This window comes from Diospyros lotus, chromosome 4 (assembly GCF_014633365.1).
Source record: "Diospyros lotus cultivar Yz01 chromosome 4, ASM1463336v1, whole genome shotgun sequence".
Lineage (NCBI taxonomy): Eukaryota > Viridiplantae > Streptophyta > Magnoliopsida > Ericales > Ebenaceae > Diospyros > Diospyros lotus.
In genome coordinates this window covers 13,618,609-13,740,504 of record NC_068341.1, presented here as the reverse complement: position 1 = coordinate 13,740,504, position 121,896 = coordinate 13,618,609, and the positions used below count along the sequence as shown (strand labels likewise).

General features: G+C 34.9%; 6 protein-coding genes and 1 long non-coding RNA gene across 26 annotated transcripts in view; 4 read left to right on the top strand and 3 right to left on the bottom strand.

Annotated features, from left to right (window-relative positions):
* Positions 1-1,125: 1,125 nt before the first annotated feature.
* On the bottom strand, positions 1,126-10,343 carry LOC127799973 (protein SICKLE-like). Of its 7 annotated transcripts, none has more exons than XM_052334296.1 (5): positions 10,187-10,343; positions 9,790-10,028; positions 8,667-8,754; positions 2,556-2,831; positions 1,126-2,280 (listed from the first exon to the last, which is right to left on the bottom strand). In XM_052334296.1, the coding sequence occupies exons 4-5, from the start codon at positions 2,824-2,826 to the stop codon at positions 1,490-1,492; spliced, it is 1,062 nt and encodes a 353-aa protein (XP_052190256.1). In that variant the 5' UTR covers positions 2,827-2,831; positions 8,667-8,754; positions 9,790-10,028; positions 10,187-10,343; the 3' UTR covers positions 1,126-1,489. The 7 variants fall into 7 exon arrangements, with proteins under 7 accessions (XP_052190256.1, XP_052190258.1, XP_052190260.1 ...); XM_052334298.1 differs by having other exon boundaries at positions 8,667-8,751; XM_052334300.1 differs by having other exon boundaries at positions 9,790-9,936; positions 10,187-10,325.
* A 20,311-nt stretch (positions 10,344-30,654) lies between these two features.
* Positions 30,655-39,344, top strand: LOC127798678 (double-stranded RNA-binding protein 1-like). Its single transcript, XM_052332220.1, has 4 exons — positions 30,655-30,886; positions 31,168-31,229; positions 33,578-33,840; positions 38,147-39,344. The coding sequence occupies exons 2-4, from the start codon at positions 31,205-31,207 to the stop codon at positions 38,915-38,917; spliced, it is 1,059 nt and encodes a 352-aa protein (XP_052188180.1). The 5' UTR covers positions 30,655-30,886; positions 31,168-31,204; the 3' UTR covers positions 38,918-39,344.
* A 4,635-nt stretch (positions 39,345-43,979) lies between these two features.
* LOC127798675 (double-stranded RNA-binding protein 1-like) lies at positions 43,980-64,981 on the top strand. 10 transcript variants are annotated; one of them, XM_052332212.1, is made up of 6 exons: positions 43,980-44,143; positions 44,210-44,414; positions 44,535-44,616; positions 50,866-50,972; positions 52,788-53,047; positions 64,192-64,981. In XM_052332212.1, exons 2-6 carry the CDS (start codon positions 44,399-44,401, stop codon positions 64,693-64,695), a joined length of 969 nt encoding a protein of 322 aa, XP_052188172.1. In that variant the 5' UTR covers positions 43,980-44,143; positions 44,210-44,398; the 3' UTR covers positions 64,696-64,981. The 10 variants fall into 10 exon arrangements, 7 of the variants coding, with proteins under 7 accessions (XP_052188172.1, XP_052188175.1, XP_052188177.1 ...); XM_052332215.1 differs by having other exon boundaries at positions 43,980-44,410; XM_052332217.1 differs by having other exon boundaries at positions 43,980-44,410; positions 44,510-44,616; positions 50,912-50,972.
* Positions 64,982-71,262: 6,281 nt separating this feature from the next.
* On the top strand, positions 71,263-72,541 carry LOC127798679 (uncharacterized). The gene is made up of 3 exons (XR_008022464.1): positions 71,263-71,725; positions 71,861-72,273; positions 72,367-72,541. It is a non-coding gene; the product is annotated as an uncharacterized LOC127798679 (long non-coding RNA).
* Positions 72,542-79,473: 6,932 nt separating this feature from the next.
* LOC127798677 (double-stranded RNA-binding protein 1-like) lies at positions 79,474-88,839 on the top strand. The gene is made up of 3 exons (XM_052332219.1): positions 79,474-79,961; positions 82,072-82,334; positions 87,882-88,839. Exons 1-3 carry the CDS (start codon positions 79,937-79,939, stop codon positions 88,554-88,556), a joined length of 963 nt encoding a protein of 320 aa, XP_052188179.1. The 5' UTR covers positions 79,474-79,936; the 3' UTR covers positions 88,557-88,839.
* A 3,459-nt stretch (positions 88,840-92,298) lies between these two features.
* Positions 92,299-92,958, bottom strand: LOC127799677 (uncharacterized). The gene has a single exon (XM_052333901.1). The coding sequence runs from the start codon at positions 92,956-92,958 to the stop codon at positions 92,299-92,301; it is 660 nt and encodes a 219-aa protein (XP_052189861.1).
* Positions 92,959-119,361: 26,403 nt separating this feature from the next.
* LOC127800439 (serine/threonine-protein kinase CTR1) overlaps positions 119,362-121,896 on the bottom strand; it is an 11,510-nt gene continuing 8,975 nt past the window's right edge. For 4 of the 5 annotated variants that reach the window (XM_052335048.1, XM_052335049.1, XM_052335051.1 and 1 more), the window contains 5 exons: positions 121,768-121,866; positions 121,610-121,678; positions 120,389-120,520; positions 120,088-120,182; positions 119,362-119,782 (listed from right to left, as the gene is read on the bottom strand). In XM_052335048.1, the coding sequence (XP_052191008.1) occupies positions 119,656-119,782; positions 120,088-120,182; positions 120,389-120,520; positions 121,610-121,678; positions 121,768-121,866 (522 nt within the window). In that variant the 3' untranslated portion in view covers positions 119,362-119,655. Of the gene's footprint in view, positions 119,783-120,087; positions 120,183-120,388; positions 120,588-121,609; positions 121,679-121,767; positions 121,867-121,896 lie in introns of those variants that run through there. The other variant, XR_008022811.1, reaches the window with a different exon arrangement.

Below are 121,896 nucleotides of genomic sequence, written 5' to 3'. Positions count from 1 at the left end.
ATTCAATGCCACAAAGAAAACAGCTAATTTCATGGAAAGAAAATTCAACCATAAGGGTGCGTTTGATAAAGTTGGAAAATGAGGGTAGAATTTCAATTTCATGGAATTCTAATTCTCACCCCAACCCCTAGGAATTTCAATTCTTTGATTTCAAAAAAAATATTCACTTTTTAAACTAAAATGAAATTCGAATTCCATGGAATTGAAAAGCTGTTTGATAGAATTTCTTGAAATTTAAATGGAAAATAAATTCCATCCTCATTTTTCATGTCTATCAAACGTACCCTAACAGTAAGTAAATATTCCATTACTACCAGACAATAACTGATTTGAAACTATAATCATTTGCCCTAAATGCAACCTCCACAGAGCTAATCCTCCATCCACCCTCCATCTCTTCCTCCTGGTTCCTACTCTCTTTAAATATGCATGCCATTTGTAATATTTCCATACACGACGTAGGAAAATTGAGACGAGGAAAGCTAGATAATTAAGAGGTTGTTTGGCTTAATGGTTTGACCGCTTATAAGCTTTTAGATAATTAAGAGGCTATTTGGCTTTCACTGTTTGACCGCTTATAAGCTACTTATGCAGTGTATAATTTATATGACGTTTTGTTATGAAGTATTTGACAATAACAATCAACTGAAAAGTTATGTAGCTTAAAAGCAATTATAATAGCATTTTACAAAAGTTGGTGCTCTCTAGCTTTGGCCAAAAATGTTACATGGTTAACCGACAAAAATACTATTATGCTCTCCAGTTATATCTTCTTCTCCTCCCTTGCTCTCTTCTCCCATCATCTTCCCTTTGCTTCTAGCCATTATTGTCGCTGCCGTCGTCGCCTCTCCTCTAGACCCACTGCCATCATTGCCCCTCCTCCAAATCCGTCGTCGCTATCGTCTAGCTAGACTGCCACAAGCTACCGTTGGATTGGTGGGTCGCGCCATCGCTCAACCATCAACTGCTGTTCTTCTCATTGCGTGCAAGTGCAAGTGCAATATATATATATATATATATAATATAATAATATTATATTAATATATTTTTAATAATTATGTTTAATTTATTAATATTTAATAATAAAATTTTACATCATTTATCATGTCTATTTTAGTCTTTTTTATCAAATTTTAATAACTTATCGACTCTTTCAAATCAAATACATAAATATTAATTAATAACTTAAAAACACATTTATCTAAATACATTATCAATTTAAACGTTATCTAACTTTTAACTTGAAAGTTAAATAGCTTAAAAACTATGAAAAAAAATGGGTAAGCCAAACAATCTCTAAGACTCCAAGAATGCCGTCAGAAGAATTTTTGTAGCTTTAAGGAGTGATGGCATCTTTGGTTCTCACTAAGTTGCATGAGCCCCCTCCCAGCTTCAAGACATGATAGAAACCGGCAGCCAGTTTTTGCTCAAATTACGTGAAGCAGGCAGGGTGTCAACTTTCCCAAAACCTCATAAACTTGGTTTATCATTACTCATTAGTCGCTTCATTCTCAGCAGCTTCCCTAAATGCAGCTGCCAGGTATTCTGCAAGGCTTGGCTGAGAACTGGACTCATTTGAGGTTTCTGTAATTTTAGCTTTTTTTCCACACTCAGATTTTGAAAGCGATGATTTTGAAGAATACTTGGCAAATAAACTCTTAGCAGGATCTTTTTTCCAAATAACAAGTTCCAAAAGCTTCCATGGATCTTCAACCATTGATCTGTGGTAATACAAATCTGGTCTAAGCTCCGCTGAGACACTGTCATGAGAGCGGAAGCCTCTCCTGCCACCCCGTCCTAAACCAGGGTGCAAGTTATTGCCTGACCCACGGCCAGAACCTCCTCCTAAATTAGAAGTAGAGCTGCCTCCATGCCCTGAGATGGAGCTGGGACTGTTGCTGAACCACTGAGATCTGCCCCAACCTGTATTTAATCTGGGGCTACCTCCAAAATGAGGACTGGAGAAATTACCTCCTGGTGAATTAGATGGAAGGTTATAGCTTCCTGAACCAACAGGACTGTTCCAACCACGAGGAGTTCCTTGATGCGAGCCAAAAGAGTTGACTGTCCCTATTGGGCTTCCACTTGGAATCGACCTCTTATAAGGATCCCATACTTGGTGCATTGTTTGATCCGGGGAATGATTACTTTGGAACTGATGAGCTGGAGGGGGGTTCCTTGGCCCCGGGCTGTAATACGGGGCTCGTGCTTGGTACTGTCTTTGATCAGGGGAATAATTTGGTTGGAACTGATGAGCTGGGGATGGAGTTGCCCTTGGTCCTGTTAAATAAATAGATAAATCAAGATTCAGAATGGAAAGCAAAAGAAAAGGCAAGAACTGGGCAATTGCGATCTTAATACATGGAAGAGAGGTTTTTAGACCCTAATTAGGACCACACATTATCCAGGCATGAATGATGTGCTAATGTAGCTCAAGACATGAGCGAGACACAATCAATTATTTTTACATAAACATGTAGACTCAAACAACAAAAGATTTCAGTAAGTTAATAGCTTAAAAGGTTCAATATACTATAAGAAAAAGGCATTATTACTTGCAGGTGTGAAATAGTCCTGTGAATTCTCATCGTTGAGCATGCTCCTCCTCTTGTTAGTAGAGAAGGCAGACATAGGATCTGTATAATAGTCAAACCTCGCAGGTTGGTTTGTATTTGCATGCAGAGGTAGAGTTGTGGAGGTTTCGATTAATGGATTTGAGAGCTGCTGAGGCTCCCCAAAGTTCCCAACTTCATTGTTAACTCCACCCTGCAATGCTTCCATGCGCATTGCTTTCAACCTCTCCCTTCTTTTCTCTGATTCTTCCATTTATTCTGACATTCAAAACAACACTCAAAATCAAATTTAATTTGCAGGAAAACTAAAAGTAAAAGAAAGAAAAGAAAAAGATGCACTAACAAACAAAGAATTTTTTTGCAATCTTGACTATGCTTCAAATTTTGATATAGGATGGCCCCGGGTTTGAATAAAACAAGGGTTCTTGCAACAATAATAATCAAACCTTGCTCTCATATTACAACAACAATAAATAGAATGTTGCTCTTGGGTTACAGCAAAGCAGAGAGCAAGCAAGTCAACGCAACTTCTCACACTTGCATAACAACACAGCTTGTTGCTAAGCTGAACAACAACAGACATCTAGAAGCCCTTGAAAAATAAATACGAGCTTGGAAATCTGAAACATTTATATTCTGCACGTACTACCAAAAGAAATCTAAAAACCAAAAATCAACAAAAATGAAAATCTATAACAAAAAATCAACCAAAACAGGGTTGTACTGAATAGGAGAGAACCAAAACCTTATTGGGCCCACAGTTGTGACAAAACTGATAGCAAGTTTTTGACCTCAAGCTCCAATCATACAACAGAAAAAGAAATATAGCAAGAGAGCAAGGGGCAAAAATGCGCAAGAATCCAATAATGGAAACACCATTAAACACAAACAATAATCGCAAATACGAGATTAGAGGACAAACAAAAAGCCCTAATGAGTTTTTAAATTTGAGCCCCAGATTAGGGGTGTTCGCGGTTTGGTCTGTCCGATTTTGAGCTGGTTTAATGCGCCGAACCGCAAGCTCGGTTTTCTTCATAATCAAATCGAATAGTTTGATTTGGTGCGGAAAAACCGCACCGAACCGCACTGCATTTTGTGGTTCGGTTTCCTACAACACAACTTACCGAACCTAGAAGCTTCGTGATGTTGAAGACCCGCACTACAACTCACCCAAAGGCCAGAACATGCCTTGTGTTCCAAACATGGCATAATCAACAGAGAGAGAGAGAGAGCATACCTATTGCGATTATGACGCGATTCAAACAGTGACACGACCAGCGACCGACGATGGGAATGGGAGGAGGAAGAAAATGGGGCGACGGGCGATCGGAATGGGAGAGCCGAGAGGGCGCTCAAGCCTACAACGGCAGGGGGCTAGGGTGGGGTTGGGGTTGATCGATGTCGGGGTGGGGGATCAGAAAGGGTGTTGCCGGCTGCGATAGTGTGGGGCCGTCGGTGGGTTGGGGTCGATTGGCGATTGTCCGATGGAAATGGCAAAGAGGAAAGCAATAGGGTGTGACGGGGGGCTCTAGGTGCAAAATGGCAAATTTTAGGGTTTTTGGGCCTTTTATACTTTATATTATATTTTTATTTTTTTATTTTTATAAAATATATGCGGGCGGTTCGATTTGGAACTGAACCAGGCGTTTGGAAGTTCTCCAAACTGAACCGGACCACCAATTCTAAAAAACCGACTGGTTCGGTGCGATTTGGCCAGAAACTGCGGTCGAGCAATTTTTTTGAACACTCCTACCCCAGATGATTTTTGGCAAACTTTGATTCATATAAGTGTCACGATCCCAAGGATCCCCAAGGATATAGTAGTCATAATAATTATTCTATTATGCTCATACATTAATTGATTAATTTTAAGTCATAACAAATATTTTTGTCAATTAAGTAGTAATTTTTAAGATTTTAATAATACAAAAATACAATTTGGTTATCAACACATTCTATTAAACATTCATTTAGTCGAATAACTATTTAAATAGTTATTCAATTAAATATTTTCTTACTCGATTAAAATGATAATTAAATTATTAAACTCACACATTAATTAATTAATTTTAAGTTACAATAAATTTTTTTATCAGCACATTCTATTAATGACTTAAAATATTTATATAGGGTGTCTTCTTATAATTTATAATATATAAAATATAAAAATTTAATCACTTTTATGATGTATCAAATATGAAGTATTAATCATTATTATGAACTATTATTAATGTGATGTCAGTTTATATATTTTGTTTGGAAATAAAATATTTAGAATGTGCATTTAATACTATCTATAACAATTAAGTTTTTAAAATTTAATATAACGTTAGACTTTAATAAAGTAAATTAAGTATTACTCAAGTGAGATATAAAGTTACTAAGTAGTAATTTTTTGAAATTCAATGACACAAAATTACAAATATAGAGTCATTATCTTAAATCATGTTTATTACTATGATACTTAAATTAAATGTTATAGTTAGTAAACCAATGCAATGTACCACTTACTCGAATAACCATTTGGTTATTTAATTAATGTTATTCTATCATATATGTGAGTAAGATAACTATATAATCGATTAATCCCTTAAATGTTTAGATTTTATTTGATTAAAAAAAAATTAGTCGAGGAAAATATTTTTCAGTTATTACTCAACTAAACATTTTCTTACTAGATTAAAATGATAATTATTCTATTAAGATCATACATTAACTGATTAATTTTAAGTTACAACAAATTTTTATAGGTTTGACATGATTAAAAATAAAAAAATTGTCGAGTATAATAAGTATACTCAAAATTAAAAATAACTCTATTAATGCATTTATAAATAAACTTATTCACAAGCCAGCTCACGAGCTGCTATTCAAGCCAGCTTGCGAGCTTATCGAGCTGAATTTTACTGAGCTCAAGCTCAGCACGTTAACAAATCGAGCTTCAAATTTAGGCTCAAGCTCGGCTCATTTACCTTAATGAACGAACCAAAATAAGTTTTAACCGAACCTAGCCCAAATGGCTCAGCTCATTGGCATCCCTAGTGGGGTGGGGGTGTAGATTAGGGGTGTTCAAAAAAACCGGTGCACCGCGGAAACCGGCCAAACCGAACCGAACCGATCGAATTTTTTTTTTTTGCGGTCGAAAACGGTTTGGATTCTGTCCAAACCGAGCGGTTTGCAGTTTGGACAGTTTGCGGTTCGGTTTTAAACCAAACCGCCCAAGAAAATAATAAAAAAAAATTATAAAAAATTATTATTATAAAAATCTAATAATTGGCTGCCCATCCTATTTATTTTTTACACTATTTTGTCTTTATTTTTTGCTCCTATTTATTTACATTTAATTATCTTTATTTACCAATATTTGTGTCTTTTTTTACCATTTTTAAATATCTTTTTTAGTGATTTTAAGTAGCATTTCAAACCGCGGTAAACCGCACCAAACCAGACAGCAAATTGCGGTTTGGTTTGGTGTGGTTTGGCCGAACCCAAACCAGACCGCGGTCTGGTTTGGTTGAAAAACCGCACTAGCGGTTTGGCGTGCTGAAAATGATTCAGACCGGCCAAACCACACCGCGAACACCCCTAGTGTAGATGCATTTTTCCATGGAAATGAAAAACCCACCCATCACAGCTCCTTCCCCTTTTGCCCACCAACGGAGAAGAGAAGAAAAGGTCAGATCCAGCAGTTGCAGTGGCCATCAGCGAGCAGTGAGGATCATCCATTGGCGAACGGACGCGTTGCAAGAGGAAGATGGCAACGGCGATTAGTGAGGATCGGCCATCGATGAACGGACGCGTTGCAGGAGGAAGATGGTAGCGACGGTGGCGATGGTAACGACGACCAGTGAGGGTCGACCATCGGCAAATGAATGCATTACTGGATGAAGATGGCAGCGGCAGTGGCTGGACGGCAACGACGGCCAATCAATATGGGTTTGGGAGGGGGAGAGAAAGAACGAGAGAGATGGGGGGAGGCAGGGAGGAGACGGAGGTGGGTTTGGGGAGGGAATTCCACGGAAAATAATTGTAATCAACATCAAAAATTAAAAAGTATGACAATTTCTAGGTTGAAAATTAAATCAATCAAACAGCCTTAATTGATAATTTTCATGCAAATAATTTCTAGGCAATTGAATTGCCTAGAACTTATTTTCTTTCCATGTAAATTCCATACTTGCAATCAAACACACCCCTACAGTAGAAGCTTTTAATGAGAAAGAACATAATCCCATATAAAGGAATTGAGTTGGGGGAAGCACGGGTGTCCTCGGTTGCTAGAAATTTCAATGGAACCAATAAGGGAAAATTCTTTCAAAAAACTTCTCAAGACCCATCCTCGTCCTATCAACTGAATATGACAAAAGCTGATATTACAGAACAAAGGAGGCAGATGGGACTTTGCCTTCAAATGTGGAGAAAAATATTCTCCTAGACATTGTTGTAACAGGCAGCTATTACTTTTGGAAGAAAGAAATGAAGAGGTATTAGAGGAAGAGAAAGTCACTGATGAGTGAGGAGGAGGAATTTCATTACATGCCTTAAAAGGGTGTCCCTCAAACAAAATCATCAAAGTGGAGGGCCAGGTAAGGGATAAAAAGTTAATGATATTAATTGATAGTGGCAATACACACAGTTTCCTCAATGAGGAAACAGTCAAGGACTTGGGTTGTGACTTGCAGAAAACTTTTCCTTTGTCGGTCACTATGGCAAATGAAAGCAAGGTGTATAGTAAATCCAAGTGTGCTGACTTCAGCTAGGAAATGCGAGGGGAAGAATATATCACTGAATTATGGCTATTAAAGTTAGATGGATGTAACATTGTGTTAGGAGTGGATTAGACGCAACCCAATAATATTTGACTTCAACGAATTGGAGGTTACCTACGAGAAGAGAGGAAAGAAGGTAACTCTCACTGGCAGCTTGAAGATGGGAACCTGCAAACTGATTTCTAGAAGGAATTTACAGGGAATTTTCAACATTCCTCCATGCAAGCTGTGGAAGAGAAGAAATCGACGAGGCTGAAAATTGGAAGGCTGGAAATCTACTCCTATAGGAGGTCATTGTATTTCTTGAGAACAACAAATTTTCCGCGGCAGGGGGGAGGAATTGTCATGTACCTAGATAGTAGCTTGGGCAATTGTACCCATTTTGACTTTTGTGGCCTTTTGGTGCCATTCTCAGTGGCTAGGATCAGTATATAACAACTGATCCAGCCAATTCAAGGGCATCAAAGAATAAACTTGAGAAAATTCTACTTTCCCGCTCCAATTTCTCTCTCTTTTCTCTCAATCCTTCCCTCTCTCGTTCTCTGTTTCTGCTCCCTCTCCCTACATTTCTCACTCATTTCCTTCCCAATTCTTGTCAATTTGGTCAAGAATTCCCTGTCAGATTCAAGGATCTGACAAGTCAATCCTTCAAGAGGGGGGGGAATTGTCATGTACCTAGATAGTAGCTTGGGCAATTGTACCCATTTTGACTTTTGTGGCCTTTTGGTGCCATTCTCGGTGGCTAGGATCAGTATATAACAACTGATCCAGCCAATTCAAGGGCATCAAAGAATAAAATTGAGAAAATTCTATTTTCCCGCTCCAATTTCTCTCTCTTTTCTCTCAATCCTTCCCTCTCTCGTTCTCTGTTTCTGCTCCCTCTCCCTACATTTCCTTTCATTTCTCACTCATTTCCTTCCCAATTCTTGTCAATTTGGTCAAGAATTCCCTGTCAGATTCAAGGATCTGACAAGTCAATCCTTCAATTCTTTATTAAAGGAATATACATAGACAACTAATAGATGGAAACCTATTCTAACTAGGATTTCTTAGACTAATCTAATTAAGATTATAATGGTAATCAGTGTCTAATTAGATTGAAACTTACGTAACAAATTATAATAAAGAAACTAATAAAATAATAAACAATATTAATTTTTACTTTTAGGCCTAAAATATAGTTTTCCAAAATATTTCTCTATGATCTTCATCAAGAAAATTCCCCAATATGAAGGCATAATTAACCACAATTCAAAGGCAGTATCCAATAATTCGATGAACATGAAAGGGGAATCAAAAAAGAGCGTAGGACGACAATACTCACAGCTTTGTGAGACTTTTCTTAGGGGGTTCCGATGGTATTGGCAGGGTTGATCGGAAAAAGTTTTTACCTTCTTCTAGGGTTTTGCCTGCTGATAAAATTGAACGATACAAGGACGAGGGAATTACACCAAACACCATTCAGGTTTTATAAAATATCAACATGGAAATTGAAGGAAAATATGAATATAAAAAAGAAAACAGATCTGTCAAGGAAAAACAAATCAAATCTAAAAATTCAATTTCCCATTCCTTTTCCAAACTTTCTCGGCACATGGCATATAATGTATACATAGAAGCATGTTAGCTACGTGAAATAGTAAAAATATAAGTGCACCCAATGTCTTTGTAACTACTAGGATTTTTATTTGAGATGATTAAATTTTGTGGTTATGATTTATGACATTTATCTTTTCTCCCTAACAATTTCTACATTATTACTGTGGACATAAATCTTTTTTTCTTGTTTTTCACATAAAAAAAAATAAAAATAGATGAATAGAGATAGACTAGCGGCCACAATAGGTGAAAATGAAATTCAAGAAAATTAACTGAGAAATGATCTGCAGGCATGAAATTAACACAAGAGAGGTTATTCCGACATCCATTTAAAGGAATATCAACGCTTACATCTTTTACAGTGTAAAGTGTATACCTCGTGTGCATCTACCAATGCTGCATTAGATTATCAGGTGTTTCTATTTGCAGTTCTTCTGCCATAAAATTAGCATATATGCAATACTAGAATGCAATAAGTTAGAAAACACGCCTTTCAGCTCTCATTACTTAAATTGAAAAACACGCCTTTCAGCTCTCATCACTTAAATTGAAGCCAATCTTAATTTTTTTCACAAATTTAAGAATTTAGAAGAAAATTAACAGAATTTTGTGGACAAAATCCACTTTGACTCCATTCGTAAAAGATTATAGACATAAAGTAAGCTTGCTTTCCTATTCGTTGAGAGCCAGTCCTGAATATAGCAGAATCGTTGGGCGAGAGTACAAGAATCTAAGACGCCCAAGTACACATCATGATATAACCTATCCAGTTTAGCAACCAAGCGAATTGGGAAAAAAAACGCCTAATCAGACGCATAAAACAATGCCAAATCGGTTTAGAAACGTACCCTTTTAGGGTTCCGCCTCTCGGATCGTGAAGAATGGTGGTTAGGGTTTTCTGGTGAGCAACTGGCCGGGAGAACTATTGAGAGAAGCTTCTTGCTATATCGGTCGAAAACAACGCCCGGCTTTTGTGTTCCTAATGCGTTTGCCCACTGCCAACGCCAAGAAGAGAATGGAGCCGCTGATCTAAGGGCTTTTCCCAATCGACAGTGATAATCCAGATAATTAAGCGCTCAAAACAAACCTAAATGCGAAACATGCCAGGGAAAGAAAGAATATATATATATATATATAGCACTTCAAATACTAAATCAATACTAGTTTGAAGTAGAAACATGCAATCATAGAACTGGCAGACAAAGGATTAGCATGAAAATAGATAGAATTGGAAAGAAATTATACTTGATAAAAGAAAAGGGACAATAGCGGTAGTACTAAAGGCGGCGGATAAGGATGGAGGAGGCGACCGGCGGCGACGAAGGCGCGAGAGACGGGTGGGGTTCGAGAAGAATGGAGAAGGAAGGAAGAGATTGGGGATTTTACCCAATCTCATATAGAGACGGAAAATATTCCGTCTCAGCGACGGAATTCCTGATTAGAGACGGAAAATTTTCGTAAGTCCGGCTCTGAGACGAAAAATTCCGTCAACACAAATGGACAAAATTCGGTCTCTATTTTTAAAAAAAAAAAAAACATTTTAAACAAAGATGGAGCCCTAAATCTCGAATCAAAATATAAAAATAATAAAAAAAATTCCCCTTTACAGGCAGCAACATTCCTCTCCACGTTCATGTCTATTAAAAAATAATATTTTAATATTTTAGGTAATGATGGATAAAAGTGTTTTTTTATTTAAAAATAATATTAAAATAATAAAAACTTATACTTTTCATAAAAATTTAGCGACCAAATTAGAGATAAATTTTATATTTTTTAATATGAATATAACTTTTTGCCCTTAATGAGGGAAATTTAGTGTGTTTAATTATTTTTAGCCTTAAAAATTAAATTAGAGATGAATTAAATATTTAGAATTTTGCATGAAGGTAGACAAAATTAGTCTCCAATTTCGTCTATGCATTCTCTAAAATTAATTGCTAAATATGATTTTTTTTGTTGTGAATACACGAAATATTGTCATTTTTAATCACTAAAATAAGTTATAACAATTGAAGAAATCTAAGCAAAAAAAAAAAAAAAAAGAAGAAGAAGAAGAACTATTGACAATGGATTATAAATATAAGATATAATATTGCATGTACAACCATACCATACAATTATACATCATGCTTATAAATCATAAAACTCATGTAATTTGCGTAATTTAATAATTAAACGTGCACTTAGATTTATTAGAAATTAAGTCATAAGAGAATTACCAAATAATTAAACGTGCACTTAGATTTATTAGAAATTAAGTCATAAGAGAATTACCAATTGATAACGAAACACTCGAAATTTGGTTTTTTTTCCCTTATCCTCAATTGTAATGATAAATATAAAATGAAATTATAATTATTTTTATATGTTAGATAGGAAGAAAATCAAACCCTTTATTTGTAATAATTGTTACCTTATTTATTTTTTTAAATTGTCAAGAAAAACAATTCAAGAGAATTGTAAGAGGAATAAGAAAATTAAAGGAGCAATGGAAGGATCGTCAATCTTTAGGGGTGTGCAATCGATTATAATCGAACTGAACCTAATAAAAAATGGCTAATTTGTCAGTTCAGTTCGATTTTTTAGTTAATAATACCAAAAAAATCGAATCGAAAAATTGAAATTCTTGAAAAAAAAAATAACCGAACCGAACTAAGGGTAATAATCGAATCGAACTAAATAATCGAAAATCTTAAAGGAAATAACCGAACCGAACCATTACCGATAAAAAAACAAATCAAACCGACCGAACTTGTCGATTCGATTCGATTAGTTTGATTTATCTGAACTTTTGCTCACCCCTATCAATCCTTAATTGACTTGAACCTTTCAGTTTGCCCCTAGTTGGCTTTGAGATACTCTTGAATTTCAGATTATTATTTCCAAATGAACCAAATAATTGATATCTCGATATGGAACTATCTATCATGGAACAAGCGCCTAACTTGAAAAGATGTTGCAGAAAAATAGAAGTCCTTCTAATTGGTCCATCTTGGCTCTCAAATGTTTGGATACCTATATTTTTTTGGTACTTTGATTAGAATAGCGACGGTCTTAAAATACCTATATTTTTAAGGATGACGTGGTTTTGACTATACATGTCCTGCATTGGGATGTGTTTGGATGTTAAGCAACAAAATTTTCATAATTTTGTACAATATTGATCTTTCGCTATAAATTACCTTAGATACTCAAATGGAGAAGCAAACATGTACGAATTTAAAATATCAAATGAAATAATTGGTAAAGAAAAATCAATTCTAAGAATGAAGAGAAATGGTAAGAATAACATATCCTTGTTCGTGAAAATCTTCTTGATCATTATAGCGATTTTTTTTAAAATTGTGATCGAGAAAGATAAGACCCCGTGTTTATTTAAAAAAAAAAATAGTTTCAAATCTCCTTGTATTTGATTTTTTTGATTCCAAGTTAGCTCGATTTCTTTTTGGCATTGTCTGAAACTAGGGTTTCCCTTAACAAACACGAGATATTATTACCACAAATATAAGTATGCTACTATTTTTAATTCTCATCACTTTTTTTCCTTACCAATTCTTTCATCAGAAGAGTTTATATATATGCTCAATTGTAAGCTTAACTGTACTGTCAATTATAATTTAATATATATCGTAGTTGAGTATATATATATCATATTTTATTAAAAATTTCTATAAATATGGTATTTGTTTATTCTCGATTATTTAGGTAATTTGCAACGATCGATATTGTATGGAATATAAAAAAATAATTTTTCAAAATATAAGGGTTTGTCTAGTTATAAAAATAATTTATAATTTGTTTGGCTTCAATTTCTATTAGATCTCTAATTACAAAACAAAAAACTCAATTTTTTTTTATTTTTATATTAAGAATTAGAAGCTATCAAAAATATTTTGCATGAATTTATTATAAACGAATCTTATTGATTTTTGAAACGTAAAATATTAGAATCTATCTAGTTATAATATTTGAAGTTAAAAAATATTAAATATTATCTATAGCTAAAAAGGCCCATAATTTATGTTAGGAAATGAGATAAAAATGTCTTGAAAATTTTTTGTGCAAACATCTTTCTTCAAAATTTTAAAATAATAAAGAAAAATTAAAAAAAAAAAGTCATTTTAAGAGTTTAATTTTAGAGAATAGTGTTTTTTAATTTTTTATATTTAAATTTGAATAAGATTTTTAATAAAAATATTTTTCAATTCTCCATTTCCTATTTAGAAATTTTTATTTTTTGAATAAATTTTAATTTTTTTATTTTATGTAAAATAATTTTCTAGATGGGTCACACGTGCACTTGCACCCAACTAAATATTTATCTTAGATATGGAGAGAAAGAATCAAACCCAAACTCAGACCTAGGTTAGTGTTGACTCAAGGCATATACCACTGAGGTATATGCTTAAGGCCTCCAAAAAATAGGGGCTCAAAATCTAATCACAAATTATTTAAATTTTACTTTTTTTATTTTTTTGAGTTGCAAACTCATTACTTGTATTTTATGATGGTTTTTTGTTTAAATTCATACTATGCTTATTTTGTTGTTCTATTTGGACAAGAAAACCCTAACCCCCTAAGTCTACGGAATATTTTTAAATGTTAGACAATAAATAGTGATATGTTATTTGGACGATAAGACTCTCCAAATCAATGAATCATTTTTCAATATTAGGCAATAAATGATAAAGTGTTATTTAAACGAGCAGGCCCCCAACTCTCCAAATCCACAAATCATTTGTGTAATGTTAAACAATAAATAGTGATATGTAAATTAATAATGTAACGAAAAAAGAGCAAAAATTGGTGTTATTTTATGAGAATAATTTGATAAAATGATTATTTTAACAACAAAAATTTCATCAAAGAAATCCGTACTAATCTGGGCATTAAAAAAAATAAAAGTAAATCGATAACTTTTTAATTTGTAGGACCTAGCTGTAGATTTTTTATATTTTTTGTTTATTCAACTTTTATGTTTTTAAATCTTTTCTTATTATCTATATTGTCAATTGAAACAAATTTACTTTCTAAAATTAAATACAAAGATGAAATTAATGATTTTGCGTCTCAAAAAGCAAATAAAGTAAATGTTAAATATTTTTTAATATTTATTTATATTATTAAATTACCACCAAAATAACTCTTGTCTAGCTTGAGCTAGACTCGGCTTAATATATTAAAATATCAATTTAGTTCATTTTAACTACAACCAAAGTTGTTAAAATCAAAATTTTAAGTGGGATCATAAGAGAGTTTATAAAATTGAATCGTAAGGTATTGTGGATAATTAAAAATATTATTTAATTTATGTAAATATATATTTATAATGACATAATACTTAATATAAATGAAATAATGTACCTATTTCAAAATTATTTCATCTATCAATTTTAAAAATACTAAATAATATAAAATTTCTAAATATTAAGTCTATAATTTATCATTAATTCATCATTCATTCATCCACAATCAAAATTTCAAACAACGAATATTATCATCATCGTCAACAAACATTGTTCTTAAATATAAATAAAAATATTAAGTCATGAAAATAATAAATATTGTTAAACTTCTACATTTATCATTATAAGTGTAAAATACAAAATAAAATAAATCATTAGTAGAAATATTTAAATCTTCATCCAAGTCTAAGCAATGACCATTAAGCAATGACCATTATCATCAACATCTTTTAAATCAATGTCATCTTCAAGTTCAAAACCACCAACAAAAATATCATTATTACTCAATTTTTAAAGGCTATTTTGCTTACCATATCAAATGCACTCCAATTTTGTTCACACCCAGAAGAGCTTCATGTCAAGCTCAGCACATGAATAGCAAAATTTTGCAATTCAAGACATCTATCTTCATAGGTGTCCCACCACTTTGTTAGAGTTTTTTTATATCTTGAACGCTTAACAGATTCAACTTGCACATGTATTTTGTCCATTTCATCTGGATCTCTAACCATTCTTTCAATGCAATTAAATAGTTTTAATTTTATTTCCATATTAACTTTAAATTCAAACTATAATAATAATGAGGGTTCAAGTAATAAGTTGTAACATGTAATAGCATATGTACTTGAAATTCTCATATTTCATTAACAATATTCAAAATTGACTCAAAGCTACATAAAAAATGATAAAATTAAATAAATAGGTGTATGTAAAGGAATGTAAGGATTGTAAAATGATAAAACCATATATAGTTAGTAACTTACTTTTTCTTTACATTCTTAAAATTGGTTTTAATCTTCACTCTAGCTCGATCCATCTCCTCATAAAGAACGCCCATAGTTGATTGTTCATCTTAATCAACCAATCGAATAACTCTTACCAATGGCAATGCTGCATTCAGGCAATAAATTATATTTTTCTAAAATCTAACACCATTTGTTGAACTTGTTTCCTTTCTTGTTGAGAGGCAAATCTACTAGACTTCCATGACGTTAAAGTAAACATTGTTATCAAGGGACCTTTTAGCTCACTAAGGCAACCTAAAGTCAAATATGCAGTTATAAGGCGATTAACAACTTGTCTTATCAAGTCTCTTCCTTTTGTAAAATGTCTCAACATAAAAATGAAAAAAGTTATTGAATGGATGTAGGTTGATATTCTCCTAGCCTTTGTAATGGTAGTAGCATAAACTTTGAGTTTTTTTTCAAAATCCTCTAGTATCAAGTCAATGTAGTAGGTAGTACATGGAGTCCGATACAACCATTTTCTTATCTCCATTAGCATCTCACCTACACCTTTATAATTTGTAGTATTATCAATTATAACTTACACCACATTCTGATTTCCTACTTTCTCCACAATCGCATCTAACATCTCAAACACTTTGTCAGCAGTTTTAGAAATATCAAATTTATCAATTGAGGTAAAAAAATTTGTCCTTTTTGGGCTATTAACTAAGAAATTACAAATTGAATCTATTTTTATTGGTCCACCCATTTGACATAATTGAGCAACATTTTTTTTTTTTTTCATTTAGCTTTGTACTCCTCAAGAAATTCCATGATGCGAGTTATTTTTTTTCCCAAATATTTCACTCTAATCTTGTGATAAGAAATATTTTTCTTTTGATGTAACGTGTTGTATTTGATCACCCTCATTATTAAAATCATCAATACCATGGATTATCTTTCTTTTTCTTTAGTAGCTTCACAATTTTTCACCAAAATTGCCAACATTACATTTTTAACATCATTCAGAAGACTTATATAAGACTCCATATCTTTACGAGTACAAGTTAAGTGATGCTTATGGCGAAAAATGCCTTCAGAAAAGTGTTGGGGTTATGGGGTCCCATCATTTCTTTTGGGCACTCATGGCCCCAACATTTCCTTTTTAATATTATTCAGAAAACTTATACAAGACTTCACATCTTTACGAGTACAAGCTAATGTTGGGATTACATATATCTTATCATATGCATAGTGAAAATTAAAATTTAATTTGCAGTATCCCGTTTTTCAGAAATTATGATTAACTAATTGGAAACAAAAATGAAAGGTTACTTCTTTTGATGAAATCCGATTTCACCGTTAGATTTCCCGCCGTTTAATCCTCCAAGTGTAGGATGCCAAGTCGGTCCACCCGAAATCACTTCTATCCAATAATTTCAAAGAGAATGATAAGTAAGAAAATTTTCACAAAAATTTCTAACTTACCTCTTTGGATTCAAGAACACTTCTTCAAAACTCTCTCAAACTTTAAGTGATTCAAGAAGAATCAAGTGAAGTAAAATGAAGAGATGGAGAGCTTATATATACATTAAATGGGTTGGGCTTCTCAAGCCCATTTCATTTAATGTAATTGGGCCAAGCCCAAATCATTTAAGTTAACTTGAATTCAATAGTGCTATTGGGCCAAGCCTAATGTCCTAGCAAAAGGCCCAACCCAATTAATGATTAAACAATTATATTCACAATATAATTATTTAATTATTCTTATTTATCCTATAAATAAATACACTATTATTAGTAATTATAAAATTACTAATTTATCTATTTTCTCTTTGAAAGTGATTTCTTTTTGGGTGAGACTTTCTGGGTTCACAAATAAATTGGCAACAAGAATAATCAACAATTAATTCTTGTAAATCACGAGTGACATTTAGCAATATGTCATGATTACCCAATTTATTGTGAAGCGGATATTGTGAACCTTTTACTACGTTACTATGCAATACAGTCCCTCTATCATCCTATATCCCGACAAGATATGAGATCATGGTCAGTGGGTCGAATCTCTTAATCTCGTCATATGACCAAATCCAAAATCAATATTGACTAATTATGACACAACCCATATGGAACAAATTCCATCGTCATATTACCTCGACCAAGGTTTTATCATTAAGTGATTACTAGATCGCATAAGATATCTTCCTCATAAATCTCGAGGTGATAGATTCCATGTTTGATGCACACATAACTCATGTATCACTGAATCAGGCACATAGATACATATGATTTTCCTTGATTAGAACAACCACATAATATCGTTGATATCCTAATCCAGCAATACATAGATATCCATGTCATCTCAGATCTAAGGACTAGTTGCAAAAATCGTAGCTAACATTAAATCATTGACCCGTGAGAAATAACCTATGTGATTTAATGTTAACAGTCCCGTTCAGTGAACTCGTTCTTGTAACGAGCACCCATTCATCTTCCTTCTATATCTCATACAGAATGGCACGAGACTCACTAACCTTATCTTTCAGTATCTCATACTGAATAAGGAAGAAGACAATGTGCTGGCCTTTACGAGTTGCTATTATCCAGATTATGAATTCTCTGGCCAGGAACATGTTTATAGTATAACGAACTGTGGATTATCCGTAACTCGTATTCTTAACGCTTAAGAAAGGTATACACTCCTTATTATACTCATGGATGTATGTTTTATAATTTAAACCATATTGTAATTTAAATAAAACATAAACTTGTCATTTAAATAATATTTAAAGAATTACAAGATCGAGTCCCTTTGTGTCACTAGAATTGGTCTTTAAGGCTCATATCTAACAGCTAAGTGATGCTTAAGGCAAAAAATGCTTCCAAAAAATATTTTATCACAAAATTTACTATGCATTTTTCTTGAGTTCTTATCCACATCAATGGCATATTCCCATCCCATATCAAACATATTTCTTGCTGCATTTTTTTTTCATAATTTTAGATTTTGAATACCCATATGTTGACATTCTTTATCGATTATTAGTGAATAGTAATCATGTGAAATTTGATTAAAAAAAAATCAAATTAGAAATAAGGCCAATATAGAAATAATTTGCAAACTATAATTCAAATTTGCGGTATGTAATGGCCTATGCTTGTTCCTTAGGCAACAATAATGGGAATTCAAATACAATAATTAATTTCCTTTTAATTAAAACAATAATGGAAATTCAAACCCAATCCACATAGTAATTCAAAGTGATTTTGCAAATTGCAATAATTATCCTTTTAGCTAAATCATAAAGCCAAAACGCCCTCGACGAGAATTCACCATACTTGCATTATCACTAAGCCAAATTCTGCCTAAATTGCTGGAGCATAGACTAGTCAGACCCTTCCCTGTCAATTGTCGTCTGCTTGGCCTGGTCCCCCTCTCATCGGGACTTAACAAAATTCTGTCAATTCTTTCCAGCCTTACTCAAATAGGGGGGGAGGCTCGGGTCATGCGACGGATGCAAGCTGAGAAACGGCTGCTTAAAAACGCTAGCGCACATTTTACTAATAACATAGAAAGTCAAGGCTTGGAAGCAAGCTACTAGCGCCTATCAGCGAGAACATAGTAATTAATTAATTAATTAATTTCTAATGAAAGAAAACTCACAACCATCACAGTGTCAATTAGAGCAAGCTGCAACCATGTTTCCACTCAACTTAGGGCAACTTCTATTATGTGCTCTATAAATACCAAGTTAACTAATAAATCAGGTAAAATAAGAGTAACTCTTACTAGATATTGCACCATTCCAAACATTGGATTGTTTCCTAGAATTACTGTAAGCACCCTCGCTTGGATATTCCAACCACTCGGACTACCCGAACGGGAACACTTACGGAAGGAGAAAGAATGAAACACAAGACAAGAACTATCCTGGCATGCATACACAAGAATTAAAACAATGGAAGCGAAGCTATATACATGCATGCATTACGGGAACACCGCTAGTACAACGATCACAAGATAAATAAATGAATACAGACTCCTGTGCTGACATACACGAAACTCGATGAATGACCTAGCACAGTCAAAACTAATAAAATAAATCCTACTCAAACATCAGAGTTGACGGGGACTGACGAAACTGCCTGTACACCATACCGACTCTGTCGCAAAACATTGACTCCCTTGCCTGGACCCACTCTGCCACTACCTGGAATGATAGAAAGTAAAGTGAGTCGAGAGACTCAGCAAGCATAAAGAAAGAAAGGCTGAAAGCTGTATAAATCCAATAAACTCTCCCTAGAACAGCAACCCCCAAGCACACACAAGCCATGAGACACTACAACACAATAGTATAGCATAATAAAAGCACATACCAGTCATTGGGGTCCACACAAGACACACGACACCCAAGTCCCATACCAACCTGTCGCTGCCCTGCAAGGCAACAAATACCTCCAGCAAACCTATGTGCATCGTCCCGAGTTGGTGCTCCCGCCACCCGTGTGCTCGCGTCGATCCTCCCGACACCCGAGTTAAAGAATAATCGAGTCATAGGCTCCATCAGAACGGTCTTCCTGTCCGAGACCTGTGAACCGCCGGTAATCATGCAATACACATAAAAATACAATGGCATAGCGAGCATCAACGTGATACACTGGCGCCCATACATCCAGGCATCAACCCATGCTCCGCCCACATAGTAAACCATACGCGATGTGTAATGTCCCGCTTTCTCGGGAGCTACTAAACTGGGACAATTTTGGGATAATAATTTTTTTCTACTTAAATTACAACTAAACCATATAATTTCTCTTATCCATCCCAAAATTTTCATACATTTATCTCAAATAGAATCATCATATACATCAAATGCGGAAGTTAGAATCGAACCTGACTTTTTAACATCAATCATAAATCAGTTCTTACATCCTCATAAAGCATAAATAAAGTTATACATGACCGTCTCTTGAACTTAATACCCAATACAAAGCTATTCATCAATGGAACATAAGTTCTCAACATAACTTAATACATAACATAAGTTCTCAACATAACTTAATACATAACATAAGTTCTTAACCAACATTAACCCTAAATAGGGTTATACATTATCATTCCTTAAACTTCAATCATAAATCATATCTTACATCATGGACTTTCAAAACATTCAGAGAACAAAATAGTAGAACTTAAATACATGGGCTACATATCATACATTTCATTCGCATTCATTTCGCATTCATTTCATCATGCACTTTGCCAAGTGCCATTTCGTTTCTGCTACAATCTCCATCTGGAACGTTTGAATATTCCAGGGGCAAAGACCAAGTTAGATGATGAATCATCTAAGTAAGCATTCATTTAAAAATTTGCATGCGTAAGTGCAAAATGCAACAATGTTCTTTCCACTTGGTCGTTTGAGCCGACAAGCCTTTAATAACTTTCATACCGGCCTGAGCCGACGTTGCTTGTCCGTACTCTCAAACATATGCAATGCATGATGGACGGTAACGTTTATGTATGTATGCGTCTCATCATAACATGTCAATGCATCTACGTGCAACACATCGTAACATAACATGTCAACATACTAAAACATACTATGAAATATACATCATTTCAACATATAGGCATTTCATTTCAAACAATAGGGCACGTTTTCAGAAAATACTTTTCATAAATAAATTAAGTTTTGAGAAAACTACCTTACCTTTGCAATCTGCTTAAACCTCGAGAAACGTGCTTTTAACCTCAAGTGTGTGACTGTCTCGATTTGCGTGTCAATCTCAAAATTCGCACAAGTCACTTCAACTTAAGCCTCAAAAGCATCATAATCATCATATTTATTTAAATAAGCATTAAAACTTATTTTTCATAATTTCTTGCATATTTTTTGTTTTTTCCTATTTCTTCCTATTTTTCCTCAATAAATCCAAACTAAATATTTCTCAATTATTTCACTATAACAATTTATAAAACAACTTTCCTAATTTATTGAAATTTTTTAGAAAATTTTACTTACCTCAACTTAGCATCTTAGGCTTCCTCGGTATGCGTGGCCTGACCTCGCAATGCGTGATCAACCTCGATTGTCGAGCCTTGCTTCGATTCTCATACCTGACCTTGATTCTCACACCCTACTTTGATTTTTGCACACCACATCAATTTTCGTGCGACATTTCAATTTCTCGTGCATCTCCTTGATTTTCGTGCACTACCTCAAAACACGTGCCCAAACTATTTTTCTTGTCAAAATCTCCCGCATATTAACAAAACATAGTTCCTTATTTTTCTGATATTTTTCAGAATTTTTCTTTATTTTCTTCCTTTTCTTTTCTTTTCTTTATTCTCCTCCTACTATTTATCTTCTTCTCCATCTTCGTCACGCAGCAACCTGCAACTCCTTCTTCTTCTCCTTTTTTTCTTTTTCTTCTTTCTTTTCTTTTCTTCTTCTCTTCTTCCTTCTTCTTCTTCTTCTTCTTTTCCCTTCTCCTTCTTCTCTTCCTTTTCTCCGTTTCTTCTTCTTATTCACGGAGAGCCTGCAACTTGCGAACGGCCATGCGTGCGCACGGCCTAGCTCCGCCGCTCTCACCAGCTCCGGCCGGTTGGGCCTCCGCTCGCCGCCACCATCGTCACCGCGGCTCGTGCTTGCTGGACCAGCCCCGCCTCTGGCTGCCACTCACGGCCGCTGCTGGCCGCGGCTAGCTGCTGCGTTGCGGCAGCCGCTTGCGGCCATAGCCGCGGCCGGTTGCTGTTGCGGCTTTGGGCCGCCTCCGGCCACCCCCGTGCATCGATGCAGCTCAGCCTTCGCCCACCTCCGACCAAGCTGCCATCTCCCCCGATCGCGTCGGCTCCTTCGCGAGCTTCCATGGCCGACATGGGCCTAAGCTCTCACGAGCTCTCTCATTCTCACCTTCGATCTCCCATTCATTGCAAATGGGAGAATTAAACCCATTTTTTTTCATTTCAATCTACTGGTAAAGACTTCCCCCAATCCACTCATACACACAAACATATTTATATACATACATACACGTTTATTTCTCCAGACAAACGCCCCGGATTTTCAAATCAAGTTGCCAAAATATCTCTACCAAATCTCGGCCGCTGCTTACATCTTCATTTATATTTTCACCAGCACACACACCCACGCAGACAATAGCTTGTCACCAGCACACACGCACACCCACAGCACACGCGCGCGCGCGCGCGCGCGCACACATATATATAATTGAATATTATATTATAATAATAATAAATTATACATTTAAATCCCACTTTTCATCTCTAATTCATTTAGCAATTTCCCTAATTACAATTATATCCTCAAATGACAAATTAATTTGTCGATAAATTAAATCCTAAATTAATAATTTCAAATTTACTTGATAAGGACAATTTCGTCCATGCTCCATCATCGGACCTTTGTTTCATCCTAAAACTACTTCAGGGTTGATCGTTATGAAAAATCGGAGCCCCCTAGAGTTCCGTTGATTTTTCGGAAGTCTCCTACAATAATTCGGTATTTCAGCCTAAAACGAATCTGTATTTTAATTGTATCAAAAATCATCTCAATTCAAATTTCTTTTACTTCCATAAATCTTATTTTGGAACGCTCATCGAGACCATATCATTTTTCTTAGCCAATTACACTCCATGACATTTCCTGCAGTCAATTCGGCGATTTATTTTACTATTAAACCCACTTTTTGGTATTTTAATCTCACCGAAATTATGTTGCAACCTTATGCTAAAACAGGGTCTTACATTCTCCCTTCCTTATAAAAATTTCGTCCACGAAATTTGTCACATATTCTAAATCTCAAAAATCATCACCCTTGGTTCGACCATGCTCATCAATCCTTAGACAAGTACATTTGCCTTTCTAATTTTTCTTTCAAAGCCCACCACCATATAACCCAAGTCCTTGGACCATGAGTCTCGTCCCAAGCTCCTATTCAAATCAATACACACATCATCGAAATGAGCCTGCGGCTCTCATATCCACATCATCAATTTCAATTTGTTTTTCACTCAGTCATTCAATCGATATCCTTATACATGATACTTCTTTAATGCCGATTTTCCACGATGCCATTTCACTTAATACTTAATACTTTTCCAATCTTAGCACAAAAGTCTTTGATCTTGACACATCTTGACTTCTATCGAATTGACCCCCTAAGAAATGTTCTTATGACATCAAACTTTTTCATGTATTCTTGGATCCTCAAACATCACATATCTAGGTTATTTCATAGGTTTCCATACTGCCACCACAAGTCAATGGTCCTATCACATTACCCTAGTTATCACAAGTCCTTGAATGACCTTTGTCCTCAAAACTAACTACGCCTCACCTTAAGTCATCACCTAATATAACCTCAAGTTTCTGTCAATTGTCCACAATCATCTTCTAATTATGTCATATAACTATTTTATCAAGAAATCTTTATAACTTACTGATAGGTTCTATCTGTCTCTAAATCTTCATTTCGTAATCTAACTTTTCATATCAATCGAAATCTATCAATGTCTTCCAATCCAATTATAGCAATACTAATATCCTTGCATTCTTTGCTCATAACATTTGCCACTTAGTTGACATACTAATATCTTTTCATACATATATCCATAACTTAAATAAATCCTCACATCTTTCAAAGTGATCCTCAAACCACGTTTTATATCATCAGATTAACCATTTTATCCTCAAATTGCTTGACTTAATCCTCGAGTGATAACATTTCCTATCCACCAACTTTAATCATGCTCGATCCTTAAGGCACCATCTCATGCCATTTGACTATAATCATACTTTACCGTAAGGAAATCATCTGATTTCTTTTCTCGCATTTGACCATCGGCTCTTTTGACTTCCAGTCAATTGTAGCACACGTTCACTTGTCAACTCACAATCTCTAAACTTACTTATCAACTCTAATGTCTAATCGCCTTAGCAATAGAGCTATCAACTTTATTCATACTATTCTAGCATCTTAGTCTACACAATCTATGACATCATTATAACCTAAACAAAATCTCCAAATCTTACAGATCCTCGATCCTTTTTAAAGTTACTTATTTAGGTTACCAATCTTTACTCGGACTAACCTCTTTCCAAAACCTTTGGCTCGCCTCCCAAATTCTATCAGGACATCCGACTTTTCGAAACTTCCTAAGCTTACGGTGCTTACGATAATAAACTTTGATCTCGCATTTACCGACACGGAGCCTTATGCTCCCATCATCTTTGTTACGACCTAGCAAGCAATTCATGTCCTCAACATCCATCGTGAGATCCCTACGAGTAAAGCTGGCGATTTTGGACACGACCCGATTACATGACACGACACGGAGTTAAGCGGGTTAGGGTTGAGGTTAATCGGGTTCAGGTCATAAGCAGGTCAACCCGTTTATGACACGATTATTTTCATGTCTTAGGCGGGTCAACCCGTTTAGACACGAAATGACACGTTTAATTAAACGTGTTAATGGGTTGACCCGAACACGTTAACACGATTATATACGAAGTGACACGTTTAATTAAAAGGGTTAGTGGGTTGATTTGAACACGTTAACACGATTATACACGAAATAACGTTTAAAACTAAATAACACGTTTAACAGGTGACACAACACGACCAATTTAAATTAAACGGGTTAAACAGGTTAACATGTGACACGACACGATACGACACGTTTAGTTAAACGGGTCATGTCGTGTTACACGTTTAATAAACGTGTCATGTTCGGGTTTAAGGAATTTGACACGATTATTAAACGGGTCGTGTTCGGGTTAGCCTGACACGTGTTATATGTGTGTCTCGACACAACACGATTAAGACCCGTTAACACGAATTGCCACCCCTACCTACGAGTTCCCATCATTATCCTCAATCCTCCTCGTGCTTATCATTGTTCGAGGTGTACACCAATATAATCATCAATTCCAAGACCCTCATCCTGGCACACCTGCCGTCACTTGTCTCTCTCAAGTACGTCAATCGATTTACATAATCGCAATGACAATCATTCATAACCACTCCACTTAACCAGAGCGTAGGCACTTACGTCACTCATGATACTCCAATCCTTGCTGGATCATAGCTTTGACAGTTTAAGAGATTCAATCTCTATTTTTCTTAATGACATTACCCAAAACCCTTCTAGATCTTTTCTTGAAAAACTTTAAAGTCTCATCACAAATAAGTCACATACTGGTAGAGCTAATCAGCAGTGTCCGGCACCGATCAACGGTCGGTGATTAGGAGTGTCCACCTGACGGTCCATATCAAGGCCGTACAATAGTCTACTCCACGTCACCAAATAGCCGACCCCTGCCCCACTGCTCGATAACTCTAACCGAACCATAAATAAACCCAGAAATCCATAAATAAACCCTCACGTCTAGGAACCTAGTTCCCAAACTGGGTTCGGCATCATTCCAGAAGGAGTGGGAGCAGTACAAACCCTCATAGGCTTTCAACAATTAAAATTCTAAAAGTCCTGAATTTAATTTAAATTAAAACAAATGAATAATAACTCAATAAGTAATGCTAGGTGCCGAATTAGAGTAAGGGAGGGAATAAAATATAAGAAACCACGGAGTTTCTTATGGGAAATAAATAACATGAGGAGAGGGTTAGGAACTTGCCTTTTAATAGCAGATTCCCACCTCTTTGCTCTGTCGCTGCACAAATTAACAATTTTTACTAATTATACTAAACTCTAATACAAACCCTATACGCGAATCCCCAATAATTTGATTAAATCGATATAAAATTGAGGCTATTACAGGTACAAGTGGTCATGAAAAATTAAAAAGTGAAGAGGGTTTGCTTTATTTCGCAGATTTTTGGCCTTAAATGCCCACGCACTGTAAAATAATATTAACACTAAAATAAACCAAAATACAGCCTAAAAATACGATTTAATCCATAGAAAACATTTAATACAAACTGATTAACCTACCTCGCCCTTCAGATCTTCAATTACACGGAGTAAAAATCAATTTCTTAATTTTTTCTTCTATTTCTCCCTTCTTCATGCCGTCTTTGCGCTTATTTTCCTCTCTATTTTGCTCTCTGTTTTCTATCTTCAATTAAGCTTCAATTGAAGCTTTAATAGCAGCAGAAATTAGCAAGAAAACATGGCCTATTTGACCTTAAAATTTGTGCAAAACTAGAGAGCAGGGGAGCAGTTGCGCAGACGCACCAGCGCTCGCCACGTAGCCGCTCAATGGGCTGGCACTGGCGCCCCAAAACGGTGCCATTTTGGCCACCCATTGCTGCCCCAAAAATAATTCTTCTTCCCCCAGCAACGCACGCCTCCCTCAGCTTGATCCCGTGACTGTTTCTCACCCCTCGCGCGTGCCAACCGCCTGATCCAACCACTTATTCTTTACATATATGCACACGTTATTAAACTTAAAATAAACCATAGCCACTTCTGCAAATCACATTTTAGCATCCATAAGTTCCATTAATTACACACACACCCAAACTTCCATTTTTTCTTATTCCACTAACATCTCACTTTTTCAGAAATTCCACTAAATTAATTTATTTTACTATTTTCATAAATACTCCCCAAAAAATTATTAATTGCCTTAATTTCTTTTTAATACAAACAATTTGATATTTTCTTTAAACCCATAAATAATCACCTTATTCACAGTAATTAATGATTATCACCTAATTAATTCCATCATTATTTCCATAAATATTTCTAAATAATCTCATTAATTACCTAAATTTCCTATTTCCACAAAACAACATAATCTATTATTTTTCCTTAAGTCTCCAAATACCCAATAATAAGCTTAACACTGATATTTATAATGATTATTAATCTCGCAATTTCCGGGATGTTACAATTGCCTTGCCCAATAACATTTCTAATTGAAAATTGCATCTTAAAATCGGAACCCAAATCCCAACAATGACAATAGAGTCCATAATACAAACACTTGGATGCAAATTCAAACAAGTACATGAGTAACCCCACAGCTTAATCTAATGGTAAAGAATGAGACTTGAAAAAACTAAGCTTTGTTCTTCAACAAGAATCAATAGCTAAAAGAATAGATGAAAAGATTTTGTGATTGAGAATATATCACCCCATTTGTAATAACACACTAGATTGTAGACATTAACTACACAAGATTAGACTTAGTAGTTAGCAAAATATATAGAATATACCTTTGGATTTGAGGCTTTGAATTTTGAAGGTAAGGTGGTGAACGGATGAAGTCAAAATAGAGCAGTAGAGTAGAGCACACACAGACAACAATCGACCGCAACACCGGCACCGATCAACCTTATCGTAGCAAGCACGCTGCACTGACACCGATCAAGCACGTCATAACAAGCACCAGCATCGATCAAGCATGTCACACTCAACAAAGGGGAATGCAAACGCCAATCACTTACTTTTAGCCATTTAGTGTTTACACAGAATGACCAAAATGGGAAAACAAGCATTATATATATACATGTTGGTTATAGACAGAACTTGGAAACCAAGGCTGAGAGTGAACTCAGTAAACTCAGTATGATTTTATCGAGTTCACTGATTTGACTAACGATTTTGGGTCGATTATATTAGAACTCGATCTTACAAGTGAGTTAACTCGTTTTATGTTTTATGACTCCTCGACATGTAAAATCTTATGATTTGACTCACAATTTTAACAACAATGACTACATCAAATTGTCCATTGCCAAGCATTTCAAACTCATAGAGTTTCAACCATGGGACGAGTCGAACAAGAACAATAGCTCTCATGTGTTGTGCTCTACCACCTCATGTCCTCTTTAGATACTGCGTAAATCGTATTAAATGACTAAACACACAGTCTTCAATGCCCAAAAATGACCAAAATAGAGAGATTCTGAGTACTTTGTGCAAGCAGTTGGGTGGTTGGAGCATGAAAGGCTCATAGAAAAGGATTTCAGGGTGAAGTTTCTCGCTTGGTTTAGCTTGAAAGCCACACTAAGATAGAGAAAAGTAGTTATGGTGTTTGTTGATACTTTGAGCGATGACCTTCTCCAAGCTTAGCAGTCTAACTCATTGTTACATTAGCATGAGATTTACAGTGAATGAAAGCTTGTTTCTCTGGCTCAATATCACACTAAATTGTTGCATTCGATGTAAGTAGGGATGTAACTTTCTCCGTCTTTGTTGAAAATATTTTTTTTATAAATACGGATATAGGGACGAACAAAACATGTCTCTAAAGAGAATTTGGTGTTTAAGACAGATTTATGAGATGTTTGGCTTAGTGGTTTGATCGCTTATAGTTGTTCCTTCAACTTAAACGCTATATAACTTATTTAGTTATATATTTGTTAAAAATTAAAGAGTTTAAACTTTGTTGAGCTTAAACTCTACTTTGACAACGTTTTAGAAAAGCTCTCCTGAACTTTTTTGAAAATGTTATTACAAGCTTATTTCATTGACCAATATTTTACCATTTTACCCTTAAACAACTATCATTATCTCTTTCTTTCATTCTTTTGTCTTATCTTTGTCGTCACCTCCATCTCCTCCATGGTGACCGCCGCTTCCAACCCCATCCCCATCCCCATCGTCGTCGCTTCCATCGCCGTCGCCTTCATCTCTATCTGTTGTAGTCGCCTCCATCTTCGTTTGTTGTTGTCGCCTTCATTTTCGTCTGTTGCCGTCGTCTCTATCTCCTCCATCCGCTGCCTCCTCTATCTCTATCTCTGTATATATATATATATATTAATGTATATTGTATTAATATATTTAATATTTGTATGAATTAAATATCAATTTAAACAAAAAACATTATATTAATATTGTTGGTCCCTTAGAATATGGCTACTCAATAGGGGGGTGAATTGAGTATTTAAATTTTTTTATCAATTTACTTAATTAAAATTCTTATTATTTAATTAAATAACAAGTATAACAAAAATTATTAATTAATTTTTTGTAACTATGTATATGTGAGTTTGAGATTAATAAATTACAAGTTCTATGATAGCAAAAATAAATAAATAAGGCGCAAAATAATTTATAGTAGTTCTGTATCTCCGCACACATCTACTCCACTTTTCCAAAATTTCAACCACCATTGGAGTTCTACTAATCTCCTGAGGTTTCTATACTAACTCGCATTTGAAACTAGATACACTCCTATAGTATAACGAATTATGGCAAACCACTTATACCAAAGTTTTCTCCCTGATTCACCTTGAAAACTATATACACTCCTAAATTACAACGAGTTCTAAGAAAACCACCACCAAGGTTTTTCCTTTAACTTGCCTTGAAAACTATATACACTCATAGTTTTTAATGATTCTAAGAAACCAATACAATCCACAATAAATTTAAATGATTACAAATATTTGTCCACAATTGAACACACATAAATAAGCAATTAAATACAAATATACAAGACAATGAAATATAAATAATTAAATAGATTTGTAACCTTAAATGGAGAAGTTCAGATTTATCATAAAAAACTTAATTTTTTTTTCTCTTACCTTGTGGCTTTTTAGTAGATGTGCAATGATACTTCGAGAGTCTCGAATTACTTGGGTTTTTGCTTAAGAGAATTAGAGAGTTTTCAAGTGTTTTGAATATGCAATATGTACAATAAATGGTATTCAAAATGAGTTTGAGTGTATATATAGGCATTTTTAAAAAATCACTGTTCATAACGATCTAATTATTGTTCATAATGGTCAGATTACTATAGCGATTGTAGAGCACTGTAGAGTATTGTAGCAACAGTGAAAATTTGATTTTTTATCCAAATTTTGAAAAAAAACAAATATTTGTAAGAATTTTTATTTACTTGTAAAAATAATTTTTATGAAAGATACTAATTTTGATAATACATATGTTATGCCAAATATTTTATAAATTAATAAAAAATAATTGAGTACAAAATATATTTTTTATTAATTATCAAATTTTAATTAAAAATTAAATAGAACAAATTGACTCAACAAATATATAATCTAATAATTGTATATAATTTATCAACATTTAATAGTAAAAAAATTATCACTCTGATATCAATTTATAATTTATTTTTATTAAAAAATAATATTTTTATAAAATTTATTTATATTATTCAATAATATATCTATTTTAATATTTTAATTATATTCTAAAAACTTATCAAAATTTTTAAACCAAATATATAACTATATAAATGACACCGTAGAGAATATTCATTCAAAATGTGAGTGCAATTTTGTTCACTCTCATTAACGATGATGAACATGATCCCCAATCCTTTGGAGGTCAATTTTAACGCAGGAGGGATAGCCAAATAGTAATCTGTTGTCTCCTCTATTAAATTTGACCTTTAAAGTAATGGGGTCATGTTCACTTTAAGTGTGAACAAAATTACACTCCCAAAATGTTATCAAGTTAAAGTAAAAAGGCTTAAAAAAATAATCTTAAAAAGTGGTAAGCCAGGCAGCCTCTTAGAGACGGAATATTTTCCGTCCCTGTAGCGGATTGAGCTTTATTCCTCTCTCTTCCATTTGTCTCCATTTTTCTCGAATCTCAGCCGTCTGTCTCCCTCTCTTTCGAGGCTGCCGCCGTTCGTCCCCCTCGCCGTTGTCGCCTTCGCCTCCGTCGCCTCCTCCATCCTTCTCTGCCGCCTTCCTTCTCCGCCGCCGTTAGGACTGCCGTTGTTCCCTTCTCTCGCTGTTGTCCCCTTCTGCCGCTGTTGTTTTCTTTCTTTCAGGTATATTTTCTTTCCAATTCTATCTATCTTCATGCTAAACTTTGGTGTGCCAGTTCTATGACTCCATGTTTCAACTTCAACTTGTGTTTGTTTTGAGCCCTTAATTATCTGGATTAGCAAATGTTTTTTAGCCGTGAGCTCTGCCGATTGAGAAAAACCCTAGGGCGGAACTGCCCACCTGTTGCTCTATCACATTCTTTTGTAACGCGCCCTACTCTACTTTACCTTCCAGAGCTTCCAAATACACTCTAATCATTCAGTCAGATTTTTCACTTTTTCAGTTCAATCTCTGCGAAGAAGAAGTCGCCAATCTCTCCAATGTCTACCAACGACGGCATCCCAGGTTTCTCTCTCAATTTCTTTCTGTACATATAGATATATTATTATACTTGTGTACTTTATGCACATGAACCCGACATTCGGTTAACTGGGATTTACGAATCGAATTTTGTTGCAACTGATGAGTTACGCTAGGTTTGATTGTACTACTTGTGGTGTGCGGCCGTTTGATTTTAGTTTTCCAGGTTTTTATCTTGTTTTCCTTGAATAAGATCATGAGATTTGAAAAGCGTTATCATTTTCTATCCGACCATATGAATTACCCCTTAAAATTAGGGTTTTTCTGGGAGAATATTGTTTCAGTTTACTAAGCCGATATATGTTTTCTGCTTCAAAGCCATAACCAAGCCGGTATATCTTCTTGTTTCTTTCATTTCTGCTCGTACTGGCGTGGTCCTTGTTATCTGATTTTGAGAATTAGGGTATGCCAATGCATGGTCAAATTTGTGAAACGATTTATAATGATATTGCCAGGGGAATGTTTGTTCCTACTGACAAGTTGCTTTTGATGATTTTGTGAAAAAAAAATAGTTGGCACGGTATGCAGGTGCCTTGCTTGTGTAGAGGCAGAATAGTGGAGGAACACCTTTTTATTTTTTAAAATTGTCGGGAAAAATGATTCATGAGATGTGTAGGAGGAGTTATAAAATTAAAGGAGCTATGGAAGGACCATAAATCCTTAATTGATTTGAATCATTCAATTTGCACCTAGTTGGTTTTGAGATACTCATGAATTTTAGATTTGTATTTCCAATTGAACCAAATAATTGATATCTTGTATGGAACTATTGTAGAACAAATGCCTAACTTGAAAAGATGTTGCAGCAAAATAGAACTACTTCTAATTGGTCCTTCTTGGCTCTAAAATGTTTAAAGCTGGTTCATCCATTGTGCCTTGTGCTGATATCGACAACAAATAGTATACAAAATATGTTATACAAAATGCAATTTATAAAAGCAGCCTCAAAATTGTTTAACTGTTGATTGCATCTATTTTGAATAATGACTGATACCCATGGCAAATGGGGTGCATTGTTGGAGTATACTGTCACAGAATTTGAGAGCTATCATTAGGAAGCTGTTCAAATCTGCTACAAAACAAATGTGAGTACATTAGGGTTTTTTTTTTTTTAATTCTGGAGAAGGGGGGGGGGGGTGAAGAGGGGAATATGTAGGAAATGTCTTGGATTTTGTAAGTCTAGATATGTCAGGTTTATTGTGTAGCTGACCCATTTAGTGGGATCAAGATTTGTTGTTATTTATTGTTTACTGGCACCATTGATATAGTGTCAACTGTGGTCTCACCATATTGATGTATTGTTTTGTGTCAGAGCAGCTAGGATATTTCAAAATAATGGTGAACTACCCATTTTATTGGGATCTTCTTTGTCCCCACTCATGAAATCTTAATCAAACCATGGCCACCTATTGGCATAGGCTGTTAGCTGAAAAATTTAAAATATCTGTATTGTTGTGTCATTTGTATTAGATTAGAATAAATGTAAAACAATATTGTTGTATTGCTACATGATACTTCTCTGTTGTAGAGTTAGAATTTATCTTTCTTCTAGAAGGTATGTTTCTAGAAGGGCAGCTGTCCAATACAGTTAGTTTCGGTCAGTTGGGCAGTTGGTTATTTACGTGTAACCCTCGGCTCTATGGTTTATAAATAGAGATCATGGGATAGGGATAGCATCAGTTTTTAGTGTGCCTCATTCCAGAAAGGATTTGTTCCGAGTTTTCTGTCTTGTGTTTGGGATTGAGAGAGAGAGGAAGAGAAAGGCGGGTATAGCTTGTAATCTCTGAATTCTTCCAAAGCTTTCAAGGTATATGGGCTGGGTAGAATTAAGGCTCTCTTTGTAATCATCCTAAGGGTTATCAAGATAGTGGATTGGTGGTGCTCTAGCAGTCTGGACGTAGGTCTCATTTTGAGACCGAACTAGGATAAATTCTTGCATTTTCTTGCCGTGTTTGTTTGTCATTTATGTGTTTCAAATATTGGTGCATTCTTGAGTATGGTAGCGAGCTATTTGAGCTGAGAGAATCAAAGGGAGTGCTGTGAAATACTCTAACATGTATGTTTGTGTTTGTCCCTGACCTATGTTTCATTTTTATCTCAATAGTCTGTATGATTGTCACAAACTAATTGGAAAATTTTTGAAAAAAGGTTTAATTCAAGAAAAGTATGAATGGACTACAATCATTTGCACCTTTTTCTTCCTTAGAATGCATTTTATAGTTGTTTCGTTGATGGAGATACCAATCAAAATAGTTTATGTTATCTGCCTATTGTATTTCATTTGAGGTGAGACTGTTTACAATGATTCATTCTCTTCTATTAAACTATTGCAGGTGTCTCAAACTGTTATGTTTTCAAAAGTCGGTTGCAGGAGTATGCTCAGAAAGTTGGACTTCCAACACCTGTATATGAGACTATTAAGGAAGGACCATCCCATGAGCCTTCTTTTAGGTCCACAGTGATTGTGAATGATGTGAGATATGATTCTCTTCCTGGATTTTTCAATCGTAAGGCTGCAGAACAGTCAGCTGCTGAGGTTGCTCTGAGGGAACTAGCCAATAGAAGGGAACTGAATGAATCCGTTTCTCAACCAGTGGTACTTTTATCTTTTTTACCCATCCGATTGAAGTTGTAGTGTTCTGCCACCTGTCTCTTTAGTTTCCCACTAATATTAGGTTTTGTGATTCTCTTTGCATCCGTTTTGTTATGGAAAATGAGCGCCCCCCCCCCACCCCCCCCCCCCCCCAAAAAAAAAAAAAAACAGACACACACACACACACACAAAAAGAGGTTTCTTTTTTAGAAGCTTTGCATCTCATGAGTTGAAACTTCTTAGTTGTTATGATATCTCACAATTTTGAAAGCTATTCTTTTGAATTTAATGTTCAATTTTAAAGGGAATATTCAAAATCCCTCAAAAATGGATATTTTTTTATCAGGAAAAGTGTGATCTAGAAGTTCAAAACCATAATCTTATGAATTTTCCCTTTCTTTCTTCCTATCCCTACATTTTGTGGCAAGGAGCGTGTTTTTCAAGTTTGTCTTCATAACTTTAGGAGTTTAAGTTCGGTTCAAGCTTTGTTTGCTTATTTTCAGTGGCAGTTTCTTGCTATTTTTTAATTGAGTTGATCTCAAGTATGTTGGGAAAAGTGTTTCTCAAAGTTATTCGATGAATGTAGTGGAATAACTGTTATGCTGGGACATTTTACTAACCTGAAGAATATTGGAATGCCATATTCTTATCCAATACGCGCATTTTATTTTTTGTTATAGAAGAAAAGCAAGCTATGAAGAAGATGAATAATAGTAACACAGTTGGATCAAATAACGTGTCAAGAGAAGCATGGAATTCAAGAAGAGAACTTTTGTGGTAAAATTATTTAACATGATTTTTATTTTAAGAGGGAACCCTGAGAAGTTGGGAAAATTATAAAAGATCAAGCTAATGTGCTATGCTATGAAACTTTGGGAGAGGGTGAGCAAATATTAGTAACAGAAGCAAGGTTTTTGGAAACTATTTTGGTTTATGCTCTATGGGTTAGCAATAGCAGCCATCTACTTAATGAGGTGCCAAATGGTAAGGTCCCTAGACAAATTAAAGAATTTGCATGTGATATTTATAGAGTTGGGAAAAAAAGTATGACAGAGTTTTTTGAAAAAAAGGAATTTGGGTTGCTTATATGTAGGTTGTTAAGGACATGTATTATCAAGAAAAAAAACACGTGTTAGAACTTGTTTATGAGATACTCGCCAGTTTTTTCAATTATACTGCACTATATCTAGGATCTGCAATTGCCCCTTATCTTTCTGTTCATCTGATGGATAAACTGACAAAGCACATCAAGAAGAGGTGAGGTGCCATGGTGTATGTTATTTATAGACGATATTTTCTTGGTGGATAAGGCAAAAAGAAGGATTGAATATTAAGCTTAAATTATTGAGGAACACCTTAGAATTCAATGGTTTCAAGTTGTGCAGATTGAAAATCAAATATATGGAAATTCAGTAAAAATAGAGATTTTTTTTAATTTAGCATTATTTTTTTCCTTTTTTAATCAAAGTAGCATTGGATTAGAGATTTTTACCAAAGTAGCATAAGATATAATCTGAACCTCAGCTGAGACAGACCCCCCAGTTCAACAGGTGGGTCTACCGAAATGATGCATGTTGAAGCTAGCTACAATCGATTGATTGAAACTTTGAGATAAAAATAATTGAAAGTGCGCACAGACACACACACACACATGTATATTATGAGTATGTGGATGATGTCTAATGTTTGTAAATTAATAAATGTTAGCAAGTTTCCGGTGGTTTGGCTAGATGGATATACGATGATTTTAATTTGGCGTAAGATTGTTAATGGATGGAGAAAATAAGTATAGCAGTGGGCAGCAAATGGAGGAGTGCACGTGGGTTGAGATGAATTAGATGATGCTTGTTGAATAAAACCCGCTAGTTAAACTGGCGGGTTCCCTTTGGCAAAGACTTGCCAGTTCAATTGGCAGGCCTCTTTCGACCTAGATTTGGATCGCACCTGATGCTACTTCTGTAAAAATCTCTAATGTGGTGCTACTTTGATGGGGAAAAAAAAAAAAAGAGGAAAGAAAACAATGCCTATTTAATGAAAAACTCAAAATTTGAAGTGTGGATGATGTCATCGTGAGACTTGAAGATCAAGTTATTTCTAGAAAATACTTGTTTAGATATATTAGATCGATTGTTTACAAAGGAAATATCATAGAGAATATTACTCACAGAATCATGCCATGGTGATTAAAATGAAAGTGTAGAATTTTGTGCAATTGTAAAATCTTTTTGATGTTACCTATGAAGTTTTGTTGGATGACTATATGACTATTGTTGTATTGCTCAACATGTTGGATAATACTAACATGTGGAAAATATGTGTACAATTGTGATGAGGACATTTTGATGGATGTGTGGCCATATAAGAGAAGACAGACTTTAAAACAAGGGTATATGTAATAATGTTGGCAATAAAGAAAAGATGAAACATGTGTCTATACGTAATAAGATTGGACATACAAGAAAAGACAACTTAGCAATGAGATTATACGAAATAGGATGGGAGTGGTGCTTATTCAAGAAAAGGTGCGCAAGATGCAATTAAGATGGTTCGAATATGTGAGAAGAAGACCAATAGTTTGTAATAAAAAGGGTAAAGTAAATAAATAAAAAAAAAAACATGGTGAGAGATCCTTAGCCATGACATATGACATGATGGCTTTATAGATGGTATGACTATAGATAAATATGGTTGAAAAGTTTGACTTCATATAGCTGATTTCATCTAGTGTTATTAAGGCTTTTGATGGTGCTTGTATTTATTTTTTTAGGACTCACTTCTAGGTGATGACTTAAATAATATTGTTAGTACTATATTGACATGGTTGTTGTAACCATTCCAATGGGGAAAGGGGCTCTGGTGGGTTGAGTTAAATTATGTGGATAGTTTGGTCAAAAACACTGCCTTTACCAGTGTTAATTGATTTAACATTCGTACTTATTTGGTTGTCCAGTACAGAAAGAAAGAAACAGAACTCGTTTGCTTGGTGAATGTTCAACCTATGCAGTTGTGGTGTTCAGAAACTATTTTGATAATATTGTTTCTTTCGTTTACTTTTTTCTTTTTGTTTTTTGTTAATGAGTTCATTTATCTTATATACAAATATTAAGGACATGAATTACCAAGAAGAAACGTGCATTAGGACTTGTGGATGGGATATCTAAGCTTCTCCAATTACAATTGAATTATTTCAATTATTTGCATTGAGTTCTTACTTCCCTTTTCATCTGATGGTCAAACTCACAAAGCACATAAAAAAAAAAAAAAAGTGTCTTGGTGCATGTTAATTTTTTTTTTTTTGGGGTAACGCCTTATCTCGAGAGCCCCCACCTACCGACCCCACAATGTGGTAAAAAGAGGTAAATCAGGGAAACCTGATGGCCCTCGATTTCGATCCCAGGTGCAGTATGCAAACTTGGCAGCGTGGCACCAAGCGGGAGTTGCTAGAACCATCAGGCCAAGCCCCTGGGGGCTTGGTGCATGTTATTTGTTGACGATATTTTCTTCATAGACAAAAGAAGACGTGAATAGCCATGAGTTGATATGAATATGTAGAACAACAATGATCATAACAACAGCAATCACATACCTTAATTCCCCTAGTTGGGGTTGGCTAAAAAATGATTGTACTAACTTTTAATGTGAATTCTACACAAGATTTGCAATATACATGATATTATTATAGGCTTCTATTTTTGTGGTTGGACACACGGCTCGAGATATAGTTCTGGGTCTTATTTTAATGTCTTTTATTTCTTTTAATTTGCATAGCCAAACTCTTGGTGTTCTCTGTTTTCTATTTCTAGGCTATATCTGTCAAGTTTGGGCTATCTTTAATTTGAAGAATACAATTTTTGATTGGTGTTTTCTATGTGGTTCAGAATTTTGAATTAGCTCATATAATATATGTGCTATGAATTATATGGGTGAATAATTTGATCTTTTGATTCACTACATTAACCAGTTTACTTAAATTAGTCTAAGAATTCTCTCTGAGGCCAAATTAATTTTATATTAAGGGTAAAACAATACAATCCCCACAAGCATATCAAATCATACATACAAGCTCTAATCAGATCTTATACAGACCAAAGAAGGGGGGTATGATAGAATCATCAAACTCCTCCCTGCTGGTACTACCCATGTCCAAAATCAGCAGCATGTTCTGACTTAAAGCTATCCCATTTATTTCTTCTGTTGGGAATTTTCTTATTTACTTGTATTTCTGCTTCTCTTTTTATGGTGTTGTGCATGTGGTAGGTGAGTGTTTATGTTCTATATCTGGCCTCATTTTTTTGTGCTTGTGTTACAGCATGAAACAGGACTCTGCAAAAATTTACTGCAAGAATATGCACAGAAGATGAATTATGCAATTCCATTATATAACTGCCAGAAGGAAGAAAAACCAGGCAGGGTGGCTCTTTTCTCTTGCACAATTGAGATAGGAGGGATAAAGTATATTGGAGCTGCTGCAAGAACGAAAAAAGAAGCAGAGATTAAAGCAGCTAGAACTGCTCTACTGGCCATCCGATCAAGTCCGTCTGGCCCTTCCGAGCAACCCACAGGGACGTCTGTCTACACCGTTGTTCCCTGCAAAAAGAAGGCTGCTGATTCAGGGATTAGTACCCAGGAAACGGTTCTCAAGCCCAAGAAAGGTTCTTTCAAGAAGAAACCACAAAGAAAGAGACGGGTGGGAGACAGAGGTGCCAACATCAACATTGGGGGCATGGGTAATTTGGACGCTAATATTGATCATCATGATGGGATGCAATTGGATCGAACTGGTGCATCGGGGATCCAAGTAGCAGATTCTGGGTATCTGACTCTGCATCATGATGTTGCTTCGGTTCTCAATCATGTTGGAGACAGGGAATCAACTGCTCCGGCATTCTATAAAGGCGCCGTGGGAACTCCGAATCCTGAAAAAACTGCTACATCAAATGGAGACGGCGTAACTTCTTTGGTCGGTGGGGTGAATACATTCCCTGGAATTTCTTCTCTGTGTCAGGGAGAAGTGCCGAGGGTCATGGACGGCTTAAACCAGACGGCGTGTGGTGGCAGTGCCGGGTCGAACCAAGGATAGGGCAGTAGCGGATTTATCATTTAAGAGAGAAGAGTTTTGATGGAATTAGGTAGCGATTACAGTATTGGAAGTGTCATTCTGGAGATTAATGGTGGAATGCAGTAGCTGGAAACAGGTCAGTCATAATTCAAATAGCCTGAGGAGGAATTTAGTTTGTCTATTTGATGATGAAGATGTTTGTTTAGGCCATTCGTTGAGAGGGTTTATCTGATGCTGGGAATGGGAAAGAAAAGATATTGCCTTTATGCTTTCAAATTCATAGATTATAAACTGTTATTGTTGGACCCATTTGGTTAGCTTTTGAATCTGCATAACCATTGTATGCATAAAGCAACTATTTGTTTATTGCTGATGGTCATTGTAGACTTTTTCAGGTTTATTAGGGCGCAATATATTTATATATACATATGAACTATTGGTGCTTGAATTCAGGGGACTTTTTCATTTGTGTTGGGGCTTGCTTGCTTGGATTGGTTATTTCACCAGCTCATAGTTTTTGTGATATCTTTGAATTGATTTCTCAAATTCAATATTTACTGTATGTTTTTCAAATTTTGCAGCTTGTGGAAATCGTGGCTTGAAATTGCAATTTTTTGTGTGTGTGTGGCTTTTTTAGGTGAATTATTTATTCCAAACCATGAATTTGTTCTAAAGCATGAACAAAATTTTGTGAGTTTATTTCTCTGAAGAACAAAAGTTTTTATCAAAATCAGCAATATCATGCTACTATCTTTTATGCTTTGTAATAAATTAATCTTTTTATTTTAATATGTCTTATAGTAACCATTAAAATTTTAATTTTGTTAAAATTTAATTCTCTGTTACACATTTTATTAAACTATTAAATATAAAAAATACATAAAAAAAAAAATCAACATAAAAGTAGTGATTGGCAATATCTATCGTTGATAACTACTGCTACAGGCCTAATGGTAGAACAACCTTTCTGTTGGGTTCTTTTTTCTTCTTCTTCAATAATCGGATTTTTTTTCAAGTTAATTTTTTTTTTAATTTCTCAAAAAAATCTTGTTGAAACCAAAGAAGTTATTCTCATCACCTATTAAAATTTTATTACAAATTTCATATGTAAGTATGATTATATATATATATATATATAAAAATATGACATCAACATAAATAATATTTGAGATGACGCTCTCTTGTGAGCGCCCCTCCACTGTTATCCCTTTAGTGAAGAGGAGGTACATCCCAACACACACGAGCAAGTGATCGCAGGAGAATCCGAACTTGGGTTTTCAGGCTTTCCCACCTCCCTCCTCTCGAAAATTGCTCACGTACCCTAACGGACAATATAAATAATACTTAATATGTCAGTGAAGTGATTGGAAATTAGTAACAAACTTTTAAACTTTTACTATTCTTACTTGTAAGGTGGCCAAATGCATTCAATGTTTATCTCATGATGAAAGATATACTCAACTCTCTATCACCCTTTTATGTCTAAAATTATTATAGCCATAGTTTCATGAAATGCCAAGTAAACCATTTTTCTTTGATGCAACATGAATAAACAAGTTTCATAGTTAATGAATAAGCAAAATTACACAATTATATTATTTATGTAGCATGTAATTTGAAACGTGACAATGAAACTCTCATCTCAAATTTTGAGCCACATACTCAGGCAAAGTTGGGGACGTCCAAAGGCAAAGAAAAGTTTCATAAATAGAATGTTAGTTTTAGTGGTTTATAATTATTTTATTACATGACCAAAGTCTACTTTGGTGTTTAGCATAGACTCGAAATACAAAATATTATAGTGTAATGAAAACAATATTGATGATAGCTTTTAATTTATCTTGTTCAAAAGCTATCTAAATAGCTTGGAAATGTTTACTGCCTATGTTGTACACTAATGAAATTATTGAGTGCACCTGAAGTGGACTAGATGAATAGTTAGGAGTCTAATAGGTAAAACACATTGCATCATACTACAGATTGGGGAAGTATAAAGGGATAAAAGTATTAATTCGAGTTTAGCATAAGTTTGAAGTCTAATCTCATCAAAAGGTCGAAGACCAATGTTAGTAGGAAGTTAAATCTCAATCTAGACTGCATTTGAAGTTAAAACTAGATAAAAGACCATGGTTCCATGTCTTAGAGACCTTTAAAAATAGATTGATGTTCGATATAAAAATAAGACATTTTGTAGTATACCCTAATAAAACTTTTGAGGATAAGTTTCGAGGTGATAGCAAGACTCCAGCCTAGATGGATGCCCAAATAAAGGCGAGAAGTTTTGCCTCTAATGTGAAAGAGGTCTAAGAGGTGAGTGAAGTGAAACTTATATCCTTGCGTTAAGTATTCAAGGTTTGATCCAATGTTTTTAATAGAAATAACTTATATCATTTTCTTTAATTTATAATATATATCTAAAACATGATCATTTTTGACATAACCTAATGAAATTTAAAAAAAAAGGACTAAATTATAACAAAATTAAAAATTCTGTAATTACTATAAAACAAATCAGAGTATAAGAATTAATTTTTACAAAAATATAAAATATCTAATAAGGCTTTTAATTTGTATCCATGGTCATGTATAGTCATGATATTTTGCTTTGTATCACTTATATTTAATGTGATATGGTTAGGGATCTTCCAAGAGATATTTAGACCACCTATTGAAATTTTTTTTGGAAAGAGGTCAACATGATCACAAATGACACTACAAAATAAAAGTTTGCATTTTCTTTCATGCACTCACTTTTGTATAAATGTTTTATTTTTAGGCATTTCTTACTTGGAAGATCCATCTTCTAACTTGAATTTATTTTATAAAATATCCAAACTTTTCAAGTGAAGCAAGTGATTCAAAAGGAAAAAAAGTTCTTGGAAGGTAGGTTTTATAATTTTTTACCATATTTTTGTGGCATGATATATTTGATAGTATTTTATCTAATGCACTAAAAGTATGTACATACTTTATTATGGTAATATTAAATGTATTAGACACGTTAAACTTATTATACAAATTTGGTTTTCATTTAAAGCACGATATTTTATTTTGACAAAATAAAACTATTTTAACGTTTATGCAGTGATTTATAAATTTATTCTAAGAATTTTTAAAAATTTTGGATTGGAACACTCGTAAAGTCTTTCTTTTTCTTTAAACTTGATATTTCAAAATGATTTGAAAATTTAAACTTCTTAATACGGATTATGAATCAAATTAGGTTTAATATGTAAAAAGGAGTCTACACATAAAGACCTTACCTTAATAAACTAAATCAAACACAAAAATTTAAGTGAAAACGCAAGGCTGCTAAGAGATAATCGCTTAGAATAATAATCTATAGTAAATTTGGGATAAATAAATAATGAAAATAGAAAATAAAACAAATAAAAATTTTGAAATCAAGATATAAATCATAAGGGTTGTTGAGGGTTTCTTTAAAAACTTCATAAATTATGACATGAAAACACTCTAAGTGACGGTGCTTTAGTTTGTACTTTAAACTCATATATAATTTGAATTGAATTGAGATTTGAATACTCTAATTAGATAAATAAAAAAATAATTAAAAACGAGTAGAGTTAGGTGAGTTGTGTTAAATTACACTCGACCATACCAAATCCCCTTGAATGCACAGCTATAAATTTTTCAAAGCCCAATTATATTTATAAAATAACCATACAATGTTTATTTCATTTCATTATCATTAATTTTATGTCTTTTTTAGTCATTTCATTATCTTAGCTCACCTCACCTCAAATATTTACTGAAAGTTAATTTTTGAAAGTCACATTACTTGATTAATATATCAAATATTTTTTTTATAATTATTATTGTTGAGATACAATAATAAATTTATTTAACTAAAAATATCATTGTCAAACCATTTAAATCTGTAAAAAGAAAAACAATCAGAGAGCGTAGCGAGATTTATGTCCAAATACTCTGATACTTAAGTCAGACACTGAAAATGATGAAGACTGTATTGGAACTAGTATTAACGACGTACATTTTCTATAATGGATGTCAGCTTATTTATTGAGAGACATGGAGTAATCCTAAATTCACTAAGATTGAGATTTTCTTAATTGATATTTATCCAAGATTTTAATATATTATTAGAATCATAATCCTTTACGAATAATATTTATTTTAACATTATAGAATTCATTAGGGTTAGAATAAATATTTATCCTGATATTTTGAAATCTTATTAGAATTAAAATTCTTTATAAATAATTTTTATCCTTTTTACTCGACTCTCGAAGGAATTTATAGATGACGGAGTTATCTAGTTTGCGCATTACGTAGCTCCCCATGTATAAAAAAATTTACAGTTTTTAGTCCAGAAAATTATTTTAAGTTTTTAATTTTTTTTAATATTTTAATAAATTTTATTTATGACACAATAATAATCAAACTCACCTTGTTTTTCTCAACATACCAAACTCAACTCAGCCTAACACTACACAAACTTTATTAAAAAATATTTGATTTTACTATGAAAAATGAAACATTCACGTGAGAGTGTTTGGAAAGTAATAATAATATTAGGACTTATTTAGTTGTGTAAAATATTTTATGTTTTCAATTTTTTTTATTAAATGGTTGAATATTTAATTAAAAATAATAATTTAATATTTTATTTATTAATTTTATATTATAATTTAAAAACTTAAAAAATAATGTTTTCTAAAATTATCAATTTAAAATGAATTTTATGGCTTCTTAAAATATAAAATGTTAAAGACATATTTATTTGTAAAATTAAAGTTTAGCATTAGAAAATATTTTTAAATTTTAATTAAAAAATGCTCTATATATTTTTGATATTTAATAAAATAAAACACTTGAGACCCTTTTCAGTTATAGAAAATATTTTTTAAATCTTTATCTAATATTTTATATTTTAAAAAGTCATAATATTTACAATTAAAAAAATTTAAAAGAAACAAAAAATGATATTTTATAATTAAAGTTAAAAACTTAATTTTTTTATTTTAATAAAAAATTCAACTATTTAATAAAATATTAAAATTTAAAAAACATAAATGATTTTGTATGATTTGGTCAGGAAAGGTGTAGTTTCCACATTCTAAAACCCTTGCGGTGAGCCGGAAACCCTGGCCGAAGCCGGAGTGTTCACTGGCGATGGGGTTACGCGAAGTTCGCACCGGCGACAGGGTTGCAGAGAGGACGGGGTTACAGACCCCAATTTCACATCAGGACCGGATAAATCACGAGGTAAGTCCCGGGCGATGTCAAGGGGGAGCTGGAAATCCATCTCGTTTGATCAGTTTCTATCTGCAGCAACCAAGGAGAGTAGCCTTTGATGGGGCGAAAAGAGTAACCGTTGAGGTTGGAGATTAAGACTATTAATGGAAGAAAGAGTTTGAGGAGCGACTGGTGGCTTTAATGGTGGAAAGAAGAAGTGAAAAGGAGAAAATACCTGAGTGTGTGGATGTGCGGATCTGATTAGCTGTTTCTTCTCCAGGCACAATGCTGAACCCTGTGGGTATTCACTCCTGCATTTTATCACATCAAATTTTAAATGCTCTCTATTATACTTGTCATTTTCAAGTTGTGCGATTCATTCTGAACAATCTGCAGTCTTGAATTGTGGACAATTGTACAGCTACTCGGAATAAGTACTTGATTTGGATGCAGAGCTCCTCGAGCCCAATGCCGAGCATCTCATCGCGTGGAATTGCAGAAAAGTAAGAGCCATACCTTTTTCCTAATATGCTTAGAGAGCTAAATTTTCTCCTTTTTTTTTCGTTATTTTTACTTATATATTTTTTATGTTGCTGATCCTGTTCTGTTGCTGAGAAACTGTAGGAAAATAGGAAATTGAGTTGCGGATCTTTATTAATGTATCAGTTATTTATAGTGAACAAGACATTTTGAATTAGTTGAATTTAATGCATTGAAACAGTAAATAATAAATATTATAGATTTGAAATTTGTGTTCCTTGCTTGTTATGCATGCAAAATAGAATGATACAATTTTAATTGTGCTGGCTATCACCACTTAGAAAGGAGAGTAACTGATTGCTGTTATTTTCTACCTTTCAGGGTAGAAATCCAATGAAATACCAAACTTTGATGAGTTTTTAACATTTTATACTAAAATTTTAAAATTACCGAAACCCCAGTAAAACTTCATTTTTTTTGTAACAAATATACTGTCATCAATAAAATCTCAAATGGAAGATATGATCGTTGACAATAACATGCTGGCACACTGATGTGCTAATAAATCACCAGTGTGACACATGCGTCTTATTCTTGGAAGAGTCTGCACATTTGGAGGGAAAAATGGCAAAGGATTAGAAAGAAATTAGAGTAAATAAAAACCCAAATTTCTGACAAAGTGGGGAAAGAGGAGGGAAAGGGAGGAAAAGAAATTGGGGGAAGTTGCAAGTTTGTGTGTTAGTGTGCCCCACTAAGAGTTTTTTTATTGAAGAGGACCACTGATTGAAGAAAAAAGGTTGGTGTTGAGGGGACGAGAGAGTGAACCAACCTGGACCGAAGCACAGTGGTCTGAACCTCAACTGAAGATTTGAGGCCAAGAGTGGCCCAGACACCACTGTTGCTGTTTTATCCCAGCACTGGAACGCAAGAATTCACTTTTTGAGAAGAGGAAGTGTTTTTGAAGTTTGAATTTTGAAGTGGGAACTGTTGGGTGGAATCTGAAATTGGGTTGTTTTGTACCAACACATTGATCTTTTGACTGACAAGCCCTAATTTGATTTTTACACAGTTTGTGTGTTAAACCCAAATTTGAATTGTTTCTGAATTTTCACAGATTAACATGATTTTATTTTTTTGATGACTTGATTTTAAATGCTCTCTTTAATGTTGTTATGTTATTACCTTTTTTATGGGCTTGTTAAAAGTGATTGGGAAATTCACACTGCTTTATGTTATTCCTTTTTTAAATGGTTTGCATAGGGTAACACACATGCATTTGTTGATGAACTGATTTTGTTAAATGGTTAAGACAATTCCAGTAGCTTGACAATGGGTAAAAACATTACATCTTAATATTGTTGCACATTGTAAACAAATCAGTTCAGGATGTCAAAATGAAACTGTCATGTTCCTAGCAACTAAGGGGGGATACATTCTCGGGTAAAAGGAATGGGTAGATGAAAGGTCATTCTTCTAGAAGGAAGTTAGATAGTTGCAATATTTTGAAAGCTGTAACTTTGAAAAGTGGCAGCCCTTTTGGCGCCAAAAGCTAGCTACAATCAGTATATAATTACTGATTGCATTCAATGTAGAAAAAAAACAAAGAAATTAATCAAAAACTTCTGATTCCCTTCTCAATCTCTCTTCTCTCTCTCTTTCTCGGATTTCCCTCCTATCTTTCTATCTTCCCTCTCCCTCTGAAATTCTTCTCATTTCCCTCTAATTTCTTAACCGGATTCTCACCCATTCAGTGAGAACTTCCTGTCAGATTCAAGGATATGATGTTTTGGTATCAGAGCAAGTCCTAGGCCGACAATCTTGCCAGAATCTTCCCTTCCAATAGCAGAAGACACCAGAATGAAGGAAATGGAGTTGCAACTATTGTAGGTGGCTGCAAGGATGGCAGAATTGCAGAATCGGATGGGATCCATGGAGGGAGCCATAGAATCAAGGGTGGAAAAGAAGCTGGACAGTGCAGTTGAAAGGTTGAAGAACGATATTGAAAGCCAGATGAGGGATCAAAATAACCAAATACAAGAACAAATGCAGCAGTTTATAGTAATGTTTGCAAGACAAAACCAGATAAGTCTCTCTCCCAAATTCCCTCTTAGGGAGAGATCAGAACCAATATTAACTGGAAGTGGGGTGGTTCACAGGCCTATTGGGACTTTTGAAACTGAAGAAGAACTAGCTGGCGGTGAAACTTTTGAAGGAAGACGATAAAGGGTGCAGACTACCCAATTCCAGCCGCGTATGCCTGTACCTAAAAAAATGGAAGTCCCAATATTTGATGAACAAAAATCTAGGTGGTGGGTGAGAAGGTGCGAGAGAATGTTTAGTATGTACAACATTTCGGAACAAGAGATGGTCACATTGGCCTTTGCTTATTGTAATGACGTAGGAGACACCTGATTTCAAGGTTGGATTCAGGACAAGGACAACTGTCAATGGACACAATTTGTAGAAAACCTATGCGAAAGATTCGGAGACAGAGGTTTGATGTTGTCGAAGAATTTAACAAGCTAAAATAGGAAGAATCGGTGCGGGTGTATCAGTCAAAGTTTGAGGAATTAAAATCACTTATGGTGAACCTTAACCCCCATCTAACTGAAGCATACTTCGTCTCAAGCTTCATTAGTGGCTTGAGCGAAGAATTGAGGGCCACGGTTAAAATGTTGAGGCCAAGAACTGTAAAGGAAGCAGCAGAAAATGCCGGGTTACAGGAAATGACAGTTGAGGCTTTAATAACGAAACAACGACTGGAAGCAAAAGGGACAAGTTCAGGGGCCTTCCATCAAGGAAACAAGGGATATGGTAAGGAGGAAATCAAATTCAGCCCGGAGTCGAAGGGGTTGACAACAACATCCACTAATAATCCGACTCAATCACAAGGAGGAAGGACTATGATACAAAGGAGGCAAGCAGGGCAGTGTTTTCATTGTGGAGACAAATACACTCCTGGACATCAATGTAGAAAGCAACTACTTTGGCTAGAAGGAGAAGAAGAAGTAGTGGAAAAGGAAGAGGAGTCAATGGTTAATTGTGCACCCGGATAGCAACACATGGGAATACTTGCCGAACCTGCCCCAACAGTTTCCTCAAGTGACCCAACTTCTCTACATTTCTTGACAATTTTTTTTTTTTTTTTTGGGGGGGGGGGGGGGGTGGGGAATTGTCATGTTCCTAATAACTAAGGGGGGATATATTCTTGGGTAGAAGGAATGGGCAGAGTCATTCTTCTAAAAGGAAGTTAGATAGTTGCAATATTTTGAAAGCTATAACTTTGAAAAGTAGCTGCCCTTTTGGTGGCAAAAGCAATCTACAATCAGTATATAATTACTGATTGAATTCAGTGTAGAAAAAAAAAAAAAGAAATTAATCAAAAACTTCTGATTTCCCTCTCAATGTCTCTTCTCTCTCCCCCGGATTTCCTGCCTATCTTTCTGTCTTCCCTCTCCCTCTGAAATTTTTCTCATTTCCCATTAATTTCTTAACTGGATTCTCACCAATTCAGTGAGAACTTCCTGTCAGATTCAAGGATTTGACAGAAACAAATCAGTGAACTAACTTGTCATCTAAAATCATGATTTGTTACTTGTTACCCATTGTTTAGAAATCAGTTCAAACTAAACATATCAGTGAACTGACTTCTTGTCTAAAATCAAGATTTGTTACTTGTTACCTATTGTTTAGAAATCAGTTAAAAATAAACAAATAAGTGAACTGACTTGTCATCTTGAATCATGATTTGTTACTTGTTACACATTGTTTAGAAATCAGTTCAGACGACAATATGGAAAAACAACATTTTTGTTTGCCTAACAGTCTATAATGTGGTAGAAATCACTGATATTTTTTATGTGAATTTATTTTACAGAAAAATGATGACAAGTTAAAGATAGTGGTCCATCATGGTGGAATATTTCTGAAACAGGAGATACTATGGAGTTTTTGTTGAAACTTAGGATGAAGTAGATCCGAACTAGATGTCATACTTTGATTGATAGATATGGCAAGAGAGCTAGGATATGAAAATGATACAATGTTTAAAGTTACGCTATAAGGAACATACAAGAGAACAAAATGGAGTAATGAAAACCATCTTAGATGACAAGGAGGTTACAAGCTTGGCGGCTAGTGGCTTGGAACATGGAGTGGTTAAACTATTTGTGGATGCTTGTCTGAAAGAATACATGTATCTTCATGCATTGAGATATAATTGGAGTTTGTTGAGTGTAAAAATGATAATATAAAAGATAAAGTTAATCTTTTATCTAACCGTTTGAACTTTTAGATGAGATGGTGGTTAACAATTCAACATGTATCAAAGCAAGGAAAAGATGTGAGCTCAAACCTTGTTGTAAAGCAATATTTCATTGGTTGCACGTGTTTGAACCAATTATGCATTGAAGTCTGGTTACACGTGAGGGGGTGCGTTGAGAGTAAAAATGATAATATAAAAAATAAAGTTGAACCCTCTATCTAACAACTTAAGCTTTTAGATTAGATGTTGGTTAACAATTCAATAGAGTTATCTCACAACTTGTTTGTTGAAAGAGATAGTAATGTTGGGCTTGATGTAGGTGGGGCAGATGTTGACAAAGTTGGGGTACAATAGTTGGTGGATGAGTTTGGAGGTTGGATTGATAATATAGCCTTCATAGGGGAGATTGTTTAGAGGTTAATATCACAAGAACCCTTATGGGTGAGGAGGTTAACTAACAGTTCAACGAGGGGATCTAGACTATGAGCCCTATGTAGCAAAAAGTGACTGTGAAGATATATTGGATGATGATGAGTTGATGCTATTAACAGTAAAGGAGTATGGGACAGAAATTAGCAAGGGGACGGGGAAAACACAGTGGAGCCTAGTAGCATGCCTCAATATACCCATGGTCTTTCACATGAGGTAGGAGATGATATAATATTAAATATATGTTTAATATTGCATATTGAATTAAATATACAATATATTATATAATATAATTATAATAATTCAGATTCTCAAAATTTATATTATATAATCTAATCTATATAATGTAATACTAAATATATATTTTATATTTAATAAATATTGTTGAATATTAAATATATTTAATTTTTTATATTTAATCTATTATCCATATTCGCACCATTTATGATATATGTAACCAAATCTGGATCCAAGTTTTTGAATCAATCTTTAATACCAAACTTGGTTAAATGAATCAAATCCAATCCATTGACAACCCCAAGGTAGGCAAATAATATCTGTATTTAGTTTATTTTTATATCTTTGTGATATGAACTTTGCATGTTTCTGTTGCGTAGCAGTGAAAAAAAAAAAAAATTAATTTGGTAAAAATTTAATGCTAAATAATCCAAAGAAGTAAAAATTGTGTCAGTTTTACTTGAACTTTGAAAAAAGGGGGCCACTTTCATATTTGTTGTTAGTTAATAGTTTGTGGATTGACGGGTGTTAGCAATTAATTGACAACAATTACTATGTTGGGATGATTTTGAATGTTCATGTACTTAGTTGACCCAAGAAATTGTAGTAGGTGCTAAATTGGACATTAGCGTATATTATAGAGGGCAATTTGGCCTTTTAGCCTAATTTTATATCAAACCTCATAGGTTTCGAGTGCAACTTAGCCTTAGATTTTGTTATTTTCTAACGTAATTTTCAAGTACAGTGTATTACTTGTTCTTTTAACATTTGGATAACAATAATAACAAATATTTTTAATCAATACATTTTACATGAAAAATATATAAATTGCTCACCTATAATATGTTGTCAAATTATTTTTATGTTGCATAAAAATATTTGTAAATGTACTTCCTTAAAAATAATATGTAAAATATATTATTATATATGTATAATTATTTACAAATTCAAAACTAATATTTATACATATTTGATGGCAGATATTAGTTTCTCCTTACATTTTTTTAATCAATGCTTAACTAAAAATAAGATGGAAAATATTTTTATTGCATAATTTTTTTTATGTAAAAGTATTTTTTATATAAAATATTTCACTTTAAAACAGACGTGTTCATTAAATATTTGTTCTTTAAATCTTTCTTCTCATTGTTTTGCATTTATTTTTCCCTTCTATCCACACAAAGGGAAATTTTATTTTTTTTATTTTACTTTCCTTCCTTTTTTGATTTACTTTTATCACAATCTATACGCAACCTTGCCTTTTGTAACGCACCCTAGTTTACCTTTTAGAGCTTCCAAACGCAATCTAGTTGTTCAGGTGTGGTACCTCTCACTCTTTCAGTTCAGTCTTTCTGAAGAAGAGGTCGCTAATCTATTCCTTCAGTCAGATTTTTCACCGTTGTCCGTCGAAGAAATATCCAGCCATGTCCAGCAACAACGGCATCAAAGGTTGCGCACTCAATTTCATTTCTGTATAGATATATGCTTATACGTGTACTTTATACACATAAACCCTACAGTTTGTTAACTGGGATTACGATCAAATTTTGATGCAACTGATGAATTTTGCTAGATTTGATTTGAAACTTGTAGCGTGCGGCTGTTTGATTACCCCTTTTCAGATTTTGTATCATGTTTTCCTTGAATAAAATCATGAGAACTTCGAAAAGCATTATTGGTTTCATATTTTTTTTATTTCCATGTCGAACATATGAATTGTTCCGTAAAATTGGGGGTTTTTTTCTGGGAGAAGATTGTTTGTACACAGTTTTGTGAATCAGTTTACTTTTTCTGGTTTGAAGCTATAACCAAGCCAGCATGGTCTCTTGGTTCTTTCTTTTGTCATCTGTACTGGTCTATCTGTGTTATCTTATTTTGAGAATTAGGATATGCTAATTCATTCTGAATTTGCAAAATGATTTATAGTGATATGGCCAGGGGAATTCATTCTGAATTTGTTTGTGATGATTATGTGAAAATAATAGTTTGCAGAGTCTGCTTGTGCCTTACTTGTGTAGAGGCTGAAAAATGGAGGAATATTTTTTTTTTCCCCAGGAAAAATTCAAGAGAAACCTGGAAGGGAAAAGAAATTCAAGAAATTGATGGATTCATGAATCCTTGATTTGAGTTTATTGTATCAGTTTGCATCTAGTTGGTTTGGTAATATTTGTAAATCTTAGATTAGTATTTCAAAATTGAACCAAATAATTATCTTGACACGGGAAGTATCATGTAGCAGACACCTAACTTGAAAAGATGTTGCAGTAAATTAGAACTATTTCTAATTAGTCCTTCTTGGCCCTAAGATGTTTAAAGCTAGTTAATCCATTGTGCTTTCAGCTGATATCAATAGCAGATAGTATATAACATGCAATTTATAACAGTGGGCTAAAAAATGTTTTAAGAGTTAACTGCATGTATTTAGAACAGTGACTAATACCCATTGCAGATGGTATCGACTGTTGTTCGAGTATACAGTTGTAGACTTTGAAAGGTATCATTTGTAAGCTGTTTCAAATCTGCTACAATTTACAAAGCAAATCTGGTTTTACTTGGTTAGAATGAGCTTGCTATAAAGCAAAACGTGTTTGTGGCAAACCTGTGGTGTTCATGGTATGAACACTATGTATGTCTGAGTACATTAAGTTGTGGGGAGGGGGGTGGCGGTGGCTAAGTTGGGAATGCCTTGGATTTTGTAGTCTGGATATGTCAGGTTCCAGCTTCTTGCTGGGGCACATTTTGCTTTTAGCCCCCAGCCCTATTTAGTGGGATTAAGATTTGTTGTTATTTATCATGTGCTGGTTGCAGTGATATAGGGTCAACTGTGGCATCACTGTACTCTCACTATACAATCTTGTTTCAGAGCAGCTAGGGTGTTGGGAAATTTTGGCAAAGTTACATCTTCGTTGCCCCCACTTGGGAAGTCTTCATGAATGGTCACCTATTGGTATAAGGCTGTTAGCCAAACTATTTAAATTATCTGTATGTTTCTGTTTGTTATTTATCTAGGTTTCATACTTGTCTCAGTACTTTTTATGATTGTCACATCATGTTTAAGTAGACAAATTTTGAGAAAAGGTCTAATTCAAGAAAAGTGTGAATGGACTACTATTATTTGCATCTTTTTCTTGGTCAGAATGCAATTTATAGTAGTTTGGTTGATGGAGATACCAATCAGTACAGTTTATGTTTTCTGCCTTTTACATTTCATTTAAGGTGGGACTATTTTACAATTATTCATTCTCTCCTATTAAACTATTGCAGGTGTCTCACCTTGTTATTTTTTCAAAAGTCAGTTGCTGGAGTATGCTCAGAAAGTTGGATTTCCTAAACCTGTATATGAGACTATTAAGGGAGGACCACCCAATAGGCCTTCCTTTAGGTCCACAGTGATTCTGAATGATGTGAGATATGATTCTCTTCCTGGATTTCCCAATCGTAAGGCTGCGGAACAGTCAGCTGCTGAGGTTGCTCTGAAGGAACTAGCCAATAGAGGGGAGCTGAATGAACGCATTTCTCAACCAGTAGTACTTTCATCTTTTTTACGTAACTTTATGAAGTTATAGTGTTCTGCCACCTGTCTCATTAGTTTCCCACTAATATTAGGTCTTGTAAATTCTTTCTTTATGGTGCTCTTTTGTTATGGAAAACCTGCCAACTCCCCCCCCCCCCCCCCCACCCCACACACACACACACAAAAGTTCCTTTTTATGAATCTTTTCCTCTGATTAGTTGAAACTCCTTAGTTATTATATTTTCTCATAAACTCTGAAGCTATTTTTTTCAATGGAGTGTTCGATGTTAAAAGAAATATTTAAGATCCCTCAAAATTTGATTTTATATCATCAAAATGTGGGGTCTAGAAGTTTGGAACCTGTGGTATTATGAACCTTCCCTTTCTTTTTCTTCCTACTCCTATATTTTGGTGCAAGGTGTGTGTGTTTTTCAAGTCAGTCTTATATCTTTATGAGTTTAAGTTCTGTTCAAGCTTAGTTTGTCTATTTTAAGAGGCAATTTCTTGCTATTTTCTAATTGGATTGATCTCAAGTATGTTTGATTATGTTATATAGTTCTAAAGCTTATTGAGTCAAGTTCAGTGAAACCCAGAAATATGTTTGAGCTTTACTTGTCTATGCAACCAGTTGAGCTCAAGTGTACTTGTAACAAGCCAAACACTAATCAACCTTGAGAAGCTAAATTGTTTATGACCCTAGACTCAGATGCCACATAAACATTATTAGCATTTTTTGACAGGCCACGTGTTTGTTTGTCTTAAGGTTTTTCTTTATTCATGCATAGAATGAGTAACCAACCATGAGTGGCTAAGGACCAAGGCATGGTTCTAAATCTGGTACATGGATGCTCATAGAATTTTAAAGCTCATTACTTGTGTTGAATAGCTTTTAGTGAGCGAATGTGTGGGAGTATAGGATATGGGTAACAGTGGTGACCTTAGGAGTTTCAGAGATCTAGGGGGAGGAGTTGAGTGAACTAGAGGGGAGTTGGTAGTATGCTTTGACCGATTATATTGTATCACTCTGTCTTTTCCTAGTAGAGGTCTAATGGTGTGTTTGATTGCATTACCTAGAAAACAAAAACCACCATACTCTCTTGGAAAATGAATTCCATAGAAAGAAGATTTAAATGCTTGTACCATACACATATTTTCCATAGAAAAGTTAAGTGTATTTGATTGTTTCTATAGAAAATATGTGTAATAATTACACATTTTCTATGATAAATTTGTGCAATCAAACACACTCTAAGTGTTTGACATCAAGATTCAGGGAGAGAGGGAAACCCCAAGTTTTCACATCACTAAGCCAAAGATCAAATGAAAGGTCTAATGGGTGTTGATGATGTCGTCCTTTGAGTAGAAGAGATGTCACTTCCAAAATGTGTTGCCACCCAGTGTACAAGTGCTCTCTCTCTCTCTCTCTTACAGGGTCTTCTGAGGTGGAATTCTTAGGGGAATACTCCACCTTGTTGCATCCTTGGATTCTAGTATGCAAACCATGAGCCATATGAGATCCCAAATCAAAAGGGGGAGAACTAGAACAAGATTTGTGTTTCTTTGTTTACCTTGTCTTTGGGGAGCTCATCTGGAGACAAAGCTAAGAATACACTGGTTTGAGGGGACAATACCCATGCTCAAAACTTGAGGCAGGGGTTCCTGAGCTTGCAGGTCATTTGGCACACCACAAGGCTGGCATGGTTCAGCCAAACTGCAATTTAGGATTCTGTCCATCTGGAGACTGTCCAGGGTTTCCACATGGGGATTAATCATCCATAGTATGCTGCGTATTGCGAGTTCATCATATGTGCAGATCTTTTGAGAAGAGGAATAACCATTGGAAAGGAGTTATTAATGCTTTACCAAGAAGCTTTATTAGGTTGCCATTCAATAGATAGTCCTTATGAGGGGCATGGAAAACTTTTATGACTAACGTTTAATACTGCAATTTAGTATAAAATTGAATTTGTGGTCTATCTATAGGAGGATGTCCTTGTAGAATTACCCTCCTATCTTGTAAGAGGATATCAATGAAATTCTCTCTCTCTTGGATTACCCTCCTATCTTTCTGTCTTCCCTCTCCCTTTGAAATTCTTCTCATTTCCCTCTAATTTCTTAACCAGATTCTCACCAATTTAGTGAGAACTTCCTGTCAGATTCAAGGATATGACATTTTGGTATTAGAGCAAGTCCTAGGTCGGCAATCTTGCAAGAATTTTCCTTTCCAATTAGCAGAAGGCACCATAATGAAGCAAATGGAGTTGCAACTACAACAGGTGGCTGCAACAATGGCAGAACTGCAAAATTGGATGGGATCCGTGGAGGGAGCCGTAGAATCAAGGTTGGCAAAGAAGCTAGACAGTGTAGTTGAAAGGTTGAAGAGCGATATTGAAAGCCAGATGAGGGAACAAAATAACCAAATGCGGGAACAAATGCAGCAGTTCATGCTAATATTTGCAAGACAACACCAGGTAAGTCTCTCTCCCGAATTCCCTCCTAGGGAGAGATCAGAACCAATATTAACCGGAAGTGGGGCAGTTCATGGGTCTACTGGGCTTTTGAAACTGAAGAAGAACCAATTGGTAGGGAAACTTTTGAAAGAAGAAGATAAGGGGTGCAGACTGCCCAATTCTAGTCATGTATGCCCCTACCTAAAATGGAAATCCCCGTATTTGATGAACAAAAACCTAGGTGGTGGGTGAGAAGGTGCAAGAGAATGTTTAGTGTGTATAACATTTCGGAACAACAAAGGGTCACATTGGCTTACCTTAATGATCTAGGAGACACCTGGTTTCAAGGTTGAATTCGGGACAAGGATGATTGTCAGTGGACAAAATTTGCAAAAAAACTATGCAAAAGATTCGGAGACAGAGGTTTGATGGATGTTGTAGAAGAATTTAACAAGCTGAAACATGAAGAATCAGTGCGGGTGTATCAGTGAAAGTTTGAGGAATTAAAATCACTTATGCTGAACCTTAACCCTCATCTAACTAAAGCATACTTTGCCTCAAGCTTCATCAGTGGCTTGAGCGAAGAACTGAGGGCCACGGTTAAAATGTTGAGGCCAAGAACTGTATTGAAAGTAGCAGAAAATGCTAGGTTACAAAAAATGACAGTTGAGGGTTTAATAAAGAAACAACAATTGGAAGCAAAAGGGACAAGTTTAAAGGCCTTCTAGCAAGGAAACAAGGGATAGGGCAAGGAGGAAATCAAATTCAGCTTGGAGTTGAAGGAGTTGATAGCAACATCCACTAATAATCCGGCTCAAGCACAAGAAGGAAGGACTATGGAACAAAGGAGGCACAGAGCAGTGTTTTCGTTGTGGAGACAAATACACTCTTGGGTATCAATGCAGAAAGCAACTACTTTGACTAGAAGGATGTTACAACCCTCAGGTAGAACTCACCCTCAAAAGATAGCTATTAAGGGGAGGGTGTCTAAGAGGTTAAAAACCAGTGTTCGAAAAGGCGTTAGGCGCTAGTCGGGCGGCAAGCTGCGGCCTAGCGCCTAGGCGAGGCCTAGAAAATTTAATATTTTTTAATTTTTTTCTTAATATATTATTTCTTTCCCCCACCCCACCCCCCACCTTCTCAAATTTCACCGCGTTCTTACTGCCCCCACCCAAAAATTTCACAGCACTCTCTCTCTCTCTCAAACCTGCCTCCTCCGAGCACATCACTGCCTCTGCCATTGCCAATCGGACCGTCTGCCTCCTCCGAGCACATCGTTGTCCCCTACCATTATCAATCGGATCGTCTGCCTCATTCGATCACATCGTTGCCCCCCGCCAATGCCAATCAGATCGTCGCTGTGTTACCACAGGTAAGTCCAAAGGTTGTTCCAGTCTCTGTCCAGCGGCGGCGGCGACGGCAACGGAGTCGGGCTACTTAGGCCGATGCGGCGGCTACAACGATTATCACTGATGGAGTCGAGTGAGAAGTCTTGAGCCCAAACCACGTTTGGGGCGGCCAAGGCGACGCCTCGTAGCCTTGGCCGCCTAGGAGTTGCCCAAGCCCAATTAATTGGGCCGGTTCCTAAGGGGCCGATTTGGAGGAACTCACGGCGGCCAGGGGCTGCCTAGCGCCTCTTCGCTGCCCGGCCGCCTTTTAGAACACTGTTAAAAACCCCACACTAAAAGTTTGAACTTCCAATGCGGGACAAATCCCATACCCTGCAGTGGACCATAACATACTGCCACGCTCCACAGCTCGACGCCCACGACGGCAAGTTGTGCACTAGCCATTGCTAGTCTTAGATGAACATTGCAATGCCGGCGTCACCTCCGTCGCCGCTCACTTGCACTGGGAGCCATGGGGTTGGCTCTGATACCACTGTTATTGGCATCCACACTCAGCTGTTCTAATAAGCCCTTGGCCCATTCTCCTTGTTGATAACTGTTAGTTGCCTTTTGTAGCCAATTTGGGAGTGCTGCTAAAATGGCTTCACAAACTCCCTCTTCTTGGCAATGAGACAAGGCATCTGCTGCAATATTTTCTTTTCCTTTCCTGAATTGGATTACATAATCCAATCCCATAAGTTTGGCCATGCCTTTCTTTTGTAATTGGGTGTGCAACCTCTGTTGTAGTAAGAACTTGAGGCTTTCATGGTTCCTTTTTATAATGAATTTTCCCCCTTCCAGATAGTGTTGCCACTTTTCTACTGCCATAAATTCCTTCTCGTAGATGCTGAGGCCTTGGTGTCTAGGGGCCAAGGATTGGCTTAGGAAGGCTAGTGGCCTTCCATCCTGGGAAAGAACTGCCCCTATTCCATGGTTGCTGGCATCAGTCTCCAACACAAATGGTTTGCTAAAATTGGGTAGGCCTAGCACGAGAACTTCACTTAATGCTCTTCCAGCTTCTCAAAAGCTTCCTCTGCTTGAGCGTTCCATTTAAAGTTGTCATTCTTTAGTATCTCAGTTAGGGGTTTGCTTATTGTCCCATAGTTCCTTACAAATTTCTGGTAGTACCCTATAAGCCCTAGGAATCCTCTCAATGCCCTGATGTTAGTAGGTTTTGGCCAGGCCGCTACTACCTCAATCTTCTTGGGATCTATCCCTACTCTAGCCCTTGAGATGATATGCCCCAAGTATTCCACTTGTTTTTGTGCAAAATCACACTTTGACCTCTTGATGTACAATTTATTAAACCTCAAGATCTTGAAGGTAGCCCTAAGATGGTCTAGGTGTTAGTCAAAAGAGGGGCTATAAACCAAGATGTCATCAAAGAAAACCAGCACTAACTTTCTGAGGTAGGGCTCAAAGATTTGGTTCATGAGAGCTTGGAATGTGGTTGGTGCATTGGTTAGGTCGAAGGACATGACAGTGAATTCAAAGTGGCCACGGTGCGTTTTGAAGGCTGTCTTGGAAATATTGTTAGGATCCTTCCTAATTTGATGGTATCCCGACCTTAGGTCCAGTTTGGAGAAAACAGAGGCATATTTAAGTTCATCCAAAAGGTCCTCAATGATAGGAATGTGGAATTTATCTTTGATGGTAATGGCATTAAGCTATCTGTAATCGATACAGAACCGCCATGTTCCATTCTTATTGAGCTATCTGTAATCGATATAGAACCGTCACGTTCCATCATTCTTTTTGACTATAGGATGGGGGAAACAAATGGACTATGGCTGGGCCATATCACAAAGTGGGTTAGCATATCCTTGACAAGCTTCTCGATTTCAGATTTGAGTTTTGGGGGGTATCGGTAGGATCTAATGTTCACTGGTTCAACATTAGGTAAAAGGGGTATGGTGTGGTCCAAGGATTTCTGAGGGGGAAGGGCTTTAGGCTCTACAAACAGATCTTGGTATTCAATTAAAAGTGCATCAAAGAGAGCCAAGTTGTGTACCTGCCGAGTAGGTGTGATTGATGAGCCTTCTTGTTAAGAGCCTCCTTCAGCCTCTAATCCCAATTGTTCAGTGGCCTTAATTGAGAATAGTTGGGTTACTTGTGACATCTTCTTCTTGAACTACCTTTGCAACTTTTTCTCTTTGATCATCTTGCATGCTCTCACTTCCATATTCCCTTGTAATACTACCCTCCTTCCGTCTTTCTCTAGAGTAATCTCCATTTTGTTAAAATCAAAGCAGATTAGGTTCACTTCCTTCATCCAATCAACTTCGAGAACAATGTGGCATCCCCCTAATTTTAGCAACCTTAGGTCAGCCTAGTAGTCTTCCCCTTGCATTTCCCAGCAAAATCCCACACATGCGTATTTGCTAATGACCCTGTTTCCATTTACCATAGTTACAGAGAGTGGTTGGGTGCTGGCTAATGGCCACTTCATTTTTTTTGCTGTGCCCTCATCTATGAAATTGTGGGTACTCCCGCTGTAAATTAAGACCATGAGGGTACTCTCTTGGACCTTACTCTCCACTTTTATAATCTTACTGCTGGCCATCCCTTTTATAACATGTAAGGAAATGGCCCATCCTCCCTCTTCTCCTTCTTCATCCTCCACGAAGATCTCTTCCTCATCTGTCCCTTCCAATAGGAGCAACTGTTTCTTACATTGGTGCCTAGGGGTATATTTGTCCCCGCACTTAAAGCACAAACCCGTAATCCTCCTCTGCTCAATGATCTCGTCTCTTGGAGGCAAGCTTGAGTCACGGGGGGCATTGGTTAGATACTCCACCCTTGTTCCTCTTTTAAAATTTTCCCTGCTCTGCATTCTTCCTCCAGACAACATCATCCCAACTGTAGCCATCTCTCACTCTAGACTAGCCTTGAAACCATATAGGTATGCTACGACCAGATTAACTTTCTCGTCCTCAACCACTTGATGAATATTGAATAACTTCTCACATCTCCGAATTCACCATCTTGGCTTAGTCTCGTCAAACACCGGTAGCTCTAATTTGGGCACTGGAAAATTAGAGTGACTCAAATTCACCACCATTCTCGGCCTCCTGTCCATTACTCCTCCTCCTATTCCCACCGGTTCACCCCCCAATTCAGACGATCCCATCGCCCTATGACTCGTGCCAATACTTGGAAGTATGAGATCCAATTGCTCACGAGGGGGAAAATCTGGGGATATTCTTACCTACGCCTGGTTCGAAAACATCAGCATAAATTGTTGCATCTGATCTCGAACCATGTTGCTATGCTTCTGCATCTCTTCTTGGATTTGGTTGCGCATATCTCCCTGCTACTAATCCGCCACATCTTCCAACTTCTTGTCCACGGCTCTGATTGCATCCTCCATTTTCCTACCCGTTGTTGCACCTTTATCACCATAGCAATTACCTGTTGTATCTGCATCTCCATCTGTTTCATTTGGGTACCATCAGCCATTATATCTCAAACTTTGGAAAATGTCGGCCAAGAAAGATGTTATTTGATACCATTGTTACAACCCTCGGGTAGAACTCACCCTCAAAAGCTAGCTGTTAAGGGGAGGGTGCCTAAGAGGTTATAAACTCCACACTAGAAACTTGAACTTCCAATGTGGGACAAGTCCCATACTCTGCAGTGGACCATAACAAAAGAGAAGAAGAAGTAGTAGTAGAAAAGGAAGAGGAGTCAATGGTTAACCTTGCACTTGGATAGCAATGCATGGGAATACTTGCCGAACCTGCCCCAACAATTTCCTCTAGTGACCCAACTTCTCTACATTTCTTGAGGGCAAGAATTTTTTTTTTTTTTGGGGGGGGGGGAGGGGGAATTGTCATGTTCCTAATAACTAAGGGGGGATATATTCTCAGGTAGAAGGAATAGGTAGATGAAAGGTCATTCTTTTAGAAGGAAATTAGATAGTTGCAATATTTTGGAAGCTGTAACTTTGAAAAGTAGGGGCCCTTTTGGCGGCAAAAGCTAGCTACAATTAGTGTATAATTATTGATTGCATTCAGTGTAGAAAAAAAAAGAAGAAAATAATCAAAAACTTATGATTTCCCTCTCTCTCTCTCTCTTTCAAATTTCCTTCCTATCTTTCTGTCTTCCCTTTCCCTCTGAAATTCTTCTCATTTCGCTTTAATTTCTTAACCAGATTTGCACCAATTCAGGGAGACATTCCTGTCAGATTCAAGGATCTGACAGATGTATTATTTGCTAATTACTTATTTCATTCTTTCTTCAGGACCTTGCAAAGGCCGTAATAATATGAATATTGGTACTAATCATTTAATAACCACCAACTTGACCTTCAAGATAGGAAAGAGATATAAGCTGGCTGAAGAAAAAGACAGATAAGGAATTTGACCCAGGTGAAGAACCTAAAATATGAAAATTAGAAGGTGTTGGTAGATGGGGGGACAATCAAGAATACATGGAAGAAGTATTTCTTGAAGTTGTTTGATGAATGTGAGGGGACAAATGTTAGTAGCAACCTCTTAGTAACTAGAGAAAATAGGAATACCGTATTCTATAAATGTATTTGTTTTAATTGAAGTGAAACAAGCTATAGAAATGATGAAAATAGTAAAGCAGTTGGATCAAATAACATATCAGTAGAAGAATGGAAATGGGAGAAGAGAGCATTTTATGGTAAAATTATTTAACATGATTTTTAAATCAAGAGCGATGCCTGAGAAGTTGTGAAAATTATACATGATCAAGCTAATGAGCTATGAAAGTTCGGAAGAGGGTTATTGAGCAAACATGAATACAGATGCCAAGGTTTTTGAAAATTAATTTGGTTTCATGCTTGGTAGGTTAACAATGTAAGCCATCTACTTAATGAGGCCTCAAATGGTAAGGTCCCCAGGAGAATTAAAGAGTATTTGTAGATTTGGAAAAAAACTTATGATATAGTTTGGTGAAAAGGTTTATGGAGTATTTAGGAATCTAGGTTGCTTCTATGTTTGTTATAAGGACATGCATCATCAAGAAAAAAAAAAAACGTGTTAGAATTTGCTTCTGAGATACTAAAGTCTTTTCAATTATAACTGCATTAGATCTATGGTCTACAATGAGCTTATATCTTTTTGTTTATGCGATGGAAAAACTCACAAATCACATGCAAGAAGTGGTGTCCTGGTTTATGTTATTTATAGATTTCTTGGTGGATAAGACAAAAGAAGGATTGGATATTAATCTTAAATTATAGCGGAACACCTTAGAATTCTATTCTTTCAAGTTGTGCAGATTGAAAAATCAAATTTATGGAAGTTTATTAAAAATAGATTTGTGGATGATGCCATTATGAAGCCTGAAGATCAAGTTATTTCTAGAAAAATTTAGTTTAGATATATCAGATCAACTGTTCAAATAGTAGAGATTATTGAGAATGTTACAGAATCAGGGCTTGATGATTAAAATGAACAAGTGTGTAGCCTTTTATTAAAGGCTTGTGATGGTGGTTATTGTATTTATTTTTGTTTTGGACTCCCTTCTAGGAGATGACTTCAATAATATGGTTAGTACTGTATTGACATGGTGGTTGTAACATTCCAATGGGGAAAGGGACTCTGGTGGGCTTAGCTAAAATGTGGATAATTTGGTCACAAATGCTAGTTTCACCAGTGTTTATTGATTTAACATTTGTTAACTTATTTCTTTGTCCAATGCAGAAAGAGGGAAATGCAACTTGCTGCTTGTTTCAACCTACCTAGTTGTGGTGTTTAGGAACTATTTGGGCAATATTATTTGTTTCTTTTACTTTTTTCTTCTTCTTTTTCATTAAGGAGTTCAGATTGCTTATATACAACTATCAAGGACACATATTATCTTGTAGAAACGTGTATTAGGACTTCTGGATGGGATACTGAGGCTTTTGCTTTTGCTTTTGCAATTGCAATTGAATTACATCAGTGATTTGTGTTGAGTTCTTACTTCCCTTCTCATGTGATGGATGAACTCACAAAGCACATTGAAAAACAAGTGCATTGGTGCATGCTATTTGTAGAAGATATTTTCCTCATGGATGAGACAAAAGAAGGCATAAATAATAAAGTTGAATTATAAAGAAACATCTTAAAATCTAAAACATTTTAAATTAAGTAGGCTGAAAACTGAGTTTAGAATTTGAGTTCAGTAAAAATAGAAGTGTGGATTGTATAATTGTGAAAGTTGAAGATCAAGTTATCCCAAGAGGAGATCAATTTCGATGTCTTGGATCAATTATTTAAAAAGTTAGGGACATTGTAGAGGTTGTTACTTATGATGATGGCAAGATGGTTAAAGTTGAGAAGTTTTACCAGATGATTGTAAGTCCATATTCATTGTATACCTCAGAATTTTGGGCAGTTAAGTGCCAATATGTACAAAATAAGTTGTGGGAGTCATGGTTGAGATGGTTTTAACTTGTGAGAAGAAGACCAACAGATACACCTGTTAAGTGAGTGTATGAAAGGGAGAATATCTGTAGTAAAAAGGGGAGAGGAAGATCAAAGAAACTTGGTGGGAAACCCTTAAACTTGACATAAGATATAATGGTCATATAGAGGATATGATCATGAATAAAGATGAGTGGAGGTCTGGAATTCATGTTGCTGATCCCACTTAATGGGACTGTGGCTTGTGATTGTTGTTGTTGTGTTGTTAAACTTCACCATATAGTATCTAGCTTATAAAGATGAACTATGGTGTGTGAAATAAGTCATAACTGTTGTAGTTGTGACACTGGGCCTTCTCCTTCCTCTTGTTTTAAATGTTTTAGCTTTTGTTGTTCAAATATGCATCTCTGTTATAGCTGTGACAGTTGGCCTACTCCTTCCTCTTCATTTATTAGTTATTTGAAAGATGGTCCCGTTATGTTCAAGTTCATCAACACATCAAAATTAAGTATTAATTGCCTCCTCCTTCATTATTGCTGTTGTGCCAATAATGAATCTTTCATTTCTTATATTTCTTTATTAGTTGTGCTATCCTGTTGGTACTTCTTTTACATTAATTGTTTTCTTTTCTTTTTTTGGGTGGGGTGGAGGGATGGAAAAATTGAACTCCACCAGTGGATTCCTATTTACAGCCGGTTTTGGCAGCTTACAGAGGCATTTGATTCCTTTATTGTTAGTTTTTCCTCCCTTACATTTTGGTTAGTTGTGCCAATCAGGCAGTTCAAGGATGTTCTGACTTAATGTTATGCCATTTATTTGTGCTGCCAATTTTCTTATTTGCTTGTATTTTTCCCTTCTCTTTATGGTCTTATGCCTGTGGTAGGTGGGGTGTGTGTGTTTTTCATCTGGCCTCATTTTTTTGTGCATGTGTTCCAGCATGAAACAGGCTTGTGCAAAAATGTACTGCAAGGTTATGCGCTAAAGATGAAGTATGGAACTCCATCTTATAACTGCCAGATGGAAGAAAAACGAGGAGTAGCTGTTTTTTCTTGTACAGTTGAGGTTGGAGGGTCAAAGTTTATTGGATCTGCAGCCAGAACAAAGAAGGAAGCAGAGATTAGTGCTGCTAGAATTGCTTTATCGGCCATCCAAGCCAGCGTATCTGGACCCTCTGACGCAGGAACATCTGCCTACACAGTTGTTCCCCGCAAAAAGAGGGCAACAGGTTCAGGGATTAGTACCCAGGAAACGGTTCTCAAACCCAAGAAAGTATCTTTGAAGAAGAAACAGAGAAGAAAGAGACAAAGGGGACGCGAAGGCACCAACCTGAATGTTGGGGGAATGGGTAACTCGGATGCCAGTATTGATCATGTTGGTGGTGCTGCTGAAGACGGGACATTAACAGCTAGGGAATTCTATGGAGGCAGCTCCCAATCTTGAAAATCTACTTGATGAAGAAGTTTAGTCCATTCAATGAGAGTTGGGTATCTGATGGTAGGGAAAGATATTGGCTATATGCTTCCCTTAGCCTTATTTGCTTGCTAGTTTTGTTGGACCCATTTGGTTGGGTTTGAATCTGGAGTGGACCATGTTTATGTTTGGTTTGGAAAACTTTTAGTTGACTTCTGCTTCTGGAAATGGGAGTGTGCTTGCAAATAATTCTGATGGTTGGTGTTTGTTCTCTTTCAAGTTTGAATTGATTTTTAAATTTTCTACTTGGTGAAAATCCTGTCTTCAAATTGAAATTCTTTTTGGTGAATTGATTATTCAAAACAATGAATTTGTTTTAAGCATTAACTGGAATATTTTGTGATTTGTCCTCTGTTTTTGGGTCAATTTCACCCTTATTATTATGCTACATACCAGGTGAGGTTAAGCACATATGTATCTAGATATCCAGATTTGCTTTAAGCGTGCGTGACCATACCTTTGTGCTCATCAGTCGTGATTTTACTTTTTAGCCATTGATTATTCTTTTACACATCTATTCACATGTAATGGAAAAAGTTAAGTTATTCAAATGTATGTATGGTACAATATGAGAAGTGAAGTGTTGTTTTGTATAATGTAAAAGATTTACATTACTTTTTTATGTTATACAGAACAATACTTGTGTTGTGCAAATGACTGATATTTTGGGGTACCATGGTTTTTCTTAATTATTGTTATAATAACATTGCAAAAATGTTATGTTGTCTGTGTCAGGCAACATCAAAAGAGGGACGTCGGCCCCACCCCCCGCACGCCCGCTTTGGGTTTGCAACAGAACAAATTTTAGTAACACTGTCTAAATATTTTCTAGGGCACTGACCAATGTCTATCTATTTTGGCAGAGATCTTGTTCAGTTACAAAAATTGTATTTTAAGTTTTAAATTTTAATTTTTTTATGTAATTGTTGAATCTTTAACTAAAAAAAATAGAAAATTTATTTTTTTTAATTTTTAAAATTTATATTATGAATTAGAAAATATCAAAAAAAATATTTTTTTGAAGTTTTTAAAAATGAACACCATTACTTTTGAAACACTAAAGTTAGAGCAGGTTTATTTGTGAAATTGAAACCCAAAATTATAAAATGTTTATTTACAATTGAACAAATCCTAAATTTTTAATGAAAAAAATATGTTCGGTAACTTCTGATGTTTAGATTAAATGCTAAATAGGATTTGATATTTAGAAAAGAGAAATTATATTAATAAACACTACCTTAAAACATAATTTATTGAGAGACCAAATTACCCTTTATCTTTTTTCATATTTCCAATCATATTACATCATCTTAAAACACCAAATTAGAGTGTTTTTTTTTAAGTTATTGAAAAAGCTGCATCCACATGCAACCTTGGATGACTAGACCAAGCCTTGCATAATCCTTAGGGCATCTCATGATGTGTTGTTTCTTACTGGTGTTCATTATCAAGTGTTAAGAACGTTGTTTTGTCAATAGTCATATTCTGAAGATATCCTCTGATAACTGTATATTTTTGTACATAAACTTTTTTTTTTTTTTAGTTCAGAGGGTTTCTTTAGTTGTTTGGTAGTTTTATTCTCTCTTTCTTCGTTGTGAGGCTCGGGATATGCTTTAGTTTGAAACTATAGATGCTTTTATAGTTTTTTTTTGTGGTAATGCAATTCTTATTTACCAAAAAAAAAAAAAAAAAACTACATAGCAGCGCAACAACAAGAATAATAAAGAGTATTCCTTGATATACGATATGCACGATTTTGAAACTCTTGAGTGCGGTTACATTACTTGTAGGTAAGCATTTACTCTTGGAATAGCTTTAGTTAAATATTTTAAATAGTTATTTAACAAAAATATTACTAAATTTGGTTAGTTTATCAATTTATAAAACTTATCAATTTTACATTCGAATTTTTAATTTTCAATTAATAAACTTATCAAAGTAATGTCACTTGCACATCTTTATTGACATCTTATTAATCAATTACCAATATACTTCTTATTAAATCATTTAAATGAGAGGGTGTATTTGAATGATTTAGTGAGGGGTATATTAGTAATTGACTAATGAGGTATCAAGAAGGATGTGTAAGTAGTATTTACTCAACTTATCAATGAAAAAGGGGCTTTAGTGGGTTTAGCTAAAATTTGTGGGTAATTTGGTCAAAATAATTGGCTTTACCAATTCTAATTGATTTAACATTTGTTAACTTATTTGTTTATCCAATACAGAAAGGAAATGGAACTTGCTTGCTCGTTGAATAACCTTCAACCTAAGCAGTTGTGTTTAGAAACTATTTGGACTATTGTTTCTTTCTTTTACATTTTTTTATTTTTAATTTCATGAGGTGATATGTGACTATTAAGGACATGTATTTTCAAATAAAAATGTGTATTAGGACTTGTGAATGGGATATTGAGGCTTTTTCAAATATAACTAAGTTACATAATGATTCGCATTGAGTTTTTACTTTCTTCTCATGTGATGGATGAACTCACAAAGCACATCAAGAAACAAGTGCCTTAGTGCATGTTATTTCTTCTTGGACATGACAAAAGAAGTCGTGAATTATAAAGTTGAATTACAAAGAAATACCTTAAAATCTGAAAGTTTTAGATTAAGTAGGTTGAAAACTAAGTGTGTAGAATTTGAGTTCAGTAAAATTAAAAGTTGGAGATCTTTGATATCTTGGATTAATTATTTATGAAGAAGGGGAGATTATGGAGAATGTTGCTTCGAGTTAGAGTGAAGAAGTTTCACCGGACAATTATAATACCATTTTTGTTTGTATACTTCACAATTTTGGACACTTAACTACTAATATCTAAAAAATATGAGTATAGCTAAGATGAGAATGCTACAGAAGATGTGTAACCATTCAAGAAAATGCAAAATAAGAAACTAAATAATATGAAATAAGGTTAAAATGACTCCTATTGAAGATAAGTTATAGGAGTTATGATTGAGATGGTTTGAACACTTGAGAAGAAGACCAATAGGAACATCTATTGAGTGAGTGGATTATTGAGAATATTCGCAGTGAAAAAAGAAGAGGAAGATAAAAAAAAATTTGGTGAGAAAAACCTTAAACTTGACACAAAATATAATAGTCTTAAAAGAGGATATAATAATGAATAAAGATAAATGGAGGTCTTGAATTCATGTAGCTAATCTCACTCAATGGGATTAAAATTTGTGATTGTTGTTGTCAAACTTCACCACATAGCATCTAGCTTATAAAGACAATCTGTTGGGATAATGAAAAGTCATCACTGCTGTAGTTGTGACACTTGCCCCATTCCTTCATCTTCTCTTAAATGTTTCTCGTCGCAGTTGTGACACTTGGCCTATTCCTTCCTTGAGTTCTTCTATAGGGCAAGACAGGTTGACAAATAGACTTACAGAATGCGGGTTAAAAGACTAAAATGCCCTCACCCACATTGCATTGAAAAAAGTGCAATGCAATGTAGGCGAGGGCATTTTAGTTTTTTAGCCCGCATTCTATAAGCTTGTCTGTCAACTTACCTGGCTCTCAAAAATTTTCTTTCCTTCCTCTTCTCAAATTAATGATTTGAAAGATGGGCTCATTGCTGTTAGTGGATTCCTATTTACAGCCAGTTTTGGCAGCTGAAACGTGCCTATGGTCCTTTTTTGTTATTAGTTCCCCCCCCCCCCCCCCCCTCACATTTTGGTTAGTTATTCCAATCAGGCTGTTCAAGAGATTCATCCAGAGTCTTTGATCTCACTTCTGACCCACAGCCACAGAATGCTGCATGTGAAATTACAGATAGAGACATTTCCGTCAATAAAAAAGGATTCCCTTAGTGCATTACGTTCCCTGCTTTCCCTTACTTTTTCTTTTTCAACTTGAATGCGTGACTTTCTGGTCATGTGTTACTTTTATGAAAAAGAGCATTTTTATCATTATTAGAGGGAAAATGCTTCACTTTTTCCTTCTTTCAAAACCCTTATATTGAAAGCTGATTCTTTAAAGTATCACAAGGATTCAAATTCAAATTATCCAATTGGTGCAATGGAAACAAAATTCAAATTATCCTCCTGCCATTACATAGTGTCTATAAAGGATCAGTACTTTTTAGTGATTGTTGTACTAGTGTCATTAGCGTGTCAAACATTTTGACATGCCTCCGACATATAACTGGTGTGTCACACTTCTTAAAATTTTTAAAAATGATAAGGGAACGAACACTTGTAGGAAACTTTAAAGACTAAAAAGTAAGGATTTTCTATTTTACTTTTTACTTTTACAATTCTAAATTGCATGATCCTTTTATTTTTCATGTTTTGATTATATGACTATTCAGTTTTCATACCTTTCATGCTTCTAATCTTTAGCTCTTTGAATATCAACTAGATTGTGAGGGACAAAGATGATTTGACTACAAGTTGATTGCTAATTAAATTATGCCATTCTTTGGAATTTTGCCTTATGAATTTTAAATGCATATTTGTGGGTTTGGAATATAGTTTTAAATACACAAAAAATTATTTTATTAATTAGCTTATTCTTATCGTGTCTTGTCCTACTTTTTTGAAAAATGTCATGTTCTGTTTCTCATGTCCTCTTGTCCCTGTGCCCATGTTCATGCTTCATGGTATACTGTTGCTAATATCATACTTGTGCCTTGTGATCCAATTGATTTGCCTTTTTTTGGTGATTTTGGTTCTATTTAGATGAATTGATGGAGATCATTAAAAAAAGAGTTTTATTTATTAGTAATTTTGTTCTCACAATGGCATTGGGTATTTACAAATTCCAATAGAAATTCATTTTTTTTTTGCTACAAGAAAAAAGGATTCCATTTTAATATGATGTAGATATATAAATACCTATACATTGTAAATATTTTTGGACTATATTCTCGAGTGCTAAATTGAATTGCTCTCGATTAATATTTCTAGCCCCCGGTTTCTTTCCTCTTTTCACTTCCCTTTATTTCAGATAATCTCTCATGTCTAACCTGTTCTCTGGTTTGCACCATAATTGGCCTTACTTCTTCTTTGACTCCTTTTCGCTGCTACAGCCTACAGGTGTCCAAACTCCTCCATGCTGGTACTACTAGTGTCCAAAATCATCAGGATGTTCTGACTCATATGACCATGGAGGTCTGGAAATTGGAATTCATGTAGCTGATGCCATTTAATGAGATCAAGGCTTGTGATTGTTGTTGTTTTGTTAAACTTCATGATACATTATCTAGCTTATAAAAGACAATCTATTGATATATGAAATAAGTTCTCACTGTTGTAGTTGTGACACTTGGCCTACTCCTTCCTCTTCTTTTAAATGTTTTAACTTCTGTTGTCCAAATAGGCCATCACTGTTGCAGTTGTGACACTTGACCTACTCCTTCCTCTTCTATTAGTTATTAGTTTTTGATTGGTGTTGTCTCTGTGGTTCAGAATTTTTATTTAGTTTATATATGCTTTTAGTTTTGCAGGGTAATAATTTGATCTTCTGATTCACTACATTAACTAGTTTACTTAAATAAGTCTTAAGTCTATTCTTTCTTTCAGGCCAAAAATTGAAAAAAACTTATATTACGGGTAAAAGAATACAATCTCCACAAGCATATGGAATCATACACACAAGATCTAATCGGATCTTATACAGACTAAAGGAGGGCTGTATGATAGAATCATTAAAAGAGGCTATTAGTAGCAGCAACCCCCACTACCTGTAATGATTAAGAATATTTGCCCATAAAGAATTCTTTTAGGTTCTTAAAACCATCATTGGTGCAAAATGTGTATTCCGTGCCTTGCCCTTGGGGCAGTTGAAATGAATCAATCATGCTTTTAGGCACAAATCATTCCTAGAGAGCAAACAGAAAATGAACAAGTTTGGACGATTTCTTGAAATTGTCTTTGCCCCACTGGTAATATTTACAATCTTTATCTATGTGAGAGAGGATTATGTCTGTACAATATTCTTTTCTTGGTGATTAGATCCCCTTACACTTATTCCTTTAAAAGACCTTCATCTTTTGCTTCATGGATTGATAATGAAGAAGACATGGATTATGTTTAATATTACCAATTAAGTCTTCCAATAGCAAATCTTTTGTTTAAAGTTGTTGAATAGGATGCAGTCTTTCATTTTTGTTTTGGCTCTTAGCATAGGTTAAGGTGTTGTGTTTTCATATTGTACAAGTTGGTTCACAGTGTCGAGTATGAAATGGAATAGAAGCATGCCAATTATCTTTGTTCGCCACATCTGATGGAAGTTTTCCATGGATGATGGTGTTTGAATTTCATTTCATTATTCCTTCACTGAAGGGTTGGGTTAGGAAGGGCATCTGGCATAAAATGTTGTCACCTTTTTCTTTTGCATTGATTTGTCTAGTCAATATGACTTTTAGAAGTCAATTGACATTATGAATGTCATGCAACTGATCCTATCTTGATTAGGATAAGGTGCAGTTCATGATGACAATGACAGTAGCATAGGACCATAGGTTACTATAGTGTTCTCCATGTTGTATGCTGCCTCCAATGCAAGCTTGATGTAATCTTTGTAGTTGCATCTGTTGCATTTCGCAGGACTTTTATCTCCTGGTATCAACCTGTGCATGCACTAGGAACACAAATGTTGTTGAGCGGATCACAATCTACATTACTGATTTGCTTTTATTTTTCCTTTTGCTAGATTTTATGTTTTTGAACTCCGCCGTTGGATTCATATGTACCGCTGGTTTTGGCAGCTCACATATGCACATGACTCCTTTTTTGTTATTATTTTTTCCTCCCTTACACTTTGGTTAGTTGTGCCAATCAGTCAGTTCAAGTATGTTCTGACTTATTGTTATACTATTTATCTGAGCTGAAATTTCTGTTGGCAATTTTCTTATTTGCTTGTATTTCTGCTTCTCTTTTATGGCGTCATGCCTGTGGGAGATGGGTGTTTATGTTTTTTGATCTGACCTCATTATTCTGTATTGTCCAGGCAATTCAAGGAGAGAAGTGGCGTAGTACTATTTAGGTAGCCTACTCTTTCTTTTTACTGGAAAATGACCATTATTTATCACAGATTCTTTTGTCTATACAATAAAGTGTGATTGGTATTTTTATTTTTATAATTATAAAGTAATGGTGTTTTGTTGGATTTGGAAACAAGTGCATGAAGAAAGGATAACCAGCGGGGTGGGAAGGTAGCTAGATATGCTCTCTTGTGATTTCACCTAGACAATCAAGTGATTGAAATCTGGCGGTGGATTTGGCCAATTAGCCCCGAGTGAGGTGATGACGACAGACTAGGAAATGGAAATGGATGGTGACTCTAATTGCTGCCGCCAGGCGCAGACAATGAGGAAAGCAGGAGAGTCAATCGAGAAGGGTGAGCGGAGAGGTAAGGCAAGGCAAGGCAATATAACATCAAAACCTGTTTAAGCCAAATTAAAAAATAAAAACCTCATATAAAATCTTCCTTGCTCTCTCTCTCTCTCTCTCTCTCTCTCTCGTAGTACGAACATGGAGGATCGTGCTCGCAAAGCCCCAACAATAGAAGATCAAAAAGCTCCACCACTCAAAGTTGCTAACTCTCTCTCTCTCTCTCTCTCTCTCAGTTTCTTCATTTTCATCACAACAAATTATAACTGTTCTCTCTCTCTCTCTCTCTATTAGATTTGTGATTTTCAAGTCCCGTGATTCATTCCGAACAATCTCCAGTCTTGCATTATGGAAATTGATCAGCTACAATGGAGATGCACTAGATTTGGATGCAAAGCTCCTCGCCGAGGCCAATCCCGAGCATCTCATCGCTTGGAATTTCAAAAAAAGTAAGAACCGTACCTTTCTCCTAGTGTACTCATCTAGACTTTCTTGTTATTACGTTATTATTACTTATTTATTTTTGATGTTGTTGTCCTGTTGGGTTGCTGAGAAAGTGTAGAAAGATAGGAAATCGAACCGGGGATCTTTATTGATGTATTACTTAATTGTAGTCAGTAGGACATTTTGGTTTAGGTGAATTTGTGTTGTTTGTTATTTATGGTTATGGATAATAGAATAGTGCAATTGTACAAAGCCAAGCCAAGCCCATAAAAGCTTAGGCTTCTTTGTTTAAAATTTTATTGAGTTTAGGCCCGGGCTCGATGAGCTCGAGCTTGAGTCTAGCTCAAAAATGAGGGTTGAGCTTGTTTATTTAGAATCTTGTTGAACTCAAGCTTAGGCTTGAGCTTAGCTCATTTATAATGAGCATTTTTCATAAATTTTAAAACTAAAGGTCATTATAAGCTTGATCTTAGGCTTATTTTTGTAGGACATATAAAATTAGGGAAAATGCTACTTTGCTCGAACGAGAATGACCGAAGGCGCCAAATGATAAAAATGCCCTCACCCAATTTGCAGATTCACCACCCCTGCCCTTGGTCGCCTCCTTTCTCCTCTGCCACGGCCGCCTCCAACAAGCTCCACCTCGCCTTGCCTTACCTCATCGCTGCCCCATGTTGCCTCGTTGACTGCCGATGCATCCTCTCGTCGCCCTGTTGCAACGCCTTGCGTGATCGCCGTTGCATCCTGTGGTCGCTCTATTGCAGTGCTTCGTGCAATCGCCACTGCATCTTGCTGTCACCTCGCCATAATGCCGACCGCTACTACACCATCTTGTCGCCTTGCCGCTGCCACCTCTAGATGAAGTCTGGTCGAGCTTCATCCTGGGCTTCATGAAGCAAGCCCAATCGGGCTTCATTCGCGGATGAAGCTCGGGCTTCTCCCGTTCGCGACAGTTTGATGATCGGACTTTATCATCAATGAAGTCTTGTTCGATCATCGGGCCTGTCATTCCGTCAGCACAAGTAGCACGGTTCTAAAATTAGTGTGTTCTAATATATATTTAAGTATTAAATAAATTATATGGAATTTTTTTTTTTGTCAATTATAAAAAACCATACATTATTTTGGAACATATTCTAAACAAGTCTATAAATGAGTCTATAAATGAGCCATGAATGAGTTTGTTCATGAGCCCATACGAGCCCAGCACATTAAAGCTCAAGCTTTGCTCATTTAACTAACGAGCTTGAACGAGCCTTAATCAACCCGAGCTTCGAGCCATTCATGAGTGGCTTTGTTCACTTGCACTTTCTACCTTCATTTAGGGTAAAAAACCAATAAAATACCAAAATTGCTATTCACAAGCTGCTTTATTCACAAGTGGAAGAATAACTGATTATTGCTATTTTCTACCTTCATTTAGGGTAAAAAAACCAATAAAATACCAAAATTTGAAGAGTTTTTCAGTTTTTCACTAAATTTTAAAAATTATCAGAACCCCGCCAAAACTGCACTTTTTGTAACAAAATCCAAATTGCAGACAATAAAATCTGAAATTGAAGGCACACGACCATTAACAATAACATGCTGATGTGCCAATAAATCACCAGTGTGGCACATATGTGGCTTACTCTTAGATGAGTAGGCACATTTTGGAGGGAGAATTAGCAAAGGATTAGGAAAGAAATAGAGTGAGTAATAATTTCTGATGAAGGGGGTGAGGAAGAGGGAAAGGGAAGAAAAGAAATGGGGGGAAATTAGAAGTTTGTGCATGAATGTGTCCCACTGAGAGTTGTTTATTGAAGAGGACCACCGGTTGAAGCAAAAAAAGTTGGTGTTGAGGTAGAGAGACTGGCCCAACCTCAACCGAAACACAGAGTGGTCCCAAGCTCAACTGGAGATGCTTGCGAATTTTGATGCAGGAACTGTTGGGTGGAATCACAACCGCTAATTTAATTTTTTAAAGGTTTGTGTGTTAAACCTAATTTGAAGTGTTTCAGAAATTTGCACTGATTAACTTAATTGTATTTTTTGATTAACTGATTTTAAATGTTTAACATCGTCATGTTATTTTGTTTTTTATAGGCTTGTTAACACTGATTCTGAAATTTGCACTGGTTAACATAATTGCATTCTTGTGCTATTCCATTCCTAAATGATTTTGTTGGTTTAACACAAATGCATTTTCTGATAAACTGATTTGGTTAAATGGTTAAAGACAATTCCAGTAATTTAACAATGGGTAACAAATAACAATGTTACCTGTTTAAGCATAGGTAACAAAGCTATTTCCTTATCAAAATAATATTGTTGCCAATTGTTAACAAATCAGTTCAGGATATCAAGTTAAACAAACCAGTGAACTGAATTGTCATCTAAAATCGCTGATTCATTACTTCTTGTTACCCTTTGCTAAGAAATCAGTTCAAAATAAACAAATCACTTCAGAATTAGTTCAAAACAACAATGTGGCAAAACAGCATTGTTATTTGCAAATAGTTTATAATATGGCAAAAAAGAACTGATATTCTTTTACATTAATTTATTTTGTAGAAAATGGATGACAAGTTGAAGATAGTGGTCCATCATGGTGGAATATTTCAAAATGGGGGAGATGCTGTGGTGTTTTATTTGAAACCTGGGATGAAGTAGATCTGGAGTTGATGTCATACTTTGAATTGTCAGATATGGTAAGAGAGCTGAGGTATGAAAATGGTACAATATCTAAATTATACATGGGGAACATACAGGGGAACAGAATGGGGTAATGAAAACCATCTTAGATGACTAGGAGGTTATAGACATGGTGGGTAGTAACATGGAACATGGAGTGCTTGAGCTATACGTGGAAGCCTTCCTGAAAGAAGGCATCACTAAGATATATTGAATGACAATGAGTTGATGGTTACTGATGATGAGGAATTTATGGATGCTAAAGGGATGTGGGAAAACACATTGGAGCCAACCAACATGCTTCCAAATACATCTGGTCATTCACATGAGGTATGATATGGTCTGCAGGGTGTTTACAGTAAGTATGAGCATAGTTGTGAAAGGTGCGCTTGAGGCGCGAGGCGCAAGGGGTGCCAGCCCCTGAGCCTTGGACCCCCCAAGGCAGGGCAGCCTTAAAGAGGCATGCGCCTCAACAGAGGTCTCATATCTTTATATATATATTTTAAAAAGAGTAAAAAAACAAGAAAAGCCCAGCCCTATACAGACAGACCCAAACCCTAAAAGCCTCTCTACCTTAGTATGAATGCTTAAGGTTTCAGATTCAAGCAGCCATTGCTAAGAGAGAAAAGCGGCAGACTGCAGTCCTTCCAATCAAGAGCCGCGACCAAGAAGAACCAAGAACCAACCGAGATATATCAGTTATTTCGGACTGCAGTCCTTCCAACCAAGTACAGGCTTGCAGTGACAGCCATAAAAAATTTGAAGTATAGGCTTGCAGGAAGCTGTGGAAGTTGAAAGGTCTTGCAGGCGTGGAAAAGCCGAAGTTGTTGGTGCATCTGCGCTTCGTTGGTGTGGAAGTTGAAAGGTCTCACAGGCGCAGCCAGCTACTAAGCTAACGAGAGCCGAAGATGATTGTGTGAGAATCCCACATCGCCTCAGCAAGAGAGACTTGGGCTATATATAAGGAGGAAGATCCCTCCACCTGTTAAGCTAGCTTTTTAGGTTGGAGTTCTACCCCTGACTTCTCATATCAGAGCCAACCCTTGGTTGTCATGGTCATGGACTAGTACCCTGTCTGATCACTTAGACATGTATCAGTTACTGGAGAAGTGTCGGCGTTGGGGGGGAGGGGAGGTGTGTGTGAGAATCTCACATTGCCTTAGCAAGGGAGACTTGGGCTATATATAAGGAGGATGATCCCTCCACTTGTTAAGTTGGCTTTTCAAGTTGGAGTTCTACCTCTAACTTCTCACAATGATATTGTTGGACTTAAAATTAAGAGTTCAAAAGAGGGCAGTAGTAAGTCTGTCAATGTGAAAAAGCCAAAAGTAAAAGGGCCAATGGATGTATTTTGTACTCCTAGTGTGGAGAAAGTATTGCAAGATAGGAAGAGGATTAGACAATCTGCAATGAATGAAGTTTGTAAAAAGGAATTGCATGAGAAAGCTTGTAGAGATATAGCTAAATGGATGTATGATGCAACATTTCCATTCAATGCAGTCAACTATCCTAGTTTTGCTATGATGGTTGAATCTATTGGTCAATTCGGCATTGGAATACCTAGTTACCATGAGGTTAGGGTTCCTTTGTTACATAAGGAAGTTGCTGATGTAAAACAGATGATGAAGTCTTATGAGGAAGAATGGGCAAAGTATGATTACTTTATTATGGCTGATGGATGGACTGATAAGAAACAAAGCACTTTGATAAATAATTTTGGTAAATTCTCCAAAGGGTTCATTTTTCTTGGAATCTGTTGATGCTTCTGATTATTCAAAGACTAGGGAGAAAATGTTTGAATTACTTGATAGCTTGGTGGAGCGTATCGGAGAGAGAAATGTTGTCCAAGTTGTCACCAATAATGCATCTAATAATGTCTTTGCAGGTAAGACAATTCAATTTTGAATTTACTTACAAAATCTTCAATTCATTTTCATAATCTTAATTTAGCAGTGTTTAAATTTAAAATTTATTTTCTTATCTTAATTTTTAGGGGAATTGTTGCAAGCAGAGCGAAAACATTTATATTTGGACTCCTTTTGCGGCGCATTGCATTGATTTGATGTTAGAAGATATAGGCAAAGTGCCTATTGTTGGTAGGACATTGAAGAGGGCAATGCAATCGAATGTGCATATATATGTTAGACCAGATTGGTGAATATGTTGAGGAAGTTTATAGCAGAAAGAGTGCTTGTTCGAGCTGGTGCCACGAGATTTGGAACTGCTTATCTCACAATTTTGAGATTACATAAGCAAAAGACAAATTTGAGAAAAATGTTCACCTTAGAGGACTAGACAACAAGCAAATGGGCTAAGGAAGCTCCAGGTAAAAGAGTGACTACCACCATATTAATGCCCGCATTTTGGACTAGCATTGTTTACATTCTTAAGGTATTTGGTCCATTAGTCCGAGTCCTTAGGTTGGTTGATGGTGAAAGGAGACCTACAATGGGATACATTTATGAGGCGATGGATAGAGCTAAGGAAACCATTGCAAAATCCTTTCAAGAAAGAGAAGAAAAATATGATGAAGTGTTTAAATTGATAAAAGGTGGGAATGTCAATTCCATCAACCTTTGCATGAAGCTGGACACTATTTAAATCCAGAGTTCTTTTACTTAGATTCCAATATTTCTGAAAATGAAGAGATTATGACGGGATTGTACAATGCTTTGCAAAGGTTGGTTCCAAGCCATGAGGAGCAAGACAAAATTCGTGATCAATTCACTTTGTATCAAAATTCTAAAGGAGTTTTTGGCATGGAGTTGGCTATTCGACACTGAAAGACAAAATCCCCAGGTAATTGAGTTTGTTGGGATTTATTTCAATTTTCAAATTAAATTAGTGCATAGTTAATTTTTTAAGATTAGTTTATAAGATGTTTGATAAATAGCATCAACCTAATTTGACCTTCTCAACAGCTCAGTGGTGGAAATCTTATGGATTTTCCATGCCAAACTTTCAAAAATTTGTAATTAAAGTGCTTAGCTTTACTTGTAGTGCATCTGGATGTGAGCGTAATTGGAGCATTTTTGAGCATGTAAGTAACAACTAACATAGACTCTTTACTTAGTTTTTTAGATGACATAATACTTATTAAAAAATGTTCTGTATCAATTCGTAGATTCATAGCAAAAAAAGAAATAGGCTAGCTCAACAACGCTTGAATGATTTGGTGTTTGTAAAATACAATCGAGCGTTGAAGTGCTGATATGATGCACGTGATCGCACTGACCCCATCTCTTTGAAGGACATAGACGATAGTAATGAATGATTGATGGGTAGAATGGATGGATCATTAGATGATGATGAAGACTGTGTGTTTCAAGATGATTCTTTAACATGGAGTATTGTTGCTAGAGCTGCTAGAGTTGAGGAGAGTGTCCATCACAATAGATCATCCAAAGGAACAAGTGTTATGGCAAAGGGAAATGGAAAGGAAAAAGTATCTTCTTCTCGGTCAAAGATTAGTGCTCCTCTAACACTTAGAGATGAGGAGGAAGATATTAATTTTGAAGAAGAATATGAAGAAGAAGAGGAAGACTTTGGAAGTGACCAATATAATTTAGATGATGATCATCATCTTATGATTGATGATGATTGATGTTGGATGTTATTATTGTTGTGTTTATTTTCTTGAATTTTTTTTTGTTTGATTATGAATTGTTTATGTTTGAATTTGATGATGAATACTTGTTAATTTATTATATTTTGTTTTTATCCTTTTAATTTGCTTATATTTTATTAAATTATATATATATTTTTCTCATTGTGCCTCGCCTTTGCCGAGCATATGCCTTATGCCTCGCACCTTGTGCTCCAGGACTCCTTTGCATCTTAGTGCGCCTTGCGCTTTTAATAATTATTATGAGTATGAGAACTCCAATGATGAGGTGCTCACTCCATCATCCAGTGAGGATGGCCAATATGAAGTTGACATCCAAACAAGAAGAGGAAGAGATGCTGTTGTTATATCCTGACGTGTGACCAAAGGATGTCAAGTTTGAAGTTGGATGAAATTTGACAGTTCTATCCAATTCAAGGAGGCCGTGCAATGATATGTCTTGTGGTTTTTTTTTTTCCCCTTCTTGCACAGACTTCCCTCTGTTAACTTAATAGCCCAAATAAGTTGTCTTTGATGTTAGATTTGAATTATGAATAATTAAAGTAATTCATAAAGGTTTTGTGTAAAAATAATCAAAATTTCAGGGTTTGGGTGGTGTATAGTAAAACTGAATAGGGTTTGTGCAAAAAAAGAAAACCACAAGGACCTTCAAAGACTTTTTTTAAACCACAAGGAGTCTCTTTGTGAATGACCCAAGTTACAAGAGGTTTGGGCACAATTTTCTCAATTTTTTATTTTTATTAAAACTAACAAGCTCATAAAGTATATTATTTATTTAGTACTTACCTTTTTCCTTGTGCATTTTCTTTCCTTCCTAACCTTTTTCCTTGTGCATTTTCTTTCCTTCCTATCCAACGAAGGGAAATTTCAATTTTTTTTTTTTATTTTCTTCTATTTTTGACTTCCTTTTAGCACATTCTAAACACATCCTTCCCTTTTTTGACACACCCTACTTTCCCTTTCAGAGCTCCCAAACCTGCGTAATCATTCAGCTGTCACACGCTTCCTGTGAAGTGAGGACAGTGCAGCACCATCTCACTCTTTCAATTCAATCCTTCCAAAGAAGAAGTCCCTAACCTCTCTCAGATTCTTCACCGTCATTGATCGAAGAAATTTATAGCAATGTCCACTGACGACAGCATCCAAGGTCTCTCTCTCCATCCCACCGTGTTTAGATTATATGCTATATGCTATATATTTAAACCCTATACTCCGTTTCCTGGGATTTGTGAATCAAATTTTGATGCAACTGATGAATTACGCTATTTGATTTCTTGACTTGTAGTGGGCGGCCATTTGATTACAATTTTCAAATGATTTATCTTGTTTTCCTTGAATAAAATCATAAGAACTCTTAACGACAAATTGTCCCCTAAAATTAGGGTTTTTCTGGGAAAAGCTTGTTTATAAACAGTGTTTTGAATCAGTTTACTAAGTCCATATCTGTTTTCTGGTTCAGAGCCATAACCTAGCCGGCATAGTCTCTTGGTTCATTTGTTTCTTCTCTTTTCTGGTCTGGTCCTTGTTACTTGAGTTTGAGAATTAGGATATGCGAATACATGCTCAAATTTGTGAAACAATTTTTAGTGATATCATCAGGTGAATGTTTTTGCTACTATCAACTTATTTGTGATGATTTTGTGAGAATAATAGTTGGCACAGTATGCATGTGCCTTGCTTGTGTAGAGGCAGAACAATGGAGGACCCCTTCTTTAGGAAAAATTCAAGAGATGTGTGGGAGGAGAACGAAAATCCAAGGAGAAATAGAAGGATTCATCAGTCCTTGATTGGCTTGAATCTGTCAGTTTGTGCCTAGTTGGTTTGGGAATACTCGTGAATTTTACACTAGTGTTTCAAATTGAACTGAATAATTGATATCCTGATATTAGGAAGTATCATGGAGCAAACAACTAACTTGAAAAATCATCATCAACTGCTTATCCTAACCAAGTTAGGGTATGTGACATGGCACATGGCATTCATAATGCATGCTAATTGGCTTTTTAAAATTACATTGATAATACAAATACATGCAAAATGGAAAAATTTTATGCAGATGCCCTTCTCGAAGCAACCCTCAAGCAAGGGAATGATGAGATAAAGATCCGCCACCATCTTCATATGGAAAGTTTCATGAGACGGTGTTGAATGAAGAAAATTAATACAGTTGTATTCTATCACATAGTTGATGTCGTGAAACCAAGCTATACAGCATGGAAACACTACAAAGACTAACTTTAAAAGATGTCGTAGTAAACTAGAACTACCTCTGATTAGTCCTTGGCTCTAAAATGTTTAAAGCTGGTTAATCAGTTGTGCTTTCTGCTGTTCTCAGCAACAAATAGTATAGAAAATATGTCAAACTGCAATTTAAAACAGCAGACACAAATGTTTAAGCCGTGGCTGCATGTGTTTAGGACAGGTGACTGATACCCATAGCAACTGGTGTATGAACTGTTGATGGAGTATACAGTTGTAGACTTTGAAAGGTGTCATTAGTAAGTTGTTCAAATTTGCTACAAAGCAAATGTGGCTTTACTTGGTCAAGAGTAAACTTACTACAAACTGACAGATGTTTTTGACAAAACCTGTGGTGTTCAAAATTTGAAAACTATGCACATCTGAGTACATTAAGTTGTTGGAATGGGGGGGACTATGCTTGGAGATGTATTGGATTTTGTAGTCCAGATATGTCAGGCTCCAGCTTCTTCCTGGGTCACATTTGACTTTCAGCCCCTAGCTTAAATTGTTTTATTACATTTGGCATGTAGCTGACTGATTTAGTGGGATTAAGATTTCTTCTTGTTATTTATCACGTGCACCAGTGATATAGGATCAACTGTGGCCTCACTAGAGTGGTATCCTGTTTTGTGTAAGAGCAGCTAGCATTTCGGGATTTTTTGGGGAAGTAACCATTTTAGTGTTATCTTCTTTGTCCTTGCTCAGGAAATCTTCATGAAACCATTTTTTGCCTAGTGGTATAGGCTGTTAGCTGCACTATTTAAATATCTGCATATTTTTGTTTGTTCTTGACCAATGTTTCATAGTTTTCTCAATACTATATCTTCGTCACAACAAACTAAGTGGACAATTTTTGAAAAAAGGTTTAATTCAAGAAAAGTGTGAATACAATGTATAGTAGTCTGGTTGATGGAGATAACAATCGATGTAGTTTATGTTCTCTGCTTTTTCTATTTCATTTGAGGTGACTTGAGACTATTTACAACAATTTATTTTCTGATATTAAACTATTGCAGGTGTCCAAAACTGTTATCTTTTCAAAAGTCGGTTGCAGGAGTATGTTCAAAAAGTTGGACTTCCTTCACCTGTATATGAGACTATTAAGGAAGGACCATCCCATGTGCCTTCCTTTAGGTCAACGGTGATTGTGAATGATGTGAGATATGATTCTCTTCCTGGATTTTTCCATCGTAAGGCTGCGGAACAGTCTGCTGCTGAGGTTGCTCTTAGGGAACTTGGCAATAATGGGAAACTGAAAGAATGCATTTCTCAACCAGCGGTATTTTTATGTTTTTCACCTAACCGTTTAAAGTTATAGTATTTCTGCCACCTCTCTGTAGTTTTCCACTAATATTAGGTTTTGTGAATTGCTGTTTTGTTGTGGAAAATGACCCCCCCGCCCCCCCCCCCAAACCAATCCACCCCCCAAAACAGTTTATTTTTGTGGAGTTTTTCATTTCATGAGTTGAAATTCTTTAGCTATTAAGTTGTCTCACAAATTCCAAAGCTATTTTGTTAATTCATATTTCAATGTTGAAGGGCATACTCAAGATCCCTCAAAAATAGATTTTTTATCATCAAACAAAGGGACCTAGAAGTTTGGAACCATTGATCATATGACCCTTTCCTTTCTTTCTTTCTACCCCTATATTTTGAGGCAAGAAGATGTGTTTTTAAGTTTGTCTTCATAACTTTATGAGTTTTAAGTTGGGTTCAAGTTTAGTTCCTTTATCCTTAGAGGCAATTTCTTGTTTTAATTGAGTTGATTCTCAAGTATGTTGGATTATGTTATATGGTTCTAAATCTTACTGAACTTGACCCAGAAAAATATTTGTGCTTCTCTTATCTATGTAACCTGTTGAGCTCAACTGAAGTTCTAACAAGCTGAACAATAGTCAACCTTGAGAAGCTGATCTTTTTTTTTACCCTAGACTCAGATTCCATATAAACACAACTAGAATTTTTCATGGACCACAATGTTTTGTTTGTCCTAGGGTTCCCTTTGTTCATACATTGAATGAGTAACCACGAGAAGATTAAATACCAAAGCACAGTTTTAAATCTAGTACATGCTTGCCAATAGAATTTATAAGTCCATTATCTGTGTTGGTTAAGCTTTTAGTGAAAACAATTTTGTGGGTGTATAAATTATTGGACATAGTGGTGAACTTAGGAGCTTGGGAGATCTAGAGGAAATAGAGGGGGGAGGAGTTGAGTGATCTTGAGGAGAGTTGGTGGTAAGCATTGACCGACCATATTGTATCACTCTTGTCTTTTCCTTGTGGAGGTCTAGATATCTTTTATAAGGGCTTGACATGATAGATTGACACAGAGAGGGAAACCACAGGTTGCTGTTGTATTAACAAGTCAATGATTAAACATGAAATGTACTATGGGTGGTCATGATGTCGTCCTTTGAGTAGAAGAGATGTCACATCCAACATGTGGTGTCTCTACCCAGTACTCAAGCTCTCTCCTGGGGCCTTCTGGGGTGGAATCCTTAAGGGAAATGACTCCTTGATGCATCCTCCATTCCTAGCCTACAAGCCATTAGCCATACAAGATCCCAAAGCAAAAGGGTAGAGCTAGAAGAAAACTTGATTACTGTGTTAACCCTGTCTTTAGGGAGATCATGGGGAAACAAAGCTAAGAATACACAGGTTTGAGGAGTGGATACCCAATCTCAGAACTTGAGGCAGGGGTTCTGAAGCTTTCAGGTCATGCGCCACCTCACAGGGCCGGCATGGGCCAAGCCAAATGCAATTTTGGATTTTTCCCTTGTGGAGACTGTCCAGGGGTTCCACATGGTAGTTGGGGATAAGTCATCCGCAATATGCAATGTGGTGTGTGTTCGTCATATGTGCATATCATTTCAGAAGAGTAATAACTATTGCAATGAAATTTTTAATGCTTTACTAAGAAGCTTTTTGGTTGCCAGTCAGTAGATCCTATTAAAGTCCTTAGAAGGGGCATGGAAAACTTTTGTGACTCATGTTTAATACCATGATTTAGTATAGAAATGAATTTCTAGTCAATGTTTGACAAACAAAATAAAGAAAAAAAAAATAAAGAAAAAAATTAGTTTAACATTATAAATTACCAAAAGATAGTTTAATAGTTATTTTTTTTTTGTCAGGTGCCTTTTTCTTCTTTTCTTTTAATTTTCTAGCCCTCTTTATTTGCAATTGGTAATGGCCATGTTCTTAAAAGGTGAGCACCTGTGAAATGGATAATAAATGTCAATGAATTACTTTGTCATGTATTATTTGCTAATTACTTCCTTTGTTATTTCTTTAGGACACCACAAAGGGCTTAATAATAACAATAATTGCATTAATCATTTGTTAATAGCCACCAACTTGAACTACTCTATATGTATTATGTGCCTTGGTGCATGTTATTTGCATTCATGGATGAGGCTAAAGAATTACATGAATAATAAACTTGAACTATGGAGAAACACCTTAGAAGCCTAACGTGTTAAATTATGTCAAAATCTGAGCATGTGGAATGCAAGTCTAGTAACAATAGAAGTCTAGATAATGATTACGAAACTTGGAGATTAAGTTATCCCAAGAACAGGTCAATTTTGATATCTTGGATTATTTGTTCAGAAAGAAAGGGAATTATGGATAATGTTACTTGTAGGATCAAGGTAGGATGGTTAAAGTGGAGAAGTGTGTCCAACATTTTGTGTGATTGTAAAATTTCTTTTAAAGCTAAAAGGGGTGTTTATCAAACAATTATAAGTTCATCTTTGTTGTATGGCTCAAGATGTTGTGTAGATAAGCAATAAGCATCAACATGTTCAAAATATGAAAGTAGCTAAGATGAGAATATTAAGATGGATGTGCATCAATAAAGAAATGACAAAATAAGAAATTGTATCATGCAAAATAAAGTTAGAATGGTGCCTATTAAAGGTAAGATGCGGTTGTCATGATTAAGGGGCTTTGGACATGTGATAAGAAGATTGATAGAAGCAATTGTAAAGCGAGTGGATGAAATGGAGAAAATTTGTAACAAAAGAGGGAGGGGAAGACGAAAGCAAACTTAGCGGGAAACCCTTAGATACAACATACAATATAATAGTCTTATAGAGGATATGACCACGGATAAAGATGCATAGAGGTCTAAAATTCATGTAACCAGCGCCACTTAACGGGAATAAGGCTTGTGATGTTGTTGTTATTATTTTCTTTTCTTTTTTTTTTTTTTGTTAAACTTCAATATATAACATCTAGATTATAAAAAAAATCTATTGATATATGAAATAGCTCATTACTGTTGTAGTTATGACACCTGGCCTACTGCTTCCTTTTCTTCTAATTTTTTTTAGCTTTTGTTGTCCAATCTCTTTATTAATAGCCCATCACTATCGTAGTTTTGACACCTGCCTCTTTCTTTGCTATCGATTATCATTGTTGTGCCAATGATGAACCTTTTATTTCTTAGATATCTTTATTAATGGTGCTAGCCTGTTGTTGCTTCTTTATATGAATTGATTTGAATATGTGGAATACAAATGAGCATACTAACAACAATATCACAGCAATTACAAACCTTAATCCCACTAGTTGGGGTTGGTTAAAAAATGATCATACTCACATCTAATTTGAATTTAACACAAGATATGGAATATACATGATATTATATGAAAAAGCATGGAAACCTTACCTATATATATATATATATATATGTAACTGGCTACCAATTTTGTAGTTGGAACACATGGCTTAAGAAATACTTTTGACTCTTATTATAATGTATTTTATTTCTCTTAATTTGCACAGCCCAGCTCTTTGTATTTTCTGTTTTCTGTTTCTAGGCCATCCATATATATATATATATATATATATCGAGTTGTGGTTATTTATAATTGTTGAAGCATATAACTTTTTATTGTTGTTCTCTCTGTGGTTCACAATTTTTAATTACTTTATATATGCTATTGGTGAATAATTTGATCTCTTGATTCACTTTATTAATTAGTTTACTTAAAATTAGTCTATGTGTAATCTTTCTTTTAGGCTTAAAGTTATAGAATTTTTATTTTAATGGTAAAAGAATACCATCTCCACAAGCATAGGGAATCATAAATACAAGATATAATCAGATATTATGCAGAATAGAGGGTGGTATGATAGAAATCATAAAATCATCAAAAAGACTATTAGAAACAGCACCTCCACTCTCTGTAATGAGTACAAATATTTTGCCATAAATCATTCTTTTAGATACTCAAACCATCATTGGTGTAAAATATGTATTCCATGCCTTGCCCTTGGGCTCCTTATATACACCTCCTAGCTCTAGGAACTTTTTGCCTCCTTTTCTTTACCTCCAAGCAAACATAAAATGACAAGTTCATGCCATTTCCTGAAATTGTCTTTGCCCCACTGGTAATGTTGACAATCTTTAATTCTTTATTTACATGTGGGATAATCATTTCTGTACAACATTCTTTTGTTGGCCATTAGATCTCCTTATGCTCATTCCTTTCAAAGACCTGTATCTTTTGCTTGATGGATGGATAATGAAGAAGACATATATTGTGCTTAATAATTTCCAAATAAGTCTTTCTATAGCAAATTTTTTGTTGATAGTTGTGGAATAAGATGCTGTCTTGCATTGTTGTTTCAGCACCTTAGCATACGTTACTATGGTATATCCATGATGCATGCAGCCTCTAATGCGCTTCATATAGTCTTGATAGTTGCATCTGTTGCATTCTGCAGGTTTTCTCTCCTAGGATTAGCCTGTGCATGCCCTAAGAACCCAAATGTTGTTGTCTAGATCACAATATCCAATACTTCCATGCTTTTCTTTTTGCTAGATTTTGCACTTTTGGATCCCACCAGTGGATTAATTTTTACAGCCGGTTTTAGCAGCTTATAAATGCATAGATTCCCTTTTTGTCATTATTTTTTCTCCCCTGTATTTTGATTAGTTGTGCCAATCAGGCAGTTCAGGAGATTCATCCATAATCTCGGAGCTTGCTTCTGACACTCAGAATGCTGCATATGAAATTGTAGAGACATAATTCCATCAATATAAAAAGGGTTTCCTCAATGCAATAGCTTCCCTGCTTTGCGTGGGTTGGGAAGGGTCATATTTGTATGCAGCTTTCCCCTTACCTTTTTGATAAAGGGAAAATGCTTCACTTTTTCCTTCTCTCGAACCCTTTCTTGAAAGTTGATTCTTCAAAAGTATCCCAAGCACACATATCTAGTTGTGCCCCACCCACCCCTACGCAGGCAGGTGCAAATGGAAGCAAAATCCTAATATCATGCTTGTGCCTTCTGATCCGGTTGATTTGCAATTCTTCATGATTTTGTTTCTATTTAGATGGAGCGAGTTATATTTATAAGTAATTTTATTCTGACAATGGCACTGGGTAATTACAAATTTCAATAGGATTCAGTTTACATTGTAAATATTTTGACTACATTATTGTGTGTTTCCTCTCGATTAATTTTTCTAGCCTCTTTCATCTTTCCCTTCCCTTTATCTCAGATTATTTCTTGTCTAACGTGTACTCTAGGTTGCACCTTTCACTCTTTGATTCAACAATTGTTGTCTCAGAATTTTGTCTTAAACTGGCATTAGTTCTTTGTCTCCCTTTTGTTGCTACGGCTGTCCAAACTCCTCCTCCCTACTTGTACTACTAGTGTCCAAAATCATCAGGATGTTCTGACTTACTGTTATAGCATTTATTTGTACTGAAACTTCTGTTCACAATTTTCTTCCTCTTATTTCTTCTTCTCTTTATGGTGTCGCGCATGTGGTAGCTGGGAGTTTTATGTTTTCTGTTCATGTGTTCCAGCATGAAACAGGCTTGTGCAAAAATTTGCTGCAAGAATATGCGCAGAAGATGAATTATGGAATTCCATCATATAAGTGCCAGAAAGAAAAGAAACCAGGCAATGTGCATTTTTTTTCTTGCTCAATTGAGATTGGAGGGATAAAGTACATTGGATCTGCAGCAAGAACAAAAAAGGAAGCAGAGATTAGTGCAGCTAGAACTGCTATATTGGCCTTCCAATCAAATGAATGTGGACCTTTCGAGGTGCCCACAGTTGTTCCCTGTAAAAAGAAGGCAACCGATTCAGGGATTAGTACCCAGGAAACGATTATCAAACCCAAGAAACAGAAGAAAAAGAGACGACTGGGAGACCGAGGCACCGACATCAAAGTTGGGGGGGAGGGTAATTTTGAGGCTAATATTGATCATAATGACAAGAAGCAATTGAATCAAACTGGTGCTGCTGGGATCCAAGTAGCAGATTCTGGGAATCTGAGTACGGAGGCAATACAGGAAGTCCAGGCTCACACACCGAGTTTTAATGAGAACGAGGATAGCAAGCATACTAGCGATGCTGCTTCTGTTGTCTATGATGACGGCGATGCTGAAGACGGAGAATTAACAGTGCCTATGGACTTCCATGATGGCGAGTTGGGAATTTCCGATGTTGAAAATCCATCTGGTGAAGATGTTTAAGCCGGTCATTGGGAGGTTTTATCTGAATCAGGGAAAGATAATTGGCTACATATATGCTTTTTTAATTTGCCTTTGTCGGACCCGTTTGGTTTGGTTTGATTTGATTTGGTTCAGTTCGATTTAGTTTTGGTTTTAGTTTGAATTTGTGTGCATGCATGCATAAAGCAATCTCTCTATCTTTATATGCAGAAGATCATCAGTATAGACATTTTCAGGTTTGTTAGGTTGCAATTACTCAAATAACAACTTACATTGGCGCTTAAATTCAGGGAGCTTTCTCATTTGTTTTCATGCTTAGATTGGTTGTTTCACCAGCAGCCGTCGTTCTATTTACGATGAAAATGGCAATTTTTACTGAATTTTAGTTTTGATGGGATTACCAATAGTTTTGAAATTTGATGTTCTCTTACACACACACATATATTTATCAAAATCAGCATATTATTGGGATGATCACATTTGCATGGCTCTCGGTGCTTGTGCTCTCAACTACGTCGGAGAATTAAATCACAAGTTGAGTATTTGACCTTTGCATGAAACGAGAATCAAAATTAGCATATTATTACTACTAGTAACCTTTGCGAGTTTGAGCTGCTCTTGTACTAGTTTTATTGTCATATAATAAACTCTTATGCTTGTGATTTTACATTAGATTCATTATATAAATTAAGAAGTTTATATAATAACTGCTACAATAATTTTCTGTCTAGAGATATCATCATAGAGGGCATTCGATCAGTGTCTTTGTCCATCTGCTTTGGTAGGAATTATCAGTTTTTCACTTTGAAAAAAATGAAAAATCAACATGAGGGTGTGTTTGTTGTAACATGATAAAGAATATTTGAGTCTATTTATTTGTTTGTAATTTTTTAATCTTAATTTACAATTAAGCAAGTTCCAATGTTTTACATTTCTAGTTTTCTAAAAAAATATTTTATATTTCAAAAACCAATAGTATTTATTGTTAAAAAATTTTAAGAACATCTCTTCTCTATAAAAAAATTAGATTTGAAAAATTATCAAACACTCTCTACATCCAAACAAGTCGTTCTAAATTTACGAAAAGAAAACAATGAGAGAGTGAGTGATGTCAAATACTTTCGGATAGTGTTTGTTAACGAGGACATAAATTAAAAAAATAAGATATGAAAAATATTTTAAACAAAAATATTTTTTATTATATTTGTTAAATTCATCTAAAAAGAAGTCATGTGACTTCTTATCTTAAACTTTTCAGATAAATTTATCTCTACCTTTTAAATAAGTTATTTTAGACTTTACAGATAAATTATTTTGATACAATTTTATCTTACTTATTTTAACAAACGCTATCTCAATAAACATCTCTTGTTTATTCTTATAATTTTAAATAATTATCACTATTATTTTTTTTTATCTGCACATAATACATTTTAAAATTATAACCAATTGAAGTATTAAAATCCTTAATGGAAATGCAATCAATACAAAATAAATGAATCCAATAAGTTAAGAATAAAATTTAATAATAAAAAAAAAAGCATACACATGACATGAATTAAATCTAGCACTTAAAGCTCACATAGACTTTAACCTTGCCGTAAAACTTTTCATTGCCCACTGTGATTTCCCTTTTTATTTTCTTATGAAAAATAAAAATTATATAGTATTATTTTGTTTTTCATATTTTTCACCTTTGTGGTTAACTAAAAGGTACTAATTATTCTTGTGTTTTTAAAATAGCATAGATTTTTCTTGAAGTTAATTATCACATAATATCTATGATGTACGAAAAAATCTCAAGGGGTACTGTTTTGGCTTTTCCAAAATGTTTCTTGTACTGAAACACTAAAAATATATATATATATATTTTTAGGTCGTTTCTATAATTTCAAAAACGTTTTGGTACCATTTTGTAATATTAAAAAGATATCAAAAATGCGTTTCCGAATTAGAAATGCATTTCTATCCATGAAGAGGCAAACCAACTTAGAGACGAAAGGCGACTATAATTCTTGGCTGAGTTGGATCTTTGATTAGTACCCCGCGGTGACCATTTGACTTTTTTGTAATTACTTCAATTTTGTGTTGTATTATATATGTATATATATATTATTTGTATGTATTGATTTCTGTTATATGAATGTATTATGTATGTATATATATTATGTGAATTAGTGAATGTATTGAGTATGATTGTACGTAATACTTGTAGTTATGTATATAATATTTATTACGTGAATGTGTATAATACTTATAGAATATTGACTATTAATGTATATATATTTAGTTATGTGTGAGTATATTTATGAATTTACATATATAGATTTTTGAATAATTCCGTTGTTAAGTTCTTGGGATCTAAATAATTTTTTTTTTTTTTTTTTTTTTTGGGGGGGGGGGGGGGCAATGATAAGTTTTTGATTGATTTGTGTGACATCAAAATTCTGTTGTGCTTGCTATTATTAAAAAAAAAGAAAGAAGAAATTAATAGATCCTCAAGTTACCAGACTTTAGTTTAGGAATAAATTGAAGTGTGGAGTTAATTGATGTGCTTATTAAATATGATATTAGACTTTCTTACTTAGTTCACTCTTGATTCAATGAGCTTCCACTTAGTTGATGTTTTGATTAAATAATTTTGTATTTTTTTAGGATTAATTAAAAGCTAAGGATACTACAGGTGTTGCTTTTTCCCCCCTTGCTCTTCTCATGGATCATTCAACTTTAAGTTTAGAATCTAGCAACACTATTTTATAAAAAATTAGGAATAATGAAAATAGTTTCTTATGAAAATATATGACTAGAATCTAGAAAATGGGAAAAGGAAATGAGAGTTAAAAGTGGATATATAACTTTTGTAGTTTATAAAAAATTTGGAAAATAAACAATATTGTGGAATTTTAGTAAATAAATGAATGTTGATGTTGGTCGGTTGGTTGTTATTGTTGTATGTATATATTGTAACTCAAGTATCTGGATTTCGCTTGCCTAATTCTAAAGGAGATCGGTTTTTCCTTTTGATTTGGTCTCTAGTAAATTGAATACAATTGTAAGCTTATACATTCCTAAAATGACACAAGGTCAGTTCTCATTAAGATAACGTTTGTTAAAATGAACAAGATAAGAGAGTATCAAAATAAGTCGGAAATAATTTTTGGACCAAAATATGAAATGATTAAGATAAAATTGGGAAACATTTTAAGATTTTTATCAAACTGTTTATTAAATTCTTTGAAATGCATTAGAGGACACAAACGTCATTTTTTTCTTATATATAGGGACCAAAATATGCTTATCTTGAGGAAAGGAGAGTTCATAAGATGATTTTTTTTAAGAATGATTAAATAAACTTAACAAACATATTGAAAATGATAAAAAATCGATATGAATCCTATTTCTTGACTTTTTTACCCCCATATTTTAATTAACAAACGCCTATTAAATGAGATATTTTTATCTCCAACAAAAATTAATCCCTCCATACTCTTAAAAAAATTTAAAAAGTTGATCAGTTGCACCATACTCAGAGGTATTGTTGTAAATTTTTAGATTGATGTTGTGGATGCGCTATGTGTTTGGTTGCTGAGAAACAAACTCAGTCTCCGAAAACGGCAAAATCATCCCATCTTGCACTTTAAAGAAAATCCAATATAAACAAAACCAAAACCCTAACATTGCTCGATGGCTATATTATAATTATTATAGCCTAAAGGATGAACTCCTCAATTATTTATTATTATTAAAGTTGGAAAATAGAGGACTACGACGACCCCAACCGCTCGACGGCCTCCCGAGCCACGGCCGCCCGTGGCTCCACCCTAAGCGCGTCCTCGTAAGCCTTCCTCGCCGCCTCTGCCATTCCCTTCATCTCGTAGCATTCCCCCAACACAATGTACGCTTTGGCGTTATCGTCTTTCAGCCGCACCGACTCCACCAGATCGGCGATCGCCGAGTCCACCCGCTCCTTCGCACCCAAAGCCACCTTCAGCTCCGCCCTCTTCAATAGCGCATCGCTTCTCTCCTCCTTCGTGAGCGACCGCGCCGCCATCGGCGACAACGCAGCGTCTAGCGAGTCTAGCGCGGAGGTCCTGTAGCCCTGGATCTCGAACGCCAGGGCCTTGAGGATGTGAGCGGCGGCGTCCTTGGCGTCCAGCGAGATGGCGCGGTCGGCCTCGTCGGCGGCCGACTTGGCCAGCGAGAAGGCGGCAGCAGTCTGGTCCTTGGCGGCTAGGGCTTGCGCTTGGGACAGGAGCTGAGCACCACGGACGAAGTGGCGCTTAGCCTGAGTTTGGGATCGGGATCGGAGAGTTTGGAGATAGGAAAGAGCTTTTTGGGGGATGTTGTGCATAAGAAGGAAGATGAAGGCGAGGAGGAGCATCAAGCCCACCTGTAGAACAATATCGGAAACCATTTCTCTCATCTTCGATCGAATTAGGGTTTGTTCTTCGATTCTCGGTATTAATTTGATTGATGGAGCCGTCGAATTTTACCAGGAAGGAAGGAAAGCGCGGGTTTGAAGAAGGGAGCAAGAAGAAACACACTTTCTTCTGCAAGTCAAACGCCTTCCAGATCCCGGTTGCATACAAATATCTATTTAGGTAATCCCCTCACTCTCTATCCTATCTAAATTTCTATTATATTATAAATAATTTATTTTATATTTTAATTTTATTTAAAAAATTATACGTATCTCAACTGGACTCTTTATTCTTCTCTCTATTTTAATTCTTATCTTATTTTTTATTAATAAATTTTAATTTTATTTATTTTATTTAATTTATAATTTTTATTACTATAAAAATTTATTATTTATTTAATAATTTAATAATAAATACAATGATATTAAAATTTTATAATATTTAATATATTTATAAATAAATTTACTAATATTTTTTAAAAACAATTATTTAACAAAATTATTTAAAATATTTTCATAATTCAAAATTTAATTAGCCAAACTACTTAAAAAAATCATAAAAGTAAATACTTTTTTGTAATATAATAATAATTATTTTAAATATAACATTAAATAATCTAATTGAGTAATTTTGACATTCATTTTTAAGATTAATTTCAAAATATTATATTAAAACATGAAAAAAAAATGTGATACACAAAATGAATTAAATACACATAATTAATAATCAAATATACATACACATTATATTAAAATAATGAGATACACACATAATCAAAAATTAAATACATAAAATAATCAAATACACACAAAATAATTAAATACAAGTATATACAAAATTAATAATCAAATACATAAAATATAATTCATCAAATACTTCAATACATACAAAATATATAAAAAAAATGTAATAGAGAGCAAATTTTAGCTGCTCGTCTCTAAGGACTCATTTGAAGCTCAACTAGTGACAAGATAGATAGAGAGAGATGTGGGTTGGAGATGAATTTTAACACTTTTTTCTTATTTTTTACTTGGTGAGAATTTTGACCGTGCATATCAGAGATGGACTTAAAGGTTGTTTGGCTTACTGTTTTTAAGATAACTTTTAAGTCATTATATTGTGTAAAACTTTTAAATTAAGTAGTATTTAAATTAATAACGTAATTGAATAAATTTGCTTTAAACTGCCAATTGATAAACTATTAGAACTTAGCAAAAAGATAAAAATGGATATGTTGTTGAATAATAAAAATAAATAAATTAATGTTCAACTAATAAATTTTTTATCATTAGATGTTAATAAATTATATACAATTATTAAAAATATATTAATATAATATTTTATATTTAAATTTAAGTTTAATTTATAAAATATTAAATATATTAATACAATAAACATTAATATATATATATGTTATATAGATATATATACATAGAGAAGTGCAACGGCTGGAGAAAGCGACGACAATGAGCTAGAGGCGACATTTAACAGCTGAAAAATTCTTGAAGTTATAAATGTAATTCTATGTATGGTATAAGTGAAATTTTCAGAAGATTAGGACTATAAGGTATACTATCACAATCTTGAGTGATCGGATTGATTGTAGGGAGTGTCTCGAATCCTAGATGTCAAAGAAAAATGATATAACATTGATAAGTATTACGAGACACAATTTTTAGGTGTCAAAAGAAATTGCATACAAATATCTATTTAGGCAATCTCCTCACTCCCTATTCTATCTAAATTTCTATTATATTATAAATAATTTATTTTATATTTTAATTTTATTTAAAAAATTATACGTATCTCAACTAGACTCTTTTATTCTTCTCTCTATTTTAATTCTTATCTTATTTTTTATTAATAAATTTTAATTTTATTTATTTTACTTAATTTATAATTTTTATTACTATAAAAATTTATTATTTATTTAATAATTTAATAATAAATACAATGATATTAAAATTTTATAATATTTAATATATTTATAAATAAATTTACTAATATTTTTTAAAAACAATTATTTAAAAAAATTATTTAAAATATTTTCATAATTCAAAATTTAATTAGTCAAACTATGTAAAAAAATCATAAAAATAAATACTCTTTTTGTGATATAATAATAATTATTATTTTAAATACAACATTAAATAATCTAATTAAGTAATTTTGACATTCATTTTTAGGATTAATTTCAAAATATTACATTAAAACATGTAAAAAAAATATGTGATACACAAAATGAATCAAATACACATAATTAATAATCAAATACACATACACATTGCATTAAAATAATGAGATACACACATACACATAATCAATAATTAAATATATAAAATAATCAAATACACACAAAAATAATTAAATAAACGCATACACAAAATATATAATCAAATATTTACATACAAAGAAATGTATAATCAAATACACAAAATAACTAAATACAAGCATATAAAAAATTAATAATCAAATACACAAAATATAATTCATCTGATACTTCAATACATACAAAATATATAAAAAATGCAATAGGGAGCAAATTTTAGCTCCTCCTTAGGGAGCCATTTGAAGCTCAACCAAATTTTAAACAGTGACAAAACAGATAGAGAGAGATATGGGTTAGAGATGAATTTTAACACTTTTCTTCTTATTTTTTGACTTGGTGAGAATTTTGGTCATGCATATCGGAGATGGCCTTAAAGGCTATTTGGCTTACAGTTTTTAAGATAACTTTTAAGTCTTTTTATTGTGTAAAATTTTTAAATTAGGTAGCGTTTAAATTGATAATGTAATTGAATAAATTTGTTTCAAACTGTCATTTATATAATTATGTGTTTGATTTAAAAAAACTGATAAACTATTAGAACTTAACAAAAAGATAAAAATGGATATGTTGTTGAATAATAAAAATAAATTTTATAAAAATACTAATTTTTAATAAAAATAAATAAATTAATGTTCAACTGATAAATTTTTTATCATTAGATGTTAATAAATTATATACAATTATTAAAAAAATATATTAATATAATATTTTATGTTTAAATTTAAGTTTAATTTATAAAATATTAAATATATTAATATAATAAACATTAATAAATATATATGTTATATAGATATATATACACAAAGAAGTGCAACGGCTGGAGGAAGCGATGACAATGAGCTAGAGGCGACATGTAACGCCTGAAAAATTCTTGAAGTTATAAATGTAATTCTATGTATGGTGTAAGTGAAATTTTTAGAAGATTAGGGCTATAAGGTACACTATCACAGTCTTGAGTGACCAGATTGACTGTAGGGAGTGCCCAAAATCTTAGATGTCAAAGAAAAATGATATAGTATTGATAAGTATTACGAGACACAATTTTTAGGTGTCGAAAGAACTTGGATCGAGAACGATTTTCAGTATAGCTAGTTTCAAGTCTGGAAAATCGAATGATCATAAAGGATGTAATAGCCAAGATTTTTATATTTAAATATTTGAAAAAATAGGACATTTCAAAGGATTATGAAAGTTTGGAGATAAAAATTCAGTTTCTGAGACAGAGGCAAAATTATAAATATTAAAATTTGGATAAAAGTGTAATTTACCTAAAATTTTAGGATATTAGTATAATAAATCCTTTCTCCAGGGGTATAAGTGCAATTAAAAAATGGTCAGGAACTAAGTTGCAAGGAGTTTAAGTGTAATTACTCAAAAAGTTTGGGTCAAAGTGTAATTCTTGAAACCTTCTTTCTAGAGGCATGTGGGAGATTTAGAAAAAGCCTCGTGACGACTTTAGAGATAAGATAAAGGCTCATGATGACTTTAAAGATAAGATAAAAACTCATGATGACTTTAGAAATAAGATAAAGTCTCATGATAACTTTACAGATAAAGATGAAGGCTCATGATGACTTTAAGAATAAGATTTAAGAAGATTTGAAATGATTGTAGAAAATCTTAGAAGATTTTGAATAATTATAGAAAATCTTAGAAAATTTAAAATAATTGTAGAAGATCTTAGAAGATTTAGAATGATTGGAGAAGATTTTGAAAAATTTGAAATGATTAAGGAACATTATAATATAATATGTCTTACTTGGTGGCCAAGTTTCAAGGCCTATAAATAGAAGGCACCATTTGAAAAAGTTGGAGAAGAAATGGAGAAATAAGAGATTGAATGTTGAATTCTTTGAATATCTACAATGGCCAGTGTACGTTGAGACTTGGGTTTGAGAACCATTAGAAGCCTAGTACGAGAATCAAGGTGGGGCACAAGATTCGAGATGTTCTAATTTTTGTTCAAGGTGAGTAATTCTATCCTAAATACTTGTTTTGATTCTACCTAAACTTAATTTGATTACATGCAAAAGGGTTTTGTTGCATGTGAACGATTTAATCTGTGATGGTTGTTTTTATGAGGGAGGTTAGTCCCTAAATATTTTATGCATGTGCATTGAATTTTGTACGATAAATTATGTAGATGAAATGTTGTTTTAAATGATGCATTGAATCATAGTATATGGAATTGGCATGTTTTTGTGTTTGTCCATGTAGGATATAAGATGTTAACCTATGATATGACACTTGAGTGATAGCACTAGAAAAGTGTGCCAAAGATTAATGCTTACTTGTGACGGGGGCTGAGAGTGGACACCATCCTTGTGAGTCGACAAGTGGCGAGGCTAAGAGTATACACTACCCTGGATCGACTTAAGTGACGGGGCTGCGAGTGGACACCACCCCGGAGCCTTTAAGCGGTAGCATTGTTTTCGAGGTGGATGTGGATTCTCAGGGATAGTGTTGATCATCTTGTGGCTAAGGTTTGTGTGGACGTGGTCCGGGATGCTTCTGAGTGGGAAGGTAATGATGATGGGGTGATTCCTGGGTTCATACATTGATGTTTCCCTCTTAAGCTAGGACAATGTTATGCTAATGTGGTTATGTTACCTCTAGAGAAATTATTCTTTGCATGTGGTAGGGGTTAAGCGCTATGTGAGATTCTCTTAGGTTGGAGCTTATCGAGATATGTCGATTTGTTTCATAGCTTGCATATATTCATGAAAATATTTTTGAACTCTCACTTAGATGATTCAACATCTAATTTGGATTATGTGCTTAGAATATTCAAACGTTTCAAGTGAAAGCAGTGGTGCCAAGGGAAAGAGGTTATCGAGATGTAACTGTTGTTTACATAGGTGATCTTTTGCATGTTTCCGTTGTTATGGTTAAGAGATGTGTACCTATGTAGTATGTTTTGATGATGTCATGTTAAGTGATGATACGATTTCAATATTATGAATGAAGGAATTACGGTTATGTATCATTTAAGGTTTTGATCTAGTTTCCTCATTTGTAATGAGTTACATGTCTTAGTTTATTCATTATTAAGTTAGATATACTAAGAAGGTGTAACGAGATTGTCGGGGAACGATTTTTGTGTTAAGTTTATGATGGAAAAAAAAAAAATCTCTTAAATCTTAAACGCCTTGGAAAAGCGGGGCATTACACGACAATAATAGAAGTTGGAGGCGGCAATAGAGGCGACGACAACAGCATTGGACTGGAGGTGGTGGCGGCCAAAATGAAAGTTGCGATGATGAAAGAGAGTTGGCAATGGAGGCCACTAAAGAAAAGATATGGGAGTGAGGCAACAAACAAAAAGGAAGAAGGGTAGAGAAGTTGGAAATAATACAATTTTTTTAGGATAAAATTGTAATTAATTTGATCAACGAAATAAACTACCAACAATATTTTGAAAAAAAAACTAGAATGAAGATTTTTTAAAATGCTTTTAAAACAACGTTTAAATTCAGTAGCATTTAAGTTTTTAAATTTTTAACAAATAAGTTATATAACGTTTAAGCTAAATGAGCATCTTATAAACAATCAAACCGCTAAGCCAAACACCTCCTAACTATAATATTGTTTTAGGGTGAATTTTAACTTACTATCTTTTATATTTGTTTAAATTTCATTGACTACCCTTATATGTTTTAAAAGTTACACTAACCTCTCTTGAGGATGGTTACAAGTACTTAAGTAACTAAAGTTTACTTTTTTTTTTACCATCGATTGAGATGAACCCCCAATCAATGGAGGTTTTTACAAGAGAGAGATGAGAGATGAAGATAGAGTTGTTGATTAAAGACTCTGGGTTGCGTGTTGGAAAGGAAAGAGAAAGAAATGCGAGCAATATTTTAATGATGGTTTGTGAAATTTACTCTATATTTTAAATTAAGTATTTTGATCATGTAGCTCAAGTCCTATCTTATTCTTAGGGCAAAATTAGTGAAGGAGATCAACTAGGCCAAGCCCTAAAACTACCTTCCTTGTCAAACACCTTATATAACGCTGTTTAGGGTATACTTTTCAATTTTATACCTCAATTTTTTTGTTCTTTTCTTCTTCTTTTTTTTTTGTCACAAAAGATTTGGAAAAGATATTTAATTGTTAAATATGAAAAACTATCTTTTTGTACCTTTAAAATAAAAAAAAATTGTTTTACAAGTTGTTTTATTATAGAAAATATTTTTGAGCTGTATATCTCAACTTTTTGTTTATCTCTAATTTTAATTTGAATTCATTTTATAGATCACTCTTGAAATTTGCTTAAATTGCACCAATATAACCCTTGTGTCTCAAGAAATGAAACTTTATCTCTATTGGAATTAATTATTATGCAACACATACTCATTCTGTTATTAATTAAGAACAATTAATTTTATAAAAAAATTCAAAGAATACCTTCCTATCTCTCTTTTCTTTTCTAAAATCATAGCAAAAATAAAAAGAAATTATACCAAGAATCACCTTTTGTTGATAGGATTCTCTTGCCATTGACAAGAAAAAGAGAGAATGAATGTGGATTCGGATAAACTTAGAATGCATAAAGAGAGATGTAGAAACAGAGATAAAGACTTATTGTCGTCTCCACTTCTACCTTAGATTAAAGAAAGATAGAAAGAAATATGAGAGAAAGATAAGAAAGAGAAAAATTGATGTGGATTCTCTGAAAGGGTTCTGTGAACCTAAAAACATTTAGGTTGGAAGAACTTGAATTTGGGTTTGTCAACGACTATTCTTTTTTTCACTTGTCACTGATAGGTTACAAGAGGAGAGAGAAAGATACAAAAAAATCCGATCAAGGTTTGTCTGTAGTGAAGATGTTTGATTTTAAACCTCTATGTAGATTATAGAAAGAGAGAAAAATGGGTTATTTGTGTATGCAGTGAGATGATTATTAGAGAATATAAAATGAAAACTTGAGTAATCGATAGGGCCACCAAAAGGGTTTTGCTAGGCTATAGGAGTGGCCGACAATGGCGTGTTTCTAGTGAAAGAAAAAGAGAGAGAGGAGAGAGAAAGATGTGATAGTGCATAAATAAGGTTAAAATGGCCAATTTGCCTAATCAATTAACCTCAAGGGAGGTCTATGTTAATTCTAGAAATAGGAATATTCTATTCACACCGAGGGTTTTACTCTTTATAGTTATATTTTAATATACCTAAAATACCCTATTTTGAAAACTCATTTTTACCCTTACATTCACTTTCTTCCTCAATCAATTACCCGCCACCCATTCCTTTCAAAACCACCATCCATCCCTTCCAAAACGAAAACAATATAACAAAAAAATATCATATCCAATGTATATAATACAACAAAAAAATATCAATACAACAAAAAATATACACATATATATACCTATATACATTAATAGTTGCACCTATATATACATATATACATTAACACAGCAAACATATATATATATATATACGCACACAGAAGGAAACACCCAAACATATATATAGATATATATATATAGGAAGGAAGCTCGGAGGCCATGGCCGCTGAGCTTCATCAATCACTCCCTCAAACCTTGGAGTTCAAGGAGCTTCATCCTCTCTCTATATATATCTATATGTATGTGTGCGTATATATATATATTTGTGTGTCTGTGTGTGCGTGTATATATATGTATGTGTGTATTTGTATATATATATATATATATATGGGATTCTGGGCGTGATTGATGAAGCTCAACAGTCACGGCCGCCGAGCTTCCTTCCTATATATATATCTCTATATGTATGTGTAAGTATATATAAATATATGTTTGTGTGTGCGCGTATATATATGTATGTGTGTCTTTGTATATATATATAGTGTGTGTGATTATTTATTTTCATCTATTTTTTGTGTCTCATGAAGCTTGTATTTGTGAATCGAAATTGCTGAGATTTGAAGATGATAAAGAGATGAATGTTTGTGAATGGCTACCTGGCATTCGTGAATGCTAACCTTTCCCGAATACTGGAGTTCGAGAAAGTTGGGATTCCCCGAATCCCAAAGTTCAGGGAATTCCAAATTCCCCGAACCTTGCAGTTCGGGAACCCTGGTGTTTCTCGAACTCTGGAGTTCAGCAACATGATATTAAATAAAATTTAGGAAGAAATATGTATTTATTTTAAAAAAAAAATTATTCAAGTCCAATACTTATATAAAAAAAATTAAGTATAAAAAAATATGTTAATATAAAATATGTTATATAAAAAATATGTTAATACAATTATATAAAATATAAAATATAAAAAAATAAAACATATGTTACCTGAACCCTGGAGTTCGGGGAACTATGGATTTTCCGAACCCACGGGTTTGGAAAATCCATTATTAGATTAAAAAAATTAAGAAAAAAATATGTATTTGTTTGTATTAAAAATTAAATTATTCTAGTGCAATACTTAAATAAAAAATTAAGTATAAAAAAATGTTAATTAGCACTATTTAATTAAAAATTAAGTTTTTTCAAATATTTGTATAAAAAATAAAATATAAAAAAATTAAAGCCTCCGAACCCTAGGGTTCGGAGGCATCCCATGCCTCCGAACTCTAGAGTTCGGAGGCGTGGGGCGCCTCCGAAACCCAGGTTTCAGAGGGTTTCAGAGGCGTTGGGCGCCTCCGACTGCCTCCCTTCAATGGCAGTGACCGATCGAATCCAGGGTTCGGAGACCACCGCCACCGCCTCCGAACCCAAGCGGCCACCACTTTCGCCCATCCAACCTTTCCCCTTCTAGCCTCCAAGTTCAAATCTTCCAACCCAAAAAATCAAAAAATGTAAGTAAAAGTAGGGAAGGCGACTAAGGCTATAGGGAAGCGACGGCAGCGAGTGAAGGTTGCAGAAAAGCAACAAATGTTGTAGAGAATGGCAGCGAGTCGTAGGCGATAGAGATGTATGGATATATGAGGGCAATTTTGGAATATAGGTGGCTGCAACAAGTAATAATTTTAACTGTGAAGAGTAATTATTAAATTTGTTTTAATTATGACTGCGAAGAATAAAAAGATGGTTGCGAATAGAATTTTCCCTAGAAATATAAGTAGCCAATGCAATTTAGTCTAACCTCAAACGTAGTATTTGATATTTATTCTTTTTTTTTTTTACAAAAATTTGTAAAATTTTTATAGAATAACATTTTTTTTCTTACCTTTGTTGGGGATCTTATGTGGGTTTGCTTGATCTTAAAAACTTTTCATATCACATGCACTCAACAAAAATAAACATAAAACCCATAGGAAGATTAGGTATTTTAGTAGCATGCAATAGCTATGCAACAAAAATTGAACTATTTAGTAGATGTTACATTATTGAAGAACAAGTGTTTGAAGTAGAAGATGGTTGAGAAGCTAAGTTTACCCTCCTAAAGTGTGAAGGGCCCAACTGGTCCACCCTAAACTAGCTTTCAAAACCCTTGAAGCTCCCTTAGTACTACTTGAAGACTATAGAGAGATGTCTGGGACTAAAGTTGTTCTTAATTTCAAAAACCAAAGCTCATCACATGAGCAAATTGAGAGAAATAAGAAAAAGAACACGAAGAATGAGCTATTGAGAGGAAGATAACATATAATCAGATTAAAGCCATAACTTTCTTCTTTTTTAAAGGGTGTTTGGCTTATCATTTTTTAAGATGTCTTTTTAAGTCTTTCTATTTAAAACATGCATGGTTAACGTTTAAGTTGATAACGTGTTTGAATAAATATACTTTAAATTGTCATTTATATAGTTATGTATTTGGTTTAAAAAATCTAATAACTTATTGGAACTTAACAAAAAGACTAAAATAAATATGTTGTTTGAATAATACAAATAAAATTCATAAAAATAATAATTTTTAATAAAAATAAATTATAAATTGATATCCAACTAATAAAATTTTTACCATTAGATGTTGATAAATTATATATAATTAATAAAAAGTATATTAATACAATGATTTATGTTTAAATTTAAATTTAATTTATAAAAATATTAAATATATATGTTGAAACATTAATATATATATATACAGAGAGAATGGTAGGGGATGGATGTGACAATGGAGGCAGTGGTTGTGATAGAAATGGAGTCGGCAATGGCAATGAGGCGGCGATGGTGACGGACGGAGATGGAGGAGGTGACGATGATGAAGATGGGGCTAGAGACGAAGGCCACCTTGGAGGCGACAACGAAAAAGAGATGGAGAGATGGTAGAGTTTTTTTTATAATTTTTAAAATTGAAAATATGATAGTTGTTGGAGGGTAAAATTGTAAAATATTTGGTCAACTAAATAAGCTATGGACAACGTTTTGAGAAAAGCGGGGGGGGGGGGGAGCTTTTCTAAAACGCTGTCAAAATAGCATTTAAACTTAGTAACGTTTAACCTCTTTAATTTTTAATAAACGTGTAACTAAATAAATTATGCAGTGTTTAAGCTTCACTAATAACATATAAACGATCAAACCACTCACCAAACACCTTTTTAATCTCTCTATTTATATGCATAAATGGAAGGAATTAATGGAATCTAAATTAATCCAATATTAATTGATGTAGCTCAAGAAAGTGACAAGTGATATGGATTAATAATGGACCTTCCACCGACTTCCAAACATTCCATGCACATTGTGAAGATTCCTACCTCACATTGGAATGAGTCTGCATCACCAACAAATCTTACATACCAATATACAAGATAATTGTGTTACTTCTAGTCAGATATCAGTTATACAATCGCAATTAATAACAAATTATTAATCCACCACTACAAAAAAATGATTTTTCGCGGTGATTTCTAAAATCGTCGCAAAATATGTTGTTTTGTGGCGGTTTGTAAACTGCCGCAAAATACATTTTTTGCAGCGATTTCTTTAACATTTAGCGGCGGTTTTTCAAAATCTCAGCAAAATTCATTAAAAACTTAATTTTACAGCGGTTTTCAAAAAATCGCCGCTAAATTCAAATAAAATTAAATAATTAAATAAAATTTAATTAATATTTGCAACGATTTTGAAAAATCACCACAAATATTTAAAAATATTAAATAATTAAATTTAGTGGCGATTTCTAAAACTGCTGCTAAATTTTAAAAATAATTAAATAATTAAATAAAAATTAAATTAATATTTACGATGATTTTTCAAAATTGCCACAAAATATAAATTTTTTAATTAATCTAGTGGTGATTTTTAGAAATCGTCGCTAAATTCAAAAATAATTAAATAATTAAAAATAAAAATTCATTAAAAATTTTAATTTTAAAAAAAATAAAAAAACATGCAGCAAAATTTTAATAATTTTAAAATGAAATTTTTAAAATATATATAAAATCTTCATTTTATTTTTTAATCAATTAATTTATTTAAAACTTATTCCATTATCCTTTTAAAAAGTAATCCATTAATTTATGTTTTTCAATTTATTTTTAATTTATATTTAAAAATATAGAATATAATTTTAGAAAATGGATTAGTTTAGTATATAATTTATATGCGCGAATAATTAATAAGGAGATTTCACAGATCAGTTGGTCTCGTGCGCACACTAGTGTACGGGAGGTTGCGGCTTGCGGGTTCGAATCTAGGGAAATGAGAGGCTGAGGGAGCCACGTGGCGCGAGCGAGGGGGCCAGGCGCGAGAATGCGAGCCCATGGCCGGGTGCTCGGCCTTGCTGCTTATGCACTGGTGCAGTAAAATAGAGACAGTTTTAAAACTATCGCTAAAATTCAAAATTTTTGAAGTTTTTACGGCGATTCCAAAACTGCTGCTAAAATTCAAAAATTTTAATTTTTTTAAAATTCAATATTTTACAATTTTTTTTACAGCGGTTTCAAAACCGTCGCTAAATCACTTAGTTTGTGGAGGTTTACAAACCGCCACAAAACACCATATTTTTTGCGACAGTACAAACTGCCGCAAAAAATAGCATTTAGCGGTGATTACTCCAGCGGTTGCTGAAAATCGCCACTAAATGCTTCACAACGCCTGATATAGCGGCAGTTTTAACCGTCACTAAATTACGTTAACCGCTACAAAATGCAAAAAAATCGCTGCTAAATGTTGATTTTTTTGTAATGCACTATGCCATATGATTTGTTATTAACGTCACATTTGGTGCGTTGTTCAACCAACAATACCCACATGCTTTGTGACATGTGACTCACCACCATTTATCATTAGTATCTCATACTAATCAAAGTAATAAACGTTTATGCTAATCGATACTCAGCTTGATTACAATCTATATCTAAAGAAGTTGAGGACTAGAAATAATTTAAAACTTCTTGTACTAAAGAATGTTGTTTATATATTTTTAATTGAGATTTTTAATAAGAAATTTATGAACTCATTCGTATCAACTTAGAGAGTTAGAATGAAGATAAATTGTCATTTTATTATATACAAGAATACATCAAAATACCTATTTAAATATCATCTAGATCTAATATTATGGCGTATCATCTAGGTATAGATGATGCCTATTTAAATATCATCTAACAATCTTCAAAAATTTGAAAAAGGTATTCAAATTGGTTTTATATAAGTTGGGTCCAGTTGTTATACAATGTTGTATGATATATCTTATTATAATAATACATTATGGTACTATATTTATAATTGAATGAATACTGGTGTCATTAAAATCAAATAGAACTAGATGGTCCACTAGCAATCAGTGTGTCAGCTGGCCTAGTCCTAACTAAAAACCGGTGGTCAGACTGAAAACCAAAAGACTTGAGATAGTTGGTTTGACCATTACCTAATCCCTCCCTCTCACTAGAACACCAAGTACCCTTTTCTTCTTCCCTAAAAACCACAAACAAAACAGAATAAATGAAAGAATGGATGTACAACTCTACATCAACCATCTCCCTTTACCCTCGCCACCATTAAGGACCTTGTCTACAAGTTCACACACACACACACACATCAACCATCTCCCTTTACCCTCGCCACCATTAAACACACACACACACACATCAACCATCTCCCTTTACCCTCACCACCATTAAGGACCTTGTCTACAAGTTCTCACACACACACACACACACACACACACATCAACCATCTCCCTTTACCCTCACCACCATTAAGGACCTTGTCTACAAGTTCTCACACACACACACACACACACACATATCAACCATCTCTCTTTACCCTCGCCACCATTAAGGACCTTGTCTACAAGTTCTCACTCACACACACACACACACATTACACATCATAAATTTTGGGATGGGCTGGAATTTTTTTTTTACTGAATTATTAGTAAAATTTATTATTTTTTACATTAAAAAATTATTTTTAATTGTGAGCTACCCTGGGCTGAAGCCCAGGGCAGCTCACACATGCATCCACCCAGTAACACATATATAAACTCATGGTGATGTTGAATGACAGGAGAGAGAGAGAGAGGGCGTGGGCGGGGATTGGGGGGGTGAGAAGACTAAGATCGAGAGTACACACAGTTTGAATGATAACTTTCAACTTTTGGTTATATTGTAATCTTGCAAGGATGGGTTAGTTGGAGGAAAGGAGCGGAAAAGAAGGGGAAAGGGAAACAATTTAATCAGTTAGAAGATGTTTAAGAAGAATACGTGTTGAACACCTCAAGGCCCGAGGAGACTGAAAATGAGACTATGGCTTAGAACGGGAGGAGGTAGAAATCTAACACTGATGGCAAGATATGCAAAATTCATATCTTGAACACCATAGCAGATTCACTGTTCGACATCTACCATCCAATGACTCCGGATAGGCTAGAGGGCGCGTACATGCAGGAGGATGCTATCATTAAGAAATTTCTAGTCTCTAAGTTTAATAACTATAAAATGGTAGACCAATGGCCTATGATGGAACAATTTTCTGAGTTAGAATGTATTTTGAACCATTACACACAGCACAATATGCACATGGATACATGTATTATTGTGTCATCAATTATTGATAAATTACCGCCATCTTAGAAAGACTTAAAGAGAGAACTTTGAAACATAACAACGAGGAGGTGTCTCTTGAAGAATTGGCTAAATGTCTTCATATAGAAGAGGAATTACGCACGCAAGATAATGATAGCAAGGAACTTGGTATTCAAGTTCCTAAGGTACATGTGATAGAGGAACGATATTCCAACAAGTCCTCAAACAAGTCTAGAAACCAAAGGCCATACACTTCTAGTTCTATACAAAAAAATAAGAATGTGCAGCAGTAGAAGAAGAAAGTTTCTTCTGTGGCAAAGAAGGGCATTACAAGAATGAATGTTGGTTCCTCAAGAAAAATGAGAAGGCATCAACACTAGCTGGTTCTACAGGTGTTGGTGATGAGAAACTCTATTGCTGTGATTTCAGAAATCAGCCTTCTTGAGAATGAGATGGCCTGGTGGATTGACTCTGGAGCTACTCGCCATGTTTGCAAAAATAATAGATTTTTCAAGACCATGGAACCAGTGGATAAGGGCACTGTTCTATTCATGGGAAATGCATCATCTGTCCTAGTCAAGGGAGTTGGAAATGTAGAGCTAAAGTTCACTTCTAAAAAAGTGCTAACACTTACCAGTATGTATTATGTACCAGAAGTTATATAGGAAGAATCTAGTTTCGGGTAGCTTGCTAAATAAATTTGATTTTAGACTCGTTTTTGAGACTGATAAATTTATTCTATCCAAATGGGGAATGTTTGTGGGAAAGGGTTATTTATGTGATGGTATATTCAAATTGAATGTGGTTGCAATCACTAATAAGAATGACGTATTAGCTTATGTTTATATTGTGGACTCTTTTGTTTTTTAGCGTAATAAACTTGGACATGTTAACTTTAAAAGATTGCAAGATATGGTAAAACTGGACTTGCTGCCACATTTTGATAAAAGTAATGGAAAATGTACAACATACATGTCAGAATTGATCCATTCTGATGTGTGTGATTTGCATAGCACTCCTACAATAGGTGAAAAGAAATATTTCTTAACTTTCATTGATGATTACAGTAGATATTGTTATGTTTATTTATTGCACTCTAAAGATGAAATTATGAAATATTTTCAAGTTTTTAAGGCTGAAGTTGAATTGCATTGTGAGACTTTAATAAGAAAAATTAAAGTATGATAGAGGGGGAAAGTGCTTTGTTCCAAATTACTTTGAATCCACTAAGATTATACATGAAGTAATAGCCTTCTATACACCACAACAAAATGGTGTGGTAGAACGCAAAAATCGTGTTTTAAATAGAAATGATAAGTGCCATGCCATCAAATTTAGGCCTTAGCCAAGGTTTTTGGGAGAGGCAATGCTAACAACTTGCCACATTTTGAATAGAGTTCCAAATAAAAGGAGTAAATTAAACAACTCTATATGAATTTTGGAACAAGAAAAAACCTAACCTAAACTATTCAAGATTTTGGGGCTGTAGGGCAATTGTTAATTAAGGTACCAGAACCCAAAAGAAAGAAATTGGGTGAAAGAGGAGATGAGTGCATTTTCTTAGGATATGCACAAAATAGTAAGGCATATAGATTCATGGTTATTGAACCTAATAGCTCAATTTCAATCAACATTGTTATTGAGTTTAGGGATGCCATTTTTAACAAAAACATATTCAAGTCTATTTCAAGAACTTTTCCAAAAAATGAACAAGGAAAAGTAAAGGACCTTAGAAAAGGGAAGGATGTTAATGAAGAAGTTGTTGAACTTTGAAGGAGCAAAAGAGCTCAAAAAGCAAAAGACTTCGAAACTGATTTCTTTATGTATCTAGCTAGTGGAAGGAACAAGAGACTCAGTGTGTAATCAAATTTCTTATTGCTATAATACAGAATGATATCCTCAAACATTCGAGGAAGCAATGAAATCCCAAGATACCACTTTTTGGAAAGAAGCCACAATTGAAGAAATGGATTCAATTATGGGCAATAATGCATGGGAATTAGTGTATCTTCCACCAGGTTGCAGTCTATAGGTTGCAAATAGATTTTCAAAACAAAAAAGAAAAGTGGATGGGACCTTGGATAAAAGAAAAGTGAGGTTGGTTGCAAAAAAACTTTACACAAAAGGATGGTATTGATCGTTTCGATACTTATGCCCCAATGACAAGAATTGTTACAATTAAAGTGTTAATCGCACTTATAGTTATACACAAGATGGTCATTCACCAAATGGACGTAAAAATGACATTTTTAAAATGATGAATTAGATGAAGTATATATGCAACAACACAAATGATTTGTGGTGCCTGGTCAATAACATAAAGCTTGTAGACTTGTTAAATTACTATATGGATTGAAACAAGCACCTAAGCAAAGCACCAAAAGCTTGGCCAAGTTGTACTTGCTAATGATTTTAAAATTAACCAATCTAAGAAATGTGTATATAGCAAGTTCAATTATGACGGCAAAGGTGTCATAATTTGTTTATATGTAGAGAACATGTTAATTTTCGAAACAGATTCAGAACAAGTCATAGTTACTAGAAGGTTTTTGTCTAACAATTTTGCTATGAAAGAAATGGGTGAGGCAGATGTCATTCTTGAAATTCAAATTATAAGAGATGAAAGTATTACACTTTCTTAGTCTTGTTACAAAAAGAAAATTCTCTGCACTCTAGCCTCCACTCTGCTTGATCCAAGCATGAAGCTATCTAAAAATGAAGGAAGCTTTATTTCACAACTGGAGTACGTTGGATGTGTGTGTGTGTGGTTTTTATTTTTAATTTTATTTTTCTTTCTTGCTTGGTCCCCAAGATGTTCTAGAACAACTTGGCCCCCAAGTTCTTCTAGATATACTTGGTCTCCAAGCACTTCTTGATTAACTTGGTCTCCAAGTTTGGTAGGTGCCTATATATATTGGTGTGAAGTTTTCCATTTCTCCACAAGCTTTCAAGTTGTTCTCTCTTCTCAAGTTTTGTCTCTCATATAGAGTTTTCTTCTTTGAGCATTGGAAGAACTTGTTTTTTCTCGAGTTTTTCATCACTGAAAGCGAGCCCGTCCTGAGTTCTGCTAGCTCCGATTGTTCGTGGCTTCCATTCACCGGAGAGGTCGTTTCATCCTGTTGAGACAGTCGTCATAGTCTGCTTGCTGTCGGTGCAGGGCTCTGACTGTCTTCAGGACAGCGCAAAGCGCGACTCAACCTACTTATGTTCCTGCCTCTTCCACGTTCCAGAAGATTGTTCCTGATTCCTTGACATTCCAGCTGCGAGCGTTGATGTTCAACCATCTTCTTCGCTCTGCTATTTTAGTCTGGTAATCTCTATTATTGATCCTTTGTTGTTGCTGGTTATAAGCTCATGTTGCCAATAATATCAACTGTTATAATAGTAGTTAAATATTGTAGTTTACATTTCTTATACTGTAGCGAGTTAGAACTGATATATATCCTTATAGCAAAGCAAGTTATTTTTGTATAACGTACGCGTCTATATTCTCTGTATCCTTAACAGAGTATGCTAAGCTAATAGGATGTCTAATGTATGCAATGACATGCACTAAACCAAACGTAGCTTCTGCAGTAGGCAAATTAAGTAGGTACAAGAGTAATCTAAGTAACATGCATTGGCATGCAATTAAAAGAATTCTAAAGTATCTCAAGAAAACCATGAATTACGGTTTAAGCTATTGAGGTTATCTTTCAATAATGAAAGGATACTCGGATGCAAGTTGGATTACAGACAAAGAGGATTATGCCTTGACTAGTAGGTGGGTCTTTATGCTTGGTAGTGGTGCAATCTCTAGGGCCTCCAAGAAGGAAACTTGCATAGCTAATTCCATTATGGTTGCAGAGTTCATAACTCTTGCTTCTGTAGCTAAGGAAACTGAATGACTTTGTAATTTGCTACCTGGAATACTATTGTGGCCAAAACCAATTGCACCAATTTTTATTCACTATGATAGCGAGGCTACTTTAGCCAAGGTCTATAGTCAAGTCTATAATAAAAAGTCAAGACATATTGGACAAAGGTGAGAGACTTGATCTCAGATAGAGTCATCACAGTTGACTTTGTAAGGTCATGTTAGAATTTGGTAGATCCTTTAATAAAGAGTTACCCAGAGACTTGGTGAACAAAACATCAAGGGGGATAGGTCTCAAGCCCATGGAAATAATCACCAATGATGGAAATTTAACTTAACGTCTGATACAATGTCAAGTTTTAAGTTTAATGAGCTGAAAGTACGTCATGATTGTGATTGTAAGCACTAAATTGTTTAAATCATCCTAAGGCCATGTAGTGCTTGTTACAAATATTGGTAAGCATGAGGTTGAACATTATTCTCTTAATAGACCTAAAGACAGTTTTGCAGTTTTGTAAATGCAGGGGCACATTAAAGGGGTCTACCTATGTGAATGCAAAGTGTAAGCACTAAAGGGTTTGGGTCTTAAGCATTGAGGGTCAGCCCAAGGCATAGGCCACTAAGGCCTATGCCTAGAGCCTCCAAAAATTTGGAGCTCCCAAAAAATACAGCACCCCCCCCCCCCCACAAAAAAAATAAAATAAAATTGGGGGCCTCCAAAAAATATAGAACCCTACTCTCCCCTAAAAGAATTTATTATCGCCTAGGGCCCCACTAGACCTTGGGCCAACCCTAAAGCATTCATGAATGGATACAAGGACACAGGGCCTATATTGAAGTGTGTTAGCTCAGTTTATGCAGCTCTTGATGTAAGGTTATATGTGTGTAGAATTTGTTCGATTTATCAAATAGAAATAGATTAGCATTGTATTCTAATACATTGTAATGAACTTTCACTATGTGATGGTTCAAATCGTAAGATGCCACCATTTATGCATGTAATGATCAAAACTGATGTTCCGTCTGTATTTTTGTATATTTACATATTTTGAAAATAGCAAGGGATTTTGGGCATTTTCAAAATATATATAAAGTGTTTGATTTTTTTAAGTCTTTATCTTTCTCTCATTAGATTATCTTTTAATCAAACTATTTGACTTAATCAAATTTAAGTCAAGCTATCCGGTAAAATCATCTAATGAGATTAATTTTATCAATTTTAATCAAATTTGAAATCGTTTTAAACTTAAATTGATAAGATAATTTCCACTCACCCTATAAATACAGATCATCTAGGTTTTTGTTTACTGTAAAAAATAAAAATCTAAGACTCTATTTTCTTTACTATTTTTAGTTTTTTTGCTTTCCAAAATAGTAAAAACATGTTTTCTATGGTATTTTCAAAAATAAAAAAATATATAAAAAAAAACTCAAAATAACAAAAAGTCATTTTGACTGTTTTCATCACAAACACGCTGAAAATTTTTAAAATATGAAAAACGCTACAAACAAAAAAAAACATATTTTTAGCAATCTCAAAACATATACAATCTTCAATGATAATTTAATAGTTCTAAGAAACCTATACAATCCTCAATGATAATTTAAATGTTTACAAATAATTTGTCCATACTTGGACACAAATAAGTAATTAAGTACAAAATATACAAAATAATAATATTTAAATGAATAAATAAACGGTGACCTCAGTTTGAATTGAAAAGATTGGATTTGGCTTTGCGATCTCTTATTCTTCTCTTGCCTTGTGACTTTTCGGTGGATGTGCAATAATGCTTCGAGAGCCTTGGATTGCTTGGATGTTTTGTTTAAGAGCATTTGAGAACTTTCGGATACTTTGGATATGCAATGGAGGCACTTGATTATCTCTAAAATGAGTTTGGGGGTATTTATAGATATTTTGGACACTATCATTAGGGCAAGAGTTGACTCTTAAGAAATCGAGAGTCAACTCTTGCTTAAACGAGAGTCGACTTTTGTTTCAGTGAAAGCCAACTTTTGCTAGCACTCGTTTGATAGATTTTGTAACGGTAAAAAATTTGACCGTTGGGCATCAAGAATCAAGTTTCCTCATTCTAAGAGTCAATTTTCAATCTAGATTTTGAAAAAAAAATATTTTTAAATATTTTTTATATACTTAAAATTATTTATTAAATATTTTTAATAGAAAATAATATTTTTGGTAACACATATGCTATGAAAAAAATATTTTATGAATTAATCAAAAATAATTTGGTACTACAATTAGTATATTTAGAAAAAATACTATTTTTATTAATCAGCAAAACATTATGATTTATATATTAAAAATTCTATTTTTGTTAATCATCAAAACTTAATTAATATGAGTAAATTAATTCAACACTTGGCACGAGGGTGGCGTGTCAAGGCGGGAAGCTAGTGGCAGATGGCTCAACTGTTGGATGGCACAGGCTATCGTGCCTAAGTGGCAGCAAGCATGCGGGACAATGCGAGGGAATGGGTCGACGAAGGCTAAGGCACTTGCAAACAATGCAGTGTGTGGCATGGTTGTGGCGCACAGATGCGGCCAGGTGCAGTCCTATGCGAGCGAATGGCCAAGGAATGCGGAAGCCACGAGGCAAGTCGCGTAGGTCAAGAAACATGGGACATAGAGGCGAGCTGAGTAAGCCGACATGTGCGGGACACAAGGGTAATCCACGTAGCCTTAACAGGGTCAAGGGCAGCAGGTGGGAACAATTGTAGTACCCACGCGGGGGTGGTCCGCTCACTCCCGTAATATGTGACACATGTCTGCACGATGCGCGCCCACGTTGCCCATGAGCGTGCACGACTGAGGTAGATAGGCTAGGTGGCTTCCTGGCGAGCCATGCGACACACAAAGATAGTTCTCCCACGAGATGTATGCGGCCCAACTGAGTCTGATGCGACGATTATGTGTGATAACTGCTTATATTTTTATAGCCTATATATATGTGGCTGGATGGGCATTTTTGGTAGCTTAGATAGCATAGCCCAAGTCGTTGTCTTTGTATTCTCATATCTGAATATAAAGTTAGGAGTTTTCTCGTATTTCTTTGTGTGTGCTTCCATTTTTATTATGCTTAACCTCATAGGGTTGTTAACTGATCTAAGAAGAGAACTTAAGGCCATCACAAGTTTGTCGGTCGGATTTCGAGAAGGCTAGTCTTGTGACAAGTTGGTATCAGAGCACAAGGTTGGTTGTTGTGCAAAGAAGCCAGTAAAACAGATGGATGGAGGAAACGAAGTTGTTCATGATCGTGTCTCTCGTCTAAAAGCCTATGTGGGAGAGAGGGACCCTACTGATGAAGTCTCATTGACCCAGAAGATGACTGAAACAACTATTGGGATTACATAGATCTTATCATATACGTATCGGAATAAAAAATTTAGATTGCAGGTATCCTGTTTTTCAGAAAATATGGTTTAAGAAATTGAAAGCAAAAACAAAAGGTTACCTCTTTGATGAAATCCGATTTCACCGTTAGGTTTCCTATCATATAATCCTCCAAGTGTAGGATACTGAGTCGGTCCACCCGAAACCACTTCCATCCAAGAATATTAAGAGAAATGGTCAAAATTTTCTAACTCACTTTCTTGGATTCACACACAATACTTTAAAACTCTCTCAACACTCAAAATGTTTCAAGAGTTATAAATGAAAGGTTAATGGAGCTATTTATAGAGTTCAATTAACCCTACTCCTTTAATGAAAATGGGTTGGGCTTCCCAAGCCCATTTCATTTATTACTGTTGGGCCAAGCCCAATCAAATAGAGTTTATTTGAATCCAAACCAATAGTGCTATTGGGTCAAGCTTAATGTGCTAACAAAAGGCCCAATCTAATTAATAATTAAATAATTATATTTATAATATAATTATTTAATTATTCTTATTTATCCAATAAATAATGCACTATTATTAGTAATTATAAAATTATTAATTTATCAATTTTCTCTTTGAAAGTGATTTCTTTTGGGTGGGATTTTCTGAGTTCACAAATAAATTAGTAACAATAATAATCAACGATAAATTCTCGTAAATTATGAGTGACATCTAATAATATGTTATGATTACCCAATTTATTATGAAGTGGGTATTGTGAACCTTTTATTACCTTATCATACAATATAATCCTTCTATCATCATATATCCCGACAAGATATGAGATCATAATCAGCATGTCAAATCTCTTAATCTCGTCATATGACCAAATCCAAAATCAATCTTAACTAATTATGACACAACCCTTATGGAACAAATTCCATCGTCATATTATCTCGGTCAAGGATTTATTGTCGAGTGATTATTAGATCGCATAGGATATCTTTCTTAAAAATCTCAAGATGATAGATTCCATGTCTGATGCACACATACCTCATGTATCACTGAATTAGGCACATAGATAACTATGATTATTCTTGATTAAAACAACCATATAATATCGCTAATATCCTAATCCACCAATACATAGATATTCATGTCATCTCAGGTCTAAGGACTAGTTACACATCCGCAGCTAATATTGAATCATTGACTCTTGAGAAATAACCCATGTGATTCAATGTTAACAGTCTCGTTCAGTGAACTCGTTCTTGTAACGAGCACCTACTCATCTTCCTTCTATATCTCATACAAAATGGCACGAGACTCACAAATCTTATCTTTCAGTATCTCATACTGAATAAGGAAGAAGACGATGTGCTGGCCTTTACGAGTTGCTATTATCCAAATTATGAATTCTACGGCCAGAAACTTGTTTATAGTATAATGAATTGTGGATTATCTATAACTCATATTCTTAACTCTTAAGAATGGTATCCACTCCTTATTATACTAATGGATATATGTTTTATAATTTAAACTATATTGTAATTTAAATAAAAACATAAAATTACTAATTAAATAATATTAAAAGAATTACAAAATCGAATCCCTTTGTGTCACTAGAATCAGTCTTCAGGGCTCATATCTAACAGTAGCCTCATCTATAGAGGATCCGCAGGCCCTTGTGGATGATTTGTGCACTTCCTTGAATGACCGAGTCATGGCCTGGAAGGAGATATTTGCAGCCAAGATAGCTAAGCTTGAGATGGACTTAAGCTTGCAAGCAGAGGCGCGTAAGGTAGCCCTGGAGGATCAGATTGCCTCGTTGGAGGATGACATTACCCTGCTCAAGCATGCCATGCCGAACACATACTCTGGTGGGGGTGAGGCGGCCCCAAAGTTGAAGGTGCCCGAGCCCAAGGCCTTCACAAGCGTGCGTGAATCGAAGACTCTCAAGAATTTCTTGTGGGATATGGAGCAATATTTTAAGATTGCCCGCATTCCTGATAGCGAGAAGGTGAATCTCGCACATATGTTCCTTGTTGGGGATGCCAAGTTATGGTCGCGCACCAGAGTGTTCGAGGATGGCAAGGACAATATCCAAACGTGGAAGAATTGAAAGCATAATTAAAGGCCTAATTCTTACCTTCACACGGATCATGGTTGGCTTGTAAGGCACTGAAGTGGTTGAGGCAGATCGGGTTTGTGCGGGACTATATCAAGCAGTTCAGTTCATTGATGCTGGACATCAAGAAAATGACTAAGAAGGATTGCCTCTTCAATTTCATGTCGAGTCTCTAAGCTTGGGCTCAAACGGAGCTTATGAGGCAAGATGTGAAGGATCTATTGTCGACTATGGCTACTGCGGACACCTTAATAGACCTTCGGGCCTTGAAGGCCACAAACGGTGCTGGCAGCAAGGCGAAGGACAAGGGGAAGAAAAAGAACAACCTCAAGTCTGAAGGCAAGGGTAAGGTTGCAGTGGGCAATTCAAGCAAACCAAAAACAGGGGGCTACTTCATCTGCGATGGGCCATACAGGGTGCGTGATTGCCTAAGAAGGGAGTAGCTGAATAACTTAGTTGCTGAAAGAAAATAGGGCCTTGATGGCTAGAGTGGCGTGTTAAGGCGGGATGTTAGCGGCAGAAGGCTTATGTGTTGGATGGCACAAGGCTATTGTGCCTAGGTGGCAACAAGCATGCCGGACAATGCGGGGGAATGGGCCGATGAGGGCTAAGGCGCTCGCAGACAAGGCAGTGTGTGGCATGGTTGTAGCGCATAGATGTGGCCAGGCGCAATTCTATGCGGGTGGATGGCCGAAGAATACGAAAGCTACAAGGCAGGTTGCATAGGCCGAGAAACGCGAGACACGGAGGCGGGCTAAGTAAGCTGACATATGCGAGACACAAAGGCAATCCGCATAGCCTTGATGTGGTCAGGGGCAACAGGGAGGAACTGTTGCAACACTCGCGTAGGGGCAGCTTGTGTACTCCTCTAATATGCAACACATGTCCACACAATGCGCGCCCACCCATGCACGTGCACGACTGAGGCAGTTAAGCCAGATGGAGGCCTAGCGAACCATGCGACGCACAGAGACATTTCTCCCACAAGATGCATGTGGCCCAACTGAGTCTAATGCGACGATTGTGTGTGATAACCGCTTGTATTTTTGTAGCCTATATATATATATATGTGGCTAGATGGGCATTTTTTGTAACTTAGAGAGCATAGTCCAAGCCATTGTCTTTGTATTCTCGTATATGAATATAAAGTTAATAGTTTTCTTGTATTTCTTTATGCGTGCTGTCGTTTTTATTGTGCTTAACCCCGTAGGGTTGTTAGCTAACCGAAGGAGAGAACTTAGGGCCATCAAAAGTTTGTCAGCTGGATTCCGGGAAGGCTGGTCTTGTGACACTCAAAATCCCTAGGCCCAGTTGAACCCAACCCCCGTTATAACGGGCCAAACAACCCTTTTAACACCTCCTCTAAAACAGATAAAATTATCAATTCAACATGACAATGAAGAGAGAGATTCAATGCTATTTAGGATTTAAATAATATCATGGGCTAAATAGAGTAAAAGCCCCGTTCCCGTTCACGTTTGCATCCTACCCTACATAGCTGTGCTTCTCCATTCGGACTATAAAGAGAACATATGTTCCATCCAACATTACTCAAAGAGAATAGAGAACTTACTAACTAAGCTGGCCTTTTCCCTTCCAAACTCGAGTGCAATTTTGTGCACCCTTTTTAACAGGGGTGAACGTCACCCCTCGTTAATTTGGGGGTAAAAAAGTCATTAGGGGGTGTTCTCTCTCCCCAAGTTGTTTCTCTCTCTCATTTCACTGCCCTTCCCTTCATCCCACCGTCTTCGTCTCGCTGCTACATTATCCCTCTCTGTCGTTGCCTCACCTCTCGTTGCTGCATTATCCCTCTTTGTTGTTGCCTCACCTCTCGCTGCTGCATTATCCCTCTCTGTCGTTGCCTCACCTCTTGCTACTACATCCTCACTCGCCTTGTCTTCTTGCGCCGCCTTGCCTCGCTGACTGTTGCTACATCCTTTAGCGCAAGTGACGAGGCAAGGCGACAACGATAGGAAGAATGCAAGAGACTTGTTGGAGAAATGGGAGAGAGAGGAGAATAGAGAGATAAGGGTACAAAATCATATTCTCCACCCCCCCCCCCCAACAGTGTGATATTCTGCACTCCCTTTAACAAGGGTGAACATCACCTTTTGTCAATTTGGGGGGGGGTAAAAAAGTCATTGTGGGAGGAGAAGGGTTTTCTCCCCAAGCCGTTTCTCTCTCTCCTCTCTCTTCCCTTCCCTTGTTCTTGCCTCGCCTTTCGCATGCCGACCGCCACTACTTCCTTCCTCACCTTGCCTCGTCACCCGTGCGTCAATTGTTGTTGTATCCTCCCTCTCCATAACGAGGGAGGATCCAACAATAGTTGGCAAGGTGAGACAATGACAGTAAGAAGGCAACAAGAGGCTTGCTGAAAAAAAGAGGAAAAAAATAAGAAATGAGAGAGGAGATGAGGGGGTGATGTTCACCCCTGTTAAAAGAGGTGCACAAAATCGCACTCCCCCTCTCTCCTGCGTTTATCTCTTCATTTGCATGTTTTCCAATGGCCAACTGACATCAATACAATATTTCATGTTTAAAAAAAAACACTAATAAATATATTTGATTTAGTATAATCTAAGTAACTCGTATAACGATTACTCACTCTTAAAAGAGTAAACTACTCACCTTTTGAAAGTAAATGTATAAAAAACTTAAAATGTCACCCAAAATGTTATTATTGAAAGTGTAAATAGCATTTCTGTAAGAAAACCCATATCATACAATACAATTACAACACTAGGTTAGACCACACAGAAAATAACAACCACCAGTAATAATAATAATAATAATATATTTTTTGTCAAAGGCTAGGCTGCCAAGAGAAATAAGCTCATCAGAGAACTGAACAAGACCCAAATGAAACCCTTATGGATACAACAGGTCCAACATTTCTGCAATTACACTTCCAGGGCTCTTTTAACTTGTCTGAATATTTGCCTTTGAAATGGGTTAGACAGAGCATATTATCTCCAGTTGTTGCTCCGAACCAGAACCAGTTTCTGTTCAGTTACAGAGAAACTAACTAAATAATACCATTTATATTCTATTATTATTATTATCATTATTATTATTATTATTATTATTATTATTATTATTTCATTTAGATCTCCAAAAATCAGCTGTGGCTGTGGGTTTACATATGCTACACAGCAGCACTCCCTGGAAGACTCTTTTGTGGTCCTCCCATCTGTATTAACTGAAGCGGAGACTTCAGTAATTTCTTCAGCGTTTCAACGATACTGCCAAACGAAGGGCGCTCAGCAGGGTTGCTGTCAAGAGTAACAGGAAAAACAAAATTAAAAACAAAAAACAAAAAAAAAACTAGAAATTTTGTTTAGCATTGTATAAAACGCAATAAATAAAATTTGTAAAATGAGATTCCTAAGAATAATGTAGTCCACATTTCTCGACTTGTAGAAATCTTATAGCTACTAATATTGTCTTGTTTATTATAATATGCAAGTTTTGAAGCATCACAACAACTAACAAGGCAATTGCAATTCAATTACTTGCTTGATATTCAAGTTTTATTCCAAAACAATTGTAATTAGTAAAGAACAAATTAATATCTTACTCTGCCCAGCAAGTTTCCATGAGGGAAGCCAATATTGGGGAGGTGTTCTGTGGAATAGCAAGTCTTCTATTCTGGAAAGCAACAGCTCCAACCACCTGAAGGTTTTGTACCAATGTCAGTGAGGAAAAATATGGCATCCCCAATGTGCATTGCATACCACTAGAAGAATAGTCATTCCGGGTCCACTAGGTACTGGTGATGACTGGAGGAGATGAGATGATGATGATGATGAATGACAAAAAGGCAGAAGAAATAGAAGGACCGTTTTATAAATATCCAGATGTTCAGTAATAGAATATACCTGGGCAGGGCTAAGTCCGCTCCAAGGCTGTTGCATTGTCACGAGTTCCCACAAAATCACCCCAAAACTGTAGACATCGGACTTCTCATTGGAAGGCTCTCCTCGAAGGAATTCGGGAGCCATCCACTCAGGCTGAAATGAAAAGTAAAGAGATTTACATGCTGATTGTGATTGATGCACTGCGAAGAAAATGCTCAACCTGCAAGAGATTTGACCAAAATATCTGACTTTCTATCAAGGATATGGAATGGGACACCCCTCCCCCCCCAACACACACACACTATTATGATAAGAGGGTTTTAATACAGGGGCAAAACAGACAAACAAACAATAAAACAATCAAAAACGAGGTTGGAATATCCCCCAAAAAAACTGTGTCGCGACTACTCAGGCTGTGATGGAATGATAGCAAGCTCCATTGAAATGAAAACATATTTGGCAATAACGTACAGAGCAAAATGACTAGTAACTGTAACAAGTTACTCTTACCAGACCAAGCTTGTGGAGAGGATTTCTTCCAAACTAGAAAAGTTCTCTGCCCTTAAAGTAGTGGGTTAAAAATAACATCAATCAGCAAGCGGAAACTAACTTGAGAATTTTGAAACTAAACCAATCAGCAAGTAGAATGTCACAGGTTCAAATTGTGCAAACAGCCACCTTGTAAGATAAGAGTAAGGCTGCATATGAATACAACCCTTCCCCAATACTTTATGTTCTTGTCAAGTAACCTTATAGTGCCCCAGGGCACAAGTCAAGAGGTTGGGCCACGATAAGTTGGGATTCGCACCAATAGGTTGTGGGTTCGATTTCTTGCCCTGCGCAGTGAAGTATAGCCTCCACGTGCGATTTACCTCCTCTGCCGAAATTGAGGGCACGATCAACGGAGGCCGCGCAAGGGCGGTCATCCTGAGTAACCTTATAGCACCAGCTCAGAAAGTCAAACCAGCTTAATATTTCCAATGCTGAACTAGCTTAAGAACAATTCTCATGGTATACTCATACTATGTCAAATAACCTTACGGTGTCCTCTATCATTCTGGACTTGAATCATTACATGGCAATTTTTGTTCCAGCAACAGCAAAAATTTAACCGATAAGGAATCATCATATTGAAGCAGGCAAAACTAGACTACTTCACCAGGTCAGTTCCATTTACTTCCAAGTCATAATATTCACTTCTATAATGTAAAGCTACAGGGAGAGAGGGAGAGGGAGACTTACTGTTCCAGCGACTGATTTTGATGGAATGAAAGTGTTTGCTTTGAATCTGGACAGTCCAAAATCACAGACCTGAGTACAGCATATAAGATGGCATTACTAATTGTGATTAGTCAGTCTAGAAATGTTGAAAAGATCATTACATTTATTTACAACTTTACCTTCACAGTCCAATTTTTATCGACCAACAAATTTGGAGATTTAAGATCCCAATGAACTATAGGAGGGCTAAGACAATGGAGATAATTAATTCCCTTGGCCTGCATGAAGTAGATATCAGCAATTAATAC

Bases quoted from the DNA above. Each gene is read 5' to 3' on its own strand.
- LOC127798678 (XM_052332220.1), top strand. From the start codon at position 31,205: ATGTCTACCAACGACGGCATCCCAG. The intron at 31,230-33,577 runs GTTTCTCTCTCA...AAACTATTGCAG, and splicing joins TACCAACGACGGCATCCCAG to GTGTCTCAAACTGTTATGTT. The intron at 33,841-38,146 runs GTACTTTTATCT...CTTGTGTTACAG, and splicing joins AATCCGTTTCTCAACCAGTG to CATGAAACAGGACTCTGCAA.
- LOC127798677 (XM_052332219.1), top strand. From the start codon at position 79,937: ATGTCCACTGACGACAGCATCCAAG. The intron at 79,962-82,071 runs GTCTCTCTCTCC...AAACTATTGCAG, and splicing joins CACTGACGACAGCATCCAAG to GTGTCCAAAACTGTTATCTT. The intron at 82,335-87,881 runs GTATTTTTATGT...CATGTGTTCCAG, and splicing joins AATGCATTTCTCAACCAGCG to CATGAAACAGGCTTGTGCAA.
- LOC127799973 (XM_052334296.1), bottom strand. From the start codon at position 2,826: ATGGAAGAATCAGAGAAAAGAAGGGAGAGGTTGAAAGCAATGCGCATG. The intron at 2,281-2,555 runs GTAATAATGCCT...TTTATTTAACAG, and splicing joins GGACTATTTCACACCTGCAA to GACCAAGGGCAACTCCATCC.
- LOC127799677 (XM_052333901.1), bottom strand. From the start codon at position 92,958: ATGAGAGAAATGGTTTCCGATATTGTTCTACAGGTGGGCTTGATGCTC.
- LOC127798675 (XM_052332212.1), top strand. The intron at 50,973-52,787 runs GTTGCGCACTCA...AAACTATTGCAG, and splicing joins CAGCAACAACGGCATCAAAG to GTGTCTCACCTTGTTATTTT. The intron at 53,048-64,191 runs GTAGTACTTTCA...CATGTGTTCCAG, and splicing joins ATGAACGCATTTCTCAACCA to CATGAAACAGGCTTGTGCAA.